The sequence below is a fragment of the Saccostrea cucullata genome, unplaced genomic scaffold (assembly GCF_032062105.1).
Source record: "Saccostrea cucullata isolate Sc308-1 unplaced genomic scaffold, CSIRO_AGI_Scuc_v1 ctg1398, whole genome shotgun sequence".
Lineage (NCBI taxonomy): Eukaryota > Metazoa > Mollusca > Bivalvia > Ostreida > Ostreidae > Saccostrea > Saccostrea cuccullata.
Window position 1 is genome coordinate 107,208 of NW_026929212.1, and position 144,179 is coordinate 251,386.

At 33.2% G+C, this 144,179-nt stretch overlaps 8 protein-coding genes, 1 long non-coding RNA gene and 2 pseudogenes across 10 annotated transcripts in view; 1 reads left to right on the top strand and 10 right to left on the bottom strand.

Annotated features, from left to right (window-relative positions):
• Window positions 1-5,358: 5,358 nt before the first annotated feature.
• On the bottom strand, window positions 5,359-22,493 carry LOC134280096 (uncharacterized; annotated as a pseudogene).
• Window positions 22,494-31,846: 9,353 nt separating this feature from the next.
• LOC134280087 (uncharacterized) lies at window positions 31,847-32,366 on the bottom strand. The gene is made up of 2 exons (XR_009994838.1): window positions 32,291-32,366; window positions 31,847-32,019 (listed from the first exon to the last, which is right to left on the bottom strand). It is a non-coding gene; the product is annotated as an uncharacterized LOC134280087 (long non-coding RNA).
• A 4,961-nt stretch (window positions 32,367-37,327) lies between these two features.
• Window positions 37,328-41,754, bottom strand: LOC134280088 (protein FAM98B-like). The gene is made up of 3 exons (XM_062762519.1): window positions 41,700-41,754; window positions 38,139-38,594; window positions 37,328-37,500 (listed from the first exon to the last, which is right to left on the bottom strand). The coding sequence occupies exons 1-3, from the start codon at window positions 41,700-41,702 to the stop codon at window positions 37,474-37,476; spliced, it is 486 nt and encodes a 161-aa protein (XP_062618503.1). The 5' UTR covers window positions 41,703-41,754; the 3' UTR covers window positions 37,328-37,473.
• Window positions 41,755-42,141: 387 nt separating this feature from the next.
• LOC134280089 (uncharacterized) lies at window positions 42,142-45,619 on the bottom strand. Its single transcript, XM_062762520.1, has 4 exons — window positions 45,583-45,619; window positions 43,204-43,431; window positions 42,536-42,695; window positions 42,142-42,343 (listed from the first exon to the last, which is right to left on the bottom strand). Exons 1-4 carry the CDS (start codon window positions 45,586-45,588, stop codon window positions 42,252-42,254), a joined length of 486 nt encoding a protein of 161 aa, XP_062618504.1. The 5' UTR covers window positions 45,589-45,619; the 3' UTR covers window positions 42,142-42,251.
• Window positions 45,620-47,870: 2,251 nt separating this feature from the next.
• On the bottom strand, window positions 47,871-56,935 carry LOC134280098 (mitochondrial coenzyme A transporter SLC25A42-like). Its single transcript, XM_062762525.1, has 8 exons — window positions 56,802-56,935; window positions 55,344-55,620; window positions 54,795-54,903; window positions 53,753-53,939; window positions 53,161-53,277; window positions 52,530-52,681; window positions 50,289-50,411; window positions 47,871-49,494 (listed from the first exon to the last, which is right to left on the bottom strand). Exons 2-8 carry the CDS (start codon window positions 55,500-55,502, stop codon window positions 49,280-49,282), a joined length of 1,062 nt encoding a protein of 353 aa, XP_062618509.1. The 5' UTR covers window positions 55,503-55,620; window positions 56,802-56,935; the 3' UTR covers window positions 47,871-49,279.
• A 182-nt stretch (window positions 56,936-57,117) lies between these two features.
• Window positions 57,118-63,268, top strand: LOC134280090 (calmodulin-like protein 4). The gene is made up of 5 exons (XM_062762521.1): window positions 57,118-57,141; window positions 57,234-57,264; window positions 58,350-58,487; window positions 59,618-59,800; window positions 62,334-63,268. The coding sequence occupies exons 1-5, from the start codon at window positions 57,139-57,141 to the stop codon at window positions 62,429-62,431; spliced, it is 453 nt and encodes a 150-aa protein (XP_062618505.1). The 5' UTR covers window positions 57,118-57,138; the 3' UTR covers window positions 62,432-63,268.
• An 11,127-nt stretch (window positions 63,269-74,395) lies between these two features.
• On the bottom strand, window positions 74,396-89,787 carry LOC134280091 (zinc finger protein 665-like; annotated as a pseudogene).
• A 4,806-nt stretch (window positions 89,788-94,593) lies between these two features.
• LOC134280099 (uncharacterized) lies at window positions 94,594-96,018 on the bottom strand. Its single transcript, XM_062762526.1, has one exon. It carries the CDS (start codon window positions 95,974-95,976, stop codon window positions 94,801-94,803), a length of 1,176 nt encoding a protein of 391 aa, XP_062618510.1. The 5' UTR covers window positions 95,977-96,018; the 3' UTR covers window positions 94,594-94,800.
• A 1,930-nt stretch (window positions 96,019-97,948) lies between these two features.
• LOC134280100 (zinc finger protein OZF-like) lies at window positions 97,949-107,077 on the bottom strand. Of its 2 annotated transcripts, XR_009994839.1 has the most exons (5): window positions 106,896-107,077; window positions 104,394-104,483; window positions 101,651-101,769; window positions 98,633-100,259; window positions 97,949-98,568 (listed from the first exon to the last, which is right to left on the bottom strand). XR_009994839.1 is itself a non-coding variant. In XM_062762527.1 (4 exons), exons 2-4 carry the CDS (start codon window positions 104,461-104,463, stop codon window positions 98,976-98,978), a joined length of 1,473 nt encoding a protein of 490 aa, XP_062618511.1. In that variant the 5' UTR covers window positions 104,464-104,483; window positions 106,896-107,077; the 3' UTR covers window positions 97,949-98,975. The 2 variants fall into 2 exon arrangements, 1 of the variants encoding a protein (XP_062618511.1); XM_062762527.1 differs by having other exon boundaries at window positions 97,949-100,259.
• Window positions 107,078-110,108: 3,031 nt separating this feature from the next.
• LOC134280101 (uncharacterized) lies at window positions 110,109-133,228 on the bottom strand. Its single transcript, XM_062762528.1, has 7 exons — window positions 133,208-133,228; window positions 129,007-129,100; window positions 126,872-127,308; window positions 122,663-122,932; window positions 119,571-119,694; window positions 119,179-119,334; window positions 110,109-113,515 (listed from the first exon to the last, which is right to left on the bottom strand). The coding sequence occupies exons 2-7, from the start codon at window positions 129,091-129,093 to the stop codon at window positions 113,318-113,320; spliced, it is 1,272 nt and encodes a 423-aa protein (XP_062618512.1). The 5' UTR covers window positions 129,094-129,100; window positions 133,208-133,228; the 3' UTR covers window positions 110,109-113,317.
• A 10,344-nt stretch (window positions 133,229-143,572) lies between these two features.
• LOC134280092 (zinc finger protein 737-like) overlaps window positions 143,573-144,179 on the bottom strand; it is a 1,095-nt gene continuing 488 nt past the window's right edge. Inside the window, exon 1 of the mRNA XM_062762522.1 lies at window positions 143,573-144,179. This exon is cut by the window's right edge and continues 488 nt beyond it. Coding sequence (XP_062618506.1) covers window positions 143,573-144,179 — 607 coding nt within the window.

Below are 144,179 nucleotides of genomic sequence, written 5' to 3' on the forward strand. Positions count from 1 at the left end.
CATCTACTGGTCACAACACTTCTGTTCACTGACATACATTTCAAAAAACTGGAAAAGCAGTAATAATACTTTTGTTTTGCATTATACATATTCTTGAAATATTGAAGTATTGCTGAGACATATTTTTTTTATGAAAAGAGCGTTAATTTTTCCTTATGGCAAACTTTTTGTTGCTTCACATTTTTAGAAAAAAGGTTTGAAAGACATTTTCTCTATTTATTCCTTTGTAAAAATTCAGCCCGCCACCGCGCATGATTTGATTACTTTGAATAACGTCAGCCTACCGTAACATATCTATATAATATAATGGGAATTTAAAACCATCGAAGCTCTCTACCCTTGGGGCAAAATTTCAGAGGGTCAACTATTAGGGGCCTTTCACTTTCTCTGTAAAAATATGATGATGGTATCATGTCTAGATTATATAATCTAGGCATTTGCTGTAACTTCTGTAAATAATAAAACTGGAACTCATAACATCGGGCTTGGAAAAATCAAAGGTCTCTACCCTTGGGACAGAAATTATCAGGGTCACCTACATGTGGTCTACCCTTACCAGTGCAAAAAAAAAAAACCACCAAAAAACGACGGCATCCTAACATCCAGACATGTCTTAAACTTATTAGAACCCAGTAACAATTCAAGGTTCTAATAAGTTTAAGACATTTCTGGATGTTAGGATGCCGTCGTTTTTTTTTTTTTGTTTTTTTTTTTGGCACATATCTTGTTTTTCATCTCATAAAAAGTACAGTACCTGTCGCTGGCAGAAAACCCCTTAAAACGAAGGGGAATTCGGGAATTATTTTGCCTCAGTCATGTTTTGACGTGAACCTTCGGAAAAATAGTGTTGTGAGACCTTAATAGTTTCTCTACTCTTGTGCGGAACACATTAAAACTTCTGTAGATGGCAACAATTGTTAAGAAAGCACCGCGCTTCCTATTTTAAATAAATTTCATTCTAGAACAGGCGTAAGCCGACTGCTCTTGTGCTCACACATGAACAGAAACTAACCATATTTTTTGTGCTTAACTACATATAATGGAATAATGGGATGTCTCATCTTTCTGTTGCTTGTTCTAATTTATATGCTATAAGTGTCCAACATTTTAAATCTAATTGGAAAAATTTCATACAGCATCCGATTTTATGAACAATTGTTCATAAATGCACTACAATGTATAAGTTGTATGCCTGTGGCATTTTCATAGCGAAATATTTACATCTACCAAGTATTAATTCCTCTATTTCTCACGGAAACTTACAGTTAATTCATAGCTCTGTAGAAACAGCCAGTCTGAAATCTAAACGCCCAATTTAATCGATTGGTCGAAATCTTCAGCGGCTGAAACTGGCAGGTCTGAAATTGATATATACGCCCTATTCTTTAAGGATGACATTTACTCAGGTTTCAGAAAACGGAATGGAAATTTTATAAAGTATAATATGTTAAATCAAAAATTGTTCTAAATGGATAAAATTACGAAGTTTTAACTCAATATCAATTTAAAAATTTCATATTTTTTTATGTGAAGAAAATATATCCAAAGGAACAAAAGTCAGTGTGATAGGTAATGCAGTGCACTGGGAAAAGTTTTTGGTTCGAGCCTGGCATGGGGCGTTAAATTTTTGCAAACAACCATTTATTTTCATTTTTGTACTAATGTGTTAAAATCTTTTATTTCTTGCAATATTAATCACTATATAATGTAAAGGTTACACTATATGCATTAAATATTTTATTATTTTTTTGCAAATTTTATATGTCTTAAAACTCATAAATTATTTCAAATAATTGAATGCTATTAAATTTAAAAGAAATTCAAAATGATTCCTGCAGATCACACAAAAACCATTCAAGACAACATATCTCATTAAGAATAAAAAAATAATTTGATCATTGACTACCCATAATAATGTTAATACCATGAGAATTACCAAATTTACAACAAAGGTAATATGAGGCTATAAATAATTTAGAGTTCTTATCAGAGATTCAACAATGTAAATTTTTTTTTAATATTTGATTAAAAATGGGTACTTATAAAAAATATAAATATGACAAAAGAGGAAATTTGGACTTTAATAATTATCAAAGTTTATCAAAAACCGATGCAAAACTCTTAACCGTTTCCTTATATGAAAAGCAACACTGTCCCATTGCTATAATATTTCATTATTTAAAGAGTTTTGTGTGCTTGTAATATTTTTGTGAGTGAAGAAAAAATTGAAAATTCATAGCAACAGTGAAAAATTGATGTATGTGTGCCAAGTGAAATACTCAGGTTTTAAAGGCCAGAAAATTCTATTTTTAGCATGAAAAGTAGGTCATTGACCTAGTTATTTGAAATTGAAATTTCGCACAAGAATTATAGGTGTACAATGTGCAATAGGGTTAGGGTGGTTTTTCGTTCTTATCAGTGGAATTTTTAGTCATCTGAGTAAAGGTATACCTTAAGCTAACATACTTATTTACATTTAATTAATTCAGTGAGTTTTACTAACTTTTCATAATCAGTTTATTAATTTGTTAAAGGAAATATGTTAATATAAACATTAAAATGCTTTCTATGATGATTCATTTTGGGTTAAGAAGGTAGAGATCATTGCAGAAACCAGAAGTCTCTGTCGAGACTGAAGCTCTACTGGTTTGTACTTATAGCAAAGGAAGAGAAAAGTACTTAAGCAGTTGGAAATTGAAACTTTTCAACAGCAATAAATAGTATAATGATCCTTGATTAAAAGTCTCTTTATGTTCTTAGTGCAGTCTACTTGCATGCCACATTTATATTATAATCAGACTAAAATTGTATTTGGAGTAGCATTTTGAAAGAATTTCACAGAAATTTCTATTTTTAGGTAACCATGGCAACACCGTTGGAAATTTAGCCGAAATCAAAAACCGATACACAGAATTATGTATCTTATTGTAGTCTACTTGTGTGCCAAGTTATATTGAAATCAGACTAAAACTGTAGGAGGAGTAGCATTTTGAAAGAATTTCACAGAAATTTCTATTTTTAGTAACCACGGCAACACCGTTCATCGAAATCAAAAACCGATACACAGAATTATGTATCTTAGTGTAGTCACTTGTGTGCCAAGTTATATTGAAATCAGACTAAAACTGTAGAAGGAGTAGCATTTTGAAAGAATTTCACAGAAATTTCTATTTTTAGTAACCATGGCAACATCGTTCATTAAAATCAAAAACCGATACATAGAATTATGTATCTTATTGTAGTCTACTTGTGTGCCAAGTTATACTGAAATCAGACTAAAACTGTAGAAGAAGTAGCATTTTGAAAGAATTTCACAGAAATTTCTATTTTTAGTAACCACGGCAACACCGTACCCCAAATATGTTATTTTTCATCGAAATCAAAAACCAATACACAGAATTATGTATCTTAGTGTAGTCTACTTGTGTGCCAAGATATATTGAAATCAGACTAAAATTGTAGGAGGAGTAGCATTTTGAAAGAATTTCACAGAATTTCTATTTTTAGTAACCACGGCAACACCGTTCATCGAAATCAAAAACCGATATACAGATTAAGTAACTTAGTGTAGTCTACTTGTGTGCAAAGTTATATTGAAATCAGACCAAAACTGTAGAAGGAGTAGCATTTTGAAAAATTGTTTACTATAATTTTGAGACAGATACAGCCACAGCCAAAAATATAGTCCCTGCTAGACGGACTATTTAAAGGACGAAGGTCTTTTAAATTCCTTACACCTCGACATATAAGCAAATATACGCATAAGCTCTTAATTAATTCAGTGGTTTTACTAACTTTTCATAATCTGTTAATATAAACATTAAAACCAGTAGAGCTAAAAATACATAAGCCGCGTTAGAGTGTTATGTAACTTTTTCTGCAATAATCACTACCTTCATATCCCGAATGAATCATCAAAGAAGCATTTAATTGTTTAATTTTTTACATCTACTGTGTATGGTTCCTTCTATTTCTTACGGAAACTTATCGTTAGCTCTATATTTACATCTACCAAGCATAATTTCCTCTATTTCTTACGGAAACTTATAATTAATTCATAGCTCTATAGAAACAGCCAGACTGAAATCTACATGCCCTATTTATCGATTGGTCGAAATCTACAGCGGCTGCAAGTGACAGGACTGAAACTGACACGCCCTGTTTATGGATTGGTCTGAACCTACAGCGAACTAAGTAAAATCCCGGACTGCATGAAATAATAATGACCATGCCAGACTCAAAGTCTCACAGAAGACGATTTGGCTGTTTCTTTTAGCTAACGTACTTTTGTACATTTACAGTAATTTAGTGAATTTTACTAACTTTTCATAATCAGTTTATTAATTAGTTAAAGAAAGATGTTAATATAAACAATAAAATGCTTTTTTTGATGATTCATGCGGGTTATGAAGGTAGCGATCATTGCAGGAAAAATTTACATAACGTTATGCATTTTTCCTGCAATGTCGCTACCTTCATATCCCGAATGAATCACCAAAGAAAGCATTTTATTGTTTAAATAGAAACAGCCACACTGAAATCTACACGCCCCGTTCACCGATTGTTTTTGCTGCTGTCTGTCTGTCGGTCGGTCGGTCCACCAACAGTTTCCATTCATTTTCTTCGCAAAGGATGCACATATTGAAATAAAATTTGGTATACAGGTTTATCATAATAATATCTAGGTCAAGTTCGATATTTGGTACGATCGAGTAATTTTCGACATAGTTGTGCTCCATGGACGTAGAAAAATTCTAATTATTTGCAGTTTCCGTTCATTTTCTACGCAGAGGATGTACATATTGAAATGAAATTTGGTATACAGATTTATCATCAAAATCTACAACGGCTGAAACTGACAAGAAGGCGACAGGACTGAAACTACCTTAGAAAAATCACGGACGGCACGAAATAACCATGATGATATTATAAAATATACATGACTACTTTAAAGTAGTCATTGTATATTTTATTTGATAAAATGAAATATATCAGAAAGGACAATAACAGACTCAAAGTCTCACAGGAGAAGATATGTATGTTTATGTCCATTTAGTAAATTTTACTCTCTTTTTACGCTCATGTACATAAATATAATGTATCTATTTAACTTTTTAAAAATTTTAATTTTCCAAATGTAAAAAATACTGTAGAAGTACATTTTTCCGCGTGGTATTAATTTACGCTATGTACGCGGTCACAGATAAAAATTTTACTTAATATAAATGTAAGGCATATAGTCCAAGAAAAAATACCCGCGGATTAAACAGAAATTGAGATTCCGCAGAATTATGACCCCGCGGAAAAAAGTACGTCTACAGTATATAAAGTAACTAGACATCATTAATACTTAAAATCTCAAATTTTTAATTTTCAACTCTGCTGCATTTTCATTTTCTTTTTTCCGTTTTAAGGTGTCACTTGCATCCACAATAACACCCTGATAATACAATCCACTCTGAAGATCCCAATGTTCAGTTTTAATCTTAGTTATACCCATTTTGATGTCATTCCTGTACAGATTCAATACTTCATCTGAAACATTTGAATGAAAACCAAACTTTTCACCCTTAACCATTCCCTCTGTAGGTCCAGACAACAGATGTCTATAGTTTAAAACTAACCATGTTGCAATAACTGTTTCCAGAAGTAATTCATTGTCATCCTCAGAAAACAATGGCATTTCCTGACTCAAAAAATAAAGGTCCTTCTCACAGTCATAAAAATGAAACTGCACATGAGTTTTGCTCACTGCAATGGATGGCACAATACTAACAGCTGAATTACATTTTTTCTGATAGAATGAAAAAACTATGCTTTGAGAGGCAATTTGTGAAAAAAACTTATGAAGGCTTTCAAACTTAGCCTCAATTTGTGAGAGGTTATCTTCTGAACTTTCAAGTAATGACTCGGACTCTTCAACAGGCTCCTCAGGAATTACAGTAGCTGCTATGTGTACTTCAGTTTCAGGTTTTCTTCTCTTATTTCTCTCTTGAGGGCTCAAAGTTTTTCCAATCACTATGTCAAAAAGTCCAAACCATGTTTTGGGATGACCTGCAATGTAAATACGATTTGATACAATATATTACATGATAGGATATCACATCAAATAACACAATATCATTTCATGTTTCATGATAATATTCATTTCACGGTTTGTAGTTGACCCAATATGGTTTATAAGTGATAGAATTTACTGACTACGTATAAACCATATTAGGCCATCCTTAAAAAATTGTTCTTTTGCGGTAACCCGACCGACCCACCAAAATCCGCCCGACTGGAATTTTTTTAACGGTTCAAAATTTTTTTTTTTTTCTTTTTACGTCTCCATTTTCCGTTTTTATTTGATTGATATTTTTTTACGTCTCCATTGCACCTACGCCGTTTTTATCCGATTGATTTTTTTTTACGCCTCGCTTACACAGACACTTTATCTTTCCCCCAAGTACTATTAAAACGTCTTTGTGATCTACAAATTTAGAGATGGTGTCCGAGAAGGTTGCAGAATATATTGACCCTATAGTTTTATCAGTTATAGTGAATTTGAAAGGAAAAACATCTTAATTACTAGTTCAAAATATTGTGCGTCAGTTCCACCTTACAGATACATTGGTATGATGTTTACGAGATCGCCACAGAATTGGTGGCAGACGAAATTCCACGTCGGATGATGGTTGATTTGCAGCTAATTAATAAACTATTCAAATCTTAAACCTCGTATATATCACACCCCAGAAACACTAAATTAGTGACGAGTCAGTTATTTTAGGTGCGTGGCTGATGAAAGTCACTTTCTTTGAAAAAGTTTGCCTAAAAAGAACTGATGTGTTCCGATATTTAAGCAATAAAAAATTGTATTCCTTTAAAATGCTTTAATTTTCTTGTTTGATTAGTAAGGTGAAATCTAAGACATAGTTAATACCTCTATATAACCGAAATTTATTTCTGACATTTTGTCTCAAGAAAAAAAAAAAAAAAAGCCTACCTACCTACTCACACTTAAAATGTTGAGGCGCGTTACCGCAAAAAATAATTTTTTTAAGGATGGCCTTAAGTAAACTAAAAACCATGAAAGTTAACAATTATATCTTAACCGACTGCCTTTGTATAAATGGCAAATAATGGATATAACAATAAAACCAAAGGCTGGAAAGGCCACAAAGGCGTCGAGCTGACATGTTCTTTTATATAGAAAGATATCAATAATTTGAATTTTTGTACTAATGGTCATATATCAAATAATATTTGAATAAAAAAGTAAATGAATTATGTTTAAATTTGTGTTACTTTAAACACAAAAAATCAGTATATTTCCTTATAAAATAGGTAGTGATGCATTTATAATACAATAACTCATCATGATTACAAGAATCAAAAAAAGAAATTTCAAAGTTCAAAAATAAATTATTTTCTTTCTGCTATAAACAGTCTTTGAACAATTTTCGCAGGTTCATAATTTGAATACATCAACAGTGTGTCCCTAATTATAAAAATAAAACATACTTTATTTATTTCAATTTACAAGATTACCTATGGTATGGTTGTTTACAAACAAATCCACCACACGTGCTATCTAAAATGCTTGACCAACTGCATTATCGTGTTTATTTATTGCAACAAAATCATTACATCAATCTAATTAAAATTAGATGTTAAATCCGCATACTCGCTACACTAACATCTAACAACATCCCATAGAGGGTCACTCTAGGCTTCTTATCTTCAATTATGTCAACAAATAAACGATGATTTTGCCAGAAACGATTTGATTGGTTGATAGAATTTGACCTCTGACATGACCCTCTATGGGATGTTGTTCGATGTTAGTGTAGCGAGTACGCGAGCGGATCTAACATCTAATTTTAATTAGATTGTCATTACATATGTTTATTGCTTATAAGCCTGAAGGGCTTTATGGAAGATTTGATCACGTACCAACCCGTATTTATATCCCGATATACATCCAAAAATGATACCTTATTTCTTATATTTACATTTCTTACAAATTATGACAATAAGAATGCTCCATACTTTCTCTTTTGTGATGACCTGGAAAGCCGCTTCGATCAAGATGACGTAACAAAAAAATAGTACAACAATGTTGCAAGTATATGATTATAATGATAAATAAATATGACACTTCTTTAGACAAGACAACCCTTTTTTATTATAATAAAGTGAAATAGAAAAGAAAATTCACTTGTACAATTGAAAAAAAACGATTGAAGCTTGGCGGAATAGTACCACTTCTGTTAAAGTCGCAGAGCGGTTGGAAATTTGGAAACAAAGCGATCAAAAGTTGAGTTAGAGTCTACTTAGGCATTTTCAGGGGAATTTCTATCACAGAATCAGATTCAAAAGCAATATGATTTTCCTTCAACATTATATAGGAAAGCTATTTTAACTTCTAAGTTCTTTTAAGTTCTTTTTATGGAACAAAACGGACATAGAAGCACAAGGAGTTAAATTTGACTGTGATCTGTGAATGGACTAAACACAGGGATCACTTTGGGCCGCGCCTTTGCGCCATTGGCGCTCAATATTTGTAAATGGCGCACTAAAAAATTAGAAAGGGGTCAGTCTGGCGCATGTCTTACAGATATGGCGCTATAAGATGCAAAACTGTGGGTCAAAACTCTTATCTTGGTGCATTTTAGGACCGTTTTAAAGCTGACTGATTGTATTCATGTCGTATCTGAGCATACTGTTACTTCGTTCAATCAGACTCTTTGTAGTCGCGTATGTTCTTTACACCAGCAGAGCGTCTGGTTGATCAAGACTAAAATCGGAGTTGTACATGGAATATTTCCTTCGTTTAGATTACGCTACTAGAAATTTTTTACCGAATACTGAGTCAATTTCATTAATTAAAATTTTATGTAATGATTTAAATGATAAACATATGAAAGTAATACTCCAGTAAGTAATATGTCCTAATAATATTTCTTAAAACTTTGATTATCTATTTCGAAACAAAACAAGTACAAGTTACTCATTGTGTGTCCAGACACTTGCCCGAAATGCCTCCAAAGCGAGGATCGGTATTGGGCCCAACTGACCCAAAACAACGAAAGCTTTCGTTTGTTTTACAAATAAAACGACGGAAACTTTTTAATTCCCAGACTCGGCAGAGGTCTCTGATTAAGAAGAACAGTCCAAGACGTTGACTCCTGATGTCAACGGCAACGATGGTCGTCATTTCCAAGCCAAGTGGCTAACTTTGCATCCGTGGTTGGAATTTGATCAGATGGGACTAAAATGTTTTGCAAACAAATACAAATTTTCTCATTTAAGTTTTTTGCCTATTTTGCTCCGAGTTCTTTGCATACAAAACCAGTCCCTACCTTTTGAACCAAATTTAATCTGCAACTGCCCCAGGTATATTCAGTAGAGAAATGTGCATGTAAGTTTGCATCCTTTATAGTTTAGCTCTTCAACAACCTTCGAGAACTAAATCGATAAAATCCAAGGGGCGAGGAATTAACTCTCCAATATGACATTTTTCAGTACTGAGATGAAATTTAAAAAAAAAAAAATTTCATATTTATAATATTCATTTTATTAAAAAAAAAATTAAATTGGTTGTGTCAGAAATGGCATTTAAAAACCCTTAAAGACCCATCATATTTACTTGAAATTCATCACAAAACAGCATGGAAAATCAATTTTTGTGACCCCCTACCGGGGCGTTGCCCCTGGACCCCAATGGGGGCCTAACGCGGCCCACTTACGCCCGGCGTATGGCCCATGGATTTTAATGTTGATGGGCCAATGGCCCATCAACATTAAAATCCAGAGTGATCCCTGTAAACACGAAAGGTCTGTGATATTGCATTTGTGGTTTTGATCAAGGCTTGTAAGAAAGTCAGAAATAAATTTAACTGAATTAACTCCTTTGACAAATTGCGATTGTAATTATCAAGAACACCTCGTTTCGATGTCGATCCATAAACATTATTCTGTTTACAAGCCTGTCTTACCTGAATCATTTTCCCCACGCCATTAATGTTATATTTTTTAGAAAATGAACAAAACTTCAGATAACAAAATACAGATACGTTTATTTTTTATGCCTAAATTATGTTTTCATTATATCTAATATGTGTGTTTCAGCACAAGTCGGTTAGTTTGAGCACATAGAAAAAGTAGTGACCTAGATTATTCATGCACTACTTTGACCTCTTGATCCATAATGATTTTATGCAGAAATATATAAGGGAAATCATTTGCAAGTTACAGACCTTATTTTTAAGTTCAAAAGGCTTCTAAAATTTATGAAGCAAAAATTAATTTTTTCATGTGATCCTTTAATCTATGACATCACACCATCTATTTCGGTTTGTTTTATCAACATAGCATTATTCATTATTCATAGCATTATTCAGTATAGCAAATCATGATCTTCGCTAATGACAAGTTCTGGAAATTTTGAAACAATATCGATTTGAGACCGTTCTTTTACCATTCACTTTCCACTGTTAAACAGAGCATGTTCGTCGAAATCTCAAAGCAGAGGTTAGTGTCGGAGAAATCTCCGCGTAGTTGTGGATATTGTCAACTCAACAGATGCAAAGTATCGTAGAAAATGTCTGCCATCGTTATTTCTAAAATTGCTTGAGAATATCCAGTGAAGTCTGACACAAGACAGGTGCATGCTTCTGACACCGGAAATTGTTAAACAAACATTGACCAAGTGCAGAGTCAACAGGTGGCTGCCTACGTAATGGCGAATACACTGGCAATAACTTGTTTGATGCAAGGAATAGGGGTGAGAGAGGGAAAATATTTCAAAACAAGGAAATAAAACTAAGAATAAGGTATTTCTGACACAGTAAGTTTAGTATGCACTCATACAACTTGCATAAAACGTGATATCGGCAGTCACTACTCCCTTGTTATCCAGAATCATGGCCTGAAAAAATGGGGTGAAAATTTGGTTCTACGTACAATACGCACCCCTAACTTTTGATAAAATTTTGGCTAAGAAAGTGTGTGTTATACACGTGACTTTACGGTAAATGGTTTATTTTAATGAATAATCTTTGTTTTTCACTCACAATGTTGCTTTCAAGAACAAATCAAACTGTTATCATGACACTGTAAACTGGTATGTCTGTAGCTGCAGATCTGTAGCTCCTGGTCTAAAAAAATTCAAATGGATGACCTGGGAGCTACAGTGCCTCCCATAGTAAAAATCTGCAATTTACGGCGCACAAAAAATGCACTAACAGGTTAAATTTCACATGTTATATATACGAAAAAATAATTTCACTTTATGAAGTATAGCAAAGTGCAGGCTGATGCCAGGTTTATTTTAATTTTGATATATATATAACACTGCATACTAAAAAGCAAAAACATGGTATGGGCATCTACAATAATAACATCTGGAACCTCACTCACATTTGTGATGCATAATATACCTATAACATAAATGAGAAAAATACAACTTGCTACACGGTAACATGTACTAGAAAGTGAAATATTACTTAAAACCAAACACATACAATCAATACTGATTGTATACTGTATACTGTAGCCTACATACCAAATAAAACTTTAGAAATGAAGTGTGGACCATGTTATAAATTGCACAACTTACCAATTGATGTGTCACCATAATTTATACGAAATTTGCAGGAGCAGGGGCACTCCAAGACTTTATGGCTGCTACAACTGTCTAGAATATAGTCCTGGACCAATGATAATGGTAAAAAAAAATGGACAGCAAGTCTTGCTGCCCACTCTGTCTCGCTTTCTTTTCCTCTTGATCCTCCAGATACATTCTGCAGTGCTTTGGTTGCTTCTACAATTATAATTTTACATAATTATGGCTAAAATCTAAATTACATTGACAAAATTGCCTATCCAAGTGTAAAAAAATTATACATTAATAATAATTGGATTTTTGAAATAAAATAACCAAAGAAACACTTAGTCAGTCTTGTTTGAGTCAATAAAAGTAATAGAAAAAGAATCAGTTTATATAAGAGGTAATTTATATTTCCATACATTTCAGGGACATATGTACTGACTTTTATGATATACTATATACAAAGTGATCACTGTCGTACCGTTTATTGAAAACAACAGGCCCATGGGGCCACATCGCTCACCTGAGCAACAATGAATTTATATTGGTGTTAAAAGGATATTGTACCATATGGCCCCTCAGTAAAATAACAAAAAAATAGATATTGTATAGTATTCAAATTTTACACTTATTTTTGCATACACTTAATCTTTGACTTTTATAGAATATCATTTTTACCAAAAATGAGAAAATCCTTTGCAAGATAGAAAACTAACTTTTTGTAGGGGTACACTGTTAATTTCCAATTCCCTATATTTTCGTTCTGCCCCCCCCCCCCCTCACTTTATAAAGCGATCAAAATATTTGAGAGAATATATGTACATTTTCTTCCTTATACTTACTAGTAATATTATTTTTTAAAAACTTATTATATTTCTTGTTCGATATTATACCAGTTGGTGGAATGAACTATATGAGAAGAAGATTTTATTTCAAAAATTCCAGGGGACCTATAGACATGAAGAATAAAATTTTGTCTCAATGCGCTCAATTCCTCAAATTAAATACATTCAAAAATTTAATTGGTCTTCCCCATCATAAACGACTGTTGTTTACCTGGCATAAACTCCCATTACTTTTTCACATTACTCACTTGATTGATGAATACATGATATATTTTCCTTTCCATAGGGAATATTTATGCTAAATTATGTTGAATTTGACCAAGTAGTTCTCAAGAAGATTTTTAAAAATGACCCCCCTTTTTATACATTTTCAAGGTTTTCTCCACTTTGAAAAAAGATCAGTCTTCTGTTTCTGCAATTTATATTTGACTTACCATAAGGATGCTTTGTGCCAAATTTGATTGAAATTGATCAAGCGGTTTTAGAGAAGAAGTTCAAAATGTAAAAAGTTTACAGACGGACAGACAGACAGACGGACGACGGACAAAATGTGATCAGAATAGCTCACTTGAGCTTTCAGCTCAGCTGAGCAAAAAAGGATATCAATGATCAGGGAGTAGTCATTCAGTTATTCATGAAAAAGTATTTAAAAGCATGAAAATTCTCAACAATGCTTCAGCTCCTTTCAAAATCATGTTTTTTATTCAGAAATTTAATTAATATTACAATTTTAGGGCTCAGCACTTTTGTGTTTAATTTTCTTTCAATTTTCAATTTAAAATAGTTCCTTTTTAATATTTCATATTTAGGGGAGTTGTTATTCAGTTGAATATACAGTAAACAAATGGCCCATGGGCCTTATAGGTCACCTGAGTATCATGCAACAACTTTCCAGTGATTGAATTTGGTTCATATTTTAAGCCAAATGCTATGGCATTCACAATTTTGAAAGAGGCACCATATAAATATCACTATATACTTAACAATTGAAAAGAAGTTTAAAAGGTTTACTATATATACCCATGTAAAAGGCTCGGCCAGGGGAACAAAAAATGCATTTCAACTAATCAGCAATAATCAGTAGTGCCCCTACCACACATGAACCCCTGACCCTAGGTCCACACATTGCACAATTTTTGAAAAGGCACCCTTGCTTATCAAAAATATTTGATTAATACAAACTTGCAGATTTAAAACAAATTTTTTCAGTATATACAAGTAGAAGCCCCCCCCCCCCCCTCTCTATTGTACCCCTGATCATGGGGCCTTGAAATTCACAATTCTGGAAGAAGGGCTCTTGCTCATCATTACTATATAAGTAGTTCATCTGCCTAATAACCTGGAGCAGAGAAGAACATTTTCAAAGAATTCATGTACATGTATTTTCACTATATAATCAATAGAGCCCCTCCCTAACACCAGAACCCCTGACCCTAGGGCCTTGAAATTCACAATTCTGGAAGAGGCACTCTTGGTCATCATAACTATGTACTAAATTAGTTTATTTAATACCAAGGAGCAGAGAAGAAGATTTTCAAAGAATTCATGTATAATCAATAGAGCCCCACCCTAACACCAGAACCCCTGACCCTGGGGCCATAAAATTCACAATTTTATAGGAGGCACTCTTGCTGATCACAACTATGTGCTCAGTGAGTTTATTTAATACCCAGGAGCAGAGAGGAATATTTTCAAAGAATTAATGTATTTTCACTATATAATCAATAGAGAGCCCCGCCCTTACACCAGATCTAGAACTCTTCACCCCGGGGCCATAAAATTCACAATTTTGGTAGAGGCACTTTTGCTCATCATAACTATGTATTTAGTTAGTTTATTTATTATCCAGGAGCAGAGAAGAAGATTTTCATAGAAATAATGCATTTTCACTATATACTCATTTTAGCCCCACCCTAGCATCAGAACCCCTGACCCTGGGGCCATGAATTTAACAATTTTGGTAGAGGACTCAATGCTGATTACAATCATGTAAACAGTTTGACTGCTTGATGTCCAGGAGTAAAGAAGAAGATTTTTAAAGATTGCATTAATATTAGTGGTTTTGGCCCCACCCCTCAGGCCCCAGGGGGGCAGAGGTCATGAAATTCACAAATTTTGTTCCCCTTCACCCATAGATGCTTTATACCAAATTTGGTTGAAATTGGTTCAGTGGTTGCAGAGAAGAAGCTAAAAATGTGAAAAGTTTACGACGACAACGACGACAACAACGACAACAACGACGACGACAGACAACGGACAGATTGTGATCAGAAAAGCTCACTTGAGCCTTTGGCTCAGGTGAGCTAAAAATATCAAAGAAAAAAATTTATCAATCAAATAAACAGAAGGCATATAGGTTTCCTCGGCAGGTGTATGAATTCTATACATAAAAGTTACAACATGTATCTGACTTTACCAACATTAAACATTATTCCTTATTTTGTGCAAACTAATTATTATGAAGTCAACTTTATATTCCTATGATGATAAGTTAGATTACATAAAATTAAATTTCAAAAGAAGAATAAAAATTATCCATCAGGTAAACGGCAGACGTATAGATTCTCTCGACAGTTGTGTTTTCCCCGGTAGGCGTGTTTTAGTATTACGATGGAGTAATAAACAATCATACTTATTGTCTGATCTGTCTTTTTTCAAAGCATACATAACATTCAGTGATTTTCTTTAAGTTTGTTCTTTAAAATATCCCAGACTCTACTCAGGCTCCAGTTACAGGAAGCCATTTCTTAATTAAAAACTTTGATCCCGACCTTTAAAAGTGCAAATTTCAAACCCGACTTAAGGCATATCGTCAAAACTGTGTATCAAATATTGCTTGACAGGCGTATACCAGTACATATTGATACATTGATACAGCCCTAGTTCCTGCATCCAAAAGCAGCATTGAACTCAGACTATCCTTGTTCTGGTGTCCTGACTTAAGTGATGGATGTGCTATGGATACCCACATCACCCAAGACAGGTCTCAATGACCAGACATAGTGGAGCTAACCCAGAACAATGACACAGGGACTGTCCCTGGATTTTCTTTTGTTTGTTCGGTGATCTATGTCATTTGGACGGGCCTTGGTATCCCGGCTGTTGCCGGTGTAATGAAGAATAATGACCCCAGTAGAATAATGACCCCTCCTGCTGAAGAATAATTGGATTTTTCTGAAGAAAAAAGACCCAGGGGTTATTTTTCTTCCTGTTAAACATGAAGAAAAATGATCCCCGCTGTAAACAAGAATAGAAATTTTTAACAGTTACGTCACTTCTCTCGTCGACATATGGCGGGAAATGACACAAATAAAGAAAAACAAATTCATACACAATGAGGATGTTGTGTGATAATTAATGAACAATAGTCATGAAAGAATAATTGTTGTACTAATATTATAAGCAATATTCCTTGGTGAATGAGTTGTCAATCGAAGAATGATACATGTATATATTTTTATGGAAAAAGACTAAGGAGGCAGGTAATGCAGAAATATGAATACTTCTCATTTACATTTCTTGGGGAAAGTGATTTCTAAAAAAATCATTTTAAGTTAGTTTTGTTTTCTTTTACATAATACATAAACATCGGTATTCTAAACAATTGTTGTAATGTTGTATTTGTGATCATGAATAGACTTTATACTTTTAGAGCAAATGTGTGAAGAGTATACCTGACTATAGTAAATCTTAAATAGATAATAAACACTGATCAATTATAATAATAAGAGATTGTTTCTACAAGCGTTGATAAGGGGTTCGGGCTCATATAAGGGGTTTATATCCCCCTTGATTTTTATCACACGATCTTAACTGCATCCAAAGTTGTCAATGCTCATACAAACTATTGATGCATTAACCATATTGATATTAACTAAAGTATGCCGATGATAAAGTAAAATATATTTTCTGTTCGAGTACTCTCAGTACTTTGATGATTTTCCTTATAGGCCGTTAACTTCTACTGGCATAATGGCTGCCGTTAGTGCCTGCTTTACTTAAGCTTGGTTATAATGCCTAACATTAGAAAAAACTTTTCATAATTTTGGTTTCATCATTAATTCTGGGTGATGCACTTGCATACCCAGCAGTTTGTAGTAAGGGAAAATCGTCAATGCAAGTATAATTCATAAACAATATTGAGTGTACTCTTTCATCGCCAATAATTAGAATTTTGTTTTATAGTGTCTTGTATCTCGAAATAATTTTAATGTGTTGTCACTCGTAATAAAAAGATACATGTAAATGTTATCGTTAAAATGACAACCATACCCTGATGCAATACGTCAGTATCAGAAGGATTTGAAACAAATACCATAAATCAGTATTCGAATATTTGTGAGTGCTAGTCAATTCATATTCAAATATTCCTAGATGTCATATACAAGGTATTAAGCATATTTGATGGTTTAATTGTATTACTAAGTGGGTGAATGTGTAGACTGCTTAAACACGTCAGTTCGAAGTTGAAACTTAATGCACGAGTATTCATTGAATTATGTGCGCATTTATTCTTTATGCAAATAATAATATACTTATATGGTAAAAAGATGTGCCGCTTCTTTTTTTTTTAATTTCCATCAACTACATAAAATATTTATTACTTCTTTAATACATATAATACACTGCAGTCCTGACTTCTGTATGAGACTGATACATAACTTTGTAAGTCATTCCAAATATTTCTGCCATGTTTGATATAGTATTAAAAAGAAAACCAATAGCGCTAATAATTACGGAAATGTTCTGTTTATTTAAAAAAAACAAAAACAAAAACAAATTATATCGAGGTATCTTTAAAAAAAAAAAACTTTCGATGTATCTTTTGATATTATATCTCCGTAGCTCACACTCATTCAAACAGTTATATGAATTGAAAAATCCAGAATGTTTGCCTCCGTTCGATGTAAACCCTGGTTTTACTTTCAATGTAAACAAGCATGGTGGAGGAGTCTATTACTGGGTTAAGCATGGCAGTCATAGATGGCTCTGTCTTTACTTTTGTTCAGAGTAATGAACGTTTTCAGCTTCTTTTTTCCATTGTAACGAAATAACATGATGCTGCATAGTTTAGAGTGCTTAATATGGGTGTTAAACATGTTCACGATCAAATATTCGAATACTAAATGTACATTCGAATATTAGAAATTTACTATTCATTCGCGAATATTCGAACATTCATTTTAGCACTCAAGATTAATCGCTTTTTTCACAAGTTTATTTGAATATGAATTATAATTTCTGTTACTTTCTGTAAACTGCAGTAAAAATTACAATATTGTAAGACTATTTCACAAATAAAAAAATATATATAATGCTGAAAAACTAAAATCTATAAGGGGGTCATTATTCTACAGGGGTCACTTTTCTATGTCATTATTCTATGTTATACTGGAACGCCTTTCTCCACTTCCTAGTTATTAGCTGTTAGTACCAGACATAGACTAGATAGAACATTCTATCGTTAAAATGACAGATGTCCTACGGACCCGGTTTAACAATAGAATGCGTCCCATATACTCGCTTCGTAGCAAATAAAAAAAATATATCGAGCTGTATCTCGTCTAAATTTTCATATGATTAGTCTCAAATACTGTGGTTTCATCAACATTCAAGCAGGGTTGTCTCTAAGACCCGGGAGCAGGGAATTCCCCAACCTAAAATGACGTAATTACTGGGCTATTTTTTTCATTTCAACCACAATCTAGCCATAAGCTAGACCTCCAGAGCCCCTTCTACTTTTTTATTTCTCCCTTCTACATCAATTTTTAGAGACAACCCTGAATCAAGGGTATCAATTTTCGTGGATAAAGTAAAAATCACAGTTTCAAGGATATGTAGATTCATGGCCAATGATCCTATCAATACAAAGTGTTAGTGGAGATTGCACGTCAACGAACATTAAATTTCATGGATAAACATAACGATATCCACGAATATTGGTATTCAACGAATACTGGTGAAATCACAGTGCCTACTATGTTGTTCTTTTATAATCAAATTTTACCACATTCACTGTTTTTGCAATGAAATTACTGCCACTTTTAACATCACATTTAAAAATTCGCTGTTTCCGTTGCCATGTTAATGATAAAATCGGAGACATTCCAATGCGATATCCGACAAAATGTCAGGCAAATTCAAACGCGTATATTAACAAAATGCCTTGATATGACCCATTAAATGGATTATTTTGTGGATTTAACTACATATGCATATTCAAAAAGGTTTGTAGTGCATAAAAATGTGTTTTTCCCCTGCAGATTAATTTTAACAAACTTAAAAGCGACGCGAAGCAGATCCGCATCACGGCTGCTACATTGCAAGTGTATGGGACGAATTCTTACTGTGACCTGATCGTAGCCTGGTCATGGTAAGATTATTCTTTCTAGACATAGACCTACTCCTCTAAAAGAAAATAAGGGGGGAGTGCAGTGATTGTGGACTTATTCCATGCGAGTCCAGCGGTACCATAGACACGCATTATTGTGTTATTGTTAAAGTAGACAATAAATACCACAGTACTAATGCTTTCCACAGAATTGTACATGAATAAGGTTAATCAGTCCAAACTTTGTCCGCAAAAAATACACAATTTTATCAAGTGGTGACACTGTAGTATAGCTCCCAGATTGTCCATCCGAATTTTTTCAGACCAAGCGCTATCACAGAGTTCACAATCCCTGGCTACAGTGAATTGCATCCAATTTGAACCTTTACAAAAAACTTGGCATCAGGTCATCAGAAATGCTTTCTGGTAGCAGTCTAGACGAACTCCAAAAACGGCGTGAACTCCAAAAAAGAAGTCTTTGGTTCCGTCATGCATTGCGGCAAAATGGCTTCCGATGTAAACAAAGGATGGATTGTCGTTCACTTTCTCCACAAATACGACCGAATAATGGCTGTATTTAGTAAACTGTGACTGGATTTTAATTTTTGTTGAATAAATAATTGCACTTATTAAATCATTTAGTGGTTATTGACTTATTTATCGCTCTGTATTTTTGCATAATAGTGATTTGGGATATACGACATCGGATTCAATAAAGTCGGTAAGAATTAATTTCCCAACGTAATTTATTGTCCCCTTGATTTAAATTTTATGCCATTCCCACTATAAACATGATAAAGATGCTTAAATTTTACTTCCAAGACACTTAGATCGTATTTATTTTTTAAAAAACCGCACAATTTTCACAGCGGAGCAGAGATATTAACAGGTTCGTTTTGAGAAGACTTTTTTACAGTAGTTTTAAAAGAATGATTTTTTTTAAGTTCTTAAACTGATAGATTATAATTCTAAAAATGTTTTCAGGATTATGTATCTGTTCATATGTGATAACAATTAGGTTAATAGGATGGCGATAACTTACGCTTTCAATTCAGATGTCATACAGGATTATATGATGAAATATTATTACAAATTGGTAAAATTCGGTCAATGTTTAATAGTTACAACATATATATTATATTATTCATTTTACATATTTTTCCATTTTATCATATATTTAATACCCAAACATTTAATTTTCTTTGTAATTGATATTTTATGCCATTCCCACTATAAAGATGCTTAAATTTTACTTCCAAGACACTTAGATCGTATTTATTTTATAAAAAACCGCACAATTTTCGCAGCGGAGCAGAGATATTAACAGGTTCGTTTTGAGAAGACTTTTTTACCTTCGTTTTAAAAGAATGATTTTTTTTAAGTTCTTAAACTGATAGATTATAATTCTAAAAATGTTTTCAGGATTATGTATCTGTTCATATGTGATAACAATTAGGTTAATAGGATGGCGATAACTTACGCTTTCAATTCAGATGTCATACAGGATTATATGACGAAATATTATTACAAATTGGTAAAATTCGGTCAATGTTTAATAGTTACAACATATATATATATTATATTATTCATTTTACATATTTTTCCATTTTATCATATATTTAATACCCAAACATTTAATTTTCTTTGTAATTGATCTCATTTGAAACGTGAACCAAAAAAAAAAAAAAGCAACAGAGGAAATGACGTGGAAACTTAACGGATTCTCATGTAACTGTCACCTGATCGACTCTTGTTTATGATTAAAACCATCAATTCAATACTTTTTTAATTATTGGTAAGATTTATTTAAAATGCAATTGCTCATTTCTGCTCTAAACATGCTGAATTCATTCGTACACGATAGACATGAAAGATAGAGGAAATTCGAATAACTGAAAATTCGCCAGCGTCCCTTACTCATAAAAAACTTCTAAAATCAGTAAAAGTAGTAGTTCTAAAATGACTAACTTAGTCACTGAAAACATATTATCAACCACAGAGATGTTTTCATAAGATTAAGACTGTTTAATTTGTATTTTGTATCCTACTTGTACGAGGTCTGGCTGAAGCTCAATGTTGGTCAACTTTGACTTGAAATAAAAAACTATTTGCACATGAAATCAAAATTCTAACAAATACGGGGAAGTTTCTAGTATGCCGGTCCCCAGAATCATGCGATTGCGTATGAGCAGTTATTTCCCTTGCCGTTGCTATGCAGAATGTAAACAAACCGCAATTTCCCACTCGCTTCAACAAAACGCATCCGATAGAGTGATTAGGGTTAGGTTCTATAGTTTTTAAAATTGTGGTTGTTTTATAAATCCACTCTGTAATCTTTCTGACTTTGGGCTAAATTATGTAATTTTTGCTTACAAAAGGCACTAGATCTACTATGAGTGTCTTTTGTGACCAAAAACTTGCATGAATCAGCCTGTGCCGCTATCCTACACTTTGGTTTAGTTCATGAAACTTTTGCTTTACAAAGAACAGGAAAGTTTTATAAAAAGTTCGGATAAATCAACTCTAATGTCGAAACATGACGATTTTCTATGCAGAGTTTAGGCAATTTATTGTAAAAGCGACGTACCGTTAACTGCAGCTCGATATCCCGACCTCCTAATGTCCAAATATTCAGAATATTTTTCCTTTTAAATCGAAGTTGATGCACAGTTCAATCCATCGATGACTAATAATTAGCTAACATTTGTTAAATCCCTATTATTCTCACAAAAACCTCGCAATTTTAATAGCATTGCACTTTAAATCCTATCAGGCATTTCTTCATTACGTCAAAAGACAAGTGACGCATCTCATGAATATTTCTGAGATTACGTCAAAATTGATCATGTGACCATATTCCTAAACAACGCAAGATGGAGTTTTACTTCCTAAACAAGTACGTTATTGTACGAAATCTTTTAATTCTCATTTTAAAAACTGTGTTTAAAACCAGTTTTTTAAACCCAATTTTTCACAAGGAACACGAATTTAGGGTCAAATTTGCAATTTGTGGCTTCTTTTTCGATTTTGTCGATCGCTCACGCGATCGTCTATACATTTTACACCGCCTTCGGCGGCACCTATTTTAGCGCCATATTTATGGGGACCGGTATACTAGAAGTGTTCCCAAATACGTTCTCTAAAAACATTTATTGTTAATCATTTCTGAGAACTTACATTATTGCAAGGTAATCCAATTTTTTGCAAAAGCACTTTTTAGCAGAGCCCACTTTTCACGATTTTTCACCGTTTTTTGATGTAACTGCGCATGCGTGGACTCGTTTTTTGGAGTCTTTTCTGGACTGAAATTCTCACTTCCGTTAACACCGTTTTTGGAGTTTGTCTAGACTGGGTAGGCCTACTTAGAAAATACGTAATCTTACCTTTCAAATTCGAAGTGTAGGAGATTAGTTTTTGTAGTAAAGGGTCATCACTTCCGTCCTGTTTCATCATATATTGCAATAGCATATGATGTCCCTTGCCAAAAATCTCGGTGAAGACGTACACCTTCTTAGACATCTTAGCAGCATGCACGCATGCCTTGGAAAAGCATATTGCTTCTTTGACACCTGCATCGCAAAGTTTCAGCTTTAATGACGACAAACTGAACAATTCTGAACATTCTAGTCTTTCCAGCGGTGCACTCAGATACGACATTGTTGAGGAAAATTTTAATGCGCGCCCGAGAAGTTGCAATTGTGGTTGCAGTTGACTATTGGGGTGCGTCGATTTACCCAAATGGACCCAAATGGACCAAAATTGTGATCCAAATGAACCCAAATGGCAATTCAAATATAAAATCATTGCAATACAATCGTTACTATTATTCTCATAATAAATTTTATTGAATTTTAAATGAACTACACTATATAATTATTTTTTTTATTCAGACAAGTTAAAGATGAATCATGATGAATGTGCCTTGTTCAGAAGACCAGGCCTAAAAAGCCATAATAAAAAAAACCTGCAAATATTGTTATAATATTTAAGATAAAATAATATTTTATATGAAAACATGATATAAAGAATTTTATTCGGTAATAACCAATATTTGCCCCCCCCCCCCCCACCCCAAATCAAACTTTGATGGAGATATATTTAATAAAGTTCTTAAACAGGGGAGTATATTCTGACTTCAAAGCACTGAATATTTCCATTTGTAATGACGCCATATGTACGTAATGACGTCACAAACATGACGTAAATTTCAGTTTTTATGAATTTTACAGAACAATGTACATATTTCGTCGATATTTTGAGTAAAAGTCACCGAGTGCATGTGTGTTCAGGATCAATATTTTGATATAATGTGTAGAATGATAATATCAATGAAATATGTCAATGTTGTTCCTGAACAAACTTGCGCTCTATAAATTTTAAAACTAAAATTGTTGAAATTTTGTCCATTTTGTCCTCTTTCTGAAAAAGGATATAAAATCGGACTAGTTTGTGACGTCATAAAAACAAAAATTGTGAATACACTGCTTTGACACTATAATATTTTCTGTTAATTTATATTTCTCATACAATTTAGTGAATTCAGCACATTTAAGGAAGTTTTTAAAATTTGACTTTTGTGGGGGCAAATATATGCAATATACCGCATATAGTTCTTTATAATTAAAAAATAGCAAAATACGTGGTATCCACGAGCATCAGAAACTGTGGAAAATGAAAACAAACGTCAATTTTAAAATTTTGTAAAGAAACGTCATGAAATGATAAAACTGCGTTTTAAAATTAAAATTGAATTTTGATAAAAAAAAAAATAAAATAACAATATTTTATCTTGTAAACGTTATAATGGGGGGGGGGGGGGGGGGGGAGGTAAAAGAGCATTGAATTAAATACCGACACTAAATTCAAATAAATAAATATTCTATGAATACTGAATTGAATAGAGCAAAGATACACATCATTTATTACCAGTCTGTGTACTTTATTCTGCATGAATATTTTTTTCGTTCAGAACTTATTCTGAATATTTACACACTAAACCTGGCGCGTTTTCATACCCAAACAAACAGGAAGGATCAACTATCAATATTACCAATTAATATAGAATCTTGGGTAGAAATAGGGAATAAATGCATTGTATACCTTCATCAAACATGACGGAACGTATTCAACCTCTTGGATTGCGTTAAATATGTTGCGAATAACTTGTACCATTTTCTTCCCACACTTTTTAATATGCTTCTCTTGTATTTGGTCTACCCCAAAGGCTTTTCTGTTTTTCAAGGATAAAACGGTGTCTAAGACTTCAGAACGCAATATAGGACCTCATGGTAAAGTAGCATTGGAAATAAGCGCTTTTATTTGCTTATATTCTTCTTGTGTATTTTTATAGAAGATTTCATCAAACTGATTGTCATTATGCTGTTGATAAATTTCTTCAAAGTATTTAGCAAAAACTTCTGTAACATTATCCGGAGAGTTTCCTACTTTGTTTTTATGTCTAATTTCTGGATACATCTTATCGTTCTTTGGTCTCTGTTGTTTAAGTAAGCGCTAAAATAGTCTTACGTCACATCCTGCTGCTTCATCAATACCCTTATTTACACCATCAATATACATTTCGTACGCGTTGTCCAGAGCATTTCTAAATTCACGCTTAGCTTTTTTTTGTAATTATTGTAGGATGCATATTCCATTCCTCGTGGTTTTCCATCATTCATCCATAATTTTCTCATTTGACGTTCGTTCTGATGTGCGCTCTTGACATCAGGTGTCCAATAGGGTTTTGTGTGAGTGTTATATTTAGAAATTGGTATTGTCTTTTGTGCTGCTTTAGTCATAATAGATGTAATAGGGTTATAAACAGGCTCTATTTCTTCAGATGTTTGAATCTTTCATGCAATGTCGGTAGTGGCAAGTTCATGACTAACTACATTCTCGTACGATGCGATCTGTTCGTTTGATGCCCTACGGCATGTTGGAAGTTGTTTATCGATAGGTGACAAGATATGGAGATTTTCATTCACTTTTATCTCAACATTATACTGGTAGATGGTCTGATGTACTTGAAAATTTACCCTCATTAAAAATTTTGAATGTTTTCACTTGGTTTGTAAAGCCTTCATCTAGGAATATGTAGTCCTGCATGGTATCATTTCCAATAAAAGTGTATTGGGGATTAGGTTTTGTTGCTTTAAAACTATTGTATGGGTTAAATAACCGGTTTGACTCTATAAAATTGACTAATTCCTTTGACTTAAGTAAATTCGATTTTCCATAATCTTTAACTATGCAGCTTGCATTAAAATCGCCGGCAATTATAATATGACCAAAATTTGAATAATATGTACACATGTTATCTAGCCTTACTAGCTCTTCAATATATGTGTCAATACAATTATCTGCTGTATATATACTCCAAAGATAAAAATAGGGTACCCAGACCTTTGTTTTATTTCACATGCGATAATTCTACGTGATTCAACATTGATTTCTTTAATATTGAAACTCATCGACTTTTTATACAATATCCCAACACCTGATCTGCATGTATTGAAGTTTTAAATTTATTCAAATAATGTCCTGGGACAAGGGGTCACAATGGGAGATCAAGTAATATGTTGGAAAAATCTTTAAAAATCTACTTTTCAAATATGGCAAAATACACATGATGCTTCATTGATATAGTGACATTCATTCTCAAGTAATAATTTAAATTCCCCCTCCCCCAACAAGTGTACTTTTCAAAACTGAGCTGATTTGTGTTTTTTAACTAGCCCAAGTGCTCAGGTGAGTGATATGGCCCATGGGTCTCTTGTTGTTCTGTGTATCTGTTTGTCTGTCTGCCTGTTATCAATTTTAACCTTGCCCATTCTTTTGAGTGGGTGGGGCTATGACATTCATGTTTCACAGGTGTATTTTTTATGAAAAGACCTTTCAGTGGGAGTACATATTTTTGACTTTTTGACCTTTGACCTTAGAGTTTGACCCAATTTTAAAGAAAATTAAACCTTGACTATAACTTATGAACAGTTAGCTTTAGGGATTTCATGTATGTATTCTATGTGACAAGACCTTCTTTTTGATACCAATAATTTTGACCTTCACCTGTGGAGTTTGAATTCCATCTAAGAAACTTCAAACGTTACAATTAGCTTCCATAAGGGGGCATCAATGTTTCAAAAACACATCTTTTTTTTTCTGGTCAACAGTAGGCAGTAATGTTATTTTGAAAAACGAAGTCTAATTTATGATGCACTACAGTAAAAAGAATTAACACAATGAAAATGAATGTTCTCTATAAATTTTTATTGCACAAAGTTAACACCCGTAACTTGAATGGGACTATGCTGTACTGAAATCAGAGGTCACTATTTATAAAATCATATGATTTCTCTCCCTTTTCTCATACTGGGGTTATGTTCTTCTAGCGATTCTTTGATTCTTTGAACATTCTTTAATCACGAAGTGAACTCAGCGGGAAAATTCAAGTTTTGTTATTTCTCCATCTATAAAAGTTAAAAGACAATGTAAAAAAAATGCAGAAAAATATTGCATTAAGTTTTATCATAATTGGCGTATTTTCTTATTTAATCAATGATCACTTGATAAATCTTGTAAAATTTACTGCATTAACCATGTGAAGCATAATGTATTTAAAATGCAAAAAATTCCTATATAAATGATTTTACCGTTATTGGTATCTAGATCATTGAATAATCTGGTGCCATGTTCAGGGTTCTCAAAAAGCTTTGTCTCTTCGTCCATTGTAATGACTGTCATAAATACGGAACCGGCAAGGGTTGGCTCTTTGTCTAACTAAATTTCAAAAGTTGTAGCAAAAATATTCGGTAATCTTCCATAAATCTTTATGGAATACACATTTAGTATCAAAAAGGGAGGTTCTACTTAATGTATTTTTCTTTCAGAAAAACCATGCTTCCTACCACCTAATGGTTAGTATAAAAAGTTAAAACCCAGAATTGGTTGAATAATGAAGGAATATGAGTATGTAATATTGCGGCGAAAGGGAAATAACTGGTTAATTTGGGCCTACTAAAAGCTATCTATTATTAAGATAAACAATTTGTAGATTATACGGGAGTTGAAATAACAAAACCACCTTGTTGACATACATGTCACAAATGAAAGTAGAAATCAACAAATGCCTTGGGAAAAAATATCTATTTTTTATCTATTTCTTCCCCGGTAGTGATGCCTTATTGATGTCACATAGAGTTCCTTGATCCGATGAAAGTCCTTTTCTTTAATCTATTGCTCGCGCTCGGACACTTCCTGAAAAACGTATAAAAATAATTATGTGTTCAAGATTTGATTCATTTAGTTTATACAAGTGTTTGGTTTTGGGTTTGTTATTTGTGCCACGTACGTGTAACATATGATTCATGCAGCACATACCATATGTTACACGTCGGTGTGGTGTCATGTCTGATCAGAATACTCAGTAACGTTTGCATACAACGTACATATGTATTTTTATTACTGTTAATATTATGTAGTTCTTATAAGATTGCTTGATGTATATCTTTTGATGTCATTATGAGATTTTAACAGATTTAGTTCTCTGAAAAAAAGAGTTTTCTCAAAATTACCATTTTAGCTTCTTTTAAAATCTGTAGTTCACACTAACTTGCTTTGAATTTTTCAGACTGACAGACAAAATTTGTATCAACTGGATATGATTCTCTTTATGTGCAAGAAAACATAAACACTTAATCAAGTTCATGTCAGGGGGGTTATTCTTATGGGTTTTTTTCTTAAACAGTAAGAACAAAATAGTAATACTCCCTTTATATGATGATTCTTTTTCAGTCTCTCGATTCAGAATACAAGGAAATATGTCGGAAGGTCAGATGATAATTTTTTTCCCTAAAAGTGCTTAAAATCGATTCTCACATTTTAAACTTTGTTCATATTCAAAAGTATTTATGAAATTTAATCAGTTGTATTACGGGAAAAAATTCCAAAATAAATACTATTAAAATATGTCCTGTACGTTTCCTTTTGAATCCAGTCTTTTTGGTTTTCAATAGCTTATGATTTATAATATGTATATTATTAAATATGTGCGGGTTTGAATCTTTTTCAAATCAACACAAATGGTAAAAGTTTTGTTTCGTTAACAACATTATATCAAAAGTTATAATGATTTAAAATTTTGACTGAAGTCTGTTCTCAGTTTATGGTCTCTGGGCCAGGTGTTTAATAGGGAAAAAAATTATATGATAATGAATACAATTAAAACATTTGTTAAAAGTTAAGTTTTGTTACTGATATGAAGGATATAATGATAAAGAACAGTATTCAATATGAAAGTCCACTAAAACAATGCAAAATAGGAGCAGAAAGACGGACTTCCAAAATATCAGAGGTCGGATCAGGTGCCATGGAGGAGTGAGCATCCCCTGCCGACCGTTCACACCCGCCGTGTGCCCTTTGTCATGATTGGGAAAATAATCCCTGCACCAACGCTTATAGGCAAACCTGGAAGGTCGAACTGCGTTTTTAAAAAATGGACTCTGAATTCACAAAAATATTTAATACAAACAAAAGCAGATTAGTTTTCACCTGTAATCAGTCAGAATATATTCTATGTCACGTACATAAATTATTAGGAGTATTTGTTTTTGGTCTCTGAAAAGTTTTTTTTGTGACGAAAGGCGAATTTAGAACATTAAAAGAAAATCTTTTTTTTATAATTTTCTTTTATTCAGTGAGCTACTATTGGTTATTCGTTTTTTATTTATTAATTAACCTATGTTCGATTTATTTTTTTTAAATGACAAGGCATGGTAATTGTCGAATCTGGTCCTTTGTTTGATCTAAACTTTGGAACACAGTTAAAACTATGTTAGTTTGTAATTAAGAACTTAAAATAATGCTTGTTTTAAAATCATCACTACCAGTAATTTTGATTCAAATTTTCCACAGAGACCAAAAGAGGTCGCTGAAATGAGACATTTTCAAAAAAAAATTTATTTTACTGGTACTTCATCAAATTTCATATAATTTTCACTTCGCAGCAATGTTAAGGCCTACTATGAGAAATCAACGGAAAATTGACGTGCAAAAAAGGGGGATTTTTTAAAAATTGAATTTATTTTAATTAAGCTGTTTTATTATCAAAGAACTTTAATTCTAATGGAATTAGCATAGTATAACCCACTCTGTACTGTATGAAGTTTAGTCCCATCAATGGACAGTCACGTGATGAATGCATAGTTCGTGTACTGAATGTGGGTAATTAACAAATTTCAATATCGCAAGGGCATACTCTAGTTGAAATTAAAAATTCAAGCTATTAATTGTTTGTGCATACTTTGTAGTTTTTGAAAAGTGCTGCTGCTTTGAATAGAATTCGCGTTTTATTACTTAAATTTTAAAGTAAATAGGCCAATGTCGAATTATGTTCGACTTTTACCAAATATTTTGTGTACTTATAAAATTTTTTAAAGAAAGCAGCAGCACTTTTCAAGTTAAGGAAAACATCCTTTATCTATATTCAAAAAATGGTTCAGATCTATGCAGTGTATGCCCTTGCGAAAGTACGATTTTACGAGACACCTCGATGTAAAATATACGTAACCTGTACATAAAAACACGACATAATTAATAAAATACATTCTCTTGGTAGTTAATTAATAATTGCACTAAACAAAGGATATACTTTGGTATTAATCGACTATTCAAAACCTGTGAATAATATTCCGTTTGATAATAAAACGCATTTTTCATTGTTAAAAAAATCCTCAATCTGCCTCTCACAAATGAAATACGTCATGTTTGTAATATGACGTCATGTTTAAAGTTCAATCAGTACTATGTTTATAACCAGCTACGTGGGATTTAACTAGCAACTTTTTTGAATGCATTGATAAGTTATATTTTTGTTTATTATGCTAATACAGTTAAAAGTTGCAAATTATTTCATTTTCACGTATTATGAGAAATACATAAAAGTCATATTTTTGCGTGACGTCACAGTAAACTTTTCCCGTATAAATTTCATATAATTTTCACTTCTGCAAGCTTGCCTATCTGAAGTTTTATACACAAGATAGATATGATCCTAGTGTATGAAATATATAAATACATGTATGGTAGATAAGCAAGCTTGTGTTCCATCTTTTCAAAATCAAAATTTGCCATAAAACTGATGAAAATTTGCATAAAAATGAGAACATTCGGAAAATGATATATTTTCTGATCTTTCCTGTGACCTCTAGATCTGTGTATCCCATAACTTATAAAAAAAAAAAATGATTTTTGACAGGAGTGACAAAAGGTTTTCAAGTGATAAACTGTTGAATAAATTTATGCCATCCACATAATTTTTTTGTCAACATAGCATATCATTTCTGAAGATAACTATCTCGTCAAGTGATGAAAACTTTCTGGGACAAACATCGACTTTATATCCAAGATAAGCTATCAAGTTATGTTGCAATAGCTATCTTGACATGACGAGATAACTTTTAATCGCGATACAAGATAAATTATTTTGTCGAGATAGCCATCGCAAAAATACGATAGCTTATCTTGACTGTACAAGATAAAAGTCGGTGTTTATACAAACGTAGAAAGTTATCATCACTTGACGAGATAGTTATGCTTGACGTGATATCCTTGTGTCAGTGCCATTTGTAATATGGCATATTTATGCCATCTACATAACTTTTTGTTAACATAGCATGCCATGCCAAGTCAAAATAATAATCTCGTCAAGTGATGATAAATTGCTGGTTTGTCGACAAAATCGATTTGATATCTTGTCCAGTCAACATAAGTTATCACATTTGTTGCGATAGCTATTTTATTCATGATGCAAGATAAGTTATCTCGTCATGTCAAGAAAGCTATCGCAACAAATGTGATAACTTATCTTGACTGGACAATATATAAAGTCGGTGTTTGAAGACAAACCAGGAAGTTTTCATGACTTGACGAGACACTGATTTGACATGATATGCTATGTTAACAAAAAGATATGTGGATGGCATAAATATGCCACCATAATTTGTATACATTTAAACATTTTCAAGTTATTTGAATACTAGTATAGCTTGCAAAAAGGCAACAAATTAGGGAAAATAAATATTCCTATTGATTCAATTGTCGAAAGTCTTCTTTTATTTTCATTCTTATATACTTTGAAATGTAATTGTAAGAGCAAAAATGGCCACACATGCATGAAAAATTAATACTCTTATAAAGGCCTTTTCTTCCATAATGGAAACCTAAATGTTTACCTGATTTAAATGAATTACTATTCTTCCTAATAAAAAAAAATGATATTAATGTTTCTGGATAGACTGATTAGATCACAAGGTTTTGGTGCATTCGAAAAGCAAAACACATCTTCGAATTTATGTACATACTTGGCACGAACTATTTTCATTATTATGATTTTAAATAATTGCAGGATATGATTCGTGTCCTCTTGTTTAGATAGCCCAACAGTTTGGCTTTCTAAGTGTTAATCAATGTAAAATTCAGTGGACCTTTTATAATTTCTTATTTCTAGGCAAGTTGTTGTAGAAATAAACCGTCCATGATTGCATCAGCTATGATACTATCCTTTCTGACATATTTCATTTTATCACATAAAATCTACAACATGTAGTCATGTTGCAGAAATTATTTGATGAATTGACATATGTCAGACAATACCACAAATGAGTTGAACTTTTAAGGAGGCTAGATGGTCAACAAATAATTTCTTTATTTACCACCAGATATAACTCAAATTTTGGGATATGATATCTTTAGCTGTCAACAATCATTTGACAAATAAAAATTTCATACATATTACTTTTATAATTTGATCATATTTCTACATCTTTATAGCTCTTCTTCTAAAGGAGATAGAAATAGTCTAAAAATGGCTACGACCACCCAGCCTCTTTAATTTTCGTTTCAGTGTATCGTGCGATAAAATTGTATAATATGTATGGTTCATTAACAGATATCATGCAATTCAAAAAATTGTGAAGAACCAGTTTGAAAACTGATGGTCACCATACATTTATAGTTTTGAGTTATGAACATTTATTAAGACACCAACAATAATTATTATTCAAATAGAACACTTGCATCTCATTGATAGTAATTTTATTTTAATGCATTCTTTTTCAGAATCAATCTGTTTTTCACTCCTTGATATCTGAGGGAATACATTCATTAATCTTTGATGATGGTCATAAGTGTAACTTGAAATTATCTTCACTGGAATCAGATATAAAATCCAGTCGTCCGTTTTTGGTCGTAGCCTGAGAAAAATTATGATAGTTATGTGGTCATCAGGGCATAGAGGTAAATAAAATTTGGTTATTATATTAATTTGTATGTGGCTTCAAACACAACTGTATGTTTGATTGCCTATGTGACAATAATGAAAGAATATTTGCAGCAAAGCAGAGAATTTCCATTTAAGAGTTTTTTTTTTAAATGGATGCTATACCATTCAAGTAATCACAAGCACATTAAAATAATCCTTTTTAACATAATTTCGATAGAAATTAGAAAATGTTCAAGACTTACCATTTCTGCAATATTACTGCGGAAATTTAAAGTATACGATGCAGTCTTCCTTATATTCAATGTTTCTATGGTTTTTCCGTTTCCACCGTTTTTTAGAAAATGATATTTATAGCAAAAACAAAACAAAAAAAAACAAAAAAAAATGACACACGATACAGAGGATTGTTACCTTTAGGTTATTAAACATGTATATTAATCATTTAATATTCGCTCTATGAGGAAGAAATAACATCAGCTGGGTTGTGCTTGCGTGCAACATTTCGTAAGCTTTAATGATAAAAAAAATGTATTGCAATTTACCGTGAAAATTTTTAACTGCCAATAAGATTTTTTTTAATTCTTTAAAATGTATGATTTAATATTTGATTTAACAAGCTGCGGTTGTGTGTAACATTTTGTTAGCTTTAATAAAACCACATTGCCTTTTTAAAAAGAATTTGAATTACCAATTAGGGATTTTTTCCATTAAAAAAGCATTTTTAACATTTGAAAACAGGTAAATTGAAGGCGCGCAGCACAGTTAAGGTTACAAAAAGGAGGCAGAGCCTAATTTGTACGGGAAAACTTGACTATGACATCATACACAATATATCTCATACAGCATTTCTTTAAAATACCACAAAATGAGTTGATTTGCTAATTTAACCAGTAAGAAATCATCAAACTACATAAAAACTTACTACAGCATGCTGATAGATGGAGAGAGAGGATATGACTTTTGATGTGAAGAACACAGGCAAATAGAATCAGGAAATATATGGCTCTTGTCCTCTAGATTTGGTGAGAAGAAGGCAGAAAATTGGAATAAGCACCAATTGAGTATAAATGTCACCATTTATTTAAGGAAGGAATTTAATAACTACCACAACTGCGCTCCGTTATTAGCGGACCTTTTTTATATTCATATGAAGTAGAATTTCTGCAAAATCTTATGCGTAAAAAGAAGAAAACAATTGCTGTGGCCTTCAACTCGACATTTAGATACATTGACGACGTATTGTCAATTAAAAATGGTAATTTCCATTCCTACATACATGTATGTACGTCGATACCATATATCCTGGTGAGCTTGAGATAAAAGATACCACAGAGTCTCACACATCTGTTTCATACTTGGATATTTTACTTGGAAAAGACGTCCATGGAAATCTAACAACCAAGCTATATGATAAATATGATGAGTTTAACTTTTTTTATCGTCAACTTCCCTTACTTATGCAGCAATATACCTTCATCACCTGCATACGGAGTGTATATATCTCAGTTGACTCAATACGCAAAAGCTTGAACAATTTCTAAAACGAGATTAATTATTGACAAGCAAGTTGAAGAAACAAGAATATCAGCCGTCTTGTTTAAAGTCATCATTTTGTAAGTTCTATGGTCGATACAATGACCTTGTCAGCAAATACAATTTATTATTGAGTCAAATGCTGACTGACGTTTTTCATACTAATTGTTAGTCCATTATCTATACATAAATAATTTTTCCGTTATTTCACGATCATGACAATGAGCACACGGCGGGTGTGCCGGTCGGCAGGGGATGCTCACTCCTCCATGGCACCTGATCCGACCTCTGATGTTTTGGAGGTCCGTGTTTGCTCTGCTCCCATTTTTTATTGTTTTATGGACTTTGAAATCGAATACTGTTCGTTATCTCCATATCCTGCACAAGTGTATACTGTAAAATCTGGATCTGGGACAGTTTACGCTATATAAAGCGGTCAATAAAAAGAGAGAAATCTTCTCCTATCAAAAGTAATTCCATTATAACTTGGGTAGCTATTCAATTCATTCCTTACAATTATATCTTCCATTATAAAGTATTGAAATTAGGTCATCTTATCTTTAAGTTATCTTTTGAGAATGCCTTCAAATTTAGCAAAATGTAAATGTTACGTAGACAATACAAGTAAAATGATTAACACTATTTTTTTATCCAATCAAAAACTCTTTGCCACCAAAATTTAATACTGTAAATATATTACATTTGGCGTGTACGATATTTGGCGGAAATTCAATTTTCAACAAGTTAGCGTGGATTTGATTTAGCGCTGTCTGAAGTTTTTTGTTATAGGCGTTAATATACAGGACATTTAGCGATGTACTTGAATTAGCGGACTCTGCTTTCCGCCAAAATCGCTAAATAGAATACACCGCTAAATGTAATACGTTTACAGTAATTTAACAGAAAGGCGATGGAAACAATGAATATTAAAATACGCTTATAACAATGTACAAGGGATGTGTGATATTGTTTCGTTATAAGTGTAATTTGTTATATCCTTTAAATTTACAATATATTTCAAAATCATGTGGAATACATATCGCTTCCCTGTAAGCCTCAGGGTGTCTTACTGCATGTCAATCGGTTTGGTACAGAGTGAGGGATACGAGAGAAAATGCACAATGGCATGTAAATAAAACTTAATCATTATACACACATTGATAACATGCATTGAGTGATACTGCAAGGCAAAAAGACTGTTACACTCAATCACTACCACACGTTACCTATTTGTGTCCCCTAGATATTCTGTCCGCACGGGCAAGATCCGTGTATGATCAATTTAAGGGGAGCCACACCACTGACAGATGTAACAATGGTTTTAACAGTTACGTTTAAAATGAGTCCTTGCTAGGCAATTTTCCTGGATTAAATTTTGCTTTAATCTCTCTCTCTCTCTCTCTCTCTCTCTCTCTCTCTCTCTCTCTCTCTCTCTCTCTCTCTCTCTCTCTCTCTCTCTCTCTCTCTCTCTCTCTCTCTCTCTCTCTCTCTCTCTCTCTCTCTCTCTCTCTCTCTCTCTCTCTCTCTCTGGAATCATAACAATAAAGTAAGTAAAATTTTCTAAAGAAACAAAATTTCAATTTTAAAAATAAAATTGAAAAGAAAAAAAAAAAGACATTCCCTACTTAAGACTTTTTTTTTTGCTTTTATTGAAAAATATAAGTTTTTAACATGCATTCTCTGTAAGCATCAAAAAATTCTGGAAACGACATATCTCCGATTTTGATGAAATAGCTTTTATCAGCTAGTCTGCAAGTTGTTCATCCCTTATATCAGAAAAAGTGCCAGATTTTTCTTTGTTTTAGATAATTCGCAAAATGTTCATTTTAACACGTTTTACTATAAATAGAAATGGAAACTCCCCTTATCAATATGCATTTCGGTTACTGCTCTCATAATTGTACGTGTCGGTTACATTATGTCAGTTACAGTTCATGGAAGTTTGACTGCAATTCCCTATCCCTAATTTGAGAAAATATACCAAATCTACATTATTTGTTGAATGTCTATTTATTAATATGCGTTGCTATAGGTAGAAATGAAAAATATCCTTAAACACCGTTTATACATTTCAGTTAAAGCTTTTTAATACTCGTTGCTCACTCGTCAATAACAAATAAAAGCCGTTTGTCTACACTTTGTCCATCCCTAATGACAGAAAAAAGTGCAAAAGTTACATGTTCTCGAGAATTTGCAGTGTCTATTTTTAAACACGTGTTACTATAAATAGAAATGGAAACATCTGCTTCTCATTCTGTATTTCAGTTAATGCTTTCTTTTACTTGTCGGTCACCATATGCCAGTACATGTAGCAGATAATAACAGTTAGTCTGCAATTATTCAGCCGGTATGTGAGAAAAGAGTATTAAATACTACATTTTTCCGATATTTTTCAATACGTCTATTTTTAAACATGTATTACTATAAATAGAAATGGAAACTTCTGCTTATCATGCTGAATTCCAGTGACTGTTCTTTTGTTCTTGCCAGTCACATTATGTCAATTATAGTTAATGACAGTAAGTCTGTAAATTGACCATCTCTAATTTGAGAAATAGTGGAAAATCAACATTTTATAGTTAATTACATATGTGTCTATTTTTAGACATAGTACTATTTATGGATATGAGAACCTATACTCAATAATATGTGAGTTATTATACTATTCACTGTTCTGGTTGATGAAATATTGGAGAAATCTGTATGCATATTATTTATGATTTAGTGGAGCTTCTAAATGATGGAAAATTGACATTTTTCAGTATTTTATGAGATACTAGTATGTTTAAATTAAGGCATTTGAGGCTATAAATAGAAAACGGAAATCCCTGAAAATGATATGCATATTAGTTTATGGTGTCCAGTATCTGTCATTAGCATACTGACTTTTACAGTATATTTCATAATTATCTAGCAATGGCATCTTAAACTCTGCCCAAATTTCATTTTTTTGGATTTTTCTGAAATATGTCTATTTTAGATATATGTTTCTAAAAATAGCATTGAGATCCCACTCCAATTTTTTTCATGAGGGGACACTACTAATACTGAGGTATGACGACACACATAAGATTTGAAATATTTCCGTAGACAATTCTTTTTTATTTAACCTTAAATTTCACAAAAAATGCCAAATTTTCCATTTTTCACATTTTCAGAAACTATGCCATTTTACATGACCATTTTCTATGAGTGGAGTCAATTCTTGAATAACTCATTATATGCCCTGTATTCCTTATAACAGTTGATGTTTTCCTAAGATACAAAGATTTATATTTCAGTTTACTACATAAAGTTAAAATGCATTTTTATTTCCTAAATTTTCATATTTTTGTTTGGTCAAAAATGGCCAAAAATGGCCGAATTTAATGGATCCGTCTTCATTGCAACCGGGTGCACGTGGGAAACTTTTAACACCATATTTGCTGGTTTTGTATCAAGGTGCACCTGAGGTGCAAATTTCATCAAAATCGGTGTTGTGTCGTTTCCAAGCCTTATAATAAACTTTTTGGTGTTTTCAGAGAATGCATGTTAAATATAAAAACCAAATTTTTTAAACATTAAACCCTGAGCAGTTAGCACAACTTCAGGCTTTAAATTTTAAACCGGTTATTTATTTATTTTTATTTTTTTCAATTAAAAAAAAGACCAATGATCAAAACAAAACCTTTCTTGTTTTTAGTTCTTTATCAGAATTAAAATATTCAATTTGTATGTTTTCCGGGACCTTAAATAAAAAAAATCGCCACTGTTGACATATTTATACAAATGAAACTATAGAAAAATCAACTAAAAATGTTTTGAAAAAAAGTAATTCAATTTTTCTCTAAATGCTTTTCTCGCAGTAATGCCTTATTGATGTCACATAGTGTTCCATGTTCAGATGAAAGTCCTATTGTTGCTCGCTATCGGCCACTTTCTGAAAAAAAGTATAAAAATTTGATTTCTTTAAGTTTATATTTGAATTCGGGTTGACTATTCGTTGTAAGAACGTCTTACATATGATTCATGCAATACATACCAAATGTTACATGTACGTGTGCTGTGCAGTGGAATGAGAATAATGCTTGCATATTACTTATTCTTACTCTTAATTTTACATGTATTACGTATAAGAAGGCTCGATGTATGTTTCTTAATGTATTTTAAAATTTTACCAGATTTCGTCCTCTAAAAACAAACAATTTTTTCAAGATAACAATTTCAGCTAATTTGAAATAACTTGCTTGGAATATTTCTGACTGACAGAATTTGTACCAAAGTTAAGAGAATGTGTACCCCCAAAAAATATATGTATTATCACAAGTCTTGTTTTTGAGGTTTAATTTACTAGATGTGTAATATTAATCATTATGAACCCAGCAGTTCCATTTCAGCTCTGCAGGACTGATACGGCTATTGTGACGTCAGGCATATCGCTTATAGCTAAAAATCCTATATTTATCACTAAGTTTATCACAGAAATAACTTTTCATTGAGGTTACGTCGAGCCGTCTTTAACCTGAAAGGCGCCAGGGGTAACATTTTTTAATATGATCATAATTAATTTTTAATCACCTGAAGAGTTTGTGTCTGAAATCTGTGCCTCCCTCCTCCTCCTCCTCCTCCGCCACCTCTTCTTCTGCTTGATCCGCCAAATCTAAATTTTACCCCAGCACCGACTTCGACACCTCTCCCTGCATTTCTACCGAAAGCTGAGAAACCCCAGTTCCCTCTGGATGCACCCACAGTAGCACCCCAACGCCCACCACTATTGATTGATCCCTGGCCCCCAAGATCCCAATTCCCTGTCTTGACTCCTAAACCACCGTCCCACTTTCCACGAAAATTTGTAGCTCCCCAAGCAGTTAAATCTGGCTTCTGGAATTTAATGATGCCTTTTGGAATTTTATCTTCGATCCCTGCACCAACGCTTATAGGCAAACCTGGAAGGTCGAACTGCGTTTTTGGTATTTTCGGCGTCTGGGTTTCAGCCAATGACAGTAATACAAACAAAAGCAGATTAGTTTTCACCTGTAATCAGTCAGAATATATTCTATGTCACGTACATAAATTATTAGGAGTATTTGTTTTTGGTGTCTGAAAAGTTTGTTTTTTTTTTGTGACGAAAGGCGAATTTAGAACATTAAAAGAAAAACTTTTTTTTATAATTTTCTTTTATTCAGTGAGCTACTATTGGTTATTCGTTTTTTATTTATTAATTAACCTATGTTCGATTTATTTTTTTAAATGACAAGGCATGGTAATTGTCGAATCTGGTCCTTTGTTTGATTTAAACTTTGGAACACAGTTAAAATTATGTTAGTTTGTAATTAAGAACTTAAAATAATGCTTGTTTCAAAATCATCACTACCAGTAATTTTGATTCAAAGTTTCCACAGAGACCAAAAGAGGTCGCTGAAATGAGACATTTTCAAAAAAAAAAAATAATTTTACTGGAACTTCATCAAATTTCATATAATTTTTTACTTCTGTAAGCTTGCCTATCTGAAGTTTTATACACAAGATAAATGTGATCCTAGTGTATGAAATATATAAATACATGTATGGTAGATAAGCAAGCTTGTGTTCCATCTTTTCAAAATCAAAATTTGCCATAAAACTGATGAACATTTGCATAAAAATGAGAACATTCGGAAAATGATATATTTTCTGATCTTCCCTGTGACCTCTTGATCGGTGTATCCCATAACTTATAAAAATAATGATTTTTGACAGGAGTGACAAAAGGTTTTCAAGTGATAAACTGTAGAATAGTGGCATATTTATGCCATTCACATAATTTTTTGTCAACATAGCATATCATTTCAAGTCAAGATAACTATCTCGTCAAGTGATGAAACCTTTCTGGTTTATCGACAAACAACGACTTTATATCTTGTCAAGTCAAGATAAGCTATCAAGTTATGTTGCAATAGTATGGTGGCATATTTATGCCATCCACATAATTTTTTGTCAACATCAGATATCACGTCAAGTCAAGATAACTATCTCGTCAAGTGATGATAACTTTCTGGTTTGTCGTCAAACACCGACTTTTATCTTGTACAGTCAAGATAAGCTATCGTATTTTTGCGATGGCTATCTCGACAAAATAATTCATCTTGTTTCGCGATTAAAAGTTATCTCGTCATGTCAAGATAGCTATTGTATGGTGGCATATTTATGCCATCCATATAACTTTTTGTCAACATAAGAAATCACGTCAAGTCAAGATAACTATCGCGTCAAGTCATGAAAACTTTCTGGTTTGTCGTCAAACATCGACTTTTATCTTGTCCAGTCAAGATAAGCTATCGTCTTTTTGCGATAGCTATCTCGCCGAAACGAAATAATTTTATCTTGTATCGCGATTAAAAGTTATCTCGTCATGTCAAGATAGCTATTGCAACAAAACGTGATAGCTTATCTTGACTTGACAAGTTAGTCAGAAAGTTATCATCACTTGACGAGATAGTTATCTTGACTTGACACGATTTATAAACTATGTTGACCAAAAATTATGTAGATGGCATAAAATATGCTACCATAATGGTGGCATATTTATGCCATCCACATATTTTTTTGTTAACATAGCATATCATGTCAAATCAGACTTTATATATCTCGTCACGTTTGTTCGATGCTATTTTAAAACTTCCTGGTTTTTCTTCAAACACCGACTTTATATCTTGTCCAGTCAAGATAAGTTATCACATTTGTTGCGATAGTTATCTTGACATGACGAGATAACTTATCTTGCATCATGAATAAAAATAGCTATCGCAACAAATGTGATATGCCACCATACACCATAATTTGTATACATTTAAACATTTTCAAGTTATTTGAATACTAGTATAGCTTGCAAAAAGGCAACAAATTAGGGAAAATAAATATTCCTATTGATTCAATTGTCGAAAGTCTTCTTTTATTTTCATTCTTATATACTTTTAAATGTAATTGTAAGAGCAAAAATGGCCACATATGCATGAAAAATTAATACTCTAATAAAGGCCTTTTCTTCCATAATGGAAACCTAAATGTTTACATGATTTAAATGAATTACTATTCTTCCTAATAAAAAAAAATGATATTAATGTTTCTGGATAGACTGATAAGATCACAAGGTTTTGGTGCATTCGACAGAAAAGCAAAACACATCTTCGAATTTATGTACATACTTGGCACGAACTATTTTCATTATTGTGATTTTAAAAAAATTGCAGGATATGATTCGTGTCATCTTGTTTAAATAGCCCAACAGTTTGGCTTTCTAAGTGTTAATCAATGTAAAATTCAGTGGACCTTTTATAATTTCTTATTTCTAGGCCAGTTGTTGTAGAAATAAACCGTCCATGATTGCATCAGCTATGATACTATCCTTTCTGACATATTTCATTTTATCAAATAAAATCTACAACATGTAGTCATGTTGCAGAAATTATTTGATGAATGGACATATGTCAGACAATACCACAAATGAGTTGAACTTTTAATTTTTCTTTCAGTGTATCGTGCGATAAAATTGGACCAACAATAATATGTATGCTTCATTAACAGATATCATGCAATTCAAAAAATTGTGAAGAACCATTTTGAAAACTGATGGTCACCATAGATTTATAGTTTTGAGTTATGAACATTTATTAAGACACCAATAATAATTTTTATTCAAATAGAACACTTGCATCTCATTGATAGTAATTCTATTTTAATGCATTCTTTTTCAGAATCAATCTGTTTTTCACTCCTTGATTTCTGAGGGAATACATTCATTAAACTTTGATAATGGTCATAAGTGTAACTTGAAATTATCTTCACTGGAATCAGATATAAAATCCAGTCGTCCGTTTTTGGTCGTAGCCTGAGAAAAATTATGATAGTTAAGTGGTCATCAGGGCATAGAGGTAAATAAAATTTGGTTATTATATTGATTTGTATGTGGCTTCAAACACAACTATATGTTTGATTGCCTGCGTGACAATAATGAAGGAATATTTGCAGCAAAGCAGAGAATTTCCATTTAAGAGTTTTTTTTTTTAAATGGATGCTGTACCATTCAAGTAATCACAAGCACATTAAAATAATCCTTTTTAACATAATTTCGATAGAAATTTGAAAATGTTCAAGACTTACCATTTCTGCAATATTACTGCGGAAATTTATAGTATACAAAGCAGTCTTCCTTATATTCAATGTTTCTATGGTTTTTCCGTTTCCACCATTTTTAGAAATGATATTTATAGCAAAAGACAAACAAAACAATGACACGTGATACAGGTGATTGCTACCTTTAGGTTACTAAACATGTACATTAATCATTTGCTAGTCGCTCTATCAGGAAGATATAATATCAGCTGCTCCTATGTGCAGCATTTTGTTAGTTTTAATAAAATTAATGTCTTTTTTTATAAAAACAATTTGAATAACCCAATTGGGTTTTTTAATTAAAAAACGCATTTTTAACATTTGAAAGCAGGTAAATAGTAGGATCAATGTAATATTGAAAAACTATTTCTATTCTAAAATGCACTACAGAAAAAGAACACAAAGCAGTTGAATGTTCTCTATAATTTTTTATTTAACAAAGTAAACACCCGTAAAACAGGAATGGGACTATGCTGTACAGAAATCTGACGTCACTATTAATAAACTCACATGACTTGTCTCTTTTTTCTTATACTGGGGTTATGCTCTTCTGGCGATTCTTTGGTTCTTTGAACATTCTTTAATCACAAAGGGAACTCGGCGGGAAAATTCAAGTTTTGTTATTTCTCCATCTATAAAAGTTAAAATACAAAGTAAAAAAATGTAGAAAAAATTTGTATTCAGTTATGTCATAATGAGTGAGTTTTTTTTTTATTCAATCACATCACATGATCTATTGATTAACCTTGTAAAAAAAATTGCATCAACAATGTGAAACGTAATGTATTTTCAATTTTCAAAATATCCTTTATAAATAATTTTACCTTTATTGGTGTCTAGATCACTGAATAACTTGGTGCCAAGTTCTGGGTTCTCAAAAAGCTCTGTCATTTCGTCCATTGTGATGACGTCATCATCGTTATTGTCATAAATACGGAACCGGCAAGGGTTGGCCAATATCACAATGTCGTATCTTCGATGAATCTGTTGGAAAGTAAGAAAAAACAATTAATTTGCAAAATAAACCACATAAGCTGAAGATTGGTTAGGTAATGGAAAGAATATTGTACAATAACAAACTATTAAGTGATTTTTCCAGGAAGATCAATGAATTAACTAATGATTTTTTTCATAGATTGTAAAGGACGCAAAATAAGAATTCTATATTTATTATTTGTAGTGTTACAATTAGATGGTGATCGTTTTAAGACTGATATTATCCATTTTTCTACCAAATACATGTACACTGTAACAAATGCAAAGGTTTTATGTTGTTTTACTGCATGATGGTACAAGCAAGCATAATAGAGAAAAATTACTATTAAAGTTTTGAAAATCAAATTTTACAAATAGATTTTGTATTGCGTTTGTATGTTCGTGTAGCATTGAATTCTAAATGATCACCCTCTCTCTATGCAATTTACAATATTTATGTTATACCGAGGAAAACATTATCTGCATACATTACATGGCAAAACCTATCTGAACTTACTTCATCAGTTGACCTTTTGAATTTTATTCCTACGCCAACCCCGGCTTTCCAGCCACCGCCAAAGTCTGTTGAACCAAATGCTTTGAAATTCCAGTTTCCGACTTTTCGTCCGACGGTTAATTTCAGTTCCGGTCCCTTATTTCCGGTACTGAGTCCCAGGTCTGCAGACCAGGGTTGAGCATAAATAAATGACACCAGTGTCGTAAGAGTCAAAAGATAAACGGTAACCTAAAAAAATAAGTGTTTCAAGTATTAGCTTTCAATAAAATTACCAAACTAATCAATTGCATTTTACATTTTACAATACTAACTTTTTTCACTTTTCTAAATAGATTTACTTTATATTTCATTTGTTACGATTCCTCTTGTTGTATATCTATTTTAACTTAGAAATTGCAGTTCTTTGAAGTACTATATATACTCGATTCTCATTATATCGCGGGTTCCATTGTATCGCGGTATATTCCAAAAATTCGGATACATATAGCTCATATCCTTTTTGTTGATGGGCTATCTGTCTGTCATCTAAATGTAATTTTTTGTGATGATTAAAAATAGTGGAACATGCGTCTGAATTTTTTTTTAATTCAAATAAAACGTAATTTTACAGATTTCCAATCCCGTTTTTATTATATTCAGACCACTGCTTTTATAACCTAGTAAAATCCATAATAAATTTCATGTTTTGAAAGTCTTTAGTTTGTATAAGTGTTTATTTTTTATGTAGAATTACATCGTAAATTTAAAAATAAGAATTGAAGTCCATGTCAACTAAAAGTTTTCATGTTTTCCCATACCGCGATACTATGAGACTCTCCAATTTAAAAGGTAAATAAGACTTCATGTTTTAAAAATAGACTACAAATTAAACGATGAAAGCTTGGGAAATAATTTGACACTAAAGTTAGGCCATAGTTTAGTTTATGAATATCATTTGATGAAATTTAAAGTAAAAAATTGGAATTACACTTTTTATGTAAAAGTTTTAAGTACCGCGTTATAATGAGACACCAGTATACAATGTTATATGCAGGTACAAAACATAGGTAATCAGAGATTACAGAGCTCACCTCAACGAATGTTGTCTTTAAGTAAGGCAAAGTCACACAATTAACCAACAAAAAGTGTACATTCCAAAAATGAAAATATTTAAGCAATTTTAATCTGATACTTTGAAATAGACCTACATAAAAAATTTAAACTAGTTCTTCTTCATGAAAATGTTATCAAAATCCAGCATCTGAAGCAAATTTGAGAGTTTTCATCCCTTGATGCAACATTTGTGCAAGTTTGGTTTATACAATGTTATATAAGCCTTATAGTTTTTTGGTAATAGACCTGCACCCATAACTTTTACCTGGTCTATTATCTGAAAAATGTATGTCGAATTCAGCATCTGAAGCAAGTCCATTAGTGTGCATCCTAAGATGTATCGTCCATGCAAGTTTGCTCATTATAGGGCTCATAGTTAATTGGAAATGAAACATGCATCAAAAACTAACATTTTCACTCATCCACAAAAAGTAGGTCAGATACAGCAGCCGAAGCAAGCCCGGTAGTATGCATCCTTAGATGTATCATCCATGCAGGTTTGGTCAACATAGGGCTTATAGTTACTTGGAAATGAAACCTGCACCAAAAACTTTTACCTGTTCACTCAACCAGAAAATGTCGGTCAGATTCAGCATCCAATGCAAGCCCAGTAGTGTGCATCCTTAGATGTATCATCCATGCAAGTTTAGTCAACATAGGGCTTATAGTTACTTTGAAATGAAACCTGCACCAAAAACTTTAACCTGCTCACTCAACCGGAAAATGTAGGTCAGATTCAGCATCCGAAGCAAGCCCAGTAGTATGCATCCTTAGATGTATCATCCATGCAACTTTGGTCAACATAGGTCCTATAGTTACTCGGAAATGAAACCTACACCAAAAACTGCACCAAAAACTTTAACCTGTTCACTCAACCGGAAAATATAGGTCAGATTCAGCATCCGAAGCAAGCCCGGTAGTATGCATCCTTGGATGTATCATCCATGCAAGTTTGGTCAACATAGGGCTTATAGTTATTTGGAAATGAAACCTACACCAAAAACTACACCAAAAATGTTAACCTGCTTCAAAAACATTAACCTGGTCATTCCTTTGCTGAAATTGCAGCATCTGAAACTTTGACTGGTACAGTGAAACACACTAGAACCATCTTCCATGCATGTCTAATAAATATAGGACACAGAAGTTCTTAAAAAGAAAACTGCTCCAAAAAACTTAACCTTAACCTGACGCCGACACCGACGCCAGGGTATACAATGTTATATGTTGAGGTGAGCTAAAAAAAATGTATATATATATATATATATATATATGTTGGATTCTTACCTCCATTTAGGCAAAAAATTCTTAACTTTTTTGATTTAGAAGAATAAAAAAAAAACATACTTAAAAAATAAAACTCAGGAGTTTATGTACTCTAGTAAAACCAGGTGTGTTGTTTTTACAAAATATAATTGAGGAATTCCCTTTACTAGGCTTGACGTGGGAATAAATTAATTCTCATTTAACCAAAATGGTCTTGACGTTTGACACATGTTTATGATATGCATCGTTACACCAACAAGACAAAGCAAAGGGAAAAACCAAACCTTAATTTGTCGTCATTTGAACGAAAAGGGTTTCCTCATATCTTTTACTTGATGTGATACATAGAATTTTAGTTAAACTATTACATTTTATGAAATGTATTACTGGATGTATCACTGAAAGAACGAAATAAATATTTTCGATGCCATTTTTACCTTGTAATTCTTTTTTTTTTTATTTAGGTACCGTTTGAAAATTTTCCATGACCAGTCGACAGTTGGGGACTGCAAATTTAGACATATTCTGGATTCATCGCGCGTAAGACCATTGAGCATCGAAGGATCTATTAAAATGTATGTTCCGAAATCAACTGTGACATGCAGGACGTTGTCGTAAATGTCAACAGTGGGACCGCAGTGGTTTTCTTGATTTGCAACAAAATTCTGAAAACAGTATTTTTTGATTTGTTGATTTGCAATATTCTCTCAAAGAAAATAGGACTTTTAACTATTAGATTTTTTTAATATTTATTTTTAAATATGCCATTCACCTCCGAAATAGGATAAATAATTTATCTACTTTTCTTATACTGATTGTTAGGCCATTATTTACACACAAGATTTTGTACGGATTTTTCCGTTTTTTACCGAACATTAGGAAAACACGGCGGGTGTGATCGGTCGGCAGGGAATGATCACTCCTTCATTGCTCCTAACCCCTGATGTTCTAGAGGTTCGTTTTTGCTCTGTCTTCTATTTTGTAATGTTTAATGGCTTTTGAGCTCAAAAACTGTTCTTTATCTTCTTATATTTCATAAATTAGCACTAAACACAAATGCGCCATTTACTGCATATATACTGTAAATGATGTATTGGCGGTATTAATCAATCAGCGCATCGTCTAAGTACCCAAACAGTATTTCTTAACACCGCCTTCTTAATTTAATTTAATCAATATTTTATCATGTAAATTTAGATTACATAATTGAATTTCCCTTCTTCTTCTATGCCCAAGTTAAGAAAGAAAACACATATACAAAATTAAATTATTTAATGGAAACATCACTCACTTAGATATGAAATAAACAGCACTTCAACTTACACATTTAAAAAAAAACAAAAAACAACGTATTCTCTCAGTCTATCTTTCGAATCCAAAATCAACAAAGTCTGTGTAGATAAATTTGAGCATGCATTAGTCCTCGTGTAGTATTTTTACAATAGTTCTATTGATAACACAAAAAATAAAGTGTTTCATGGCAGTTTTAGATAAAACTATCTTTCCTTTTTTCACACAAGATTTTCCATGGTTATTCTCTATGCTTATCGGTTTTTTTTCAAGTTTTACTGTCCACAAATCACAGTTACGTGTACCTCCCTGATGTGTAGTCAAGTACATGTATAACTTTAAAACAAATTAAGAAACATGAGTTTGATTTTTTTTTTTACATGCACAAAGGTCATGACAGCTAATTTAGAGAATTTAACAAATGTATCTATTAAGATTGAAAAAAGGTGGATTTCATTTTGCTGCTGAAGCATAATACTTGGGAAGTTATAAACCTAAATAACAAAAATATATCGGGGTATGCAATTTGAAGCAAACTTGGTTGATTTTTTCACAGGCCATGAAGGTACAGTGACACTGCAGGTACATGTACATACCATATTTTCAATAAAAAAAAAATCACTTTTTCAAAAAATTGATTAAACTTATCCCCAAAAAACCAATATCCACACATGCCTTCTATCATTTATAAGAAATTTATATCCATCACTCCAAGAGAAAAATGTACCCAGGTGTTAAAGCACAAAAAGTTGAGTCTATCGGTATTTTTATAATGGGGAATAGATGATAAGGAAATAAAACGTAATTGACAGGAATTGGTTTTTTTAGATGGGGGGTGGGTGGGCTAAGTAGCAACTGCTTCTGATATTACGCTGCTTTGATTCAAATATCATTAAGCGTTGCAATGCAACGCTTAATGTCATAATTCATTGCATTAATAGTTGACATGCTCATCCGCTTCATGAAATAATTCTTCCATGAAGCCGCTATTTAGCATTAGCGGTTGAAAAGATCAAACATTTAAGGCATTAAGTGTTACAGTTGCAACGCTTTATGATATTTGTATCATTAAGCAGCATTATATCATTAGCAGTTGCTACAGGGCTATAAATTGCAAAACTTAAAGCAAACAAGACTGACAAGATGACAAGCAGCTAACTACCAGTAAAATGGGACTTACTTAACCATATACAAATTATGCTTGTGACAGACTGACTAAGACATATAAAAACAACTACTGAAACATTATCAGGACTAGTATGTTCTGAATTGTGGAAAAAATCCATGTAACGATAGATTATAAATACATATATCTGAATGCTAGGGAGGTAAAAATATAACAAACCTAAGATTCACTCACATGCAAATTTCTCTCAACGTTATCAAACGTCTACACTTATACATACATGTATACTTAAACCAAATTTTATATACTGTAAAATCACATATTTCCATGGGGTCAAATTTTCCTGGTTTGCAGCAAAACTCATGGTTCGTTGGGATTTAATTTTATGGATGAAGAATTGTCGAGTAGTTATGTTTGTAACATTTTACATTTCCTGGTGTACATGAATTTGTGGGTCTCTAGATTCTTCAAAAACAACAAAAAATTAAACCCCAACGAAAATTTGTGATTTCACAGTAAAAGGATTTTTTACTTCTTCAGAATTTATTGTGATTTCTACATAAAATTTAACATATATATACTTTTCATAATAATGAAAAGGATTGTTTTTGCATGAACCCACTAATTAGTATTGAAGCCTAAAGAAGTTCAAATTGCTAACCAATCACCAGTTTTTAGCTTAAACATCTTTCAGTTTTTGTAAGTGTACCACAATTCCATGAAGATAGTCAATTTTAAGAATCGTCATCAACATTAAAGCAAAATAGCTTCTTTGAAAAATGCATGAACACATCTCTTTGAAATAATATCAAATTTCACATATGTATGATATGCATTTGTATAAGTGCCATGTGATAGAAACTTGGAAATAAACTTGGGTTTATGTACTTAAACTACATGTAATAATTCATTCATACATGTACCAGGTGTTGAAGCAATGTAAAACTTAACTTTAATAATATATATCTTATTTGTCTCTGAATTACTATAAACGTAATGCTATCTTGACCAACAACAGAGCAAAAAAAATGCCTTTATATATTAACATAGGAAGGGAAAACTCTGAAAAACATAAGAGTATGATGCATTCTGAAAATCAGAATATTAAAAAATATTTCTTGCCTAAACTACCTATAACTTATCAAACATTTATCACTCATCAATTTTGGCTTCTTCTCACACAACATATCACATTTCATTTAAATATCTTAAAATTTCTACACAATAATCCATAACAAGTTTGTTAATAATCAAAATGACTACAATATTTTCTCCTATAAATATCTAAATGCCGCATTCTAATTAGGTCCCATCCTCTTCGTCCACGTGGAAGTAGGTAAAGCTTCTAAGGTAATGTAGAGAGATGTCGTACACTGTGAAGCTTGTGCCGACCGCGATGGGACCTTTGATCCAGTTCATGCTGAGTCCCTTATATAGGCCTCTCCAGCTCTCCGTCCTCCAGACTAAACACACAGTCTGATAGATAGAGGTGTACTCATGACTGGTACCCATCACACCTGTAATACAGGTAAAAATTAACATAATTAATTAGTAATTAATACACAATTAGGGGTGTTATTATTAATAACACAGGTAAAAATTAACATAATTAACTATTAATTAACACAGTCTTATAGGAGTGTCTGTGAATCATGACTGGTACCCATCACATCTGTTAAACAGGTAAAATTCATTTACATAATAATTGGTATTTAACACTTGTCTTAAAGAGTGGTTCAAATCTAACCCACCCACCCCTAACCCCCCAAACCGAGAAACATGGAAAATGAATCTGCACTAAGAATGGCTTCCATATTTCTTTTACTAATCAAGACTTGAAATGTAATTTTTGTGACTAAATCTTTTTCCTTGTATTGATTTTAATACATTTTCTTTCTTTTTATGAGAATAATTAATTACGACAAGAATTTCTCATAGCTGAAGTCGCTGCATGGCGCAGTGGTAAGAGCCTCTGCTCTAGAGTCGCGAAGTACAGAGTTGATCCTTAAGTCACATGTTCGAATCCCACTGTGGGATGTGGAGACCAGTCCTTCAGATGAGATCGTATAAACCGAGGTCCCGTGTCGCAGTAGAAGCTGACATGAAAAAGACCTCTCCCTACTCAAAGGCCCTGAGTGCTAAGATTAGGACAAAATTTGTAGCTCTCGACCGGCAAGTGGTGGTGTTTCCATATGAGTGAAAAATTCTTGAGAGGGGTGTTAAACAACATTCAATCAATTAATCTAAAAGCTGAAGTTCTAGGTCTTTTGTTTATAAAACAGCTAAGCCGTGTTACTACATCTCCTCTCACCTGCTGTTTGCATCCTCCGTCTGACAATGTCTAGTGGGTAGGAGGCAGATTGTCCTATTAAGCCGGCCACAGCTCCAAAGCTCATCCTCTCTATAGGGCTCGGGTCCCTACCATCACAGTAACCTGCAATGTGTACAAAACGTAGACTTTAATACAGAAATCCTTAAAAGTTAAAAGATAAAAGTTATTCAAACCACAAAGGACAAAACAAAATGTTTGGCTATTTTTATAACCTTTTTAAACTTTCAATTTCTACCAATTGTTTTGGAAGATATCCAATATTTTGATCTCTTTCTTCTTTTATAAAAAAACTTTTGAGAGTAAAAAAAATTTCAGTACTTTGTATATCACGAGAAATAATACTTATCATAAGAGTTTGATTTTGTGCTCCTAATTTAAATAGAAAGATTATTTCATTAGGAAAACCTGCTATGAAATCCAAAGTAAGGTTTTCATTTTTAATGAGTTTCACCTTTTCTCTGAGACACAAAAAGAAGATTCCAGTATATAGAAATTAAATCCTGAATATTCTTTGAAAATTATCTATTGTGAAATCATCTGATAATTTCAAAATCAATCTCTCCCTTTACACTCAATCTGATAAACTTGACAGTTACTTTTTAAGACATTAGCAATGCTATTTTGAACTTTTGCTATTTCCTGTATAATTTCAAGGTGTATTATGGTAATGCTGAACACTTCCTCTACATTTAATTTTGAGGGAACACCAGCTTTAACTATATTTTGCTTCATTTTTCTTCAAAAATGACAATTTTTATCATTCCATATCTGTTCTAAATTCCCCAAAATGTATGCTGAATTCTTTCTCAGAGCTGCCAACATTCTGAAATGACAAATAGTAAGGTTTGGTCTAGGAACCACATAGGCCCCCTGCTGCTGAAGATGTTTTGTAAATTGACATGCAATCTGAGGCATGTTTCCATTTTGTATACTTTAATACATTGACATGAATGTGATCGGCCTTTATAAACCGAAACGCAGATACAAGCAAGCGTTGTAAGAATTATGAGTATATTATAACAGTAGAAACTATAGAGGGCAAGCTATGAAAATACCGGTATTACAAACTTTGAAGGAGAAAAACTGAAATCGGAAGAATATAAAGAGAAATCGTAAGGTGTATTTTAGCTGCTGATTTCGTACGCCTTATGCCAAAATCGTAAGGGTTGGCAGCTCTGCTTTCTTTCTTTTCTTTTTTTTCGGTTGGGATGGGATCTATGAACATCTGAAGAGACTATGATTTTTAAGTAAAAATTTGGAAAATGATCAAGGGGTAAGGTAAATTTCAAGTTGCTGTCCTTAAAAAAAGGACTGCAATATATGTGGACCATATGCATGTGTTTCTAACTGAAATTCAATTTAAGAAAATTTCTATGTGTAGTGAATGTTCGTGTAGGTTTGCTAACATTTTCTACAATGTTCTGCCTACTTTTGACTGATTGTAGTCTTAAAGCAAATTTGTTAATTTAATCTCGGATTAGCCTTTAGTTTTGTCAGTTTAAAAAATCGGACTATTTTGATACATGTAACCCATAATGGCTGGGATTTGACACCTGTTCTGGATTTATACGGAAAAAATCTATCATAGGAAAAATGGAATTTTTTTTCGGAGCCCCCCACCCCCCTCCCCCACATTAAAAACCGTTGCTACAGACCTCTATCAATTTCTTTTGCGGGCCTTGATGCACAAAACTATTGCCGGTGAAAATTTGTTCTATCTTTTAAAAGCTAGAACTAGTCGTTGAATGACATTTTTTAATCAAGTTGTTATTAAGTTGCATGTATTAGTAATAATAAACTACTTTTGAAAATGCTAGCGCTTCCCAGGGTTGTGTCATAGAATCAATGTTTAGTTTGTTTATAAAAGTATATGTATAAGAGTGAAATTCGGATCCGCCAATGAATATATAAATACGATTTGCGGATTTAAAAGCGCGATTTGCCAATAAATGGCATATTCTAATTCAAATAAGGCGAGTTATTCTACGGGCAAGTTGCTTAAGGTGATTTACTAAGATTTTGACACACTTAGCCTGTCGTTTGCCCATGGCATCCGGTTTAACCTCGTTTATATGTTTACTGCGTGGACCTCAGGGTCCATGCAGTAAGGAACATGTTATGTATAACCTAAACTAATCAAATTTACTTACAAAAGAATAATAGATTTATCCCAGTTCAAACTCTCTGTCATGGCTTAATTTTACCTATGTACAATCATACCTGCATGCCATTTCTTCAGAGTTTCATATGTGAAGAAGCTGGCCCCTGAGTAAGGAATGGACCCCAGCACTGTGGGGGTGAAGCCCCTGTAGAGGGTAGCCACACCCTCAGCCTTCACTATGTGTCTAAACACTGACCATAGGTTACTATATCTAGAAATCATTAAAATAAAAACTCTGGACTTGAATTCAATCAGGAAACATTAAAACAAAGAATTACAACATAATATTTAAGTGAAACTACATAGACTAGTTGTGATGCTGTACACATAAAATTTCCATGTTGTTGCAAACCAATAAGCTTATCAATTGATAAAATTCCATAATTGACAGCAACTTACAAAGACTTCATTGTGACTTACTCAGACTTGACTGTGATTTACTCAGAATTGACTGTGATTTACTCAGAATTGATTGTGACTTACTCAGACTTGACTGTGACTTACTCAGACTTGACTGTGACTTAGTCAGACTTGATTGTGACTTACTCTGACTTGACTTTGACTTACTTGATAGTGACTAACTCAGACTCGATGCCTTACTGAGACTTGACTGTAATTAACTGAGATTTGACTGTGACTGTGACTTACTGAGACTTGACTGTGACTTACTGAGACTTGACTGTGACTTACTGAGACTTGACTGTGACAGCCATTCTAGCCCTCATCAGGTCCAGGGGATAGGTTAGTGAAGAGGAGGTAACTCCTGCTAGAGACCCGGCCAGGAAACGCAGATGTGGAGGAAGATGCCTGAAAAATGGAGAGCAGCCTTCAATATAAATAAATTACAAGAGAAATGTATGAACAACCTGAAATCAATTTTTGGATAGTTTACATCAAGGTAATTGAATAATCTTTTGATTTTCAACTAACATTGAGTTTTCTCAGCATTTATTATATTCCTCGTAAAAAGCAAATGTTATGTTATGCATACTGATTCCATCTTTACCAGCTCACCATTAATGATACAACACATTAAAAGCATACATTATAGACTTAGTATTTTTGCATGTCCCTGAAAAGCAATAACCAAACTTGCTCATGAGAAACATTTTTTACATTTATAGACTGTGTTTTCTCTTTATTTCACAGTAAAGGGTTTATAGACATCAATTATAAATGGCTTTGAACAAAATCTCTGTGAACCTGTCCTAACAACAATTAAATTTGGATATTTTTCATTTCACAGTTCTTTGTCTTATGAGAATTTTTTACAAAGACTTACTGTTTCCGTTTGTCTGTGCTTAGCAGTCTTTTATACTGTTCGTGAGAGGCGTACTGTATGGAAGCGTAAGGTATGATTCTGACCATGGTAGCAGAGTTCCCCCTCCACAGTCTAGTGAAGCCTTCCTTCTTCACTGTGTCTACCAGGAAAAGGATGGCTCCCCTAAAGGAGAACTGCTTATGGGAGACTGAAAAGAAATCAACAAAGATACAGTTAAATGTTGATATCGTTAATTTGCACAGAGTGAAATAAGAAAAAAAAGATGACTTGGGCTCCCCTAGAGAACATATATACATTGAAAAATGATCTGAAACCCTACAACCAATCCTCCCAAAAGATGTGCACATTCAAAAAAAAAAAACAATATATTTTTTCTTCTATTTATTTCACTGAGCTGAATGATTTTTTGTGGGTATGGACCCCCCAAGCCCTAGACCCCCACCCCAGAAAAAAAATCCTGGATCTGGACAGAATGAATTTAATAGCTGTACAATTTGTTTTTGAATAACCTGGGTTGGGGGAAACATGCTTTATCCCAAGCTACACTGTAAATGTTGGGTTGGTTATTCATTCCTTTTAATTAAATCTTGATCCATTTAGTGCAAAAAGATTAAATGATTAAAAATGACTTCAAGAGGTACAAAATGTAACTCTAAGGTCAGGCAGATCAATACATTGTTGATGCCATTAATTCAAGTCATTGTGACACAGAGAGTACAGATTATGCAAAATATTCATAAATATTTCTTTGTAACAACCCAATAAGCGGTGCATCCCTAAAAAAAAAAAGAATATATAATATAAAGTAAGGCAGCATTCCTCATTGATCCTGATGCAAATTACATCACTTCCATAAGCCACAGTGACACATGGACAAACTAACCCTACCATCCACACATACAAGTGTGTTCCATTATCTCTCTAACTCTGTTTGGAGGGGGGATAATTAAGTTGATCTTTGTTCTGTCTGGGGGTTGGGGGGGACTATCACTCTCTAACTCTGTTGGAGGGGGATAATTAAGTTCTGTAGATCTGTACGTACTCTGGAAGTTGATCTTTGTTCTGTCTAGCGGGGCTATCACTGTCTTAGCCACAGCTCCTGCCATTGCTCCTGCCATTAGAGAGGTGATGATCTTACTGTGGTTTGACACCTTTGTAAAAAAAAACAGTAGAAAGTTTAATCCAGTATGCAAATACCATATTCTTGTGTATACATGCACCATTCCCTTTCTTTTCTGAAAGAGTACAATAAATTATTAAGCTGATGTAGCAATGTTGATATCAGATAAGGGATATTTAACATGTTTAAGTATTTATTGCCTTTCTGTATTTTTATTGGATCATGATATGCTAATAGTTTACCGGAAAAAAGTACTAATAATGTATGTAAACTCAGTATATCTATTGTAAAATTGTTAATATATTTGAAATAAACTCTCATAGTATAATCATTATTCTCTAGCAATATGGATTTGTTGAAAAAGAGGGTAAACTAAATTTCTTGGAATGAAATTCCTTCTTGACCACATCTGACCCCGATTAATGCTGGCCTGTCATTTATATGATTAAGATTTTTATTATCAAAACTCACTTTTAAATTGATTTCGTGCTCTCGATGAGTTATCTCCTCTTCGTTGATCTCCCGCTCTGCCATTTTGGCCTGGATATCTCGCATGGATGCCCCCCGCATGGCTATTTCTGGAATTATCTGGTCAGCCTTTTCTCTCTTCATTGTCTCTTGATTATGCATTGATAAAGTCTTAACCGTGTTTTTATACAGTATAATGCCCTTGATGCGTTCCAGAGCTGTAGCCTGAACACACAACTATCTGTCAATTAAATTTTCTTTTTCTCTACATTTTGCTCACCTGAAAAAAGAAAATTTATAAGAGTTAATTTGAAAGAAAAGCCATCAAAATAATTTTTCATTATTCATTGGACAAGATAGATTTAGTATTAATTGCTATAAAAATGTTCATTGAAACAGGATTTTTTTTTTTTTTTTTTTTTTTTTTTTTTTTGAGAAATTATAAATCTTTTAAATAAAACAGTCTTTTCCCCCCTGGTAACTAAAAAAATCAAAGTACTGAAAAAAAAGGTTAGGTAGGAGGCTATTTTGACCTGTCAGATTCATTTTTTATTGTTGGCCTTAGAATCATGCTAATGACAGTATGGAACAAGGTATTGATGATTTCCTAAAACCAATAAAATGAAACTTTCAAATTAATGAAACTAGAAGGTGTCTTTTCTTTTTATGTCAGTACATACCTACCTCCTTCAAAAACATTCCCAATATCCCATAGTGATACACAGTGAAACAGTATTACTTTTCAGCAAACCATTGCAACAAAGCAATGCAGTTTATCTGTATTTTATCCTCTATATTTACACTGGTACAATCAATGCTTGAATAAAGGATATTAAATACACATTATGTCATATATATCAATATGCTACCCACATCGTCATTTATAACGTCAGAGACATATATACAAACTTTATGTATAGATCCCTGATAACATGCATAGTTTATTACATAATTTTACAATAAATGTTTGAAAGATCAAAACAAAAGTTATACAATCATAACAGAACATGGTGAAAGTATTAAAGTAATAAGTGTATAATTTCATTTTGAGTGAAAAAAATACCTTTGAAAAAGAAATTGCATTAAACTATTTAATAACTACAGGAAACCTTTTTTTATGCAATCCATAACTTATGCTTATGCAATATCCAAGTAGAATAGGGTAATGTGCCCTCCAAATAAACATTTACTATGACACAAGTGTTTCTGCTTTTGCAATTTCAGTAAAGGCATGAATATTTACTTCTCTCCTTTAAATTCGTGGAAAAGACAACGAGAGGGCAACGCAAGGGTTATGCTGAATTACTGCCTGTCGGCTAACGGGCAGCGACCGAATTGTTAACCCCCCAACCATGACCGTTAGTCTCAGAAGCAATTTATGTCCCTCCGAAATCCACGCAGACGACAAATTCTCCATGAATAATTTTGAACAAGGGAAAATAATTTATTGAAATGACTTACTACTTCGTTGATATGCCCGATGCAAGTTAAACAAGATGCACAAAAATTGGGGGTGTTTTCATTCTGTTTACATCATCGATATTGTCCTCTCGACGCAGATGTGTTGATTTCAGAGTTACCTCCCGTTAAAAGTGCAGTAACGCACGGAATGTTTTTTGTAGTTTTATAATCTCCTTTCAATTTCTATTTTGTGGTAAACAAACTATTTTGAGTAAGAATATTTATTTGACATTGTTTTACCCATTATTTTTCCCAAAAATATTTTTTTCCTAAAATTTTGTAGGACTGCAGAAAAAATGTTTACAAAGGGAAGTAATTCATATTTTTCTCCAACAAAATGGTAAGTGCTGCAATTTGTTTGTCCATTTTGTTCGTTCTTATTTGTTTCAACCATTTCAATTCTTGTGAAAATCGCTTTGTTTGTGTTTTCAGGCCAAATTCTTCAGTCAGACTGATATAGATAGTAAGTACTAATCGTTTTTGTCCAATCTCACCTGAGAAGTTCATACCTGTTCTCTGTGACCACGCCCACATTCCTGGAACAAACTCCATCCTCGATTCGTTTGTTTTGTATTTATTTATTTACTTCTTTACACATATTGTTATTGTACTTGTATTCCCCCCGAACAGCTAGACATGATACACACCTCACTGATCTTTATTGTTTTGTGTTTCCGCCAATTATTTATCTTATTTCAGCACTTAAGCATTGAATTCATATTTTTTGTCTTGGTCCTATAACACACCTGGCCGTGCCGGCAAATTGAATACAGCGCGTTAGCGCGGTATGATAATTTGTCGGCACGGCCAGGTGTGTTCAGCCAAAAATATGAATTCAATGACTTCCTATTTACATTCTCTAATTTTCCTTCTTCATAATTGCTTATTTTGTTTACATTTAATGTGAATTTACACACCTTCAAAACTAACTTGGTTAATAGACGTAAGAGCCGTTTGTGACGTCAGGTGACGTTGCAAAGTTAAATTACGCAAACAAACATTGCGATTTAAAAAGTGACAAATTAATTCTTAACGCACATTACGTTAATTTCTACGTTAATTTTTCAGGGTTGTAGTTTTTCATTAAATTGAAATAAAACATTTTACATTTTGGTGTGTCTCGAGTATTGAAAGTGCATATAGTTCCTACTGTGTATTCTAACGCGCGGTGACAAGGTTTCGCGTGTGTTATAGAAATTTGAACGTCGTGGATTTCTAATGGATTTGATAAGGAAAATTATACTGAATGTAAATATAATCACTTGTTTAGCTTTATATCTTGAATTAGCTGTATACGGTACAGGTATTTTTAAAGTAAATTCAAAATTGCTTAATATTTAATGCAATGTCTCAGATGTCTCAGCAGGAATGAGTATGCCTCAATTATATTTATCAAGTCATAATAATCAGTTACTCTACTTTGTAACCAGATTTCACATCCTTCAAAATATTTTCATTCAAAAAAGTTATTTAAAGTTATGCAACAAGAAATGGAGTATGATCTGTTTTGTTGCACATTAAAATAAATATTGACATGTTGTTTTGTAGAGTTCAAGGAATGTTTCTTCTTCCATGCCAGGAGGGGGCACATCGCTAATGAACAGGAGTTGTCGCTGGTTATGAGGTCCCTGGGGTATAGCCCAACCCCTCAGGAAGTCTCCAAGTACTTTAATAAGTACATCAAAGGTAAACCAATCTGATCACTCTATCATTTTCCTTTCTACAAATTTTACTGCACTGTATTAAAAGTGTCTGTATTACATGTATTATAAATATAGACCTGTTTGTATCAGAAGCAAATTGAAGGGGGAAGAGGCTAATAGAAAGTGAAGTGGGGGGGGGGGGGGGCTATCCCCCACAGAAAAAGTATGCTCTAATTTTCAAAGCCAATATTACCGTATAATCCCTATTAACCACCCCTGCCCCTGTAAGTGCCCCCTTAGGTCTTTTTCAATTGTTAGGAAATTAGGGCCCCCTCATCGTTGGAAATTAAACCTCCGGGTGATCTCGTCTTTACTTATCAAATAAAAACGAGATCACCCGTGGGTTTCTGATGATGTGGTCCCCTGTACAGTGATTAAAATTATCAAGAATTGTATCAAAAGTCTAACCAAAATTTGAAGGAAGTGAAAATGAAATTTGCATGTTTATTATCCAATTTCTTGGTGGAAAATGATTCATTTAGCATAATTTGGGTGGATTATCTTCATCTAAAGTACATTTTGAAGATTCTTTGAATTTATTTATTTTTTTAAAAATATTTTTTGAAGGTAAGATATGATATTAAATATTACAAAGAGAATACCAAAATAACCGCCCCCTTTTTCGCAATTTTCTAAACGCCCGGGGCAGTTAATAGGGATTAAATACGTTACATAAAATCTCTATCTTTACAAAAAAGGAGGATGGGTGGGCTAAGCCCCCAGATTTCAATGCCAATATAATGTTATTATATCTTGGTGGGGGGGGGGGGGGGGGAAGAGGGAGGGGGCTAAGGCGCCCCTACCCTTTGGTTCTGACATCTATGATATGAATAGTATACAACATGTACAGTAAAATTTGTTTAATCAGTACACCTCTTATTCCTTATAAATTTGCCAGATAGGACAACATTCTAGTCAAGGTTACAATAAAGAGGTTAATTTACTGAAAGTGACTTAAAGTGACCATCATATACATGTCTCAGTGCTAATTAATTATTATTCTGTTTTACTCTAGAGAGTAACTTTACAATTATTTAATGTGCTATATGGCTGCTATCAATGTTTTGAGCTGAGAAGAAGAACAAGGAGTAATTTTTTTTTAAATTCTTTCAGACAATAAAATAGAATTTGCTTCCTTCCTTGAGGCTATGCATGATCATACTAGTGTAGAGAAACCCGAAAAAGAATTATTGGATGCTTTCAAGTCACATGACACCGAGAGGCGGGGCTATGTAAATGCTGCTGAGGTTCAACATATCATGATGAACATGGGAGAAAAACTAAGTAGACAAGAGGGTATGTAAATCATATCATACTTTAACACACTCTCTATCATTGGCTGATACATTAACCTCTGTCATTGGACTGTGATCAGAAGAGCTTTGTGCCAACACCTACTGCAATAGGGGACTTCATATATATATACATTTGTACCGGTCCCACAGTGTAAACCCATGATGTAAGGATGTAAGGATCAACCCCTTACTCTGTGACTCCAACACCTACCACTGGGCCAACACAGGTGTGATTTAGTGCTATTTAGAATGAAATGCTTTAATGATCTTTAATATTTGCAAGAAATCAGTAGGGCTGGGCAAAAATATCGATATTTGAATATAAATATTGCAATACAATGACAAAAAATATCGTATTGCAATACGATTTTGTAATATCGATATATTGGCAATATGCTTAGATTAAGGAATTTTGTCATTAAATATAACAAGAGGCCCATCACACCCCTGAGTAACTAGGGTGTGACTCTTTACCAGACTTGCTATACCACTACCATGCAACAACCCCCTTGGGGTGTTATTTTAAAACTTTATTTAGACATGAAATGCTTTCAATTTTAATAGTGGTTCTTGAAAAGAAGATTTTTAAAGATTTGTTCTATATATTTCTATGTAAAAAATTTTGTGAGCTATGCTTTTAACAATCAAATATTACACTACCCAAGGATGCTTCCACATTTTTTTCATGGCCCAGTGTTTGAGAAGAAGATTTTTAAAGATTTGTTCTATATATTTCTATGTAAAACTTGGAACATTCCCTACCCCCGGGGGTCATGCTTTTCAAAATTTAATATTACAACCAAGTTCATAAGTTTGTCTGGCCCAGTGGATCTTGAGAAGAAGATTTTCAAAGATTTGTTCTATATATTTCTATGTAAAATTTGGATTCCCTATTGTGGCCCCGCCCTACCACCGGGGGTCATGATTTTAACAATTTAATAACACTACCCAAGGATGCTTTAAGTTTCAGCTTTCCTGGCCCAGTGGTTATTGAGAAGAAGATTTTTTTGACCCCACCCTATATCTCCCCTTGTAAGGGGACTTGGATTTTAACAATTTAAACTTCCCTTCACCCAAGGATGCTTTGTACCAAGTTTGGTTAGCATGAGAAGAAGGAAAATGTTTAAAATTGGTTGCTAGACAGACGGAAAAAGGATAAAATGTGATCTCCATTTGAGTGCTAAAAATGCATATGAAAGTTTGTTATAAACAGTAAGACAGAAGTTGTTTTGTGGGAACATTTCAGAGCATAACGTTAATGAAATCAACAAGATTTTTTTCTGCGTTGGTTACTTATCATATTTCTGTACATCTTGCATGTAAATTAAAGTAAATATAGTAAGAAAATGCCATTTAAATTACATTGAAAATATTGCAATACATATCGCAATACAGTTATAAATATCGCAATATATCATAATACGAAATCTCGGGCCAATACCCAGCCCTAAAAATCAGAGTATGAGTATTGCAATCTGGGCAGTTATTTTCATTACTTTTCCCATAATGATGAAGTTAACATGTCTGATTAGAAAGCTGGTGTGTAGATTGACTTGTCCAATGAAAGACGCATGTAGGGTTGGACAAAGTCTTAATGTTGCACGGGCCTAGTAATAGTACTTCAGAGCCATGAAGCAAGGAGTTTATCTTTATAGTTTGGATTTTAATTCCACTGGGACCGTACGAGGAGACCAGTCCTTTAAGTCCTTTAGAGGAGGCCATATAAACCGAGGTCAAGTTTAGCAGTAGGTGTTAGCAAGAAAGCGATTCCTCACTCTTCAGTAGCTGTAAGTGCAGAGTATATAGGTCTCACTCTCAATGATCTGTGGTCCTCCACCAGCAATAAATGGTTTTCCATTGAGGTAATTTTCGCAAGAGTTATTCCCTTTGGCCGCCATGTTGTAGGGCAACATTCCCAGATCCCTTCATTATTCAACCAAGTTTGTTAGACTGGTTACTGAGGTAAATTAAGTTAAAACTTTTTCTTATGAAAACATGTTTATTAAAGCCTCTATTAATTCATAATCTTGAGATTGTAAATATTTTCCCCCATATATTTCTGGCATGGATGTTTAAAACTGGTTGCTCAAAGAGGAAAATTCACTGCTTTGCCCTACAAGATGGCAGCTAAGGGGGAAAAACTCTGAGGCAAAATATGCTGCAAAATATGTATGTCATAGCAAAACCATCTATTTGTGGCATCTCCATTTGAGTGAAAAATTCTTTAAAGAGTAAAAAATATTTGAAAGGAACTTTTAACAAACAAGCAAGCAAACAAAATAACAAATTTTTAAATACACTGTACAGTGAAAACTGTCTATTAATCCAACCCATGTGCAATCCATCACACTGTGAATTCCAACATTACATTTCTTTCCCATTTTACTTATTTCCATTTTTTTACACTGTGCAATCTGACACCCTGTCTATTCCGACACAAAGGTTATCTCCCTGTATATATAGGATTAGACAGGCTTCACTGTAATATTAATTTTTGACTGTTTTAATATTTAACTGTTTCTCTTTACTTGCAGTTGATGCCTTGTTCCGAGAGGTTGGAATCCAACATGGCGGACAGATTCGCTATAACGACTTTGTTAAATCGTTACTTACCCCTGTTCCTGATTACTGATTGTGCTATTAACTTCTTGTAAAAAGTTGCTGTAGTATGTATATTACTATGGTTTTTAAAGGAACTCTGGTAAAATGTTCACCAAAGAAAATATATGATTTGTTCAATGCTATATACCAATGTACTTTATATTTTGAAAAGTATGTGGGAACTCAATGGCAGTTAATTTTTTGTTTTATAAACTTTTGCTTTGTTACAATGTTTTTACTAGAACACTTGGTTGTAAAGACTTTACTTCTTCATTGACATTTTTGTCATTAAAATTCATAAAATATACCTGGTATATGTGTATTATTACAGAAGTAATGTATATGATTTGATTTTTAAATATATATTATGCAATTTTTGTTTGAATTACAAGGGATGATTTTAACTAACATATTCATGTGTAATGGATTGGGCTGTGGATATCAGCCTGGATAGCTCAGTTGGTAGAGCACCCAACTGGAGATGCAGGGGTGACCAGGGTTTGTGTCCCGGTCCAGTCATACATTTTCTCCCTTCTTGTTACACATGTATAAAAAGTTTACAATGTGTAACATGTACTTATAAAATAAAATTATTTTGTTATTTCTTGTAAATTATATACCAACATCAGTATACATAAGGAAGCATTCCATTTTCTTTTTTTGTAAGCATTGAGTTTCCATCAACAATATTTGGTTGTGAGTTATTTCTTTTCTTTTACTATCTTTATACTGTTTTTTTTCCAGTAATTTTTTGTCTTTACAAAAAATATCCCATGTTATATGTATTGCAGAGTTATAAAGATTTCTTATGAATGTTAATGTGGTTATACATGTATAAGTGTGATTATCTGACCATATAAATGATATATACTGCTAGTTGTGATACAATTAAAGAAATGTAAAGGAATTAATTATTAAAATTTGAAAAAAAAATCCCCAAGGGCTTTTGAATGAATAGAGATTTCTTTAATTGAATACTTAGAATACAAAGTAAATAAAGTAAGTAAATTCCAAGCATCTGTCCCATGAGTTCCTGCTCCAAACATTTTAAAAAACTAGAGGCAAAGTTGTTCCATGTTTTGCTCTGGGAAACCCGAAATAAGTGCCAGATCAAAAAGACAAATAATTTTTTTCAGGTTTACAAGTTGAACTTGAAAAAAATGGCTGCATTTCACTTCTGGACTTATTTGTAATTATCAATTTTTCATTTCCTACATGTTTTTGTTTTCATTTTTGAAATTTTTTTTTTTTTTGTTTTCAGTTCCGACATTTTTCATATAGTACCTTTAGTAACAGATTTTCAGTTTTAAATTAACTTATGAAAATTTTTAAGGAATAATTTAAATCATAAATAAATCATTGAAGTCCAATTTCCGAGTTATGTAAATCTATCAATGGCTTGGACAGAAATTAGGTGCTGTCACTGACATTTAATTTAGTTCACATGAAATGCGTTGAAAAAATTTTAATATGCTCTCTTACTTAGATTAGTGCAACATGTGCCTGTATGTATGCATCTATAGATGATTCCGCGGAATGTTTATATTTTTTAAACAATATTTTGCAATAAATGCTTTAAAAATTCCGTTTCACTTCCTTAGAAAACATTAAATTGCCGCACAGGTAAATTCCGGATATGAAAAAAAAAAATATGTCGTCAATGAAAACACAAATGTCGGAAATGTTATCATGCATATTTCCAGAAATTAAATGCAGCGAAAAAGATGCTAAGTTCCCGTAATACTATATTAACTGTTGGAAATTTGAACCATTATGTCTTTCAAATAAATAGTCTTCTTTGCTCCGTTGTCGTATATAGACATGATAGATCTACATGTACATGCATGTTTATGTTCAGCAATATATGTATCTTTTCAGTAAGTATACCTATTAATCTTTTACTGACAAGAATGAATTAAATGAAACAGCGTATACAGTCTTTTTAAAATTATGAACATACCTGAAAATATTTATTAATAATTAACCCAATTTTGGTTTTAAATCCCAAGAAAACATTTTACATGCAGAACAGTACATCCTGATTGTATTTCCGCGACTCGGAGAAAGACATATACACAGAGTACACTTTTTTATTTTCAAATTATTAAAAAAAGTCGCATTTACTTCCACACCAGTTATTATAAATACTGAAGCAGACACTGTTTTCCCCCTATTCAAGGTCACCAGACAACACTTCATGCGCATCCTTAGATACATAAACATTGCGCGATCAATATTATAATTACTCGAACGTGACCCCAAAATAAAATGTGTGTCCCGACCGCGAGACACAACAGACGATTCCAAAACACAGGAATGGGGGGAAATTCCTAGTGACCTATATTTAGACTGAGGTCAACGACTGCAGGTAGAGCGGGGTGACCTAACTTACTCTAATTATAACAGGGCAATGTTCTACGCTGAACTTCATTGACCTGGATATCGTACTATTACGCAAGATGTGTGTTAAAATCCAGCGTTCATTGAACAGGGCTGTCTTATTTACACGGGGTTACACAGTGGAAAATTGTATGATATGGTTAACAAGAATAGATATGGGTTACCCCATATCCAAAGATATTCGACTGTTAGATTTAATATGTTTAACAGTGTTTATAATGACGTTAATAAAAAAAAAAAACTGCACTGTCTAATTATGGAACTGTTGTAAATATCGTGATTCCATAGCATTACGGTCACCCAGTCTCCTAACAAACAGTACACATAGGCCTACATGTACCTGTAGCCTTGGTCTACACACGTGCAATGGAGCTGTCACACGCATCCAGCGAGATCGGAGAAACACGTTTTGTTTTGCCGAGAAGTTACGGTGTCAGACAAAACTTTTCTTTTCTTAATTAGATCATATAAATACGAATTCTGATTAATAAAAATTATACAATCCCTGTTGAACTTTATATAGTTTGTTCTAACATTTGCATCTGCAACAACTTGTGTTTAAAATGGCCGGGTTGGGAAAATCAGGACCGGGTCGGAAAATTCTAAACTGAAAACATGGAAAACCTTTTTTGTTTTGAAAATAACTGAAATATACTAATATATTTGTCGCAGAAATTACTTACATTATTCAAGTTCTATATATAATGGTATGCTGAACTTCAACACGAACCCGAATCTCCAACCCATGCAGTTCTCGTTTTGCCACACATACCCTACAGTTTACGAGTTGTACACACGAGCAGGCCAGGGATTGAAAATTCCGTCATTTAATAATACACACACACAGAATGATTAATTTTTTCTTTAAATACAAATTGTATGATAATTAACGGACTATAAACGTGTACTTAATACAATTGTTGATATAGTATTATCAATTCATTGGTGAAAAGATATGAATCGAAGAATGACCTAATTATTCTCTGTTATCAAACACGTAAAAAAAAAAAAAAAGGCTGAGGAGGGAGCGAGCGTAGGAATATTGATATTTTTTATTTGCATTTCGGGGGGAAAGTGACTTTCTAATGATATTTTGACGTTATTTTTGATTTCTTTAACGTATGACATACACAACTTTACTTTTATCATGAACAATAATGTTGTATCTACTTATCATGATGGAATTATTTTGGTCGGACCAATATGTGTGAGCTGCCGCTGAATACAGTTATATATCTTGCAAAGATAGTATGCATTGATCGAATATATAGAAAAGGTTGATAGGAAACTTTCTTGTATATAAATAGAGTGCATTGTGCGGGGGAACAATTTGATTTATAAATCGTCTACGGAATGAGAATTTTTAAAGAATTCGTTTCACTTAAAAAGATTATGCACAAATAATTTATTCTCAATTACTTATAAATATAATTATTCCTACAAATTCAGGTTTTAAAAAAGTCATTGACTTCAAAAAGAATATAATTAAGCACATTGGAGGGAAAATAATTTAATTTATCGTCTATGAAATGAGCAGAATTTTTAAACGATTCTTTTTACCAAAACATGTTAAAGTTCATGCCCAAACCATTTATTCTCCATTAATACTTATATATCAATGTCTTACAAACTAAAAATTATACCTATACAGGTATAAATCTAGGTTAAATCAAGTCACTGACTTTAAATAAAAGTATATAATAATTGATCTTGATAATTATGCATTCATTCAGCTTTTAGAGACAGATGTGGTATCGACTGACGGTATTTATGGAAGGGAATTACCGCCAAAAATCTATGTACCTTGCTTTTATTCTTATTCTACCTACTTCTTTATGCTTTGTTACTATTGTAATTATATGTCACTTTATTGTTTTCATATTCGTCTTTATTACATTTCACTTTGACTTTTATCCTTCTTCATTTTGTCCTTACTTCTATGTTGCTTTATTCTTGTAAATTCATTCTACTTTTTTAAAAACTTAAACAGTTTCTTAAATAAATTATTCAATCACGCAAACAATGAAGCATATTCAATGAAGACGAATGGAAGTTGCCAAACCGTCAAAATTTAGTGCGGCATTATAACGCTAGGTGGTGTGGTGTTCGCTACGAGTGTTGGTAAAACTAGGTAACCAAACCCGGGTCGGGTTATTTGAGATTCTTAAATACGCCTTAGTACTTTAATTATCAATCGAACTTCTGAAGGCTGGATCCAATAATCCGATCCAATAATGGAAACTTCATATTTATTTTCTCTGGGCACACAGGAATAGCGGCCTCTTTTTTCAGACATAACTTTATACTATACTGAATATGTTCATTGAAAAGCCGACCCACTTTTTGTAAGAGTAAGGGTCAAATAAGTTAATGTAGTACGTATAGTAGGAAGAAAATTTAAATTTGATTCTATAGAAGAAGTTGAATCTAACCCAAAACTCACCCCGCCTTCGAAATAGGATTTCATTGGCATCGGAAGCAAATTGAAAGTGGGGGGGGGGGGGGGCTAAGTGTAAGAATTTTTTAAGACCTTAAAAAAAATCTGACAAGCAAAAAAAAAAAAAAAGAAAGAAAAGAAATTTCCATTTTCCAAACTCAAATATTCAATTTCGTCGGTGTGGGGGGTGGGGTGGGGTGGGGGTGGGGGGTAGGTTCGAACTCCAGTGCCAAAGTTTTTTTTTTCCATACAACACCACTTTCCCCATTTTAAACCTATACTGCATCGTGTCCATGGTAAGGTGGGGGGTGGTCTAAACCTATGCAGGAACGTCTGTACTAAGTCTATCTCTGGAAAAAAAAGTGGGGGCTAAGCCCCCCCCCCCCCTCCACGGTTCCGACGCCTAGTATGTATTTTCAAGTTTGGACAATTTCCTGGGGGGGGTTTTGTCAAGGTGCTTTCAGCCGGGTACTTTACTATTTATTCTCTTGTTGCCCCCTCCCTACTTTCAAAAACGTACAATGCTACGTCACTGTTCTCTCGCCTGAAAAATATAACTCTATTAAAGTTAATTGTTGGATTTTTGAATTCCAGTTTAATTGATATAAAAATGTTCAATATTTTGATACTAGTTAACCCTCATAAATTGGGTTGTTTTTCAGAACCTTCCACTGAACTGAACTTCATTTCACGACAGATAGTAACTGCTCATGTGCGTGATTCTAGGGACATGGCTTTGCAAAGGAGTGAGGAGCGTTAATATGGGTAGGCAGGCGCGGATCCAATTTTTTTCTTCCGGGGGGGGGGGGGTGGGGGGAGTGGGGTGGGGGTTCCACCCCAGTCCAAAAAAAATTCCAATCCCAGAAATTTCTTGACGAGCATAAAAAAACCTAAACTCGCCCAAACATCAAAATCCTATTTCATAGGGAGCGTTTAACATTTTTTCCTTGCTTTAGTATATACATTTTTAAACCTTGTAAATTCCAGGGGGTCCTAACACCCCACCCCCCTCTAGATCCGCGCATGGTAGGCGAAGTATAAGCATCATGCATCCAGACATACTAGAAACTCCCAGGTCTTATTTTCAGCGTTAATATCTTATATTAAAATAGCACTTAATTTTCAATAAAGAAAGAATTTGTATCTTTAGTACGCATCGTATTTGTGATCAGCCAGAAGAGCTAAAAAAATTCTTAGAACTCAAAATTCTGTTTGGTGGTGGTGAGGGGGGAAGGGTCGTCAACTTTTTTCAGTACTAAATTTTACTCACGCAAATAAGTACATGACTTTTAATATATAAACTGACTATTAGTACTGCAATAAAAAGGGTAAGGGATGGGGGCAACAAGCCTTTCGCTGAACTTTTCCAGTAGTAAAAAGTTACGTTTAGGAAAATGTTTCGTGGCCACCCACCCCTCTACCGGCGAAACTTACCCCATAGGAGGTCGTCCACCCGGAAGTCAGTATATATATTGAGACTTTGGTGGTTTGATTGTACATTGTATAATGCCCCTTGCGAGAATTTTTCACTCAAGAGGAGAAGCCACATCTTGCCGGTGGAGAGCTGCAAATTTGTCTTACATACTTGGCACTTATAGCCATTGAGCAGTGAGGGATCTTTTTTTCGTGCCAGCACCTACTGCGATACGGGACCTCGGATAATACGGTCTAGATCTCATCCGATGGATTGAACTCCACATCCTATGGTGGGATTCGAACCCACGACGTATTGATCGACTCCTTACTACTGTACTTCGTGACTCTAGACGCCGTAACCACAGTGCCACGCGGGCGACTTAACCCAGGGGGAGGCGGGGGGGGGGGTCATTATCCATATGTACTCTTGAAGATTATCTATGTTTAACTATTGGTTAAAATGATTTAATTATAAAGCACTTTTAAAATGATATTATTTAAATATTTATTCATACATGTATCATGTGTATAGGACGGATAACTTTTCTTCATAAACTGAAAACGTTCGTATATATAAACATCGTTTTACGATTAAAAAAAACTATTCGGGGGAGGGGTTGCTATGAAGTGGGGGGCGAATTGCTATATATAGCGAGATTTCCCACGGAAGACTAGCTATACCCCGGGGGAAGTCCCACTGTATAGTCTTCCGAAGGAAGCATCACTATGTAGTCAGTCTTCCAGGGGAAATCTTACCATCTAGCGAGACTTCCGAGGGAATGGCATGTATCGGGTACATTGGCATGTATCGGGTACATACCTGAACTAATAACAAATATCATTCATTTGAAAATTTAAGTTCGATTGATAAAGTATTAAGGCAGAAAATTGGAAAAAAAACTCGAATAACCCCGGCCAGGTTTGCTTACCTAATTTTACCAACACTCTTAGCGAACACCCCTGCCACCTAGCGTTAGAATGCGGCACTAAATTAGGACAACTCGTATTCGTCTTCATTGAATATGCTTCATTGTTTGCGTGATTGAGTTAACGTTCATAATAGAGATAATCATTTAAGATACTGTATCAATTTAAAAGAAAATAAAATGACTTAACAAGAATAAAGAAACATAGAAGTAAGGACGAAATGAAAAAGGATAAAAGTCAAAGTGAAATGTAATAAAGACGAATATGAAAACAATAAAGTGACATATAATTACAATAATAACAAAGCATAAAGAAGTAGGCAGAATAAGAATAAAAGCAAGATACATAGACTTTTGGCGGTAATTCCCTTCCATAGGTATTTAAAAGTGCATTTTTAAAAATAAACCACTGTGTCATAGGAAGTCAGTGAACCCGCTGTACAGTATATGCCACCCATACTAAAGGTTATACATGATATACACAGTTCAAATTAATTTAAAGCAGGCCACTCACTGTCCTACATGATCCCGGAACTCCAGGTAAAAGCTAAGTATACGCAGTACTATGAGTAAAAAAAAAAAAAAAAAAAAAAAAAAAAAAAAAAAACTAAAAGCAGCTAGGCCATTGCTGTCTGCAACCGAAATTCCCCATGCACCATAATATTTTTTTGAGAGCACCATATTGGTGTTGTCAAACAAAAATATGAATTGAATATTTAGGTGCATATGGGTGTTGACCATCATTTATTGGCATAAAGTCATGAATACAACAACAACTAGAGGTACACTGAGCTCACTAGTGATAAACCCCCACCTCCTCAAATATGATTACAGTGGCAAAATCTACGTTTTGTTCTGGGAGGCCCAAAATAAGTATCAGATCAAAAAGAAACAAGAAACTTATATTGACGCAAGCGTCAAAAATCGGCCGCAAACCAATTAATTGTTCCTTTGATAAAGTAATAAGAAACTAAAATTTGCGTGATCTGTTTTTAAAATTTCTTACATTTATCTGTTAAAATGTCCTCGTGACACGAAACACTTGCATTAGACATTTCCGATTTTCTTCATGCATAATGCATGTACAGAATATGTATAAACAAACTGCCCATAGACCTCTGCGTCTCTGCACTCAATTTGGTACTTGTAAACGAACTCTGGTAGAAGTTTGAAGTTATGTAGTTTTTAAAATGAAGGTACAAAACTAAATTTTAAACTTAGCTATAGTTTTACTTTAATAAAAACGCAACAAGTATAAAATAAGTGGGGACTCCTCGCTCTCTCTTAGAGGATGTTAACACCCCCCCCCCCAACTCCCTCTAGATCCACCACTACATTTCTTCTCTTTCAAATCTTGAGATATGGCGGGAAAATGCTTGGCACATTGTAAAACGCGCTTTATCCTAGTCTCCTGGACCAAAATGTTGTAAGATTCCGTGCTTTTAAGAAATCAATATTTCATCAATTTTTTGAAAATTTTCCATAGGAAATGTATAAATATACTCATCATTTTAAAATAAATACAACAAATCCTGTTTAGGCTGATTAAAAAGAGAAAGTAAAATTGTTGATATACATGTACAACTCGTTCTTTGTTTTAGACTATGCCTACATATAAAGTCGCCGCACTTCAGTCATGTAACAGTTTGTCAATCAGGATTGGATGAAATATTTACCCCCCCAATATTTAAAAAAATTTGATTTTATGATTATTGTGCTTTTAGTTAAACGTTTAAAATATCTTTGTTCAATTTTCTCTAATATAAATGTTAAATATTTTTATTTAAATTGTTCTAACTCCGCAGAAACGCACGGCGACTTAAAACTTTCATATCAACTAACCGACCACCTCCTGGCGGCCGGTAATAAAATAAGAGGTACATATAATGGCATCATGTAATAAAGAATCTGTGAAAAGTATCATCAAATTTTATTCAATGGTAACCTTAAAGGAGAATTAAGTTGCGGTTAAGAGATGGGTATACCTTTTAAGATTAAACTAAGAATGGCAGTTTACATCATTTTTTGCCATGGGAAAACCAAAATAAGTATCTGATCAAAAACTGAGTAAAATAAAAGGTGAACATTGTAGTAAAAATTCTGTGAAAGTTTCATTAAAGAAAGAGGGCGTATAAGGCGTGTACAATCCCCCGCTCTGAGACAAAATGTTTCTCAATTTTCAAAATTCACAGAAATGTTATATTTTTCCAAAATCATGTTCTCAGTAATGCCATCTTCAAAACATTCTATTATTTTATTTTACTGAACGACTTATCATTTGATAATCTTTATTTCAAAGTTGACAGTTAAGCATATTTAGTGGAAAATGAGTTTAATAGAGCTATAAAAAACGAATTTTGAACATGAATGGGTCAAGTCTTCATTCTTCGTGAACGCTTAAATGATGAAAATGTAAATGCGAAATCTATTTCATTTGTCCAAAAAATGGAATCTGAACCCATTCTATATGAAAATCGAACTTTTCTGAAAAAAATTACGCTTCAACAAACCTGTTCATTTAAATCACACTGAAAGATATCAATAATTAATATACTTCGTGGCGTAGTGGTTAAAGCGGTTGGTCTTGGACCAAACCTGCGCTATGAAGAGAGTTCGAATCATCCGTGAAGCTTTTTTTCTTTTTTTGTTTCAAATGTCTTAAAAACATGAGTGAAAAATGAATTATTAATAAATTATTTAAACAATGAAATACAGAATTTGATGTGAAAAAATTATATAAACCATAAAATTTTGAAAAAATACTACTTTTAGAATTGAGAAAAGTCTTTTTTCAGAGCGGGGGATTGTCCTCGCCTTGTACGCCTCCATTCTTTCAATTATTTTTGAATTTTTATTAATGAATTTTCAGCTTTTTCGTATTAAAGTAAGACAATTATCATAACAAAAATTGCATAAAAATAGATACCTAACAGAGATTAGTGTGTGAAAGAAACGAGAGGACAAAGACTTCCTAGTATCATAACAAGAACTGCTTAAAAATAGAAACATGTAAATAACAGAAATTAGTGTGTGAGAGAAACGATAGGACACGTGGGGATCGATATTTCCTTGTATCAGATAAAAATAGTCAAAGATGCTGAGTGAACTTATCACCTGAGAAATGCGGGGAGGGTGTCTGCATGAGTGTGATGAAACTTGATTTCTTCAGGTCATTTTTGGTCATAGGGAAAGAGACAGCCAATCCTACGTAACAGGCGAAAGGTCAACCATTGGAATAAATTATCAACAAAATGATAAAAAGTAAAGATTTTGCAAGAAGTTTCATATGAATTTTAAATTGTATTTCAAAAGTCAAAAGGATAAAGAGGTACAGAAATGTAAGTAAAAATTCAAGTCGCAAATTGATGTTTGTAGTTGAAAATTTTGATAAAATACATGTAACACATGGTCAGGGTGGAGCTCTTACACATGAGTAGTATAAATGCGACAGGGAAAGATTTCTCGTCAGAAATTCCGACGAGTTGTGTCTTCTCTGTTGTATTTATATGTACAGGCAAACCAGTTTCCAAGAGAGGTGAAATAAAAGCTTTCGTAAAAATTGGTCACTGGTCAACAGAGGAGTAAAAGATTCAGTTGGTTAACCTCTCACTGCGGAATTTAATACCAGTAAGATCCTGGTGGATATCAAACATATGCATGATCGGCCCAATGTCATTCGGGACTCTGCCTTCCTAAACCTTTGCTGGTTAAGATTTAACATCAATATTTAAGAAATAAATAACAAGTTTATAAACTTCAATGGGAATTGAAGTGGGTCGGTCACGTGATCAAATCCTGTGAAGGCCGAATTATTTTCCCTACGTGGCACCAACGTGCTTCCGTACTAAACACTTTTTTTGTTTCTTATAAAATTGCAGAAAGTAACGTGTTATAGTATACAGTATTCATTTTTATTCCCTCTCCCCATAGGATGCCTCAGAACTGGTTTCATTTCGTTCCGTTCCACCATAAGCCATTATTTTGTCACAAAACAGAAACTATTTTAATGAACCAGAAGTCTCTGTCGAGACTGTAGCTCTACTGGTCTATACTTAAAACAAAGGAAGAGAAAAGTAGCAGTTGGGACTTGAAACTTTAAAACAGCAATAAATAGAAAAATGATCCTTGCTGCTAGTCAAAATAAAAACCGATGCACAGAATTATGTATCTTAGTATAGTCTACTTGTGTGCCAAGTTATATTGAAATCGGACCAAAACTGTAGGAGGAGTAGCATTCTGAAAGAATTTCACAGAAATTTCTATTTTTAGTAACCATGGAAACACCGTTCATCGAAATCATAAAGCGATGCACAGAATTATGTTTCTTAGTGTAGTCTTCTTATATTGAAATCGGACCAAAACTGTAGGAGGGGTAGCATTTTGAAAGAATTTCACAGAAATTTCTATTTTTAGTAACCATGGAAACACCGTTCATCGAAATCAAAAACCGATGCACAGAATTATGTATCTTAGTATAGTCTAATTGTGTGCCAAGGTATATTGAAATCGGTCCAAAACTGTAGGAGAAGTAGCATTTAGAAAAATTGTTTACAGACAGACAGACGGACGGACGACGGACGCATTACTATCGCATAAGCTCTTCTGGTCTCTGACCAGTAGAGCTAAAAACAATAAATTAATGAAGCAAGAGAGTTTAAAATACTTTTAAGAAGGTAAAATCTCCTGTAAAATGTCAAATTTTATCTAGATTTGGAAAGAAAGAAGACTATACGGTATGTATAATTCCAAGGTTATTTATTTATTATTGTACAAGTTATTCAATATAGTATATAGAAACTGCTTGAAGCATGCATGATCTATATAACATTTCATCACATAAATGTTTCCTCATATGTGCTTTTAAGTTACCGGGTATTTGGTTCGCTAAATGCCTTCCCACAAAAATCAATTTTATAAGGTGTATCACCTGTTAGTGAAGTGTATGTGTCCTCATGTGACTCTGAAAGCAACTTAAGTAACCAAAAGCCTTCCCACACACGTAACATATATCAGGCTTATCACCTGTACGAATCCTCTTGTGTGTCTGAAAGTCACCTGACTGGCTGAATGTCTTCCCACTCACATCAAGGTTTATCACCTGTATGTGTCCTCATGTGTCTCTGAATGCTACCAGGGTCGTTGAGAACCTTCCCACACACATCACATTTATAAGGTTTATCACCTGTATGTGTCCTCATGTGAATCTGTAAGTTATATGACTTGTTGAAAGCCTTCCCACACACATCAATTTATAAGGTTTATCACCTGTGTGTATTCTCATGTGATCCTGTAAGTGATGTGACAGTTTGAATACCTTCCCACACGTCACATTTATAAGGTTTATCACCTGTATGTGTCCTCATGTGAATCTGTAAGTTATATGACAGGCTAAAAGCATTCCCACACACATCACATTTGTAAGATTTATCACCTGTATGTGTCCTCATGTGTTTCTGCAAGTTGCCTGATTCAGAAAATAACTTCCCACACACATCGCATTTATAAGGTTTATCACCTGTATGTGTACTCATGTGACTCTTTAAGTTCTGCGACTTGTTGAAAGCCTTCCCACACACCACATTTATAAGGTTTATCACCTGTGTGTATTCTCATGTGATCCTGTAAGTTATATGACTTGTTGAAAGCCTTCCCACACACATCAATTTATAAGGTTTATCACCTGTGTGTATTCTCATGTGATCCTGTAAGTGATGTGACAGTTTGAATACCTTCCCACACGTCACATTTATAAGGTTTATCACCTGTATGTGTCCTCATGTGAATCTGCAAGCAATGTGACTGGCTGAATACCTTCCCACACACATCACATATATTAGGTTTATCACCTGTATGTGTCCTCATGTGACTAAGTGATGTGACTGGTTGAATGCTTTCCCACATACATCACATTTATAAGGTTTATCACCTGTATGTGTCCTCATGTGTGTCTGTAAGTTATCTATTCGTTTAAATGCCTTACCACATACATCACCTTTATAAGGCTTATCACCAGTATGTACCTTCTTGTGTTTCTTTAAGGAACTCTTTCTGCAGACATCACATTGATTAGATTCATTTATTGTTTGTGTTAAAATATGCCCGTGCAAATGTTCTCTTTTATTTAACACGGTCATACATATATCACAGTTAGATGTTTTATTCTGGGAATGCTCTTTGGTGATGGTATGAGATATGACGGTATTTTTTCTGTGAACTATACTGCCATGTAATACATTTGATCTACAGAAAACATTTAAAAAGTTCATTTTCACTTGGTTATCAACTTGTATGGAAGATAAAAAAAAATGTTATTGCCTTAATACATAATTAATGTAATTCCTATGAAACTATAATTAATTTGATACTTGACACGACAGTATGATATTAATTTTTCATAATTTACACATAAGGATTAATAAAACAATTAGGAAGAGTACCAGAAAGATGGTTCTCAAATTGCAACTGGAACTCTGATATTCGATATATGTTTTAATGAAAAAAAAAAAATAAAAACCGTTATTCATAGATCAAATATTATACAAAGTATACAAAGGATCATTTCATTATAAAAAAGAAAAGATCGTTTGGAGAGATCAATTGTTCAGAAAATCATATTTCATTCATTTTGATTTCAGTATTTAAACCTTACATTAAAGGTCACTTATGCATCATACAAAAGCTTTCCAACAATTGGATTTAGTTCATCTTTTAATCTAGAGGTCATGACATTACAATTTTTGAAAAGACACCCTTGCCCCTCATAAATGTATGATATATCAAGGAGCAAATTTCAAAGTTTTTTTTTTCTTCAAAATATACTCAGAGCCCCCTTATCCCCTGATCCAGGGACATTGAACTTCATAATCTGGAAGAATCGCACTTGCTCATCAATTTAAAAACTATGTTTATAGAACTTTACCTGTAGTTTATTAAATACCTAGGAACAGAGAAGATTTTCAAAGAATAAACGCAATTATATTTGATTTAATTATATAATCAAAAGAGCCCCCTCCGCTCAAACACCATAATTTCTGACCCTGGGGCTGACTAGGTCAAAATAAGATAATTGAACAAACTACAATAAAAACAAACAAATGTATTATGCAAAGATTAGGCTAAACAAAGCTTACGCGTTACATGGAACATGATTGCATGATTTTTTGTTCTATTCTGAAAAATGCTAGAAAAAGACAAACTTTTAATGAAATTTTTTATTAAAGGATCACCAGGACATGACCATGAATGGGATTTCTTCAGATCCTTGTGTAGCGATTTCATGTGAGCGGATCAGAGGATCTGATTTATATTAGATTAATAATTTGAACAAACTAATCTACACTACTTTTGGATCCTTCAGCATCAATCTGACTCGTCATCGCTTTGCTGTTCTAGAGATTTTTATCCTTATTATACCTATGTAAACATCTGTGTAGCTACATCTGTCACCAAATGCCATAATTTACTTAAACAAACTAAAATCTACACTACCAGACGACTATATCATTACGAGTTATCATGTTAGTATTGCTAGTCTTGAGATTTTGAAGGTTTTCAAAAATTATATCATTATTCGTACAGCTTGTAAAACTTTGATCTCTGATTGTGAACCTGTCTGTCCACTGAATGCTATCATTTTAACAAAAATTAATCTACACTTACTGGTGATGATTCCATATCAATACAATTTCTCATGGTTGTGCTATTCTTGAGAAAATTTATGATTTTTAAAAAATAATCCTAGGATAAATTTTTATCTCCGATTGTCTTGAATAAACCTACATATCTAAACTTTGTAATGAAGTTTTCATATACGTTTCAACAAATTTGGCCTAGAACAGAGGTGGTATTTGGAGACGTGGGTTTCTGAAGATGCCACCAAATTTTCAATAATTCTTAATTACCTCCCTTTGAAAGAGGGCAATGTCCCTTTTTTTTAACGAACTTGAATCACATCTATCTCTTTATCCTTTGAAAATACAAAATTAGCAATTAATTGATTTAACTTTTCTTAGGCATGCCAAGGATAATGTGTGTAAAGTTATATTCTTTTAATTCAGGGATGAATTGAATGTGCACCGCTTGGGTATTCGGAATTCAGTCGGCTTATTCATAACTGGTAAAATGAACACCCTTATTTGAAAAAAAATTTAAACCCTTTACCTTGGAATTCTTTGTGGGAGTTAGATTGAAAATGCTCCTGTGATTCAGATTAAGATGTCAAAATGTAAAAAGTTTACAAATAAACAAAAAAAAAAACATACAGACACCCAACACTCTGGAATCAGAAAGGCTAAATTAAGCCTTCAGTTCAGATGAGTTAAAATTTTAAATAAGTTTATCCAAACCAAAGAAAATTATGAACATATAACGTATTTGTGTCTTTTACATGCCTGCCAAGCATATCCAGTTTCATGGGCTTCATCCTGGTTCTCTGTAATTTCTCCCTCATACGGACCAAATCTTGTCCTTTTGGGGAAAAACATTTCAGCAAATACTCCTAGTCCAGTATTGGTTATAACTGATTCCCTTACTGTTAGGCCAGGTGGAAGGGTTTTCTTGGATCTTTCCAGAATACCTAGTAATTGCTTAATTAAGAAACTTAATTATAATTTTCCTGTGCCTATGCACTGCAGCACTTGCTGGAAATGCTGAAAAAATTCTTTGGAAATCCTTTTATTCATTTCGTTGATAACAATTATCTTAGCAAGTCTTATGATGCATTACCTTTCATTTTGTATCATTTACAACTAAAAGTGGACCATTTATTAGATAGTTACCTTCATGTTCCTATATAAAATACCTCCGTATTATTTACAACTAACAGTGGACCATGTATTGGACAGTCACCTTCATGTTCCTAAACAAAATACGTCTGTATTATTTACAAATAACAGTGGACTGTGTTTCTATATCGTACCTCTGTATCAGTGACCACTAACAGTAGACCATGTATTGGACAACCACCTTCATGTTCCTATATCTTACCTCTGTATCAGTGACCACTAACAGTGGACCATGTATTGGACAGTCCCCTTCATGTTTCTTTATCTTACCTTTATATCCGTGACCACTAACAGTGGACCATGTATTGGACAGTCACCTTCATGTTCCTATATCTTACCTCTGTATAAGTGACCGCTAACAGTGGACCAAGTATTGGAGAGTCCCCGTCATGTTTCTATATCTTACCTCTGTATAAGTGACCACTAACAGTGGACCATGTATTGGACAGTCCCCTTCATGTTTCTTTATCTTACCTCTGTATCAGTGATCACCGACAGTGGACCAAGTATTGGACAGTCACCTTCATGTTTCTTTATCTTACCTCTGTATCAGTGACCACTAACAGTGGACCATGTATTGGACAGTCCCCTTCATGTTTCTTTATCTTACCTCTGTATCAGTATTCACCGACAGTGGACCAAGTATTGGACAGTCACCTTCATGTTTCTATATCTTACCTCTGTATCAGAGATCACTGACAGTGGAGCATATATTGGACAGTCCCCTTCATGTTTCTTTATCTTACCTCTGTATCAGTGATCACCGACAGTGGACCAAGTATTGGACAGTCACCTTCATGTTTCTATATCTTACCTCTGTATCAGAGATCACTGACAGTGGAGCATATATTGGACAGTCCCCTTCATGTTTCTTTATCTTACCTCTGTATCAGTGACCACTAACAGTGGACCATGTATTGGATAGTCACCTCTGTATTAGTGACCACTGACAGTGGACCATGCATTGGACAGTCACCTTCATGTTTCTATATCTTACGTCTATATCAGTGATCACTGACAGTCGACCATGTATTGGACAGTCCCCTTCATGTTTCTATATCTTACCTCTGTATCAGTGACCACTAACAGTGGACCTTGTATTGGACAGTCCCCTTACCTCTGTATCAGTGACCACTAACAATGGACCATGTATTGGACAGTCCCCTTCATGTTTCTATATCTTACCTCTATATCAGTGACCACTAACAGTGGACCATGTATTGGACAGTCCCCTTCATGTTTCTTTATCTTACCTCTGTATCAGTGACCACTAACAGTGGACCATGTATTGGACAGTCCCCTTCATGTTTCTATATCTTACCTCTATATCAGTGACCACTAACAGTGGACCATGTATTGGACAGTCCCCTTCATGTTTCTTTATCTTACCTCTGTATCAGTGACCACTAACAGTGGACCATGTATTGGACAGTCACCTTCATGTTCCTATATCTTACCTCTGTATCAGTGACCACTGACAGTGGACCATGTATTGGACAGTCCCCTTCATGTTCCTGTATCTTACCTTTATATCCGTGACCACTAACAGAAGACCATGTATTGGACAACCACCTTCATGTTCCTAAATCTTACCTCTGTATAAGTGACCGCTAACAGTGGACCAAGTATTGGAGAGTCCCCGTCATGTTTCTATATCTTACCTCTGTATCAGTGACCACTAACAGTGGACCATGTATTGGACAGTCCCCTTCATGTTTCTTTATCTTACCTCTATATCAGTGACCACTGACAGTGGACCATGTATTGGACAGTCACCTTCATGTTCCTGGTTACATTCCTCACAGTCTGCAATGTATTATTTTTAAATATTTGAAGTTTTTTTTCTGTTTACTTTTTTAAGATATTTTGATTGAGTAACACAATAGCTATTGACAGTCAATCCTCCAGGTAGAGATCACGTTAACACAGAAAGGATTCACTAAGCGAGTAAATTTTTCCTTGCCAAAGACAATCAATTACATCCTTCATTTGATCAAAGAAAATGTATTGTAAACTTAGCAACAGCAACACTAAAGTAAAATCTGAGATACAAAAATTTAAGAAAAGCTACTTTGGCAATGTGGCATGAAAGATGATATCATTACAGGTAAAGGTACCTATTAGCTCTTCAGTCCTCCTAGTTTAAGATATGCAATAATTTCTATGAGATCATGATAATATCCGCATTTACATCAGAACGAAACAATTCTAGAGTACGTTTTACGCATGTAATACGGAAAACACATGACAATATAAAGTATAGACCCTCAATTTGTAAATTAATTAAACATTTTAAACAATCTGATACTTACATATAAAATCATCATCATCTGGCACTTCAACGTCCATGTAATTAAGTCTTTCTTGTACTCTAAGTGGATATGTATGTGACTCTGTTTTCTTCATCTCTTTCGTATTCTTCTCAGACTAAATAAGATTGGCAAGGAAAGGAAATCATATACAAATCTTTGAAGCATGTCAGTGTATTAACCTTTTATCCAGTGGATATCATTTATACCACTAAAGTATGATTGTGAAAGAAAAAATGCAGATTTCTATATGAAAACTGTAAAACATTGATAGTGATTTATAAATCGTGACTTAAATAAATCTTCCATGATCTTTGCCGTTTGGTTGGATATGTTTTGATATTCTTACACGATGTCGTTTTCACTCATTTTTCAAAATTTGGGGTGACCAAAAGTACTTACCTTTTTTTAATGTCAAATGTTTCATTAAAATATTGTGAACTACCCCCCAAAATGATGCCTTTTATTGGCTTTTAAGGTCATACGCAATATAGTTTGAACTTTACTGGATTCTTCCCTGGAAGTGAAGAGTTCCACTAAATGAAGGACCTGTGTGCAATATTTTTAATGTCGTTATATGGATTTGTACACCTCTTCTAAAGCAGTTTGTGATGAAAAAAAAATTGGAATTTTTATTTTGTAATTTTTGTACATTTTTCTTTGAATAATGCAAAATTTTTCAATTTTTTTTTATTCACGCAACATACAGCATTATAAACATATTTCAAAAGAAACAGAATGATGTTTTTTTTTATTTTAAGAAAGAGAGAGCAATAGAGAGAGAGAGAGAGAGAGAGAGAGAGAGAGAGAGAGAGAGAGAGAATGTAAAGGTTCAAGTTAAGAGAATACCAGATTCCATCTGTTCCACTGGGTATCAAACTTTTCCTTTTACCATTCCTATAAGAGATAATTTTTTGTGTTTCATAATGAAATTTCATTTGTGATATTGCATTTTGTACATTAATAGGTTTCTTTGTGCACTTTGCAGTATAAATATAGTATTTAAGCCAAAGAAGAATAACATTTTGAATTTCAGTATTTTCCTCAATAAATCCTAAAATAAAAGATTTCTTAGTAACATTTATCATTAGACCAGTTTTATCTTCAATCAAATGCACAAATTCTTCAAGAAAAAATTGTGTATTATTGCATTCCCATAGAATATTGTTTTATCCTCGGTATGACAAAACCTGCATAATTTACAGTCATTTTTTTTTTATTTTGAATAAAAATGAATTTGTTGCTAAGATTTTGTTTAAAATCCTATATTTAAACCATTGGATTCTACAATCTTTTGTTACCCTAAAGGGTATCATGTGAATTCTTCTCAAAACCCCTGGTAAGTATAACGCATGGTGATTTTTTGTCTAAGAACATGTAATGGTATTATAAGTTTGAATTTAGAATATCTTAAAAATTTATCATTAGGTAAGGTACCTTACATATGTCCTTAAGGTAATTCCACCCCCTATGATGTCATAGGTTTTTGCAAAAACTGTTACTAGGTTAAATTCATACCTTATAGAACAATATCTTTTGGAAGAATGCTGACAATGATAAATATTGTTAATTGAAATTTTTTTTAAAAATGCATATTTTCTCTATTTAATCAATTTTTTAATCTTTGAAAAATGTTGACAAGGGCAATAACTCCTAAGGTCTCTTCATTCAGGCATTTGCTTATTGTACTTCTAATGTAAAATATTTCCCTGACATTTACAATTCAAAAGTATCTTATAAGAAGGAAGTATTTAGTATTAGGATCATTCAGCATCAGAATTATGCACTTTAACTAGTTTTTACATATTTTTCATAAATACTGTTTACAAAAAAATGTGCGATTTTTTTTTATGTTGAAATACACTTCTGTTTATTTATGTTTTGCATTTTAAAAAATATGGTGACCTATACATTTTTTACAATAATTGGAAAATTTAGAGTATATTAAATGAAAATAAATGCAGTTTTTATACTTTGAACCATTAAAATTGTGAGGGTGGAAACACCTTAAACTTGCTACGTGTTTTAAAGTCAATATCAAACATCATAAGTGACCCTCATGTTTAATCTGGCGATGTAAAAATTAAAAATCAAGAGATGTTGTAAAAAATTGTAGTGCATGATTAAAAAGGGGCATGAAAGATGTAAAAACCCTTGGAACATTCGTTTGGTAGAGCAGGGCCATCTATTAAAAGATTGGTTTCCCTCTCAAGACAAACTGGCTAAAGTGACCCCGCGCAAAACAGCAAGTATTTTCTATGCATTCTGGATTCTAAACAGGAAGACCACTGGCCATAACGCTGAGTAACTGTGGCCCTGCTGTTCTTCATCAGTCTTTCCACATGAAATATTTATTTACCTACTGTGCCTCCTTTAACAATATGAAATCTTAACTACCCCCAGAATGCTTCCACATATTAGTCTCAGTTTTACTTGTGATGTGGTTCTTAAGAACACTCTAAACACTGCACACTACAGAGCTCTATTTATTGGGTAGTTTTATGCAGTTAGAGTGACCTGCCCTTAGATATTAGATTGAAGAAAGTGTTATTTACCGTTAATTACATAATTTATAATGGATTGAAATATTTTTAGCATTATATAAGACCAAGAGTTTGAAATTTAATTATTTTCATTCGTTTTTCCAATGTTAGTAAAGAACAGTGATTTATGCTCACAAATAGTCCATTGTCTTTGAACATTTTTCTGCGCAAATATTGCACGTACCCTATGTTCTAAATGAATGAAAAAGTCTCAATATGCATATCTTTATTATCCCCCTGATTTCACAAAAGCGAGGAAACATTCCCTAACAAAAAAAAACTATAGTTAACTAAACTATAGTTAACTATAGTTTCCTATAGTTAACTGTAGTAAATCAAAGTGTCAAAGTTTTCAATAAAGTTTTTCAAGGTGTCAAAATTTTTGATAAAGTTTTTCAAAGTGTCAAAGTTTTTGCCAAAGTTTTTCAAAGTGTCAAAGTTTTCGACAAAGTTTTTCATAGTGTCAAAGTTTTCGACAAAGTTTTTTAAATGATCAACGTTTTCGATAAAGGTTTTCAAAGTATCAAAGTTTTCGCCAAAGTTTCTCAAAGTGTCAAAGTTTTCAGCAAAGTATTTCAAAGTGCCAAAGTTTTCGACAAAGTTTTTCAAAGTATCAAAGCTTTCGATAAAGTTTTTCAAAGTGTCAAATTAAAGTTGTCTATAAAGTTTTTCAAAGTGTCAAAGTTTTAGAAAAAGTTTTTCAAAGTGTTGAAAGATTTAGATAAAGTTTTTGAAAGTATCAAAGTTTTCGATAAAGTTTTTGAAAGTGTCAAAGGTTTCGAGCTTTTTCAAAGTGACAAAGTTTTTGATGAATTTTTTTCGAGGAGTCAAATTTTGTCAAAGTGTCAAAGTTTTCGATAAAGTTTTTCAAAGTGTCAAAGTTTTCGATAAAGTTTTTCACAGTGTCAAAGTTTTCGATAAAGTTTTTCAAAGTGACAAAGTTTTAGATAATCATTTTCAAAGTGTCCAAATTTTCGACAAAGTTTTTTGAAGTGTCAAAGCTTTTAATAAAGTTTTCAAAGTGTCAAAGTTTTCTCCAAAGTTTTTCAAAGTATCAAAGTTTTTGCCAAAGTTTTTCAGAGTGTCAAAGTTTTTGCTAAAGTTTTTCAATGTTAGTATCAAAGTTTTCGCCAAAGTTTTTCAAAGTGTCAAAGTTTTCGCCAAAGTTTTTCAAAATGTCAAAGTTTTCGCCAAAGTTTTTGAAAGTGTCATAATTTTCGCTTAAGTTTTTCAAAGTGTCAAAGTTTTTGCCAAAGTTTTTCAAAGTGTCAAAGTTTTTGCTATAGTTTTTCAAGGTGTCAAAGTTTTCGATAAAGTTTTTCAAAGTATCAAAGTTATCAATATAGTAAATCAAAGTTTTCAAAGTGTCAAAGTTATAACTACAGTCAACTTTAGTTAACTATAGTATTTTTTTTGTTAGGGTTAAATCTCATTCGTCTGTCAGTCAGTTTGTCTGCCCGTCACAAAAACTTTAACCTTGCCCATAACTTTTGATGAGGTAGAGCTATGACTTTCATATTTCACTTGTGTATTTCTTGTGACAAGACCTTTCTTTTGATACCACCAAATTTGACCTTTTTACTTTGACCTCGGAGTTTGGCCCACTTTTACACAAAAATTCTGGACTTTTACTTTGGCCATAACTTTTGAAATGTAGACACTAGGACTTTCATATTTCACTAATATATTCTTGATGGCAAGGCCTTTCATTGGATACCATCAACCTTGACCTGCTGACCTTGACCTTGCAGATTTTTGTACTTGTGAAAAAAAAAAACTTGGCCATAACTTTTGAACGGTAAGGAATAGGGCTTTCATACTTCACATATGTAATTCTTGTGAGAAGACCTTTCATTGTATACAAAGAACTTTGACCATTTGACCTTGACCTTCGAGTTTAACATACTTTTAAAAAACAAACCTTAACCATAACTTTTAAAAGGTTAGGGCTAAGGCTATCATGTTTCACAAATTTAATCCTTGTGACAGAACTTTCATTGGATATCAAGAATAACCTTGCCCTTGGTGATCGACCTACTTTTCATTAAAAAAAAATTGGGTAATGTATATTAATTTGCATTTAAGAAAAGTTTAATATTTACTATGTTGTCATACGGGGTTATCACAAACACATCTTGTTCCTTATCTTGAGAAGAGATATGACTTTAATATTTGACATGTGCATTACCTGTGACAAGATGTTTCCAAGCATGCTATGATTTGTGACCTTCACGATTGACCTTATTTTAAAAAATCTTACTTCAGTGATAATTTCTAAATGACGTATGATAGGGCGTTCATATTTGAGACATTACACTATATGTCATAAAAATTACATGTCACCCACAAAGACACCGAAATCGGGGGACCACAATTCTTTGAATTTGCATATATGATATATTTTTCTCTGAGTCCAAAAACAGTTTCTGTTAGTGTTTAGAGCTTTGAGAGGGAGAGATGTCAATTTATCAGTAAGAACAGGTTTCTTTTACTACAACTTATAAATTAACCTCAGAGTCTGTTATAAGTACATTCACATCACAGCTTTCTTTAAGTGAATTGTTGAATTTACATTGATATTTCATTTTTACCTTTATTTTTCTTGGTCTATTTTCCTTTTGCTTCTTTTCAGGGACAGAAAACCTAATTGTTTGTTTCTTTTCTAAAGAAAAAAAAGATCCTGACGTTTAATGCTTACCAATAACATATTATGAGTAAAAAGAACCACATTTACTCTAAAACTTCTTTCTAGAAGAGCATTAGTGTTGCACAATATAAGTTCATGACTTTTCTGTGTATATCAGAGAAATATTAGTTATATTACAATTTCTGTTCATATTGTATTAGGAGTTCAATGAAAAACTACCAGCAGACACTTAGCTACTAATGTGCAAAGTGATCAAGGCCACAATTAAAATATTGTTGGTTTGGCGTTGCCGACTCAGTCTTAATACATTTGGGTCGGTAGGTAGGGAAAATATTTTTTTTCTATTCTTAATATTTTAGGAACCGTGAGTATACCCCTCGTAGACTTGCAAGGTGTCCATTCCTCATCACTGTCTGATTCCACTTTCTTTGGTTTTCTTATTGCTCTAGACCTGGGTCCTTTCATAAACTCAAGCATCACTGCTGGCAATCCTTAAAAAATGACCTTCTAAATAAATCTGAACTAAATCATAACTAAGTTTTTCGAAATCCTTTAACATGTTTAATTGAAAAAATAATGGGGAAAATTTTAAGTTTAACTGTTGAATAAAAAGATACTTTTTTAGGCTTACTCTACATTTCCATCTTTTTGAATCATGACAAGCTTAAATTCTTTATATTAAATGTGTGCTGAAAAACACAATTTGCTCATGATTCTCAATATTTTTTTTTAAGGTATGTCACTCGTCAGCTTTTTAGAAAAGTTTACGCAGAAGCATTTACTTCAAAACTACTTATTAAAATTCGATTTTTATAACATATTTGTACATTCAACGAAAAAACTACTCAAAAATCTACAAAGAAGCAAGATTTATGAGGGACTATTTTTTTTTTTTTGGTGGAAGGATATTTAGCAGAAAATTCTGCAAATCTGCACATTTATAAAATTTAATGTAATGGAAATTTAGCCTCACATAATTTTACTCGGAGAATATTTTCCGTTTTGATATTGCTAAAAATATTTAATATAGGTCTTTAATTTATATTTTTAGACTAAAGTTTTACACCTTCCCTCAACAAACTTTTCCAAAAAATGAAAAAATATTGAAGAAGTCAAGATCAAATTTACACCATTTTTTGCCTGAAAATCACATATTTTGACATATATTTCAAAATTAACATCACTGACCCCATCTTTTTCTTTCATTATTTTAAACTACTCGATACTTGTGACTGATCACACTTAAGTCGTAAAAAGTTTGATATAAGAAATTTTTTTATTGCCTATTAAGTTTTTTAATACCCCAAATATGTTATTTTTTAGTGCAAAAAGGTCACACAATAATTTACGCGCATTAAGAAGAAGGTACAGTTTCAATACAAAATAAGCCATATATTTTTCTAAAATATGAAAGTGGTATAAAATATCAAAATTCATTCTTTCTGAATCATAGGAATTCCTTGCAGTAAAAATACACAAACCGTTTTTCTCAAATGACCTCCCAAATGCTAATTGTGACGTCATTAACTCGTGCATTTTCCCGCATTTTCTTTAAAGTTGCAGAAGACATCAATTTTCGGTGGAATTTTCTTTCAGAAAACATACTTTGCCACTGTCGCCCAGAAAGATTTTGAGATGTGATTTTTCATAGCATTTTACATAATATATCATAAAATTAAAGCGGGCGACGGTGGCAGACATTATTTTCTAAAGGAAAATTAGCACAGAAATGAGTCATTTTGGGGCTTTTCTGCATTAAACATAGAAATGTACCAAATTAATGACGTCATATTTCCACAAAGGCCCTCCTCTATGCCATATTCTTTTATGATTTATCATATTCATCTTCTCAACTATTGTTAAAGCCAATTTCATAACTTTTTACGAACATTAAATTTTTAGGGCACAATAAAGCTCAAACTGTACCCTCTTCTTTGCAAGATTTGTTTAATGATAAATATTATTCAAACTATTTTACGTAAAATAATATTATATTTATTGTCATGCTTACATCTGATAAACTATAATAAGGGTTTAAGTAATTAACCAAAGAGATGAAATTTAAGTGCAAAAAGGTCAACTTAAATGTAACATAGATCAGTAGGATGCACACTGACCCCCTATTTTCTTTGCGATTTTGAGTTACACTTTTTGAGTACTTATCCAAAATATACTTCTCAAAAAATACTTGATTTAACAAATTTCAGGAGTGACTTACCTTAATTCAAAAATTTTAAAATTAATAAGTAATTTTGGTAAATCTTTAAAAAAATGAGTAAATGTTCAATTAAGACAGCTACTAGAGTTCTTTTACCTTACCTGAGTGCAAGGATAATAAAATTAATCCTTATTGTTATTTAGAACATACCAACAGCCAGCATAGCTGCATTATCTCGTAATTCTTCCTCATGTTCCTGTATCTTAGCAGCTCCACCTTAGAGAGTTTGGCCAGCTCATCCTTGGAGAAGTATCCCTCAATACTGTACTCTCTGTTCTCCAGCTCTCTGATCACTTCATCACTGGGGAATTCCATGGTTCGTTTTAGACTAAATATAACATGTATCAGACATATAAAATTTCAATTCATAAAACATAATAATACAGTACATATATATATCCATCTGATTTCTTCATTTCCGACCATGTAATAATTTACACTTGTGTCTGACAGTGTGTGTACAGTAAATTTGTGTTTCTAATCATCAGGTTCTTAATTAGATTCTATATAATTTCTCTGTTGTACCAATATTCTATGTATAGGGTAATTAATGCTTTATCCACTATAATAACTTAACCCCCTCCCCCTTTTTTGCTGAATGGTTTTCGTCCCTTACGCAGTGAAAAATAATAAAAGATATAAATAATGTATATGCTTAAAGCTTCCATATGACAAACTCAATTTGCAAAATTGAAATATAAAGATTTTTAAAATCATAAAATGCCAAGGTCGTTTTTAGGTAGGCCTAAGTCGTTTACTTTATAGCGAGCGCAGCGAGCGTCGCAAAGCGACGCTCGCGAAGCGAGCTCAATAGACTAACGTGTAAGAACAGAGGAAATTCGGATTGAAATCTGTACATATGTCAGCCAAATTTCTCTGTGCAACATTCCCAGAATTCCTGCACTACCCAATGTCCTTTGCGCGAATATTGCCGAATAAATAAATAAATAATAACGTAAAGCATATATCAGACTTTCAGTTTGTAGAAATCTTTCAAAGAAACAAGAAATAACTCTGCAATGTTTTTCGACAAAAATTGCACTAGTTCTATAGTTTCAAACAGACGCTCGGCGATCTCCGTAAGCTCCGACGAGCTAATTTGTGACGTCGTATGACGTCACAGCTAGTCGAGAAGTCTCGTGCGGCTTGACGTTGGAAGTGGCTGATCTCAAGTGTTTTTGATGGTACAACTGCGCTCGCCCCAACGGTCACACCGTAAAACATATTAGAAGTGAAAACAAAATTAAAAAGAATAAATTGCCATCTTACAAAGATATGATAAAGAATAATATAAACTAGTTAACTAAAGCATAATCCTTTCTGGTTTCAGTATAACTTACAATTAGCCCTGATCTATTGTAAACCCGTTTCTCTTTGGAGACCGTCTTCTTCGATTCACGAAGCAGACGACAATGAAATTGACTCGAATGTCGAACCCGATGTAAAAAATTTAGGTTGAAAAAAGCATCGGGAATCCTTTATATAGTACTAGGCCCTTACAGTATTGAGTTTCTGACTCTTGTTATTTAAATTCTTAAAAATAAAAAAATAAAAAAATTTGCTTTCCACGCATTCTCAATTTATAATGCCAAATCGACTTTGGGAAAAGTCAAAAAATTTTGTGAACTGAAACTAACACTTTTATATGTCATTTGAAGCATGAAAGTGTATAGTTATTAAAAATCACAATTTGATTTACATACTTCATGCTGTGTTTTGTTGATCTCCTTCGAAATGAATGCGGTTGGAGGGCTAATTTTACACCAAGATATTTACGTGATATTGAAAAGCCATATTTGGAAACGAAAGAATTTTTTTGAAAAATACAAAATTAAGATAATACAAATCGAATTTTGTTAACTATAAACATTTGTGAAGCCGTTTAAGCACCTTTGTAAAAGGTTGTAAAATCTTTGATTCAATTATGAGTAAAAACAAAACAGGCATAATTTTCACTTAAATGACATTATTTCCTTTTTCTTTGAAAAAGTTTTTATCAAATCTGACGATAAGCTAAATAACGACAATATTACCTAAAATACTTCATTATTTAATTCTTTATTAATCTATTCAGAGAAACGCACATTATTTAAAATATCAGCAGGTAAAATATTTCGCCATTACCTGATTACGAAGTGTTTGTCAAATATCACGTAAATATCGCACATAGATATCAAACAAAAATAAAAGTATATTCGGGGAAAAATGAATATATTATTTCAAATTATTGATTTTTATGAATTTTCTTATCTGTGTTCTTGACAAAGGGTTGAATTGAAAACTCAAGTTATTACTTATCTGTAGAGGGATCATTTAATTTATGACACCCTCCTTTCACCATTTAATCTGTTGATTATTTCAAATGCTTAACTGCTTGTGAAACTTTATCGTCAAATCTCTAAAACAAAACAAAGTTACCCCCACCACCCTTAAAAAGGTTTGTTAATAATTACATTTGCAAATAATATGTGCTCTATAGAGCAATATACTTACATTCTACATTAATATAACGTAAATTGAATTTTCAGTACCATTAAAGCATAGACGCATACGTTCTAAGTTCTACATGTTTGTCTAAGCAACAATTTAAATGGGAAAAATCAGGTGCACAATTTAATACATGTATTTATTGCAAAGCAACAGAAATGGAAATGGATTCAATTTCGACCATTTTCTTGACACCCAACACCCACAGCCGTCTTTTTTTCTTTAACCCGATGTGGAAGCCCCCCCCCCCCTTTATGCAGCGCAGCGCCTATTCTGTGGAATTATATTTCCTACGAAAAATGATATTTTCTTCTTCAAAATATTTAGCTTGGTATACAATTTAAGTGTATATTACGATTTTTTTTTAAGTTGATGATACATATCAGTTGAAACAAACAGCAAAATACAAACTTTAAGAAAGTTTTGTTTCAGATTTACGTTCTGAATGATAACGTGCATTACACTTAAAACTATGCTATATTAACCAGTTGCTCAAAATGGAAACATTCGATCACAAACCCCAATTCTACTTGTGAATAATATTACTCGTATATCAATTCAATTTTCAAATCACACGCGCGGATGCACAATATATTGTGTAAAAAAGGTTCACCTTTGCATGTGCACTTCCATTTGCATTTCTGCACTCTTCTTACAGAAAATAATGCCATTTAAAGAAACAGTGTATTTCTTCATGTTTTAAGTTTTTAAATCATTAAAATTTACTCGCAAATCTGTTCATACAGCTTTAGATTTTAATTTTAATTTACTTTAAAACATGGTAACGTAAATATTGGTAACGTAAATATCGTTAACGTAAATATCTTTCTGAGATTTATCGTAACTTTTAATGCTGTTGTTTAATTATTCCACTGTTAATTAAAGGTATATTCTAGTGCTTAAGTGTAAGGCAATTTGACCCATAGGAAACAGTGTAGTTCTCTTACTTAATTTGTGAATAAATACTAACACGTAAATATCGATGGATTTTTTAACCATTGGACTCATAAGAAAAGGGGGGCTATTTTATATAAATACAGATAAACAGTGTCTTATCTTACCATTCCATGCAATATAAGAGGTGTTCATGATGTTAAAAAGTTACAACTTAATCCTATTGAGTTAGTTCAGCAATCCTTCAAGTCCTTTTGAATTTCCAAATAGAAAAGTAATGATTTTGCGGTGACATCAAAATTTGACAAATAGATTAAAATTTTCAAAAATGCATAACACACATATGTGTGAAGGGTGTGATATTCAGAAAATATAAATCAAATGTAGGACAATTTTACTAAGAAAAAGATATGTAAGTGATTTAAAATTTCTTTGGTTTAAAATAAAAACTACACTATGATCGGCGACAGTAACGTAAATATCGATTTCTGCTATAAAATGCGATTTTCGCTTAAGACAGTCATTCAAGTTACAACAAACAATTGTTGTATTTTAATCAACAACCAACAATGGTTCATATGACTGGCAGAAAATAAAATTTATTAGAAAATTTATATTACTTAAAACACGGTACATTATTTAAAGCGAATTGAGACTATAATTTGAGAATCAGTGTTTCCCCTCCAGTCGATCTGATTTACCCGTGCTTCATGACTGCAAGTCAGAATATTATTGATGAAGATCCATATCATGAATATGATACATGTAGATGCAGACACACCAATAAAAAGGGGGGCTGGATCCTGTTTCCAGCTCGTAATCCGCCAGTGAATAGGCTTTATCATTCTTGTAAGCAATATTTTGTCTGATCAATCCTGTATTAAAATTCATTTTAGCTGTATTAAAAAAAAAACTGTTTTTTTTTTTAAACTATAAAATGTCAGAAACCCCCCCCCATTTTTCCCCAGCTTTAAAAGCTGTCCAGACAAGACAATCGTTCAATAAGGAGAACTGGACTGCTTATTAGACTGATGTTCCAAAAATCTTAAGATAAGAAGTTTATATGTGTAAATTTTATTTTTTAAAAATCTAGTTTCAATTTAATCATATTTACATAATTTCTATTAATTTTCACTATTCGCGGGAAGAGGGGGTATGCCTCGCCTACCCTAAAACATAAAAAAAGTCCACAACAATTCACGAGAATTTTAGCCACTTTTTTTGCATTACTAGTCGTCGTTTTGATTTTAAAGTGAATTCCGCGCAACCTGTTTCTCACGACATACTTGACATACTTATTGCCTTTAAAAGCATTTTCAAGACCATATGATTTAATTCAAGCTTTTGAATTACATACGTAGGGACCTACTAATGCTTCTCTTTATGCTAAGTGCTTTTTGCTTGCGTTGAAAAGTGGTAGATTAATCAGTCATGATAAGACTCTACATAAAAAGATCAAAATGAATTCAAATTTAAGTGGATGATGCATTCAACGAAAATATGGGAAATAAATAAGTAAATATGGCAGCCGCTTTAAAAACCGCGCGTTGATTGTGTGTGAAAAACCTAAAAAATTTCAATCTCAGTAAAGACTTAAGAAAGAATTATACGTGATAAATTATATAAAAACTTTGTTACAAATACCCCCCCCCCCCAATAAGATTGTTCGACTGGAGAATGCAGAGTATCTCTCTTACAGTATCATTGTGGTGAAACAGCCTGATTCAACATCATTTTCAAAAAAATGAAGAAAAAGCAAAATAAAGATTTTTTCATGTAGTTATAACTATTTTATTTACAAGAATTAGTAAAGAAATTAACCAGCCCCCAAAAGGCTGGTCAGAGATTTAATTAACTGCATGTTTAACCCCTAAAAAACAATAAACATGTAACATAAATTGAAAATCAAACTGATACAACATATTTGAGAAGTCCAGGTTCAAGTTCATTTTATTCACCCAAATCAATATTGGTACATGGGGTTCAAATAACATAAATACATTATATAAATAAACAAACTGGCCGAGGGTACATAATTTCTGTAACACATATTGCAAAAAATGACATATGAATCAAAAAGAATTCGATTAAATGGGATCTAGGCAAAATATCAAAATATCTCAAGGAGTAGAAATGATCAACACTGCAACTTTTAACCCATTTTATTTGTGTGTGTGTGTGTGTGTGTGTGTGGGAGGTGGGTGTGTGTGTGTCGGGGTGAGGGGTGGGGGGGGGGAGGTAGAGGGTGTGTGTGCCTTTCTGTTTTTATTCTTTGTTGATCGGTGGTTGAGTCAACTGACGTTTAAATCCAATTATTGATTTTATACCTCTACTGATTTTTCCCTAGTCCTGGCCTTGGGGAACTGTAATCTTGCTTTGATATACTTTAACTATGTTATTTTCTCGCAAAAGCATGGGAATAATTGAGTTTTAGAGTTGAACCTTCAAATTAATTTTTTTTAACTATATATTGACAGATGATGTTTTGTCAGAAATGAATTACCTGTAAAGATTAATATTTGTAAAAGTCCCGATTCTGCATGGCATTTTAGGGAAGCTTAGAATGGAACAAATCTGCAGGAAAAGAATTTTCAAGCTAAAAATCAAACAGAAAGAGGAATGAATCTATAAATAAATTACCTATAATCTACACTAACCGTGTTGAGTGGGGAGGGGGTGTTAATGTAAAATGGAAATGAAGTAAATTATCTTTTAAACGTATATCTATAGCTTGTTGGAAGGATCCAGACTACACTCCTCAGAAATTTTTAACTATTAAATCCATATACTATTTAACGGAAAAATGAACTTTTGCTCCTTAATTACAAAACAAGGACCGACCCTTTTTCAAACCGTAACGGTGTGGGCATTAGGTTGACAACCCCTCGAAACAGAATCTTTAGATTTGGACAAGACGTCCCTTATATATATATATATATATATATATATATATATATATATATATATATATATATATATATATATATATATATATATATATATATATATATATATATATATATATATATATATTTGTAGCGATTCTGCAATTTGTTACAGTTAATGTGAAACCGGCCTGTGGGAAAATAGCATCCGTCCCAATCATCATGGCTGAAAATACCACAACAAAATGTTTATATTCTCTTATTTATTATCATATGTACAGGTACACTAAATAAAAAAAATACATTACATGTGTAGAAAATTTAATGATAATAGAAAGAAGGGAATGATTCATGCATGTATGATTAATATCTATATTACTGTAAAACTTATTTAAAAAAAAAAAAGAAAAAGAAAACTGCCATAACAAAGACATCTCTTCAAAAAATGTATCCTTTCAAATGAAACTAGCACCAGCCCTAGAATGCACACAAATCCATTGCATAAAAATAGCACACACATAAAGGATGAGATTCGCTGAGAAGCAGGCATTGCCCTTGTTTGACCCCTCTGTTGAAGATGCATGTTTTCCTCCTTCCATTACAGAAGAGTGGTTTACTGATTCTGCAGCATTAGTTGTACTAGAATAATAATCAGGCACTAACTCTCTTTTTAAAGGGGGATTGGTAGTTGATTCTATTTGACCAGGCACTAACTCTCTTTTTAAAGGGGGATTGGTAGTTGATTCTATTTGACCAGGCGTAGTTTCTTGAGAGCAGGCACCACTATCGGGAAGTTTTTCACATGCTAAAAACTTTGGCCACGGAAATCCGAAACTCTCCAATACTGGTTTACAACTGTTTCTAACTTCGTTACATGTAGAGCGACATGGTAGAACAGCTTCCCCCTGAGCTGTGCACATTGGTAAATACAACGCACATAAGAAATATTTCAGCTTTGGGCTACATCCATACTGCAGGAGAGGGGTAAATGTTTGCAGCTGTAAACCAATATCACCTTGATGTTCATGGTTTGACAATATTGTATAATTGTAGGGCATGTCTTTGCACATCGAAACTTTTATCACTTGGCATTTTGCATATGGTTGAAAAGTTGTTTGAGCGCTCATACTGGTTGATCTTAAGAAACGTGTACTTCTGATTGTTGGAGGGAGTGTGGTAGTCTTTTGAGGCGGAGGCATATTTTCACGAGCACACAAACGATTTTCTGGAAACTTTTCACATGCTAAACTCGCTGGCCATTGAAATCCAAATTGTCTCATCAATGGTTCGCAACCATCTCTAGCTTCCTCGCAGATTGAGCGACAGGGTGGGATTGCTTTTGACAAGATAGAACACACCGGAACATACACCGAACATAAGAAAAACTTCAATTTAGAAGCTCTACAATTAACTTTGACGAGGGGGAAAAACTGGTGTACCTCTAAACCAGCGTCCTTTTGCTTTTGGTGGTTTAAGAGATTTGGCATTACTGTATAATTGTACGATATGTCCTTACACAGAGGAATCGAAATTTGTTCGCATTTTGGATGTGGCTGAGACAGTGGTTGACCACTCTTAATAAAGAAGACCCAAGTAACAAAGAAAACAAGTCCTATTTTGATGACTGCCATTGTTTTTTTTTTTTTGTTTTTTGTTTTTGCTTCAAATATCAAGGATATTGGAAAGCTTTCTGAAATATACAAAGAAATTATTTTAATAATACATATACACTGAAAATATATGCATAACTTTATTTTCAAGGATAAAGTGATAAGACCATTCCAAAGTTATTTTTTCTATAATCTAATAATCTAAAGCGTTCTTGTGCATGCCGAATGGATTTGAGGAAATGAACAAATAGAAAATATTTGGAACAAAATTTACTTTTACAGAGATGGCTACCTCTTCTTTTTTAAAGTAACATATGTATTACAAAAATTAAAGAAAAATAATAACTTTTTTTTTAATTTGAAAAGGTATAATTAAGGGTGGACACTTTAAGAAAAGCGTACTGGGTCAAAGGGAGTGATATTATACAATTTCGTTGCAAAAGCTTATACAAGTTCTTGAGATATTGACTAGAAATGAACGTTTTACATACATGTACATAGAATGTATGAGTTTCTGTAAAGGGCATTAGATTTTTAAACATTTTGCTGTCATGTAAAGAAAAGGACAGGTAGCGTCATGTTTTTCTGCATTACACAATATATTTGTAATACATGTACATGTATGTAAAACAGTAATAAATTAAGGGCGTCCAGCAATCACGGCTGACTGTCAGGCATTGTATGTTTGTGTTGTGTTTTTTTCAATGTGAGTAGAGTTAATACTGTACGAAATGCTACATGATCGACTTTAACTGTTCAAATGCCTCAAACTCAACTCACGCACGTGTGAGTAGCAAGCATTGCTTTAGAAATTATCCGTAATCGTAATGAGAGCAAGCTCTCGAGTAGGGAAAAAATTGGCAGACATAAACCTCATGAAGGTAATAGCGGAATATTCATTGACAAAAATATCAAAGAAATCAATAAAGCAATTAATTAATTTTTAAATGAATTAAAAGTTTGTAAAAATTACTTACATGAACCTGAGATAGTTTCCCAGTCCTTTGCGGGGACTCCTACAAGTTTCACACGATAAGGCTGGTCATGCAAATTTCGCAATACATTATTAACATAAAAATTTACATCATCTATATTTTAATACGAAACAATTATTTTTATCTTCAGCCAAGTGTGTTATTTCCGTCGAATACATTAATTTAACAAACCTTGACACTGTTCTTACGACTTAAACACTCCAGTGACATAAGTGGTCTTGTATTTCATACAGTACTTAGTCAATCCAGCATGTAAAAAATGCCATAAAAATAAGTATTAAAAAATCCGTCAACATTCTGCTTACTGATAGATACAGCAAAACTCGTTTAGTGCGAACAAGGATATTGCGAATTCATGGATACAGCGAAGTCATCTTGGATCCCCAGCAATAGAAAATTAACGAATTCCTTATACATTTTATACAATTCCTGTATGAATTTAACGATTTTCGGATTAACCGAAGTAATTTAAAGGTCCCAATGACTTCGTTATAATCGATTTTTACTGTAGTACTTGCCTACAAAATCTCAACGCATCTTATCATTATCAGCCTCACAGTCAGAGTCACAGTCCTTGCTATTATGTACAAACAGAATGTTTTTAACAAAATTATTCCGCAAGTGACAAGTACACATATGAATTAAGCTGCCTATGACAGCAAAAAAATTAAAGCATAGACTTCAATTCATTGTGGGGAATGGTTGTAAATACAGTTGAAAAGTAATGTTTTATGTTGGAGAATAGATGAATAAATTATTGACTAGTCAGCAAGGGATGCTCACTCATCTATGGCACCTGATTCCACCTCTGAAGAATTCAAGTTTTGGAGGTCCGTGCTTGTTCTGCTCCTATTTTGTATAATTTTAAGAACTTTTTCTCATGAATAATGTTCGTTATCTCCATATATTTCATCAATCAAATTCTTCAATACTGTCCCTTTCATAATGGAAAAGTTCATTTATCAGCTCTTTAAAAATCAGTGAACTTAGAAAATATATAACTTTTTATACATATTTTATTATTTAAAAATCCAATTAAATACAGTACATCAAAGGGTATAGAACAGTAAACACAAATGACAGCATGTGAATACACAACAAGCATAAACCACCGACAAATAACAATATCACTAATCACTAGTTTTACCCTTTACCATGCTTACTGATTCCTTTCACCACTAAAATAAAATTTTGTATTCTCAACACACTCCATACAATATTACTTCTTATTACATGTACAACATAAATAAAACTCGCACAAAAATCTTCATACAGACAATCCCAAATACTAGTATCTTCAAGATACCTGTGTATGAAAAGGAGGCTAATAAATATTTGGTTTGTCACAGACAATCTACAGAAATATATAAATCTGAGTAAAAGTCCTATTAGTTACTAGTATTTATTTTCTTAAGAATTATAAGATGAAAGACATTAACACAAGGCCACAACACCAATTATCAAAAGGGGGTAAGGAAACCTTAAAAAGTTATAGAAAAGAATGCAAATCTTAAGGTGGATTTCAAATCTTCCTTTATATATTTTTGTTACTTTTGTTTCCACAGTTTCCACTCTGTATCTGTATCAGAAATGTGTGTGCCTCTTGGAGGATGCAAAGCTTTTGAATAATAAATGTCAACAAAAAATACAGAATATAGCTATAATGAAATAACCATGAAAACAGTAGATAGTCTGTCAGAAATAGACATTGTATGTTCCGTTTATATACAGGAGATCACTTGATTTTAGCGACACCTTATTTTCGCAAGATAGTCATTGACTCTTTATTAGGGAGACAAAATTTTCACGAATTGTGGTCATTGCTCTATATAATCTTAAGGAATTTCATTATACATGAGAATGAAATATTCAAGAGCATAAAATCTCACATAAATTATGCTATATTACACAAAAACAAAGTTCTTGTGTAAAAAAAAGTGATTTACAGTAATGGGCAGAGTAGGGCATACAAAGTCCTTTGAAGCACATGTCCTTGAATGAAATAACTGCGTGTTTATATTTCTCTCATACTTTTGCCTGTTTAGATATTCCTGCATCTTTTAATTTCTCTCGTTTAGATGGCTTTCTGTATTTTTTATATTTTTCACCTCTATGCGTCCTCATGTGGTCCTTTAAGTACGCTTTCATTTTAAATGTTTTTCCGCACTCGCCACAGTTAAAAGGCTTTTCGTCCGTATGTGTCACCACGTGTTTTTGTAAGGTACTTAACACCGTGAATGCCCTCCCACACACATCACATTTATAGGGTTTATCCCCTGTGTGTGTCCTCATATGACTCTTTAGAGAACCTGACACTGTGAATGCTTTTCCACACACTTCACATTTGTAAGGTTTGTCACCTGTATGCCTTCTCATGTGTCTCTGTAAGGTGCCTGCCCCAGTGAAAGCCTTTCCGCACACTTCACATTTATACGGTTTATCTCCCGTGTGTGTCCGCATATGGATCTGCAAGTTTCCTCTCTGGTTGAACGCCTTCTCACACAAATCACATTTATACGGCCTGTCGCCGGAATGTTTCCGCATGTGAATCTGTAGATTTCCCGACTGGTTGAACGCCTTGTCGCACACATCACATTTATAAGGCTTGTCCCCCGTGTGTGTCCTAATATGTATCTTTAAGACTCCAGAGTGAGTGAAAATCTTTCCGCACACATCACATTCAAATCTTTTATCCTCCAACCCCATGAGGCCTGGTAAGAGGACAAGTTTATTTGACGTCTTTCCACACATGACACAGTTTTTAGGATAGGTACCTTTGTATGGTAACGGTTGTTTATCTAAATCTACTTTTTCACTGTATTCCTTCTGACAAACTTCACATACCAAAGGTTTGTCTAAATGCGTCTTCATGTGTTTCTGCAGGGAAGTTTTCTTCCCAAAGGCCTTGTCGCATAAATCACAATTATACAGATTTTCCCCCGTGTGGATCCTCATATGGTAATTAAGGGATGCCTTTACATTGAATGCTTTTCCACAAATGTCGCACTTAAAAGGTTTTTCACCAGTGTGTGTCCTTATATGTCTATCTAAGTCAGACTTGGCGCAAAACGCTCTCTCGCACAGATCACACTTATAAGGTTTTTCGCCTGTATGCGTCCATATGTGTCTCTTTAAATGTTCCGCACGAGTCAAGATTTTCCCACACATGTGACATTCGAAATGCTTTTTATTTACATTAGTACTGTTCTGTGTGTCCGGATTCTCAGTTTGATTGTCCTCGGCAGTCACATTTTCTGTGCTTTCATCATCATTTTCAGTTAAATTGGTCGAGTTAGCTGTGGGTTCATCCTGTAAATTTGAAAAATAACTTTTTGCTTTATGCTTGTCCAATCCACCAGCAAAATTTGATAAAAGTGAGATAAGGCCATAATAAATAAATTGCTAGATTCTCATCCGAATTTTTTTAAAAATTGAGACGGGCAGGCGGCTTTTATTTTATATTTTTTTTTTTTTCAATTTGTAGATTTTTTATTGACCTGGTCAATCGGTGTAATTTTATCTACAATACACGAATAAACATCATAGTAAAGGTTCATTTATCTCTTACTTCACATCATCACCATAATGACCCTTGTTTAAAATATATACGCATGTATTACAGCAATTACCATCTTTTCAGCTGTCAAAATCATGTCGACTTTCGCGGGATTTAAAATGAAAGTATAATGGAAGGTGAATACCAATCCCGATCAGAACTGAGACGAAGAAAAACAGAAATTTAAAAAAATCAAGGCGGGGGTATAAAATCAGGGCGGGTGGGGATGAGAATCTAGGAATATTTTTATTATGGCCTAATGCAACTATAAAATATTCTATATAATTCTTGAGATAAGTTTCATGTAAAGGTTTTGTTTGTGAATTTTTTTTTGGAAACTGTTTTCTAGGTCTATTGTTTACATTTCTCACTACTACATTTTTTCTGATAAGATGTCTGTTAAATGAAATACTGAATTTGCTGAAATATGCTGAAAAAATACCATAGTATATCTTCTGTACTACAGAGAAGAAAATTTGTTTGTGATACAGTATTTCTCTTTAAAAGGTTCTAGTTAAGCCATTATCATTCAAAATTCCATACTTAAGAAAAAGCATAAGTAATCAAAGTTTACGAAGCTCACCTAAATGATCATTATTTTTAAGTAAAGCAAATCTAGTATCATAATTTTTTTCTATTGTACATCCAAAGATCAATATCAATGCAAGTATGGTTTAAGTACGACTTACAGTTATTTGGAAATATACCTCCTCAGAAAACATTTAACCTGTTTACTTATCAAGAAAACTTGGTCATTTCAAATATCCAAAGCATCCAAAGCAAGTCTGGTTTTCATCCTTAGGTGTGCTGAAATCACCCATGTGGAAAATATAGGTCAGATCCAGCACCTGAAGTGAATTTGTCAAGCTAAACCCCTAAAGCTGTCATCCCTGAAAGTTTGGTCCAGGTGGGGCATAAAGTTACTTAATAGTGGACCTGCTCCTACAACTTTAACCTGATCACTTATCTAGAAAATATAGGTCAGATACAGCATCCATAGCAAGTGCTGTGGTGCCAATCCCTAGATCCGTCATCAATGCAAGTTTGGTACAGATAGAGCTTACATGTAGATACTTTGTCTCAGTAATGCAACTTTACTTTTGGTCCCTATCATTTTGAGACAAGGCCCATAAAATTTACAAACCTTCTCCTGTTCTTTTTCTTCTTCCTCATTAATTGGGTCAGACTGCTCTTCTTCAGTAATTGGGTCAGATGGCTCTTCCTCATTTATGGGGTCAGGCTGCTCTGATGTCTCTTTCTTTTCTACAACCACAGCAAGTAATATGTAAGAATGCTAAAAGTATAGGATATCATATGATTTGTTGAGATTAGATTTTTATCCAGTGATTTGTGTGTGTGTGTGCATGTTTTTTTTATCTCCATGCCTTGGAAAGGGGACAACCAGTTGGATAAAATTCATATCCAACAACAAATTATGGAAGATTCTTTTTTTCCCATATTTAATACTTCACAACCGATGCTTTACATCGTTTTTATATATGACTCAACTTTTTATGAATTATTGTGACATCACAACTTCACTTCATTGTGTGATATCAAAACATATCCATGGGATAAATGGGGTTAACAAAAGGAAAAATTCTCTTTAATTTAATGGGTTCCATCAGTCAGTTTAATCAAAACCAACTGGGCCACCTTGGAGACAACTGCAGGTACATGTAAATACTGTAGATCACTAAATTTTCCCGACACCTTATTTTCGCGAGATAGTCATTGACTCTTTATTAGCAAGACATAATTTTCACAAAATCTTGTTTTTCCTCTATATAATCTAAGGAATACTTTTTAACGTGAGAGTGAAATTTTTGCGAGCTCATTGTCTCGCTTAATTATTCATAAATAAAGTTCTCGAATAAAATGTGATTTTCAGTAGTTTTGCCCACACAAAAGAAATTAGTACCTGTTTGACACCCCTAATCAAGAATTTTTAATCAAATTATATCATTATACCTCAATTGAAATTATCAGCAATGAAATAGAATCTGATTGGCTGAGAGGGTCAAGTGACCTTCATGTTTGCCCAACAACAAATTGTTATGTTTCAAATCATATCAACTAACCCCAGAATGGTCTGCAGAGGGGGAATAGCTCTTGTAAGTGGAAAATATCTATTGGACAAAAGATTTTCATTTCATGAATACCAATACATCTGGGTTTCAGATTGAAATAAGTAACCATAGGACATATGGCATATTTACCTGAAAAGTTATAGGCCATTTTGTCCTAAACTTCCTAAAACTATAGGCCAATAGAAAATTTAAACTTACTCAGATTTATCTGACGTTTACAAAACAATCATTTAATTACAAAAAATATTTTAAAAAGTTCATTAATTTTTTTTAATAAAAAGTGGAAAATAATTATATTATTTATTTTGTTTCTTTTAAATTTTATTTTAAATTTATTCAAACAGAATGGAAATTGTTTTGTTTAATTCCATTCAATGGATGTTTTACTGATATTAGTCCTATCCTATGAATTTATTTCTTATTATTACAATTTCTTAAAAATAATTATCCAGAAATTAGACCTGTATTTCTCATTATATGTATAATTACATTTAAAGATTGCCTAGATTAAAAATGTTTTCCTTTGTATAGTAAAACCTTACAATATTGTCGCTTCCTGCTATTAGTCCGACCACATGTACAATCATGGCGGTAAAAATAACAACATGACATGGATTTCTTCGATGTTTTCAACATTCATCACTAGGCCTACTTTTATGCTCATTGCTCTTGGATTTGGAAATAAAATATAAGTATTTTTTGTCAGAATCTAATATCCAAATGTAATTGGCTGATTGAATCTGCAGTTGCAGAAAGTATTTTAAAAAACAATATTGGATCTGAATGGGAGAAATACTATACGACTGGCCTTTACATAGAGAAAATAATCGGCCATTATCAGGTTGGGCACAGTTCCTAAATCGGGGAAGTATTACTGTAAAAGGGAACTATTACTCTTTTCAGTAATAAAAACATTACTCAATTGGGGAATTTTTGTCACCTTTTTTAAATAATGCCTCACATCCATTTATTAAATAAAAAGTGCATAAAAAATACAGTGTGATGTGTTTTATCTTTATCAAACAAACCTTGCTGACTGAAAAATTTGGACCTCCATTGCTGCAGAAAAGAGTAAGATGAGATTTAATAATTTTCCATGTTGATAATGGTATAAAAAGTATGGAATCTTAAGGACATTCATTCCAGGACAATTTTAAAAGAATATTGTTTGAAAATAAGGACATTCATTCCAGGACAATTTTAAAAGAATATTGTTTGAAATTTAATATTTCAAATAATTATTTTCATCTATAAAATAAGCATTGATATTTAAAATTATTGTTACGATTTCATTTTAAGAAATAGTATAAAATTAAATTAGAATGAATAATCTCATGAACGAGTTAACAAGTGCTGAACGTATCCATTAACACAATTTTAACACTGGTAAGCTACCGTAAGAAATCTTTATCATAGAAATATTTCATCACTCTTTTTCAGCTTTTTGCAGCCATAAATATTGCAGTTTTGATCACACATACATTTAACAGACATTAAATATTTAGAGGATGTGAAAATATTCTTGCACTTTATCTTTTAATCAAAACAAACACAAGAATAGAGGCTACATGAGTGAAAATTCCCGAATTCAGTAATGTTTTTATTACTGAAAAGAGTAATAGTTCCCTTTTACAGTAATACTTCCCCGAAAAAGGAATTGTGCCCAACCTGATTATGTCTGCTCAATGTAAAACCCATAGGCCATTTTGGCAGATTAATTTGATTTTTTTCGGCCATTTTGAATTTTTATCGGCAAATGGCCGATGACCGACGCCAATCTGAAACCCTGATACATACCTGTTTTCTCTTCATCAGATAGTGGATATTCATGACAAGGTACATGCCAGCTTCTGACCTCTTCCATCATGACTTAATTATTGTCCAAACCTGAAAAGAACAAACAGAGCATTAGGTTCGCTCACTTTTTAAACAAAACTAATTTTTAATCATCATTGACCTCCAATTCAATGGGGGTCTTCCTAAGGACACAGGGATTTGTGGTAAAAAAAAGTCTTTAAAAAAGCTCTGGCTTTTCAAGATATCACTCAGAAAGGGAAGTGTTACAGAAAAACAGAAAGAAAGGATTTCACAATCAAAACTTTCCAAATGGCTTGTGCAGTGCAAGAAACCAGCTGCATGTCATTGAAATGAAAACTGAATTTTGACTTCATTATCATTGTTATATAAGGAGAGACATCAGCAAATGTAAATATATATACAGAGCATTAGGTTCCTCACTTTTTAAACAAAACCAATTTTTAATCATCATTGACCTCCAATTCAATGGGGGTCTTCCTAAGGACACAGGGATTTGTGGTAAAAAAAAATTTTAAATGCTATTTTGTCTTGTTTTAATGGTAATTCAGAAATCAGAAAGAACGCATTTCACATATGCAGTGCAAGAAAAATTGATTGAAATGAAAACTGAATTTTGACTTCATTATTATTGTTATATAAGGAAAGACATCAGCAAATGTAAATATATATATTTGCACGTGTCAGACCTGTTGTTTCGTAACATTAAACCAGACTCTTTGCTTTCTCTGTAAATTATTGAGTCATGTGAAATCATAGTCTAGACTGTGCGGTTTAAATTTTAAAGAGGCAGATCACCAAGACAAGTGTGAGCTGAGTCTGTTATAGGTATCTGTTAGTACAGTTCGCTGAAGGTAACCGTCAAACCATTGAACATATTATCTTAAACCCGTGTTTGTGCATTCATTAGCCATTGAGCCGATGGAGAAGCATAACATGGAGAATATTGGGCATCTTTGAATCTCTGAATCCACACTTTTCAAAAGTTATGTCCCTTGGCTGCCATTTTTGTGGTAAAACCCATAGATTATGTAACTTTTCTAGTTTTCTGGTTTACTACTCTATCAACTGACACGAAAAATTCTGCGCATCTAGTAAAATGTTTGTCACAAGATGGAGCTATCCATATATCACAAGAAAAAAATTTACACACAGTGGATTTATCGGAGCATGCCAAAATGATTAGTGCTTAGCATAAAGAAGAGAAATGTCAATTCTTTCCCTTTTGGTTGACCCAGCAAAGGGATATATAAACCACATAACTATTGCAAAGTGTGGATTGGACTATCCCATTCTTAGGGAATTCAATATATAAATATTGCATGTAGTTGAGTGTAACATTGAAAATTTTCACCCCAAGAAAACCATTGTCAACCCAGGTTGACAATGGTTTATGAGGGGGTGAAAATTTTACCCAACTACATGCAATATTTTTATTATACTGAATGTTTTATACAAATGCATATTACAGTGAACCATGCGCATAAATTCTGCGCAGTCACTATTTTTTGCAATACCATCCGTCGTCAAGCAATGTTGACTGTTGCTACGCAGAAGGGTATGGATTCATTACTCAGCGGAAAGAAGTGATTTTTATCAAATGTTTCTCGACGAATCAGATTCAAGTAATTTACATGAAAGTATAATATTATGTCATACTTATTTAGACAGTTTCAAATACACATAATCGATTATTCTAACACTTTTAAACTGTAAAACATGTCCTAATATATAAATTATTTAAATGCAAATCAAACATTTGCAACAGTCCTATATCATGTTTATAAAGAATAAAAAAATCATCTATATGTAATGCGCAAGATTATACTAATGAGTCTGGCATACCTTTGACTTTTTATATGCAAAGAAATTAAAGATGAAAAAAAATAGGCTGACTACACCTGACCTATTTACTCTTATCATTGGCAACCGATATCATCTCAAAATAAATGTCAAATACCAAATGTCAAGGTAAAAAAGGTCTTATTACAAGAAATTTAGGTCTACCTAAATATGTAAGCCCTTATTTTTTAACTGTTCAACAGTTATCAATAGTTATGGCCAAGGTTTGAGTTTTTAACAAGTTAATCAGCCTGATTTTCATGCACTTGTCCAAGATCAAGCACATGGTCAATCTTTCAATCCAGCCTTTATCCAGGGGCATGAAAAGCGTGAAATTTGGACATATCATAATCATAAAATTACATGTATTTATTTGGCTTAACTTCTAAATTGCAAACGATTTTATTTTCGATTTCCGTGTTTTCATAATTCATAATATTTAAAGAGCAAAGCCTGAGACGAACTTGGGGGTATAAATCCGTAAATTTAGAAATACGACGAAATCAAATGAGAGTCAATAGGTCTGTTACACGTCATATACGACATTTCATTTATAATCAATAATTTAGCCTGCGCCATACATACATGGCATGTACGCGTCAGGACGCGAGATATGTCCTCTTATCTCCATAGTATACTTACCCTTTTTCATATCTTCTCGGGGATAATTTTATTCGTGGTAATCTTATCTTTTGGCAGTGAAGAGCAAGGATCAATCAACAGAATTTAATTAATGTTACAAATGGAAATACCCAGCTAAACATTATCGACATGCACCTTGGCCCTTTGTGCTGGCTTTGTGTACACAAAACCAAATGCCGATCCCGATTTTTATAATTAGAATCAAAGGACTGAAAGTACTGGTTCGAAGAGATGTAGCTTGAACTTTAGGTTCTTCCTTGGAGTTGAAGAGTTCCACTGGATAAAGGACCTGTCTGTAACATTTTTAATGTCTATATATGGATTTGAACAACCCTTTTAAAACAATTTTTATGAAAAAAAAATCTGGAATTTTTGTTTCGTAATTTTTATACATTTTTCTTTGAACAATGCAAAGATTCTCAAAATTTGATATTTTTTTAAAAACCCCTGATAACGCATGCTGATTTTTTTTGTCGAAGAACACAAAATGGTATTAAAAGTTTAATTTTTATAAACAAGTAAACAGCCACATTCCAATGAATTGGTACCGTCGAGGTTAAAGTTCAATTCCTAGTGGCCAGCGTCTTTTATCTTCAGAGCTCGCATCTGTTATAATAATTTCTCTCCGCAAATTCACAAAAAATGAATTACAATTTAATTTTATTGAATTACAATTTAATTTTATTGCTACATTTGCTATGATAGAAATATGAAAGTTATAGTTTAACTTAATCAAAAATTATGGACAATGTTAAAGTTTTCGTGGACAAACAGACAGACAGATGGATGGACAGGACAAAATATACCCTTGAAACTTCATTTATGGGGGCATAAAAATCTTTCTGTCGATCTTTTATATTGCTTTCCAGGCAAGAATCCTACTTTCAGTATAGGAAATAGGATATTCCCGATAATAAACATAATTGACCCTGTAAAATAATTGACAAAACCTCAATAATGTATAAAATAATCAATTGTTCATATTATAATACAAAAGGCTAATCATAAAATAGTCTCTCACTGAAAATACGTATACGAACAATTACTCAATATAGTTATATTTTAAATACTTATAAATTTAATTCATAAAGTAATCTCCACTGAACCTATTTAACTATGAATGTTTAGTGATAAAATAAAACAATTATTTACACTTACATTTACAAATAGTATTTAACAAACGACTTACCAAAATTATGGAATTTAGGATCTCCAAATTATCTGGTTATTTAACTAAGTGCTGTGCTAAACTAAAAGAATTAAACATGCAAGTTTTATCTACTGGAAATATCATCCCGAAACAATTCTGAAACTTCAAAGTTAAAAACCAAACAAAAAGTCAAACATACATGTCCACTAAAGTAAACTAAATATAGACACAACCTGCTGGTACCACAACACTGGACAAGAATGACCAACACCCCAAATAGATTCAAAAACCTGTCTATGGTCACTAGTCATGTGATATGTCCACACCAATCGCTCAATAGAGTTTTGGCGGGAAAATAATTAATTCAGCAAAATGTTAAAGTATTATACGCCATAACGTGCGCCATTTTAAAATACGGCTGGAAATTTATATATTTTGTTTACCAATAAAAGTTACGAAAATGCTGTAAATTACACCATTTAAATAAAATTCGTTATAAAATTATTAAATTATAATTACTTATTATCCTGCAAGGAGAATAATGCCTATTTTTAAGTAAATCCACCACGTGACGCCGTCGCTACTTTTAGATTGATAAACAAACACGGCGTCAAGAAAACGAGGTAAGCCCTTTGAGATACAACTCACTTTCGACATGGATGGCGTGTTACTATTAATATAACTTATCTGTAAATGTAATCAGTATCAACCATCTATACTCTGTTATAACGCATATAAACCTTTTATTAAAATCGTTGTCAAAATGCAACGTGCCTCTTTGTCTATAATTTCCCGTGGACATACAAGTCTATATTTAGACCTACTGTTTACGCACTTCCTTAATTAATATTCATGAAAATATTGAATTCTTGACTGCAGATATTGCTTTATTGTTCTGTTATTACAACGAATTTTATAGTTAAATTTTGTGTAAATATTATTTTTTCATTACACTTGATGTGTTTCAAATCATTTAATCATTTTGTTTCACATACAAATCGGCATCCATACGGCGTATATTACTTTAAATAAATCAACACACACACTTTTAATAACTTTGTAGTTTATATATTTGTAAAACTTTTATTTATCTACCTATATTTCATAATTATAAAGAAGGCATAAAAATAAGTTATATATACATGTGTATATACATATGTATATTATACAATTATTGCTTGTTTTTGAGGTCAATACAATGATTTAGCCATCTGAGGAGTACAATATTCACCGAGCCCGAAGGGCGAGGTGAATATTGTACTTTGAAGATGGCTTAATCATTGTATTGACCGAAAAAACAGCAATAATTGTTTTATTAAATGATTCACTGATAAAATGATACAACTTATTTTATTAAGTCCTAGCCAAATACATGAAAGATGCAGAATTAAAATGTGAATAAACCTTACCAGTCGTATCAATTTGAAACGTTTTTTATATCAATTTTAGTTGCAATGAAAAAAATATATGTCAGTCTTTTTTATATGATAGATTTTGAAAGGAAAGAGTATTGTTAGTGAAAACTGACCGCCAAAAAGTTAAACAAAATTGTTCAGTTAAAGTGTTGGAAGGGGGGGGGGGGTCCCTGCATCCCCTCTTACCACCCTCGCCTAAAATATATATTCGCTTATGTTTTGTTTACATGAAAATTAAAATCATAGTCGTTAAAATAGCCTTCTAAAACAATTTGTATCAATTTTGAATCTCCAAATCTATTTTTAGATCAATGTAGAGGAAATAAATCCTTGTATTGACCTGGAACGTCACGTGCAGGTCAATACAACGCAATATTTTTCTAACATAGTTTGATCTCAGCCAATCAGAGAGATGGAAATTATTCAATCATATAATATATATATATATATATATATATAGAGAGAGAGAGAGAGAGAGAGAGAGAGAGAGAGAGAGAGAGAGAGAGAGAGAAATAATCCCCTGCATCCTTAGATGTATCATGTGTTTTCAACCTTGAGCTTGTCTAAAATAACTGAAAAATGGAGCACCTATGAACACAAGTTTTCTGTGCATGAACCTCTGAACTTGACACATCAAAAGAAGGTACAGTCTGTATACATTAGCTTTATTCAATGATATCTACAAAATTTCACAATATTTATAACTTTCATTTCATTATTATTCAATTAATATATACATTCCAAAACAGAACAAGAGGCCCACGGGCCTTATAGGTCACCTGAGCATTATGCAACAACTTTCCAGTTACAGTGTATTGAATTTGATTCATGTTTTAAGCCAGATGCTATATGGCATTCACAATTTTGAAAGGGCGCCATTGATCATCATAACAATAAACTTAGTTGCTTAGCTTGGTTACTGAATACCCATACACAGGGTAGGGGAACAAAAATGCACTCCAACTAATCAGTAATATTCATCAATAATCATTAGTGCCCCTAACACTCTGACATAAACCCCTGACCCTAGGTTGCACAAATTTTTAAAAGGCACCCTTAAAATTGCCTATCAAAAAGTAAATAAATGTTTTATAAATACAAAGGACCAGATTTCATACAATTAATTCATTTTTAATATATAAGTAGAGCCCCCCCCACCCCTGACCCTGGGGCCTTGAAATTCACAATTCTGCAAGATTAGGGCCCTTGCTCATCATAACTATATAGATAGTTCATCTGCTTCATAACCAGAGAAGAACACTTTCAAAGATTTAATGTATTTTCACTATATAATCAATAGTAGCCCCAACCTAACACCAGAACCCCATACCCTGGGGCAATGAAATTCATAATTTTAGAAGAGGCATTCTTGCTCATCATAATTATGCACTTACTTAGTTTATTTAATACCTAGGAGCAGAGAAGAAGATTTTCAAAGAATTCATGTATTTTCACTTTATAAACAATAAAGCCCCCTCCCCCACCAGAACCCCAGACCCTGGGGCAATGAAATTCATAATTTTAGAAGAGGCATTCTTGCTCATCATAACTATGCACTTACTTAGTTTATTTAATACCTAGAGGCAGAGAAGAAGATTTTCAAAGAATTCATGTATTTTTACTTTATAAACAATAAAGCTCCCCCCCCCCCCCACCAGAACCATTGATGCCGGGGCCATAAAATTCACAATTTTTGTAGAGGCACTCTTGCTCATCATAACTATGCACTTAGTTAGTTTATTTAATACCTAGGAGCAGAGAAGAAGATTTTCAAAGAATTCATGTATTTTTACTTTATAAACAATAAAGCTCCCCCCCCCCCCCCCCACAGAACCATTGATGCCGGGGCCATAAAATTCACAATTTTTGTAGAGGCACTCTTGCTCATCATAACTATGCACTTAGTTAGTTTATTTAATACCTAGGAGCAGAGAAGAAGATTTTCAAAGAATTCATGTAATTTCACTATATAATCAATAGAGCCCCCCCCCCCCCGAACACCAGAACCCTTGATGATAGGGCCACTAAATTCACAATTTTGGTTGAGGCACACTTGCTCATCATAACTACATAACTATGCACTTACTTAGTTTATATAATACCTAGGAGCAGAGAAGAAGATTTCAAGGAATTCACATATTTTCACTACATAATCAACAGAGCCCCCCCCCTCCCCACACACACACACACACCAGAACCCTTGACCCTGGGGCCATAAAATTCACAATTTTGGTTTAGTAACACTTGCTTATCATAACTATGTACTTAGTTAGTTTATTTAATACCTAGGAGCAGAGAAGACGATTTTCAAAGAATTCATGTATTTCACTTTATAAACAATAAATCCCCCCCCCCCCACCAGAACCATTGATGCTGGGGCCATAAAATTCACAATTTTTGTAGAGGCACTCTTGCTCATCATAACTATGCACTTAGTTAGTTTATTTAATACCTAGGAGCAGAGAAGAAGATTTTCAAAGAATTCATGTAATTTCACTATATAATCAATAGAGCCCCCCCCCCCCCAACACCAGAACCCTTGACCCTGGGGCCATAAAATTCACAATTTTGGTAGAGGCGCTCTTGCTTATTGTAACTATTTACTTACTTGGTTTATTTAATACCCAGGGACAGAGAAGAAGATTTTCAAAGAAATCATGTATTTTTACTATATGATCAATAGAGCCCCACCCTAACACCAGAACCTCTGACCCTGGGGCCATAAAATTCACAATTTTGGTAGAGGCACTCTTGCTCATCATAACTATGTACTTAGTTGGTTTATTTAATACCCAGGAGCAGAGAAGAAGATTTTCCAAGAAATAATGCATTTTCACTATATACTTATTTAGCCCCGCCCTAGCTCTAGAACCCCTGACCCCAGGGCCATGAATTTCACAATTTTGGTAGAGGACTCAATGCTGATTACAATCATGCAAACAGTTTGACTGCTTGATGTCCAGAAGTAAAGAAAAAGATTTTTAAAGATTGCATTAATTTTAGTGGTTTTGGCCCCACCCCTCAGGCCCCAGGGGGGCAGGGATCATGAAATTCACAATTTTTGTTCCCCTTCACCCATAGATGCTTTGTGCCAAATTTGGTTGAAATTGATTGAGTGGTTGCAGAGAAGAAGCTGAAAATGTTCAAATGTTAACACACGATGGACGACGGACGTCGCACGACGACGGACGAAAACGGATGGCAATAGGTCACCTGAGTTTACTCAGGTGACCTAAAAATCATATAATCATGAGCAAATTGAAATAAAATACATAAAAATACATACATAAAAACCAGAAGTCTCTGTCTAAACTGAAGCTCTACTGGTTTGTACTTATAGCAAGGGAAGAGAAAAGTCTCTTTATGTTCATAGTGTAGTCTACTTGTAAGCCACATTATAATCAAGCTAAAACTGTATTTGGAGTAGCATTTTGAGAGTATTTAAGAGAAATTTCTATTTTTAGTAACCAAGGCAATAATGTTTCTCAAAGTCAAAAACTGATAAACAGAAGAGTGTATTTTTAGTGTAGTATACCTGTCTTCCATTGAAATCAGACCAAATCTGTAGGAGGAGTAACATTTTAAAAGAATTTCCCAGAAATTTCTATTTTTAGTAACCATAGCAACACCTTTTATTGAAATCGCATTACTATCGCATAAGCTCTCTTGGTCTATGACCAGTAGAGCTAATAACTTAAGTGGTTTGTTAGTCTTTTGTTTCTGCTGATTGTAACTTCTTTAGGGGGGACTGGGATCCTGAAATTCACATTTTTTGTTTCCCTCTACCCATAAAAACATGTTAACTTTCTTATATATACAATTAATCTGCAATCTACCATCTTAAGAAGTTCGTTAAACTATACTGAGAAATATCTTCTGCGCTTTTGAACAAATCCTAGCCAGAACATAAAGTCTGCCATTTTCAATCTGTCTTCTTGTTTCAGCATGTCAAATGGTTCTGTGTACATTATCATTCCTGGATCAGTTGGTGATCTTTCTTCTCCATGTATGCCAAACCAATGCTCCAAGGATATTTTCAGAAAAACAAAAATAAGCTGTAAGGGAAAAAGAAAAATTGTTTGTGAAACAGTGATACCCCTGTTTACAGCTTTTAGCAAGGTTAATGTTTCTCAAAGCAAGTTAAACTCCAAGTGAAGGTCAAGAGATTTATAATATTGGTACCAAAAGAAAGGTCTTGTCACAAGGAATATGCTTATAAAATGTGAAAGCCCTAGCACCAACTGTTCGAAATGTTTGGCTGAAGTTAATTCAAAAGACAAAATCTCCAATAAAGAAGAGGCCCACAGGCCTTATAGTTCACCTGAGTAACATGTAAAAACTTTCCAACAACTGAGTTTGATTTGACTTTTTTAAGTCAAAAAGCCTTGAAATTCAGGCAACATAGTTTATCATAACTATACACTTAGCATGCTTATTTTCATAGGCATATCAGAGTAACAGAGAGAAAATAAGTTTCCACTTTATAACCACCTGTTGTGCACACCAACCCAGAGGAACCACTGACCTTGTGGCCACATATTTCAAAATTTTGGAAATTTTATAAATTTCATTCCATCACAAATGATTGATTAATATCACAGAGCAGATTTCAAAGTATTACTTTATTTTCAGACTATGTAACCCCCTCCCGTCTGCAGTATCCCTAAAGCAGGGGCCATGAAATTAAACATTCTAAAGTAGGGGCCATGAAATTAAACATTTTGGAAGAGGCACATTTCTTCATAATAAATATATATTATATCATTGGCATAATATCAAGGAGCAAAGGAAAAGATTTCCAAAGAATTCATGCATTTTCACTATAAGATCATTAAAGAGCCCCATCTAACACCAGAACCCATGACCAAAGGCTCATGATGATGAAATTCAGAAATTGGGTTGAAGCTCCTTCCTCGTCATAACTATGTATATAGTTCATTGGTTTTAAACCCAGGAGCATAGGAGGAGTTTTCTAAAGAATTTATGCATTTTCACTATACAATCAACAGAGCACCACCCTAACACCACAACCACTGATCCTGGGGCTATGAAATTCAAAGTTTGGAAGAGGCAGACTTATTTAATATAACCATGTACTTGGTTAGTTTATTTTATACTCAGGAGAAGAGAAGATTTTTTAAAGAATGAAAGAAAAAGTGAGCTAGCTCACATGCCCCACGCTCCGCCAAAACTTGACGATGAAACACATAATGAAAGGCACAGTGCACTTTAAACACATAGTATAGATCAATAAGGGCAATAATTGTAAAAAAATCTTCACATCAAAATGTCTTGCACATTACGACATTTAAATGTGGAATGAAATTTCTAGATAAATAATTGAATCAAAATTTCTTGGCATTATACAAATCCAAACATTAATTTGAAGTGGTTGGGGTGGGGTGGGGGTGAGAAATTTTCTTGAATAATAGGCAAAACTCTTTGGGATAAAATAATGGAATATGTCCTAAATATCTGCATAGGTTGACAAAACTATGTACAACAGTTTAACAGGAGTGGTGCTGACAAACTGTTCATCTCTATATTCAAGGTATGGCCAAATGTCTAAGTTAAAAAGTGTCGAAATTCCCGGAAAAAATAATGGAATCGGAATTTCCTGGTAATATGGACATCTACACATTGTGTCCTAAATACCTGCAAAGTTTGACGAAATTCTGTGAAGCGGTTTATAAAGAAAAAATAATGGCGGAATTTCCTGGTAATATGACACACACTGTGTCTAAATACCTGCAAAGTTTATGAAATTCAAGGTATGCGCTGACAAATCTATATTCAAGGTATGGCCAAATGTCTAAGTTAAAAAGTGTGGAAATTCCCGGAAAAAATCATGGAATCGGAATTTCCTGGTAATATGCACATCTACACATTGTGTCCTAAATACCTGCAAAGTTTGATGAAATTCTGTGCAGCGGTTTATGAGGAGTTGCGCTGACAAACTGTTCATCTCTATATTCACGGTATGGCCAAATGTCTAAGTTAAAAAGTGTGGAAATTCCCGGAAAAAATAATGGAATCGGAATTTCCTGGTAATATGCACATCTACACATTGTGTCATAAATACCTGCAAAGTTTGATGAAATTCTGTGAAGCGGTTTATAAGGAGTTGCGCTGACAAACTGTTCATCTGTATATTCAAGGTATGGCCAAATGTCTAAGTTAAAAAGTGTGGAAATTCCCGGAAAAAATAATGGAATCGGAATTTCCTGGTAATATGCACATCTACACATTGTGTCCTAAATACCTGCAAAGTTTGATGAAATTCTGTGAAGCGGTTTATAAGGAGTTGCGCTGACAAACTGTTCATCTGTATATTCAAGGTATGGCCAAATGTCTAAGTTAAAAAGTGTTGAAATTCCCGGAAAAAATAATGAAATCGGAATTTCCTGGTAATATGCACATCTACACATTGTGTCCTAAATACCTGCAAAGTTTGACGAAATTCTGTGCAGCGGTTTATGAGGAGTTGCGCTGACAAAAAAAGAGGACTGACTGACTGACGGACTGACTGACTGACTGACGGACGGGTCAAAAACATTATACCTCCCGCAACTAGTTGCGTGGGGTATAATTAATGTATTTTCACTATATAAACAATTAAAGAGCCCTGCCCTAACACCAGAACCCCTTATCATACATATACATGTATACAGTTGAACGTCCCTCTCCAGAATATTTCACTGATATGGAGACGTCACCATTGCCGGTGAAGAGCTGCAAAGAACTATATGCGGTATTAACCAACATTTGCCCCAAAAAATCAAACTTTGATGGAGTAATATTTAATTAAGTCCTTAAACAGGGGAGTATATGCTGACTTTAAAGCACTGAATAATTTCATAAGTAATGACGTCATATGTACGTAATGACGTCACAAACATGACGTAAATTTAAGTTTTTTATGAATTTTGCAGAAAAATGTACATATTTCGTCGATATTTTAAATAAAAGTCACCGAGCGCATGTGTGTTCAGGATAAATATTTTGATATAATGTGTAGAATGATAATATCAATGAAATATGTCAATATTGTTCCTGAACACACATGCGCTCTATAAATTTTAAAGCTTAAATTGTTGAAATTTTGTCCATTTTGTCCTCTTTCTGAAAAAGGATATAAAATCGGACTAGTTTGTGACGTCATAAAAACAGAAATTGTGAATACACTGCTCTGGAACTATAATATTTTCTGTTAACTTATATTTCTCGTACAATTTATTGAATTCAGCACATTTCAGGAAGTTTTCAAAATTTGACTTTTGTGGGGGCAAACATATGCAATATACCGCATATAGTTCTTTAGGCCTATGCTTGGCACTTACGTCCTTTGAGCAGGTAGGGATCTTTATTGTGTCACACCTGCTTTGACAAGGGGCCTCAGTCTCATCAGAGAGACCGCCCAATTTAATCGCCTTTTACGACAAGCAAGGAGGTACTGAGGACCTCTTCTAACCGTAATCCCAATGGGGCAGAACCCTTCACCTATGGGCTATGAAATTTTAAATTTAAGAAAAGGCATTCCCATTTATCATAACTTTTTACTTGGTTTAATATCAAGTAGCAAAAAGATTTTAATAGAATTAATGAATTTACACTAATTAACCACATAGAGCCCCGCCCTCACACCAGAACCTCTGACCCAGCGGCCATGAAATTCACAAATTGGAAAGAAGCATTCTTCCTTATTATAACTATGCACAGAGTTCTTTGGTTAAATATCCAAGCACAGAGGAGAACATTTTTAAAGAATTTAGGCCAACATTTTTTATTAAATGGTTTACAGGAATTTTTTTTTATTAAAAATTGGGCCGGGGGGATTAATGAAAATAAAAATAAAATTGGAAAAAGTGTGTAATTTTTTTATTTTTAATAATTTGACATAAATTGCACTATATATGGTTTGGAGCTTGAACTATGATAACAACATAAATATTAAAGTACTCTACTAAACCTTGGGAGAAATGGGGAAATATAAAGATTTCCTTATAAAAATACTCATTATGACAACAAGATGACCAAAGAAAAAAGTTTGCGTAAAATGAGAACGTCACTATGTTCAAATTAACCAACAAATGAAATATGGGAAAAAATTGTTGTAAAGAGAATCTGAATAAAACCCAGCATCATAATTTAAATCTGTATTTTACACTACAGCATGTTTTATGCAATTAATAAAATTTTGAAAGCTTGATAAAGTTGAAAGTATAGACAAATTTGAAAACCGTATCATTTGCATTGTTTATAAATATATCTATTCTATAACTGTTTTAACACACACCAAAATATTTAATACGAATTTACAGTCTGTATATACATGTATGATCTTTCTTTAAAAATGTTACACACGTTTGAAAACGTTTCATGGATATACAATGCAGATAAGTCACAATTTGTTCTTCACAAAATTTGAACGTCTATTTTCGATTTCCATTCACGTATCACGTTCATCAAAGGTATCAAAATTGTAAAAGAGAATTACCGTACTGTATACGGTACCCCACATCGAAAGTGACAGCCATGTCAACATATCCTCTAGTCATTTCTTTAATTCCCTTATAACTCTTACTTAACTTCATCATTGGATGTACTCTTATTGATTTTCCTGTTCGCTTAGTATGGTTGAATCGCAAAAACGATCTTGAACTATCGTGTTTAAGAACGATGTATTCTCAACTTCTGTAAAATTTGACATGTCTGCGTCCATGTTGGCAGGTTTTATGCACTTCAGAAAAAGTTTATAAGAAACGTAAATTGATTGGATGAAAAGAAAGGCCTACAATAAAACAACCAATCAGAATTGTCGACTTATTTGCAAAAATTTATATATTTTTTGGTGCACTTGCATTGACAATCAGTGGGAAATTTAAAAATAAAATCAACAACAGGGACTTTTATTTTTATTTGGTTTCAGCTAAAATTGCAGTCAGCGTTCCCGTAAACCATTTTATTAAAAAATGTTGGTCTTATGCATTTCCACTATATAATCAACAGAGCCCTGCCTTAACACCAGAACACCTGACCATGGGGCCATGAAATTCACAATTTTCCAAAAGGAAAACTTATTCAACATAACTATGTACTTGGTTAGCTTATTTAATGCCCAGGAGCACAGAAGAAGATTTTCAAAGTCATAATGCATTTTCACTATACAGTCTATGTAGCCCTGCCCTAGCACTAGCACCTCTGACCCAGGGCCATGAATTTCACAATTTTGGTAGAGGACTCAATGCTGATTACAATCATGCCAACAGTTTGACTGCTTGATGTCCACGAGTAAAGAAGAAGAATTCAAGATTGCACTAATTTTATGGTTTTTCCCCACCCTTCAAGCCCCCCCAGGGGGGTAGGGACCATAAAATTTTTAATTTTTGTTTCCCTTTACTCATAGATGCTTTGTGCCAACATTGGGTAAAATTGGTTGAGTGGTTTCAGAGAAGAAGCTGAAAATGTTCAAATGTTAACCCACGGCGCATGACGGACGACGACAGACAACAATGGATAGCAATAGATTACCTGAGTTTACTCAGGTGACCTTAAAAGAATCAAATTTATCGGTATTAAAGGGAAGGCCTTGAGCCATGGAATATATATACAGTTTATAACAATGAAAATACCCTGACAGAAATGAATGACACCCCTACTAATAGCTTAACTTAGACGCTTCTATTGTTTGTGCTATGTAAGCAATACATGTACTTACTTTTGTTTCCATACAAATAATACCAAGGCTATTTGGAAAAAATAGTGATTGTCGTGACTGGCATAAGAGCGCTGATCCCACTTGTCCCATAATTTTCTCTCCAACAAGCTCTTTGATGTTTGTTGCACCTTCACAAGAAACTGCTGCATTCTTTACCTAAAATTAAAAAAAAAAAATAATGTTAAGAACTAACATATATATCTCAAATATATGAAATTTCACAATTTTTCACCCATAGAAGCTATATGCCAAATTTGGTTGAAATTGGTTCACTGGTTTCAGAGAAGAAGCTGAAAATGTTTAAATGTTAATGCATGACTTACGATGACGTTTACTCAGGTGACCTAATAAAAACAAAATTATCCAAAACTTTATTTGGAGAACATAAATACCTCTATAAAAAACAGAAGTTGGTCTGGACCCCGTTTATTTAGTTCTTTGTAGTAATGATAGACCAGATCATGTGTGTACCTCACAGTTTTCTTCTTAAAGGAAAAGCAAGTCTGCATGTCAAAACTGAAAGAAAAAAAAATATTCTAAAACTCCAACTAAGAAATTCCAATTTTTCTGGAAATACAACTACCAAATCCCAGTTTATGATGTATTACAAAATTATGAAGACATTTTGTCTGACTTTTAAACTTTATATTCAAGTTCCAACTAGGGCTGGGACGATCCACCGGTGCATCATAGTATTCACTTTGACGATATACGGATCGATTCATCTAATTTAGTATCACGATACCTGCCCGCTCTTTTTTTTTAATTTCCAAAAATGTCCGGGCTCTAGAATTCGAAATTTTTAGTCTGTATCATCAAGACGTTTAAACAATCAGAAATAAAGTACAAACATCTTGGTGATACAGAATTCAAAACACAAGCATCAGAATGGCGTCAGACACGCCGGATTAAATCAACAAAAACCCAATGGCAGTAAGTCGGGTTTCTGTTGAATTAGTTTATTTTTTATAATCTGTAATGTTCCAAATTAAATGTTCTAAAAAAATATCTAGTTTTATTTGGTTTTAAATGTATCGTGATATGTATCGTATCGCACCTAAAGTATCGTGATATGTATCGGATCGGCTAAGTTCGGTATCGTCCCAGCCCTAGTTCCAACTTCCATGTGACAGTCTTATGAGTGCATGTACTTCTTTTCAGGCCTGCAGATGCCGTAAAGACCAGTGTAAGTTTATGCAAGGCAATTATAATTAATTTAAGTCTCCCAAGCTTTGTTTATACTCTTTGGAAATCAAAGCCATCAATTAGATAAACTGTGAAATATGTTCCTCTGAATGATTCAGCCAATGAAAGTGCTTGATACAAAATATGCGTTTAATCATTACATTAATCTGCAATAAAAAAAAATTGGAGGATATAGGGTAAAATTAGTGCGCACGAGCGGGCTGATGCGGAGTAAAACTTATACGTCCGCTCCAGATTAAGTACGTCTCGGGCATGCGGGCGGACAGGAATTTTGTACACTGTAATAGATACTGTAAATGTACCATATAATCCCTATTAACTGCCCCTGCTCCTTTAAGCGCTCCCCGTGTCTTTTTTCAATTGTCAGGAAATAAAGGGACCCCCTGTACAGTGATCAAAATCATCCAGAATCGTATCAAAAGTCCACCATACTCACCTCAACGAATGTTGTCTTCAAGTAAGGCAAAGTCACACAATTAACCAACAAAAAGTGTACATTCCAAAAATGAAAATATTTAAGCAATTTTGATCTGATACTTTGAACAGACCTACATAAAAAATTTAAACTAGTTCTTCTTCATGAAAATGTAATTAAAATCCAGAATCTGAAGCAAATTTGAGAGTTTTCATCTCTTGATGCAACGTTTGTGCAAGTTTGGTTTATACAATGTTATGTAAGCCTTATAGTTTTTTGGTATGAGACTTGCACTCAGTACTTTTACCTGGTCTATTATCTAAAAAATGCATGTCGAATTCAGCATCCGAAGCAAATCCATTAGTTTGCATCCTAAGATTTATCGTCCATGCAAGTTTGCTCATTATAGGGCTCATAGTTAATTGGAAATGAAACATGCATTAAAAACTAACATTTTTACTCATCCACAAAAAGTAGGTCAGATTCAGCATCTGAAGCAAGCCTGGTAGTATGCATCCTTATATGTATCATCCATGCAAGTTTGGTTATTAAAGAATCATAGATACTTGGAAATGAATCATGCATTAACTTTAACCTATTCACTCAACCGGAAAATGTAGGTAAGATTCAGCATCCGAAGCAAGCCTGGTAGTATGCATCCTTAGATGTATCATCCATGCAAGTTTGGTCAACATAGGGCTTATAGTTACTTGGAAAAGAAACCTGCACCAAAAACTTTAATCTGTTCACTCAACCGGAAAAGTAGGTCAGATTCAGCATCCGAAGCAAGCCCAGTAGTATGCATCCTTAAATGTATCAACCATGCAAGTTTGGTCAACATAGGGCTTATAGTTACTTGGAAATGAAACCTTAACCAAAAACTGCACCAAAAATGTTAACCTGCTCCAAAAACCTGGTCATTCCTTTGCTGAAATTGCAGCATCTGAAACTTTGAATGGTGCAATGAAACACACCAGAACCATCCTCCATGCATGTCTAATCCATATAGGACATAGAAGTAGTTAAAAAGAAAACTGCTCCAAAAAACTTAACCTGGGACGCCAACGCTGACACCGACACCGACGCCGAGGGTATTACATAAGCTCCCCCAACTTCGTTGAGGTGAGCTAAAAATGAAAATGAAACTTTATTATTAGGTAACTCATACATAAAATATTATTGAAAGTGAATGATTTTTAAAACAACCTAATCATGTATTTCTGAAAGTGAAATTTATACAGACTGTTATTCATACAAGTACAAAATTTGTTCTCCTTGTCTATTCCCTAATTTCTGGATGTGAAAATGAGTCATATAGCATAATTTGGGTGGATTATTGTAATTTAAGGGAAGGTTAGACAATTTTAGTTGTTCTCTGTTATTTGGATTTTTTACAAAAGATTTTTTGAAGTTAAAATATGACATTCAAAACTTTAGCATGAATATTAAAATAACTGCCCCCTTTCTGCAATTTTCTAAGCATCTGGACGGTTAATATGGATTATATGGTATTATATTTGGCATACACAATATTTGGCAGGAATTAAAATTTCAATGTTAGTGTAGATTTGATTTTTCGCAATCTGAATGTGCTAAATATACCAGTATAATCATGATAATACACAAGACATTTTGATGTGTACTTGATTTAGCGGACTCTTCTTACTGCCAAAATAGCTAATTGGAATACACCGCAAAATGTAACACGTTAACAGTAGTTCACAAAATTTTGATCGCCTCTTGCACTTCCATTACTGTGTGTTATATTATATATTTTTAAATTCTAATTCATAAACTTATTTTGCTCAGGATATATTGAAAGGAAGGCTTTAATCATGTCAAATTCTGCCTTGTCCTACTCACCCTTTTTGTAAAAAGAACATCCTTACGAAAAGGGAACAGTAATGCTGAAACTGGTTCTCTAAGGTTTTACTCCATTCACTATCCTCAAAAACACGACCTTCTCCACGGGCCCTTTTTCTCGCCTTTCTTCCCAGCCCTTTTGGATTTTCAAGTAGATTCTTTTCTGCTAGTTGAGACGTTCCGTCTACAAACGTTTCCACATCATACTCCAAATATCTAATAACTCTGTCGGCAACTTCCTTTGTCGATGGGTCCAATGCTTTATAAGATCTAGATAAAAAAGAAATTTTGTGGATTGTTTTAAAGTTTTTATTTCTTTTTGCCACTTAGGACTATTTCATCAATACAAACTAGAACTGTCCAAAAGGGACAGATACCCCCAGCTGGGTTTTTTCAGAGAAAGAACCAATTCACAAATATTACATTAGGCCTATGGATCTATTTAGAGGTGTGCACAATTTTGTTACAAAAATTAACCGTGAAAATATAATTGCTCATTATATATTTATACCCCCGCTTGAAAAGTGAGAGTGTATAATGTAATCGGTATGTCCGTCTGTCTAGCTGTCTCTCTGTCTGTCGGTCTGTTTGTCCGCAAAAACTTTAACCTAGCCCTTAACTTTTGATTTAGTGAAGCCATGACTTTCATATTTCACATGTGTATTCCTTGTGACAAGACCTTTCCTTGTGTACCACCAGATTTCGCCTTTTGACCTTGACCTTGGAGTTTGACCAACTTTGATATGAAATTTTGAAAATTTCACTTTGGCCATATCTTTTGAACAATAGATACCAATACATTTATACTCAGGGATTTTCAGGGATGGCCAGGTTTGGAAATCTGAATAAAATTTAAATAGCTTGGCTAAAACTTTGTCATGAATGATCTACTCTCTGTTCTACAGTTTAGAATAATGTAAAAACATAGGTAATCAAAGATTACGAAGCTCACCTCGACGAATGTTATCAGTTTATGTAATGGAAATCTCACATCATATTTTCTTAATTTTTAGTATTCATCCCAACAACAATATTCTTGCAAGTTGTGTTTAACCCCTTACATGGCATATACACATTTCTACGTGTGTAGCGTGAAAAACATGTAAAGTGTTGACAAATATTCATAACTTTGTTAATACTGCAGATATCAAGGACTTGATCTGTTCCCAAAACTTTAACCTGGTCTCTTGTATGGAAAATATAGGTCAGATCCAGCATCCGAAGCAGGTCTGATAGTGTCTATCCTTAGATGCATCATCCATGCAAGTTTGGTTCAGGTAGAACTTATAGTTACTTGGGAATGAAAATGTAGGTCAGATCCAGCATCCGAAGCAAGTCTGGTAGTGTCCATCCCTAGATACATCATTCATGCAAGTTTGGTTTAGCTAGGGCCTAAAGTTACTTGGGAATGAAAATGTAGGTCAGATCCAGCATCCGAAGCAAGTCTGGTAGTGTCCATCCCTAGATACATCATTCATGCAAGTTTGGTTCAAGTAGGGCTTATAGTTACATGGGAATGAAAATGTAGGTCAGATCCAGCATCCAAAGCTAGTCTGGTAGTGTCCATCCCTAGATACATCATCCATGCTAGTTTAGTCCAAAAAGGGCTTATAGCTACTTGGGAATGAAAATGTAGGTCAGATCCAGCATCCGAAACTAGTTTGGAAGTGTCCATCCCTAGATACATCATCAATGCAACTTTGGTTCAGGTAGGGCTAATACAGTAAAACTCGTTTAGTACGAACACGGATATAGCGAATTTACGGATATAGCGAAGTCATTTTGGATCCCCAGCTATATAAATTTAATGAATTTCTTATACGGTTTTAACGAATTACGGATATAGCGAAGTGATTTCATAGGTCCCAAGGACTTCGTTATAACCGAGTTTTACTGTAGTTACTTGGGAATGAAAATATACGTCAGATCCAGCATCCTAAGCTAGTCTGGTAGTGTCCATCCCTAGATGCATCATCTATGCAAGTTTGGTCCAAATAAGGCTTATAGTTTCTGTGGAATGGACCTGCTCCAAAAACTTTAACCTGGTCACTCATCTGAAAAATGTAGGTCAGATCCAGCATCCGAAGTAAGTTTTGTAGTGTCCTTTGCTAGATGCATCATCCATGCAAGTTTGGAACAGGTAGGGCTTATAGTTCCTTGGGAAAAGACCTGCTCCAAAAACTTTAACCTGGTCACTCATCTGGAAAATGTAGGTCAGATCCAGCATCCGAAGCAAGTCTGGTAGTGTACATCCGTAGATGCATCATCCATGCAAGTTTGGTCCGGGTAGGTCTAATAATTCCTTGGGAATGGACCTGCTCCAAAAACTTTAACCTGCTCCAAAAACTTTAACCTGGGCACTCATCTAGAAAATGTAGGTCAGATCCAGCATCCGAAGCAAGTCTGGTAGTGTACATCCCTAGATGTATCATCCATGCAAGTTTGGTTCAGGTAGGGCTTATAGTTACTTGGGAATGGACTTGCTCCTAAAACTTTAACCTGGGACGCAGACGCTAACGCCGACACCGACGCCGACGGTATAGCATAAGCTCATCTCGACTTTGTCGAGGTGAGCTAAAAAATCAATTTTATTCATTTTAAGTTTTTATTTCTTGAAAAACATCTTGCAACAAAATTTCCCAATCAATCATGAAATGTCGTTATATTTCCCAATTCTAAGGGCCTGGGCCCCATTCCCAAAATGGAGTGGAAAATCCCCGATACTTCACAAATGCATTATTTGTTGAAAGACCTTTCATTGGATACCAACAAACTTGGCCTTTGACACTGACCTTGGAGATTTCTGTGCTTTGACACTGACCTTGGAGATTTCTGTGCTTGTGATAAAACCTTTAACCTGGGCCATAACTTTTGAACAATAAGGGACAGGGCATTCATACCTCATATATGTAACCCTTTATTGGATACTTAAATTTTTTACCCTTTGACCTTGACCTTTGAGTTTGACCTACTTTAAAAATCAAACCTTGACATAAGTTTTAAGGGTTAAGGTTAGTGCTTTCATAATTCACATATTTAATCCTTGTGACAAGACCTTTCATTTGATAACAAGAACTTTGACCCTATGACCTTGACCTTGGAGTTTAACCTACTTTTTAAGAAAATTAATCTTGGCCATAACTTCTGAAATATAAGGGCCAAGGCTTCCATTCTCTACAAAAGTACTCTATGTGGCAAGACCTTTCATTGGAAACATTTACCTTGACCTTTTGACCTTTGAGATTTCTTTACTTATTGAAAAAACTTTATCATTGGCCTAATTTCGGATATCAGAATTGATTTCCAGTGAGAATACCTTACTTTTGGTACCAGTATTAAATAAATTTGCATTTAAGAAAAGTTTAATCTTTGCTATGTTGCCATACGGGAGCATCAGTGTTTCACAAACACATCTTGTTTTTCCAGGTTTTAGTAACAATTTGATACAATGTAATTGTCATAAAAGTTACAAGCTCAGAAATTTATTGATGTGTTAAATATACACTTGAGAGGCAGACAGGTTCAATATTTTTTTCTATAAAAATTTCAATTGAATAAATGTTCTAGAAATATTAAAAACAAAATTACCATATACATTGGGGTTTTTTCCCACATGTTGGAAATTTTTGCGGAAAAGGGGTAGATGAGTACAATTTATATTTTGCGTGTCATTTTTTACGACTTGGTTTTTTGTTTAAAATGGTAATGTTTTTATGTAACATTATAGCTGACATAGTTTCTGGGTGTTTTATATTTTGCAAACTAAAAATGATTGCAAAAAATAAAATTTTGTGCAAAAACGGATATACAGTACAAATCTGAACTTCAAATGAATCAATCTTTTTACCCTAGAAAGATTTAATGGTCCTGAAAATAAATTATTTGGTAGTGGCAATTTTGACAAGTCAGTCAAAGCATATTAAACAAATTGCTTTTTATTGTTGGCATGAGGTACTGTAAATCACTTTTTATTCCCAAGAACTTAATTTTTTGCGTAATTACGCGAAACAGTCTGCTCGCAAAAATTTCTTTCTCTGACTCGTGTATATTTGTATTTCTTAAGATTATTTATAGCAGTAATCACTATTGGCAAAAATTTTGTCTCGCTAAAAAAGAATTAATGGATACCTAGCGAAAATAAGGTGTCGCAAAAATAAAGTGATCTACAGTAAGTTAAAATAAATTTTACACAGGTAATTTCTGACTTACTGGTTTTCCTGTAGCAATTCTTTAGACCTTTTCTGTACCAAACCCTCCTCATATTTTGACAACTCCACTCCCATTGCTGAAACATTGCCATACTTTCGCCATTTTCTGAGCGACGCCAAGTCATACGAAAATGGCATAAGTTCATTCAAATGTTTTGTCAAAACATCAATCACTTTGCTGGGATCTGGCCAAACAAGCTTGTTTTCCTTTAGAGCATCTTTAATTTCTTGAACAAAATTTTTAATGGGTTTGCTTTTGTCCTCATAAAAAATATTCATGTACTTCAGGTCTTCATACGTCCAGTTGCTAGCTTGGTAGTTTTCATCCTCATCACTTGAAAGAGAACTGGAAGAATATGTCTCTACCTTGTGTCTTCTTGAACCGGAACCCGACAAATGCCTTTTCCTTGCCTTACTGGAGCATGGTGAATCTGAATCCTTACAGAACAAGAAGAAACAAACTCACATGAGAAACTGTAGATTTAAGGAATAACTGTCTTATTTTTCGAATTCATGAAGTGATCAATGGATTGGCTTGTGTGATAATTTGCATATGCTGAAGGCGTTTATGCTTAAATTATCATACAAGCCAATCCATTGATCATCTTCATGAATTTGAAAAATCTGACAGTTATTCCTTATATTTACATGCTTTGATTCCGCCAATCAATGGGCTCCAAGCCTGCTTCTCTCTAGGTGTTGTCCCGCCTTGCACATGGTTTTTTTGGAATTGCGTCAAAACATTCATGAGGAAATCAATTACATTTACAATTGGTAATTTTATCTTGGACAAAGACATTGGAAATGTAAATATTTCTTCATAAAAGGCCTGCTAGTATATTGTGACCCATATATATGGGTCACAATGTTCACTCAAGTAACTTTGGGACTTCCTGAAAAAGAATTTTAAAGAATTTTCTATTCATTCAAAAGTCAAAGAACAATAAAGATTCCAAGAGAAAATCTAACAGACAGATGGACGGACAGACATGAAGCCTATAACATTATATGTTCCGTCCTAAGTCGGACGTATAAAAGTAACAACAGGAATGCGAATCTTTTAATAAATATGAATCAATTTTTTCATATTATATTATTTCTTTGCTTTGATCTGCATCATGACGTGTTTGTCTACATTTAAGTTAAAGTATAAGTGGATTTATTTACATGGCAACATTGTACTTAAGCAGATTGTGATGTTCTTAGCTAAGAATTGCTAAGCATGTTGCATAGAATTTTTATGCAAAAGAAATTAAGCATGTTTCTCAGCTAAGAATATTCTTGAGAAATTTAAGCATATACTTAAAACAAGAGGCCCATGGGTCACATCGCTCACCTGAGCACTGTGGCTAGGAAAAAGTAGATTTGGTTTATTAATGAAAATCTAAAATCCAAAAGCTTTGCTATTCTTGAGAAGAAGATTTTTTCTATATATCTCTATGTAAAACTTTGGTTGGCTATTGTGGCCCCGCCCTACCCCTGGGGGTCATGATTTGAACAAATGAATCTACACTACCTAAGGATGCTTCTACATGTATATAAATATGATCAAGTATGGTTTTGCTATTCTTGAGAAGAAGATTTTTAAAGAATTGTCCTATATATTTAAATGTTAAACATTGGTCTGCCACTTTGGCCCTGCCCTACCCCTGGGGGTCATGATTTGAACAAACTTGAATTTACACTACCTGAGGATGCTTCCACATAAGTTTCATCTTTCCTGGCACCGTGGTTCTTGAGAAGAAGATTTTTTAAACATGCCACCAAATTTTCATTAATTCCCAATTATCTCCCCTTGAATGAGGGCGTGGCCCTTCATTTGAACAAATTTGAATCCCCTTCACCCAAGAATACTTCGTGCCAAGTTTGGTTGAAATTCTTGAGAGGAAGTCGAAAATGTGAAAAGTTTACAGACAGATGGACAGACAGACAATAGATGGACAGAGGGACACCGGACAAAATGAGATCAGAAATGCTTACTTGAGCCTTCGGCTCAGGTGAGCTAAAAATTCTTAAAATATCAATTCATACAAATCCTGAACTTTCACCTTGGGTGAGCTACAAAGGATATATATGATATATAAGCCCAATACAGTGACTTTGTTATGGTAGTTAAAATTCAAAATTTTTTCTTACTGAAGTTGTTTGCTCATCCTCAGCAAGTTTTTTTGCTCTCCTTTTCTTAAGTCTCTTTTGTGATGGCATTTGCACCTTACATTCCATTTTTTAGCTACAAAATTGAACAATAAATTATACATATGCTAATTTCATGCTAGTGTGGCAAAAAAGCTCACTTGAGCCTTTAATTACGGTACTAGTTTTAATTTTAACAGATGTTACTCAAAATACCCCCTACTTATTTTGGGTTCCAGCACCAAAAGCATAAGCAAATGAAATATGTCAAATTGAGTACACATGCATGCTTTAGGAACATTGTCTCAATGCCATATTATAAAAGAACAGTTCTATTTAATTTAGATTTCAAAGAATTTCCCTGAAAGTGTACTAGAATGTTAAATTTATCATTCAGCAACATGAATATTAACTATTAGAAATACTAAGGCACTCATGCATGCATGTCCTTGCACTCAATATTTTAGTAGCGTATTTTTATAGGAACCTTTTATTAATATTATACCTTTCTATGATCTATTTTTTTTAATGTTTTGTACAAAAACTATTAGTGTTGTACCGATAATCAGAAAACATCGATTGTCAATGAAAAAATGCTATCGATTCCGATGATCGATTATAATTTTTCATAATCGATCATCGGAAACATACTTCTAATAAAGTACTTTCCAGAATTATTCATTTCTAGTGTAAAATTTATTTCTTCTTAATGAAAGATAATGGTGTCTGCCTCTGATACTAGCCTACTAGCATAAAGCAGAGGTTCTTAGTAACAGAGAGTAAATTTTGCTGTAGGCTCATAAAACTTATGACTTGTTAGCCCACGTGGCGAATTAAAGAGCTGCAGGACCATTCCAGTCCCCTAACTGAAAACAGACGTTTTCCACATGTTTTTTGCTTTAAAATTCCAATCAATAAAATAAATAAAAGAAACATCTTCCTATAATTCGTAAATAACCTTCATTTAATACATTTACCAGTACTACATGCTTTGTGAAATCTTGAAAACGATCGTCTTTTTTTCTAATCCGAATTTCCTCCATTTCTCTGTCTATCGTTTTTTCATGGGAGATGTCCATTTAAAATATTTCCAATTACTCAGTCATATGAAATGGAAGTGTTATTAGGTGACTAATTTCAGATACGTTTTAAAAATATTCAACCAAAATGTCATCAGTAGGCTACTATAAGTATATAGTCCAATGACCAGGAAAAAGGGATTATCTATATACCCTTGCGAAATAGAATAGAACAATTGTTAATTGAATTTAATCTCATTTCCTATGATGAAATATTTATGCGAAATTTGATTTAACAAATTAAGAACTTCAATTTTCATTTTAAACAAATGTATTTTATATCTTAACATATTTAGCTGTGGGCTCCTAAATTTGAAACTTAAGGAGCCCATGTGCCTAGTGGAAATTTTAGTTATAAGTTTAAACCGTGCATGTATATAGAAAGTGTAATAAAATAAGCAAAACAACAAAGGAAATAATAAATCATATATTCATGTTAAAGAAATAATATGAAATAATTGTAATAGTCTGCTTTTATATACCAAAATATGACATCCGATTATAATCAGTAAAATCGCATCGGAAACAGTAACCGATTCCAACCGATGATCGATCATGAAAATGAACCGATGTCCCATCACTAAAAACTATAGAAATTACAGTCCTATGTGTATCAAATAGCAGCACATTTTTTCAAGAATTTCTATTTAAAACACCTTGTAGAACCTTTTAATAAATATATACTTATACATGTATCCATATTATAATTTTTTAAGTACCAAGTATTTTGTCAAAAAAGAAAGAAAAATAAGCAAAACAACAAAGGAAATAATAAATCATATATTCATGTTAAAGAAATAATATGAAATAATTGTAATAGTCTGCTTTTATATACCAAAATATGACATCCGATTATAATCGGTAAAATCGCATCGGAAACAGTAACCGATTCCAACCGATGATCGATTATGAAAATGAACCGATGTCCCATCACTAAAAACTATAGAAATTACAGTCCTATGTCTATCAAATAGCAGCACATTTTTTCAAGAATTTCTATATAAAACACCTTGTAGAACCTTTTAATAAATATATACTTATACATGTATCCATATTATAATTTTTTAAGTACCAAGTATTTTGTCAAAAAAGAAAGAAAAAAACACTGAAGATATCAAGATATTCAGTCTGTGTGAAAAAGAAAAATCGCCACAGGACACTCTGACAAACAGTTAACATATTTTCACAGGACCAAACGAATTTTCACGGGTCCAAAACTTTCATATAATGATCCTAACGTTTTACAGTCATATATGTTTTTGAAGCATATAAAATATGTATATATATCCAAATTATATTCGTTAGGGTTTTAGCTTTCCATTCTTGTACAAGAGTTAAAAGTAATGTTCTTTAAAAACCCATGATATTTGCTTAAAAATTTGATCTTTGGTTGACGCAAAGAAGAACGGAAGCGCAACAGGGTTGTAAAGTTTGTTAAAAAGTCATGATTAAACAACAGATGTTTGTAAAACACTTATGCCCCCCTCCCCCATAAATTGGAATTTTTCTAAGTCCAAAAGGGCATAACTCTGTCAAAAATGGTGTGATCATACGATCATACCCAAAACAGAACTTGACCAAGATATTCATCTGACTAATCTGTATACTAAATTCCATTTCATTGTGTGCAACTTCTGCAAAGCAAATGAATGGAAAGTGCAAAAATATGGAATTTTTCTAAGTCCAAGGGGCATAACTCTGTCAATCAAAGTACTGAGACAGTACTGAAAGACGGGGTCAAAATAATCTTCATGCTAGATTTCACAAATGTGATTTTTTTAACGAGTTTTAAAACAACTTTTATTTTTTCATTAACATTCTAAAAACAAAACTATGAAAAATATACATTCACATTTTTCATTTAAGTTGATTTGAAGAGAAATTTTGATAATTGCTCAGTTTGGAAACCTTTCTGAACTTCTTTGAATTTCATCAGGTACGAACTAATAAATTTTCCGGAAGTAAACAATGGATGATGCGTACACAGTCATAATAATACGCAGGATAGTACTTTGTCAACTAGTGTTATTTACAGTTAATATTTTTTGTTTTAAATTATCAAAATACTTTATTAGTTGAGTTAGAGAAAGGTTCACAACAATTTCTTCAGTTTGATACAAAATGTTTATGTTTTGATCGAAACAATTGTTGCACTCTTTCGTATGCATAGATTTAATTCATGTGTTATCACTGCAGCTTCCTTTTTCTATTTTTAGCCTCTGAGTCTGAGAGTAAACTAAGAGACGGGGTCAGGTGACCCCGTCTAAAAATGGTGTGATCATACCCAAAACAGACCTTGACCAAGATATTCATCTGACTAATCTGTATACTAAATTCCATTTCAATATGTGCAACCTCTCCAAAGAAAATGAATGGAAAGTGCAAAAATATGGAATTTTTCTAAGTCCAAGGGGCATAACTCTGTCAATTATGGTGCGATCGTACCCAAACAAAACTTGACCTAGATATTCTTCTGACTAATCTGTATACTAAATTCCATTTCAATATGTGCAACCTCTCCAAAGAAAATGAGCGGAAACTGCAAACAATTGGAATTTTTTTAAGTCCAAGGGGCATAAATCTGTCAATTATGGTGCGACCATACCCGAAACAGAACTTGACCTAGATATTCATGTGATATACTTGTATACCAAATTTCATTTCAGTATGTGCAACGGTTATGAAGAAAATGAGCGGAAACTAAATGGACCGACAGACCGACCGACCGACAGACAGCAGCAAAGCAATATGCCCTCCCTTCTTAGAAGGGGGGCATAAAAACAAGTATAAACTGAGATATAAGAATATAAACCATTAATTTAATGGAGTATTGAAAAGAAATTAATAAAAAAAAAGTTTATACTGAGTCTAACCGATCTTGACCTCGTACAAATGTTGATGCATGGTAAACTTGTAAACTCAGGAAAGCATGATTCAACGACATTGGAAGCAAATTGGAAAAAGGGGGGTGGCTAATTCAAAGAGAAAAATTCAACCTGAAAAAAGCTTGACATGCCAAAAAAGAGGAAAATTTGACCATTGTCCTAACCTGAAAATGCTATTTCGTGCAGGTAGAAGGGGGGTGGGGTGGTATAGCTTCGAACTTTTTTTTAGTTACCACTTACCAATCTTTTCATTAACACAGAAACGTGCCTGTTGAAAGTGTAAACATGTTACCTTGAATAATTTGAATAACCTATACGAAATTAGAGAAATAAAAAATGCGAAATTGCATTGTTGAAATTGCTGCTACTTACATGTTGTTAATTATAATTTAAAGAAGTATTTCCTATAGGTATTTGTATTTTAATTACATAAATTCTTAATGTTTTTACCGATGGCAATGAACAGTTTTTCGTTTGAGGACACTTTAAATTGCGTTGGAAATATATATGTGGGGATCCTGCATAAGCATGCGATTTGGAATTTATAGGTCACCAAACAGACTTCGTGTCGAGATCGCCATGCCCTATGGAAAGTCCAAAGTGACGGACACCCCATCACTATATCATGCTGTATATACTCCTGCTTTTCAAGCAGGCGTATAAAAAAAAGGTAAACATGCAATGACAATAACCGTATAACCGAAGTAAGTTTAGTTGTACTGATAATTATCACTTGTGGTCCTCCGTAGGAGGCTACGCTATTGTTCATAAACTTATTCTTATTTCTATGGTTTGCAGCAGTAGAGGCAATATTTTGAAGCAAATCTATTGAGATGAGACAATAAATATATCGAATGGGTTAACATTTTCCTTTTTCAGAAGTTGACATGATTACAGTTTGAATCCGAGTACAAATCTCGGTTTTCCGAGATGTATTTTCACCCGCTACAGAGGGATAATCGCGCTTTAGCCAGATGATCTCGCTAAAGGTGCTGAATAATTACCGACCTATTATCATGTTAACCAGAACTGGACTTCTTTGTATATATCAAGGAGTAACTGTTCTAACTGTACAAGCCCCAAAACTTTCAGATTTATTGCAATTACAGAAAAAGACTCTTTTAGAGGGATTTTTTCATGAGTTGTTTTAGGATGAGTTCAAAGTTGAAAATGATCACTGCATCCTGCACAGAGAAAAATACTTTTTAATAGAAATATTTTTAGGTAAATTTTAGGTAAATTTTCTTTGTATTAAAAAGAGACTAAAAGTGATTGTACCAGACCTGTATATAAGTATGTCAGTCGTTTATTTTGGAGAATACCCAATTAGCAGAAGGGGTGAAACCCCAATAAAGTGGTAGAAACCCTATTAGAATGAATGGACTGGGGTACAGCAAGGCCTATAAGATGAGTTTATTTGAATGATACTGATATACGTAAAATTTTATAGCCAAAACATGTAATTCCATTGTTTGGTTATCTGACTAAAATACGGTGAGGGTTTCGAGTAATCCGTGGAAATCATTACCATAATCTTGTTCAACAGTGAATAATATTATATATATGATTTTTATTTTTTTTTAAATTATCTGTAAGGAAACTTAAGAATATAAATGAAGTATGAAATATTCAACCTGATGATATTAAGACATTTAAAGTGAAAATGCTTGTTTTTTTAAATGAATTTAACTATAATTTTATTTCATAAATTTTTATAAAAACAAAAATGATTTAAAATATAAGAAATTATGATCTTTAAATCTTTTTAAAGCTTTTTTCGGTCTTTTGGCTTTAATATATTTTTCTGTTTCAAAATTCAAATCATGGCTCTACAATTAAGAGCCCCCCCCCCCCCAGCTTGGAACATAAAAAAACTGTAAATATTAAAAGGTATAAGTAACTTATAAGGTCTTTATTAATTTATCAAGAATTATCAAAATTCATGTTTTCCTTAAGTGTGTGCTAACGTGCTAAAATAGAAAATTTGAAACGCATATAGGTGTATTAACAGTTCTTAAAAAAAAAAATAAGTTACAAAATCATTAATTTTACAATATGAAATAAATGCAAGTCAAGAACAATTGAGCATAGTAAAGGTTCAATGTATATATACACAGAGGCGTAGTCACAAACTTAAAAAAAGGGGCAGAACTCCAAAAATTCCTTGACAAGCAAAAAAAAAAAAAAAAAAAAAAAAAAAAAAATTCCAAAACGAAAATCCTATTGGCAGGGGGAGGGGGTCAGTCCCACCTATACCCCCGGTTCCGACGCCTATGAGCAATATTAAATAATTTTAAAAAATCCGGAGGTTTGCCAAAACGTATACTTTGTGACTACATGTATGTGTTAAACAGGAAATGGGATTCAGGAACTAAATAAATAACTTTCAGTTAATTGTCAACACACGAGACGGCGCAGCTTACGATTCTCATTTAATTTGGTTAGATAACAGATGCTCAGTGAAACAGAAAACGTCTAAACTTTTTATGACCCACACTCCCTATCCGAAACTGGGGAACACAAGAGGTCTTGACAGATTTAATTACTATATTACATTACTATATTATACATCTAATACTTCACGAGAAATACTTATTTAGTAAATTTGCAATAAAATGAGGTTTATTTTATTTCAACACATCTGTGATTTTGTTCTACATTAAGTGGGGGGGGGGGGCACAAACATACTCTTGCTCCCCCCCCCCCCCTTTCAGGTCTGAAAATGGGGAGGAGGGGGGGTAGTGCCACCGCTGTCCCCTTTGACTACGCCTATGATACACATGCCCTGCCAAAAGGAGGTTGGTCAGATTAGCTGAGAACAGGTGTTTAAACAAAAGGTGCATGTTTATTATCAACTTGACCAAGTGTCAAGCTGTGTATAAAGTGCATGTACACACACAGGGGTGCCTCTCTATCCCAGTACATATCAACCGAGCTAGCTAATGTGTAAATAATATTCTAACAATATTCTCACAATACCAACTTTACACAGGATTCGCATATGCAACATGCACATTTTATTAATGTTTATGAAACTTTTTTTATTTTCATAGACCTGGATTCTGATTATTTCGTTTCGTAAAACGATTGCTTTTTAATATCAAAGAGTATATATTTTTTTCTTTTACATGCATTAAAAAACCAAAACAAACATACAAACACCCCCCTTAAAAATCAGAACAAAAAAAAAATACAACAAAAAACTAAGTAACTGGAAAATAATAATAAATTAATACTGAATTTCAAATTTAAATAAACCATGTAAACACAGAAGGAAAACAAACCAAAACAAATACCTTAAAAATTAAATAAATTAACAAATTGATTCATTAGTTAATTTAATTAAATATATAATTATAAATGATTTTAGAAAAATGAGTTTATTCCTCTTCTTCTTCCTATAAAGTGAAGGGTCGCTGCTGTGACATTCTCTCACTATGGTGAGATAATTCAATAAATCCTTTATTACAGATACTGTTAGAAAGTGGAATGCATATTTCGCTGTAATTTGATAGACAGTCCGGATTGCCCATGTAGACAAATAGCTGCAGATCTGTATACGTAGCTATCCGAAAAAAATATATATTGATAGACCGGATAGCTATTTACAGTGCCACCTAGCTATTGAAAAAAAACTTTATATTTATTGTGCACAAAAAAGTGCGCTCTGTTTTCGATTTATTTCTAAATGTTCCTAAAACTGAAATCTCATAGCATTACTAACCGTACTATCAATATATCTTTTTCTGGATAGCTACAGATCTGCAGCTAGTAGACAAATAGAGGATTCTTATCATTTGTTTTTTTTTGTTTGTAGAAAATATGCAACAGCAAGATATTCTCTAATGAATAATTTATTATCATTCAACAATTTGTACATTATAGATGTCCATTTGCTGTTTTTGGGGTGTTGATTTATTTTCTGATCATCAAAATATAGACATTTTTAAAGTTATTCATACCTTTTTAAAAGAGTGTGGTCGATTCTCTGAAAAATCTAATTTTTTAAATATATAGAATTGTGTTCTGGTATCTGCTGTCTTTGACACTATATTGTTACTGAAAATAATTGTTCTTTATTTTAATTGTCAATAAAATATGTTCATTTCAATTCACTATGGTTAAAACGTGTACGTGAGGGGGAGTCATGCGTCTATTTACAATTTTAAAAACTGATAAAAACATGAATGTCCTGCTTGGTTTATGCATGCATGGTGCTTTGTATCACCGGATCCTGGTCTTGCAGGACTTCAGGGACGTAGCCGTGATGGTGTCTCCTGGCAGCTGGTACCATATCCTGATGGTAGTAGGAAAGAACGATTCCTTGTAGACGTTGGGACGGCAGAATGGGATCCTGTACCGGTGTTGGTGACCTCTTGTGCTGCTCCTGTTTGGCTGAATTGGGGAGGCAGACCTAGGTCTATGGTAACAAAGGAGTGGACAACACGGAACATCATACAAGCCTTTGCTTTAATTCTGCGTTGTTGTAGACTTTCCCACTCTAGCCTGATTACTTGATTTATTGACTAGTTAAGTTCATTTAAAAAACAAACAAACAATCAATTGGAATTTTCACTGTAATATCTATCAACAGGTTAAGTCTCTTGTCCTATCTTCCCTCGGGGCTTCTCAGCCGCTTCGATTAAGCTCCACCCCACACCAAACTTACCTGAGGAAAATTGTACGGTTGAAAACCTCGGCCTTTAAGGTATAGACATACTATCTCAATGTTTTAATGTGACAGTATCAACAGGCTTTCCAACAAATCGAAACAATTCTCATGGTCTCTCCAGTTCTTTCATCACCAGACTTTGATAAAGAATGTTTGTTGAAAATTGAAGCTAATGATGTAGGTTGTGGGGCAGTTTTGCTACAAAAAGTTTTCCAAATGTCAAAAAAAAAATTCAACTGTAGAAAAAGAGTATTTGTCCATGTTATTAGCATTGCAACATTTTGATGTGTATGTGAATTCATCTGTACATCCAGTTGCTGCTTACACTGACCAGAATTGCAAGTTAAGAACGAGTTGTAGTCTGTATCTCTACTAATGAACATATCATTAACATAGCAAAAACAATAGAAGGCCTAAAATACTCCCTGGGGAAACCCACAAGAAATTTCCTTTGTCTTAGATACAACACTTCCGCAACCCACCACCTGAGACCTGCCCGTAAGACATGACTTAAATAAACCATTGATTTTCGATTCCTATAATGTCTTATTTATTACATAAGATTTTAAATGATCCACTGTATCAAACGCTTTTTGTTTAGGTCTAACATTATCATTCGTGGAAATAATCCCTTAGAGTTAATATAGATTTTTTGTGTTATTTTTCCATTTTTTATGTAAATTGAGTACAAATTCAATATCTATTGATTTTCTATGTGTTATTAAGTGCATCAAGTGCAAGGTTGTATTTGAAATTACTTATCATTTATTACTGAGAGATTGTAAAGATATTCCGTAAATGTTATTTACAAATTGTGTATTTGGACCTGGCGATTGAGCAATAAAGTTAAGCACTATCAATAGATCAAATAATTCGTGTAAGTAGTCAGTGTTCTCTAGAAGTAACAATGTTGATTTTGGTCAAAGTTAATGACTTTGAACGCATCCTAAATTGATTTTATTAAATACGGAAATCTAAATTTGGCAAAAGTAAAACTTCAATTAGTATTAAGTAACACTGATCACATGCTGACCAAATGCGGTCATGTCACATGGGTACCGAAAAAGTTAACAAGTTGCAGAATTGTCATGGAAACAATAGAGTCATTAAGGCGAAGCCGAGCAAAATAGTCCTGGTCGCAGAAGGGAACTTTTTTCTCTCCAGCAACATTAATCGCAGTGGCGGATTTAAGGGGGGCGCACCCGGCGCGCCCCCCCCCCCTAAAATTGTCAAAGTTAGCGTAAATCGAATATGTCTACTTGGTAGACCTCATTTTCACCCTTCAAAATCTCTAGAATCAAGGAGCTTCCGGGGGCTTCGCCCCCTGGGCCCCCACCAGGGCTTTGGTAGACCTAATTTTCACCCTTCAAAATCATTAGAATCCAGGAGCTTCCGGGGATTTCGCCCCCTGGGCCCTCACCAGGGCTTTGGTAGACCTCATTTTCACCCTTCAAAATCTCTAGAATCCTCAAGGCGGCCCCCAGACTCCTTGCCTAATTTTGGCGCCCCCCTAACTCCAAATCCTGGATCCGCGCCTGAATCGTGTCTCTTTTTAACTATAATTACAGCATTTAAAACCTTGGTACAATGCAACATCACAAAACCTTCAATAGCACATTCCATGCATCTTGATTAATATATAGGACATAGAAGTACTAAACAAATCTGCTCTAATATGTTCTACAAGGAAGAGTGACCTAAGCTTGTAATGCATTGGCTCCAATAGCTTTGCTTAGGTGAACTACACATTGGTTGCTTAATGTCAAATTTTTAAACAAGCTTTGATTGACAATATTCATTTATCATGATCATTTGAAAATTTGATTAACCACCTTATACTGAGCATATTTTAAGACATTGTCATAAATTCATGTTCCACTTTTGTACAATCTTTGAAACCTTGATTTACTATCATAAAATTTTTTTCTCTTACCATCTCAAATTTACTTTAAAGAATTATTTCCTTTCTATTGCTACAATGTTTGAAGTAGACCATATGTATAAACATGTAAGTTTTAATAATACATGTATTGGTAATTTTACAAAATGTTGTATTAGAAGAGGACTATATTTTATTTACTGAACTTGTATGATCATTTTGACTTTGTCAATTAAACCTGTTTAATTCAATTCAAAAACTTCATAATTTATAAAGATGATACACAGTTTTATTTTGGAGGAGAGTTAAATTCTATATCACATGTTTAGAAAAGTAGAGAATTAAATTCAGCTCCTTAGACTTGGAAAATAAAATGGACTAAAAAAATATTAGTTAATATTATAATAAAACAACAAATATGAACAAATCACACTCAGGATTAAGAAGAAAAAAAATTAAATTATGTTGTTTTGGTGTTATATAAAAGTGTAAGATAAACTTTAAAACATATATATATATATATATATATATATATATATATATATATATATATATATATATATATATATATATATATATATATATATATATATATATATATATATATATATATATATATATACAATGCAAAGTAAAAGATTAGGCAGAAAGCGCTAACAGTAAAAATGATTTTTCGAGATTTGTGATTTCTATACTTTTTTTCATTGGATATATATATATATATATATATATATATATATATATATATATATATATATATATATATATATATATATATATATATATATATATATATATATATATACGAAAAACAAAATACATGCAGTCAAAATCTTCTTAGGTGATTTTTCTGATCTTAACGAGGCTAGGGGGTGGCAGCCATTTTTTAAATATTTCAATCTTCTTTAAAAGGAGAGCTCCATATAACAGGTCGAGGAAACTATTTTCTGTGACGTCGGAATAAATTTACATGTTAAGTGAGGAACCAACGTGACTGACAAATCGACCAATCAGCTCAATGAGTTGCATTATGGTCTACTACAAAAGCACTACACGTGTGTTTCTTAAACGCCAATTTTTTAAATCGCTCTTGGAAAAACGTGATGTATTTTTCCAAGCATTTTACACACTTAATACAACAAGCATTCTGAGAGTATTGCATAAGCAATACATGTCCCCTACCGGGCTCCCTTTTTTTCTTCAGGATGTCATTTTATATTATGCAAAAGTCATGTCCAACTGAAGGTAAAACTGAAAGAGTTTGAAATTGTAAATGCCTTAAAACTAATAAAATAATCCACATTAAGATGAAAATTCAACTCATTTCCCCACCGTCCTTTCCTCGCTTCATATTTTTGTTGACAATCGGAAGTTAGCGCAGTTCGAACTCGATCTCAATAAAGCGATTATGAAAAATATTCAAAATGCCATAATTCTGACAAAAATCAATGAAGCGAGGCGAAATTCAAACTTGATCTGTAACTCATTATGATACACTCACATACCAAATTCAGCTCAATATCTGCAATTGTTTAGAAAAAAAGTGTGGAAAACCAAGTGGGACAGACTGACAGGGACAGACAGACGGACGGACAGACAGACGGACGGACAGACAGACAGACGGACGGACGGACGGACGGACGGACGCAGAGGAAACCTATAGTTGTTTGCTGTGAGCACCTCTGTGCGCAATCGCAACAATATCCATATAAGATAGTTTCCTCGACCTGTATAAAGATATAGAAATGATCAAATTTTTAAAACTAAAATATATGAATTTTTTCTTTGTCAAATGATAGTTGACAGCTAAAGATACATGTACCGTATGAAAAAAAAAATAATTTAAATCTGGTGGTTAATTTGGGATTAATTTGTTGACCCTCCAGCCTCCTTAACATTTTTTTGCGCTTCCTCGTGAAATTGACCTTGCTTGGTATATTTTATTGTAATATTTATATTACACTTAGAGCACTAACCTAACATATTCTGATATTTGTTTTCATCTGTAAACTTTTACTGAGTGTGACTTGTCCATATTTAATATTTTATTAAAGTACATGTAGTAACTAATATTCGTTTTTTTCTGATCCGAAGGTGAGGTTTGACTTTATTTTAATAAACAAGGCTTCCTGCCTTGAAAAGATTTTTTTTGCTAGCTCCATGATTTCAATTTCTACCCCAAACGTGTACATTATATTTACAGAACGTTTTGTCCAAAAAATGCATTTTAATTATGTTTAATTATCTTTTTTAGCAAGTGATTTAATTCAACACTTGATTCAATTGCAACGTACAAGCATAAAATCATACCGAGTTCATAAAATATTGTCTTTTTTGCAAATATGAAGACGAATGGAAATATATAAAACTTTTTTTTTGACTATGGCTTAAAATGGTTACCAAAACATCACAATCTTATAAAAATTAGATGTTAGATCCGCTCGCATACTCGTTACACGAACATCTAACATCCCATTGAGGGTCACGTCAGAGGTCAAATTCTATCTACCAATCAAGTTTTAGCCTGGAAAATCAATATATATTGTTGAAACAAATAAATCTAGAGCTGTTCCGAATTTAACCTCTGATGTGACCCTTTATGGGTTGTCAGAATGCAGTGTAGCGAGTGGATCTAACATCTAATTTTAATTAGATTGCAAAATATCAGTATCTGTTATTGATTTCCTTCATTTAAACTATCTGTTTCCAAGACGCTTCACCATGACAAGTCTTTATAATTGACATGTTTCACCCGTGTGTTTTACCATGTGCATCTGTAAGGTATGATAATAATATGTCTTCCCACACACTTCACATATAGTAAGGTGCAAAAAAATCCTGGATTTTTCTATGCATATTTTTCACATGCATATTTATTTAAATATATAATTTTTAAATTTTATTTTCATATTTAAAAATAAAAGAACTACTTTTAGAGTTATTTTCATTGTTCTCATATGACGTCACGTGACGATGCTTTTAGCAGACAACATATTTTCGTATTACAGTGATGTCAGAAATTGACAACAGAGAACGTCTCCTAAATTCATAAGAAAGCGGAATCACTTTGGCGAAAATTTTGTGAAATAACAAACATACCTAGGTCAATTGTGTATGATAATTTTAAAAAAATTCCTGAAGGGAAGTCCGAGACACGGTGTCAAGGATCTGGTCGAAAGAAAATTTTTGACGTGAATCACAGCAGACGTGCTGAAACCATCATTTACCAACTGAAATTGCAAGACAAGATAGAATTTGCCACCATTGTAATCTAAAAGAACTCGGAGATGAGTTTCATTACATTTTAAAGCGCAACTCGCTACAAACAGAAAGAAAACTTTGCTTAACAGAAAAACACATAAAATTCCAGAATAAAATTAGTTTTAAAAACATTATGAACAACAAAAAATACTGCTTTCCAAGAAAATAATGCTCCTTTGTAAAGAAAATAAATAAAATATGCTCCCGGCCTAATTATTGTTACAATACTTTGACAAACGATCTACTACAAAAGGACAACACTAGACCGCACACTGCAAGGTATACCCGTGACTGGTTTACACAGAATCACGTAGTGGACTGGCCTGCTGCGTCACCGGATTTAAATCCGATAGAAAATGTTGGGCAGATCATGAAATATCGTGTGGAAAAAAATCAGCCAGAAAATATCACAGACCTGAAAGTTACAATTATGGGAACATGGATGGGTTTGGATCAGAACTATATATATAGACAGTCTGGTAGAAAGTATGCAAAAGCGCATCGCTCAGTGTATAGTGAGACACGGGGTCTGACTGACTGTTAAGTTTATGCATTGTAAATCCATTGCTTCTATATTCATTATTTTGCTTCCACTTGAAAATGTTGCAAAAAATAAAAAAAATACTCTAGTTGAAATCCATATTTTTTTGCACTTTAAGTTGTAAAGATTTTAGCATAGCAAGTATGCGAGCAGATCTAACATCTAATTTTAATTAAACTGCAAAACATCAGTATCTGTTTTGAATTTTTCATTTTATCCGTTTACAAAACACTTCACTATGACAAGCCTTGATTATTGACATATTTCACCCGTATGTTTCATCATGTGCTTCTTTAAGGTTTGATAATAGTAATATGTTTTCCCACACACTTCACATATATACGATTTATCCCCCCTGTGAATCATCATGTGATTCTTTAAGGCACTCGAATCACCAAAAGTCTTCCAACACTGATCACATTTATACGGTTTATCATCAGTATGTACACTCATGTGTCTTCGTAATTCTCCTGGATAAATGAAAGCTTTTCCACATACATCACATCTATGAGGTCTGTCATCTTTATGCCTCCTCATATGTGTTTTTAAAAGTTTTGAATTCCCGAATGTCTTTAAACACACATCGCATTGAAAAACTTCGTCACTTGTATGTATCAACAAATGATCCTTAAGTTGGTCTCGGGCACGATAACCCTTTCCACAAATCTCACATTTGTAAGGTTTTTCACCTGTATGTAGCCTCTTGTGGATTGTTAAGTGCCCTGAGTGACTAAATGACCTTCTACACACCTCACAGGTATAAGGTTTATCACCTGTGTGTATCCTCATGTGGACTTTCAAGATGCATGGCTGTCTGAATGCCTTTCCACACACATCACATTTATAAGGTCTCTCACCT

What these genes read in the sequence shown, in the direction of transcription:
- LOC134280101 (XM_062762528.1), bottom strand. Translation starts at nt 129,093, where the DNA reads ATGGAATGTAAGGTGCAAATGCCATCACAAAAGAGACTTAAGAAAAGG. An exon ending in AGGATGAGCAAACAACTTCA is followed by an intron (nt 127,309 to 129,006) that starts GTAAGAAAAAAT and finishes TTGTTCTGTAAG; the next exon opens with GATTCAGATTCACCATGCTC. An exon ending in TTATTTGTATGGAAACAAAA is followed by an intron (nt 113,516 to 119,178) that starts GTAAGTACATGT and finishes TTTCCCTTACAG; the next exon opens with CTTATTTTTGTTTTTCTGAA.
- LOC134280090 (XM_062762521.1), top strand. An exon ending in CAGTCAGACTGATATAGATA is followed by an intron (nt 57,265 to 58,349) that starts GTAAGTACTAAT and finishes GTTGTTTTGTAG; the next exon opens with AGTTCAAGGAATGTTTCTTC. An exon ending in AAAACTAAGTAGACAAGAGG is followed by an intron (nt 59,801 to 62,333) that starts GTATGTAAATCA and finishes CTTTACTTGCAG; the next exon opens with TTGATGCCTTGTTCCGAGAG.
- LOC134280088 (XM_062762519.1), bottom strand. An exon ending in TTCAGACACAAACTCTTCAG is followed by an intron (nt 37,501 to 38,138) that starts GTGATTAAAAAT and finishes ACTTTTTTTCAG; the next exon opens with AAAGTGGCCGATAGCGAGCA.
- LOC134280099 (XM_062762526.1), bottom strand. Translation starts at nt 95,976, where the DNA reads ATGGCAGTCATCAAAATAGGACTTGTTTTCTTTGTTACTTGGGTCTTC.
- LOC134280089 (XM_062762520.1), bottom strand. An exon ending in TCAAAAGGTCAACTGATGAA is followed by an intron (nt 42,696 to 43,203) that starts GTAAGTTCAGAT and finishes ACTTTCCAACAG; the next exon opens with ATTCATCGAAGATACGACAT. An exon ending in TGATCTAGACACCAATAAAG is followed by an intron (nt 42,344 to 42,535) that starts GTAAAATTATTT and finishes TAACTTTTATAG; the next exon opens with ATGGAGAAATAACAAAACTT.
- LOC134280098 (XM_062762525.1), bottom strand. Translation starts at nt 55,502, where the DNA reads ATGCATAATCAAGAGACAATGAAGAGAGAAAAGGCTGACCAGATAATT. An exon ending in AGCACGAAATCAATTTAAAA is followed by an intron (nt 54,904 to 55,343) that starts GTGAGTTTTGAT and finishes TTTTTTACAAAG; the next exon opens with GTGTCAAACCACAGTAAGAT. An exon ending in TCTGAAGAAATGGCATGCAG is followed by an intron (nt 50,412 to 52,529) that starts GTATGATTGTAC and finishes TACACATTGCAG; the next exon opens with GTTACTGTGATGGTAGGGAC.
- LOC134280100 (XM_062762527.1), bottom strand. Translation starts at nt 104,463, where the DNA reads ATGATGGAAGAGGTCAGAAGCTGGCATGTACCTTGTCATGAATATCCA. An exon ending in ATCTGATGAAGAGAAAACAG is followed by an intron (nt 101,770 to 104,393) that starts GTATGTATCAGG and finishes CTGTGGTTGTAG; the next exon opens with AAAAGAAAGAGACATCAGAG. An exon ending in AAGAAAAAGAACAGGAGAAG is followed by an intron (nt 100,260 to 101,650) that starts GTTTGTAAATTT and finishes TCAAATTTACAG; the next exon opens with GATGAACCCACAGCTAACTC.